This window comes from Chelonia mydas, chromosome 24, assembly GCF_015237465.2.
Source record: "Chelonia mydas isolate rCheMyd1 chromosome 24, rCheMyd1.pri.v2, whole genome shotgun sequence".
Taxonomy (NCBI): domain Eukaryota; kingdom Metazoa; phylum Chordata; order Testudines; family Cheloniidae; genus Chelonia; species Chelonia mydas.
Genome location: NC_051264.2, coordinates 14791553 through 14931458, shown reverse-complemented (window position 1 = coordinate 14931458; position 139906 = coordinate 14791553). Strand labels below are relative to the sequence as shown.

Genomic DNA, 139906 nt, shown 5'->3' with positions numbered 1-139906 from the left:
CTGACGCTCAGACTCGTAGACTTTAAGGTCAGAAGGGACCATTGTGTTCATCTAGTCTGACCTCCCGCACTTCACATCCCACAGAACCTCACCCGCCCGCTCCTGCAATAGACCCCTAACCTCTGGCTGAATCACTGACCTCCTCAACTCATGTTTAAAGGCTGCAAGTCCCAGGGAATCCGCCATTTACACTCGTGTAAACCTGCAGGTGACCCATGCCCCACGCTGCAGAGGAAGATGAACCACCCCCCACCCCCTGCCCCCAGGGTCTCTGCCAATCTGACCTGGGGGGAAATTCCTTCTGGCGATCAGTGAGACCCTGAGCATGTGGGCGAGACCCACCAGCCAGACCCCTGGGAAAGAATAACTCAAGCCTTCCCCATGCAGTGTCCCATCCCTGGCCATCCGACATATTTGCTGCAAAGTCACTGTAGGCGAGCTCATCATACCATCCCCGCATGGGCGGCGGGTATCAAAGGCCAGGGGAGGCGGAGCCTGCGTGGCCCCGCCCATGCACCACCCCCAGGTTCCCTCCTGCTTCCCATGCTACAGGCAGCTCTTCCCGCATGGCCAGGGCCCCGGTTGGGGCTAGTGGGGGCCGGCCTGCAGCCAGGGACTCCGCCCAGCGATCTGGGGCTGAGGGGGTGTTGAGGGGCGTGACGACCGCCCACCCACTTGGCGCTCGGGATCTGGGGGTGCTCGGGCAGGGGGTGGCACCTTGGAGACCCAGCAGGAGTGGTGGGGCCTCGGACAGAAGGGGCAGACCAGGGGCTAGCCTCCCGGATCCTGGCGTTCACCCACCACCTGTGCAACCCCTTCATAAACTTATCAAGCTGAGTCTTGAAACCAGACAACTGCAGGCGTGAGGCATAAATGTTTGACAGGTGGGAAATGAACCACTGGAACAATTGATCAAGGAGCGGGGTGGATTCTCCACCACTGGTAACTTTTAAGTCAAGCTGGGCTGGGTTTTTTTTCTAACAGATCTGCTCTGGGAATTGTTTTGGGGCAGTTCTCTGGACTGTGTGATCACAATCACAAGGGATCTTCTGACCTTGCAATCTATGAAGTGAAATGTTACTTTTGAGCCAAAGGGCATTTCTTTTTCAATTTTAGACATTTTTTTAAAAAAATTATTTTTGACCCCAAATTAATTTTCCCCTCCAGTTGGTTTTTTTTGTTTGTTTGTTTGGTTGGTTGGTTGGTTTTGCCTGGCCCGTGAACCAAGAAAATAGATTGTTTGCACCGTTCTAGCTGGGGCTCCACTCTGCAAACGTAGCAAAAGATGATTCATTCAGCCAGTTCCCGCAGCTCAGCTGCCGAGAACCCCGAACTCTCTGCTCTTCTCTCTCACCCCTGGAATAATTTAGGGACACACTTCAGGCTGGGAATTGAGCTGCACCTGTTTGCCATGAGCAGTCATCAGTCTCCTGCTGTCCCCCGACACTATTTCCAGGTACTGAATGGACGAGCAAAACTTTTCTGAGTGCTGGGCTACGTCGGGACCTTACATCTGCCCAGGGGTACATCACTTGGGGTGGGGTGAAAAATCCACACCCCTCAGCAACATAGTTAAACTGCCCTAAGCCCCGGTGTAGACAGCACTAGGTCGACAGAAGAATTCTTCCATCAACCTAGTAACCGCCTCTCGGGCCAGTGGATTACTACGCCAACAGGAGAACCCCTCCTGTCAGCATAGGTAGCATCTACGCTGAAACACTCCAGTTTTAAGGGTAACTTAGGTGTCAGCTTGGTGGGCGCTTCAGGGCTCAAGCACCCACATAAAAAAATAGGGGATGCTGAGCACCCACCAGCCACGGTGGTTCTGCCCCGGAGCTGGTCACGGATCAGCTGTTGGGCGGAGCCCCACGGGAAGTGCTCAGAGGAGGGGAAAGAGAGGAGGGAGTGGCAGGTGGGTGGGGAGAGCCTCAGGGGAGGGGGCAGGGCAGGAAAAGGCAGAGTGAGGGCAGAGTCTTGGGGAAGAGGTGGGGGTGGAGCACACACTGGGAAAATAAAGACAGTGCCTGTGGAGGGTAGACATACCCTACGCAACTGCCATTGGCTGCCTGTGTAAACCTGGCTGATGCACCGGGGACGGAAGCCGGGGCCTTCAAAGCTAAAAGCAGGAGCTGCCACAGTCTGGGCTACAAAATCAGCACTTTGTCAGTGGGGGCCGTAACAGCTGCATGTCTTTTGTGCATTGGCACAGACGGAAACCCATAAAACACACTGATCAGTAGGTTACAGATGTAAGCAGGGTCTGAATGAGCTCTCCACTGGCAGATAGTCTGGAAGAGGGAGAGACTTCAGGAGCAAACTGTATTTACATGAACACACCTATTCTTCCTAGGTATCCAGCAGACAGGAGTTGTGTAGCCCCAAGTGATCAGTGTTGGCTGGTGTTCAGTTACAAATCACTTCAGTACTGAATGCAGGGCACTGACATGCTGTTATCAATGTTGTTGTTTTTATCATATGAATAAAGGGGAGCAGAACTGTGCTTAACCTGTCCCAAATGAGGGGGTCACCCTCAGCTGAAAGGACCTCGTTAAGCCAGGGGCTCGAATGCCAGAAAGTAAGAGGGGGTTGGGGACAGGTGTCTTTGCCAGGATGTGGGACTCTTGGTTCTCTGGTTTCGTTTAACCTATTCCTCCCCACTGTTCAAAAACAGAGCTAAATAGGGTCCATAAGGAGCCTTTATCATTTTAAAGTGCTCAATCAGAGCTGAAATCACTTGACAGGGGCAGTGTTTCTGCCCAGCCTGAAAGAGCTGAAAATCACTAGGAAACTGACCTGCAGAGGTCACAACAGAGAGCCAGGTGGCACCAGAAGGTGACTGACAGTCAGCCGGCGAATGAGCAGCAGGTGAGGCTGCCAGTGGAGAGAAACGAGGGGCTGGCGGGGCGGAGAGGAACCGCAGCTGGCAGGGCGGCCAGCCAGAGCAAGTGCTCAGCTGCTGGAGCGAGAAAGGTGCCTTCTTCCCCTCTCACAGGTGCACCTCTGAACCGAGGGGCTTCACTGGCCAAGGACAACCACTGTGAGTGGGGTCTGGTGAGGGAGCAGAGGGGGGCACAGTAAAGGAACTTTTGGCTGTAGAACTCAAGAACATGAGGAGAAAGACACTGCCCCACGCACCCTGGGGTGGGCATCCTAGGTTCCCCAGGGGAAGGAGACCAAAGCCCTGAGGTAAGTGGGGAAGTGGGATACCAGGAGGAAGCACAAGCAGGAGAGCACAGGAGGGGAGGGCTCCTGCCTCATACTGAGAAAGAGGGACGATCAGCGAGTTATCTCAAGTGCCTGTACACAAATGCAAGAAGCCTGGGAAACAAGCAGAGAGAACTGGAAGTCCTGGCACAGTCAAGGAATTATGATGTGATTGGAATAACAGAGACTTGGTGGGATAACTCACATGACTGGAGTACTGTCATGGATGGATATAAACTGTTCAGGAAGGACAGGCAGGGCAGAAGGTGGTGGAGTAGCACTGTATGTAAAGGAGCAGTATGACTGCTCAGAGCTCCGGTATGAAACTGCAGAAAAACCTGAGAGTCTCTGGATTAAGATTAGAAGTGTGAGCAACAAGGGTGATGTCGTGGTGGGAGTCTGCTATAGACCACCGGACCAGGGGGATGAGGTGGACGAGGCTTTCTTCCAGCAACTAATGGAATTTACTAGATTGCAGGCCCTGGTTCTCATGGGAGACTTCAATCACCCTGATATCGGCTGGGAGAGCAATACAGCGGTGCACAGACAATCCAGGAAGTTTTTGGAAAGTGTAGGGGACAATTTCCTGGTGCAAGTGCTGGAGGAACCACCTAGGGGCAGAGCTCTTCTTGACCTGCTGCTCACAAACCGGGAAGAATTAGTAGGGGAAGCAAAAGTGGATGGGAATCTGGGAGGCAGTAACCATGAGATGGTCGAGTTCAAGATCCTGACACAAGGAGGAAAGGAGAGCAGCAGAATATGCACCCTGGACTTCAGAAAAGCAGACTTTGACTCCCTCAGGGAACTGATGGGCAGGATCTCCTGGGAAAATAACGTGAAGGGGAAAGGAGTCCAGGAGAGCTGGCTGTATTTTAAAGAATCCTTACTGAGGCTGAAGGAAGAAACCATCCTGATGTGTAGAAAGAATAGTAAATATGGCAGGCGACCAGCTTGGCTTAACAGTGAAATCCTTGCTGATCTTAAATACAAAAAAGAAGCTTACAAGAAGTGGAAGATTGGACAAATGACCAGGGAGGAGTATAAAAATATTGCTCGGGCATGCAGGAGTGAAATCAGGAAGGCCAAATCACACGTGGAGTTGCAGCTAGCAAGAGATGTTAAGAATAACAAGAAGGGTTTCTTCAGGTATGTTAGCAACAAGAAGAAAGTGAAGGAAAGTGTGGGCCCCTTACTGAATGAGGGAGGCAACCTAGTGACAGAGGATGTGGAAAAAGCTAATGTACTCAATGCTTTTTTTGCCTCTGTCTTCACGAACAAGGTCAGCTCCCAGATTATTGCATTGGGCAGCACAGCATGGGGAGGAGGTGACCAGCGCTCTGTGGAGAAAGAAGTGGTTCGGGACTATTTAGAAAAGCTGGACGAGCACAAGTCCATGAGGCCGGATGTGCTGCATCCGAGAATGCTAGAGGAGTTGGCGGATGTGATTGCAGAGCCATTGGCCATTATCTTTGAAAACTCATGGCGATCCGGGGAGGTCCCGGATGACTGAAAAAGGCTAATGTAGTGCCCATCTTTAAAAAAGGGAAGACGAAGGATCTTCAGGCCAGTCAGCCTCACCTCAGTCCCTGGGAAAATCATGGAGCAGGGCCTCAATGAATCAATTCTGAATCACTTAGAGGAGAGGAAAGTGATCAGGAACAGTCAGCATGGATTCACCAAGGGCAAGTCATGCCTGACTAACCTAATTGTCTTCTATGACAAGATGGCTCTGTGGATGAGGGGAAAGCAGTGGACGTGTTATTCCTTGACTTTAGCAAAGCTTTTGATACCGTCTCCCACAGTATTCTTGCCAGCAAGTTAAAGAAGTATAGGCTGGATGAATGGACTATAAGGTGGATAGAAAGCTGGCTAGATCATCGGGCTCAATGCGTAGTGATCAATGGCTCCATGTCTAGTTGGCATGTCTAGTCTGGTATCAAGTGGAGTGCCCCAAGGGTCGGTCCTGGCGTCAGTTTTGTTCAATATCTTCATTAATGATCTGGAGGATGGTGTGGATTGCACCCTCAGCAAGTTTGCAGATGACACTAAATGGGGAGGAGTGGTAGATACGCTGGAGGGTAGGGATAGGATACAGAGAGCCCTAGACAAATTGGAGGATTGAGCCAAAAGTAATCTGATGAGGTTCAACAAGGACAAGTGCAGAGTCCTGCACTTAGGACGGAACAATCCCAATGCACCGCTACAGACTAGGGACTGAATGGCTCGGCAGCAGTTCTGCAGAAAAGGACCGAGGGGTTACAGTGGACAAGAAGCTGGATATGAGTCAACAATGTGCCCTTGTTGCCAAGAAGGCCAATGGCATTTGGGGCTGTATAAGTAGGGGTATTCTCAGCAGATCGAGGGACGTGATCATTCCCCTCTATTCGGCATTGGCGACAGGGCCGCCTGAGGGGGTGGGGGGGGCAAGTGGGGCAATTTGCCCCATGCCCCAGGCTCCGGGCCCCGCAGACAGGGCAGGGGCAATTTTGTCGGCAATTCAGCAGCGGGTCTTTCAGTCCCCCTCTTCCTCAGCGGCGGCTCAATCGCTCCACTTCAGTCTTCTGCGGCAATTCGGCAGCGGGTCCTCCTGCCCTCTTCTGTCTTCAGCGACATGACTTGGGTTTTCCTTTTTCTTTTTTTCTTCGCCACTTGGGGCGGCAAAACTAACTTTTTTTCATGGAAGGGGCCCCCTGAAATTGCTTTGCCCCAGGCCCCCTGAATCCTCTGGGTGGCACTGATTGCTGAGGCCCCATCTGGAGTACGGTGTCCAGTTTGGGGCCCCACACTACAAGAAGGAAGTAGAAAAATTGGAGCAAGTCCAGCGGCGGATAACGGAAATGATTAGGGGGCTGGAGCATGTGACTTATGAGGAGAGGCTGAGGGAAGTGGGATGGTTTAGTCTGCAGAAGAGAAGAATGAGGGGGGATTTGATAGCTGCTTTCAACTACCTGAAAGGTGGATCCAAAGAGGATGGATTTAGACTGTTCTCAGTGGTAGCAGATGACAGAACAAGGAGTAATGGTCTCAAGTTGCAGTGGGGGAGATTTAGGTTGAATATTAGGAAAAACTTTTTCACTAGGAGGGTGGTGAAACACTGGAATGCGTTACCTAGGGAGGGGGTGGAATCTCCTTCCTTAGAAGTTTTTAAGGTCAGGATTGACAAGGCCTGGCTGGGATGATTTAGTTGGGGATTGCTCCTGCTTTGAGTAGGGGGCTGGACTAGATGACCTCCTGAGGTCCCTTCCAACCCTGAGATTCTATGATTCTATGATCCTGCTCACAGTTTTATGGTTCTGAATCCTGCTTGTGGCATTTTCCCTAATTAATCTCAGGTGACTCCCCTCCTTTCATTAAAAGTTTCTTTTCTACACGCAGGGCATGGCTACACTTGCAACTGTAGAGCGCTGTGAGTTAAACCCGCCTTCGGAGAGCGCAGTAGGGAACGCGCTGCCATCTGTCCACACTGACAGGAACAAGCTCACTGGCGTGGCCACATTTGCAGCACTTGCAGCGGCATTGGGAGAGGTGCATTATGGGGAGCTATCCCAGCATGCAATTTACTGCAACGTGCTTTTCAAATGGGGTGGGGTGGAGTGTGATAGGGAGTGTATTGTGTGTATGTGGGGGGACAGAGAGTGGGTTTGGGGGGGCTGGGAGCATGTCAGCATGCTGTCTTGTAAGTTCAGACAGCAGCGGACCTCCCCTTCCTGCCCCCGCCGCCTCTCTCTCTCCCACACAGCATTCCACAGTAGGGGCTTGCTTTGTCTCCGAGCCGGCTCTCAAACGGAGCTTTCAAAGGGCGCAGCAAACGTTATTCCATCGAACCCCTCCATATTGAACCCTGCCCTGGTTGCTGCTGGCTTCACCTGGCAGAAGGGTTGCCTGCATTTGATTGCACAAGTGTCTGTGAGCCGAAATCAGGGCCCCGTCATGCCGGGTGCTACCCAGACACACAGGCAGTCCTTGCCCCAGCTGAGATCAAGGCCCCATCGTGACAGACACTGCACAGACACACAGCAAGAGACAGGCCCTGGATGCATTTACAGGCCCAAGAGATAAGACAGACAAAGGAAGGATGATTGAAGTGGGAACTGAAGCACATATAGAAGTGGGGAGTCTGGGACAGAGGGAGGAATTGAACCCAGAACTTTTCAGTATCAATGCAGGTCCTTAAACACAAGGCCGTCCTGTCCCCCTGTGTTAGTCCCTATCAGGGAGGCATGAATGTGGCAGCTCAGAGAACAAGGGAAATGAAGCAGATTCTCTACCAACAGGAGACTTTGAATTGAGATTGGGAGATTCCCTCCAAAAGCTCCGCTTTAGCTCGACCCCCCAGATTTAGTTTGATTTAGTTGGGATTGGTCCTGCTCTGGGCAGGGGGTTGGACTAGATGGCCTCCAGAGGTCCCTTCCAACCCTGATATTCTATGATTTTATGATTCTATGATATGGGCTGTGGGCAGAGATCCATAATGGAGGTTCTCCAGCCTGTGCTACACAGGTGGGTCAGGCTGGATGGACAGCATGGACCTCGCTGGCCTTAGATCTATGGATCTATGAGTGCCCAAAGTTCAGTCCAGACAGGACACGACAGCTAGATGGAGAGGCCGCAGGAAGATCTGGTGGGGAGCGGGTGGTTGCTGTTGGACAGGGCTGGGCTGTCACTCTTGAGCTGCAAGGACATTTGCACAGCTCAGGGTGGGGAGGCACAGGCAGTCCCCACCCTAGGTCTCCCTCGGAGGTGGTGGATGGATTCAGGCCATTCCTTGAATGCTGTCCTCCGCGACAACGAGGAAAGTCCTTTGGGATGCATCAAGATGGGAGGGAATTATCCCAAGCTCCGCCCATCACCCGGCTCCACCCACTCATGACATCAGGAGACCCCACCCACCACAGATTGTGGATGGTACCCATTGGCTGGGATGTTCCCTAGAGCCACCCACAGGCCAACAAAAGGAGACCCAGCTCACAGTGGGTTGCGGAAGACATCGATGGTTGGGATGTTCAAAGACGCCTTGTGGGGATGACCATGGAGCAGGTGAAACTCATGCTGTGCCAGGGGTCACGGTACAAGTGAGGGGCTTGTCACTGGTGGGGGAGGGGGCAGACAGAACTGATAATCCGCCCACTGTATGGGCGGGTCTTATTTACTGGGAGGAGCTTGGAAGAGCCACATGAACGATTTCTTCTCCCATTTGTTCTCTTAAGTCCCTGAGCCAGGTCTTGGGCTGCCCGCTGGAAGCACCTGCCTCAGGCAGGCACCTCTGCCAATCTCCCAGGCCTCGTTGAGGCCAATCCGGGGAAACAGAGCAAATTGGAGCCAGGGAAACTATTGTTTTGTTGTGCTCCAGTGACATTCCATACTTTGGGGGAGTGTACTGTAACCCCCATATTCTTCATTTTCATATAATCATGATCTTACATATAAAGCAAGCCTTGTAAGGTATCAGGGGAAAGGCTATGGTCTGCTGAAAGTCATTTCTCTGTCCATATATGTCTATCATTAATGCATATGAAGTTATGAGAATTGTGTTGTATGGTGGTCCCTAAAGCATGCTGTAAATTGGGGAATCAGCCAGATATTAGCTCTCCAGAGACAACAGCCAGGAAAGTAACCAACGCCCGGGCGGGGTGTCAAACAACCCATCAACAGCCATTGTCCAACAAGGGAGCTACAATGCAATGACTCACCTGCACGAGACCCCACCAGGAGAATTGCTCAACCTTGCTTGGAGAGACTCAACAATGCCCCCCCAGACATGCCTGGACTTGTGCCCCCCAAGCACATGGACTGAGGGTATAAAACAGACAAAATGGACAGACGCTGGGCCCTTCTGCTGCCCCCACCTATGCTGCAAGCAACCAAGACACTGAGAAGAAGACAAGACTGCAACAGAGGAGATTGGCCCAGGTTTAAGGAACAAACCTGTATATTAAGGACTGCAGTACCCAGTGGGGTGAGAAAAACTGCTTAATCTAGTTGCTGCCCAGTCTAATGGGGTTGAGAGTTTAGACTGCGTGCTTATATTTTATTTTATTTTGGTAACCACTCTGACTTGTTACATTTTGACTTATAATCACTTAAAATCTATCTTTCACGGTTAATAAATCAGTTTATTCTATCTGAAGCAGTGCGTTTGGTTTGAAGCGTGTCAGAGACTCCCCTTGGGATAACAAGCCTAGTACATATCAATTTCTTTGTTAAACTGACCAACTCATATAAGCTTGCAATGTCCAGCGGGCATAACTGGACACTGGAAGATGGAGGTTCCTAGGGTTGCGTCTGGGACCGGAGATATTGGCTAGAGTCGTTTGGTTGCACAATCCAAGGAGCAGCGTACATGCCAGAGGCTGTGCGTGAACAGCCCAGGAGTGGGGTTCTCACAGCAGAGCAGGGTAAGGCTGGCTCCCAGAGTCAAGGATTGGAGTGACCTAGCAGATCACTGGTCCGGATAACACCAGAGAGGGGAACATCGCAGCTCCCCAGTTTGAGTCCACCCATTGTCGCCGTTCTTGCATTCAGCTTTCAAACTCTTTGGGGTAACATGGCCAGAGGTCGCTTGGGGCCAGCTGGGTCTGGTATCCACCCACCAGTGCCCCAAAGAGGGTCATGCGTGATCTCCGCTGAAAGCTGGTTTTCATGATCACTGCAACACTTGTGCAAGGTGCGTACGTGCAGCATTATCGCCAGCCCCTGAAAGTGATGGCTGGAAGGTTGGTAAGTTCAGACGGGTGATCCACACGTTCTGTTCACGTGGGGGAGGTGGGAGGAGGCTCTTGCACTGGCTATGCATAGTGTGTCTTCCAAAGTATGGCCATCAGCACATGAAACCGCCAGTAATCGAGTCTGCAAAGTGGACAAGAGATTGCAAAACCTACGGACCTACTACGTTTTGCACAGCAGGCTGGGGGATGGTTTATGCCTAAAATCAGTGAATTGGGCTGGTATATTGGGGATCGCAGGGGTACACCCCATTCATTATCCTTCACCCAGGAGACAAGTGGCCAGCTGGCTTGTCTTAGGAACAGAGCGGTGCGGCCAGTCCCAGTCTGACGCTGGGAGAGATACTTTGGGTGAGCTGACCTGGACAAGCTGGGGGACTGTCCTGTTGTTGGTTAAGCGCGTAATGGTTCTATTTTATCTGCCAGCCTTTGTCTCCACTCATTCCACTTGCTGTTTCTCGATGCCACTTGTCTTTGTGAAATCAACGTCTTCGTGCTCCAGCTCTAGCCAGACCGATGTGCTCTGGGCTGAGCTGAGCAATGTTGTGGGATGGAACTGGGAGGTCCACAGTTTGGGTGCCAGTGGCCCCCAACCCACACTTTTAGGGAGCTTCCAATGCCCCTGGAGGAGTAGGTTTGATGAGCCACCATCGCTGGAGAATGAAGCACGGCTGGGCAGGAGCAGGTGGGGCTGGCATAACTAGGCTGCGGTGTAGAAGCTGGGCAGGCAGTCTCTGGGCTCTGGGAAGGGAAAGGAGACAACCCAGGGGGCAAGGAGAAGCCTGGAGGGAAAGGTGCACCCAGAGAGGTGCTGGAGACGGAAAAGGATCCAGGAAAGAGAAGCAAAGTTTGGGACAGTGCAGACCCAGGCCGCTAATTCGAGGGTCCCTGAGCTGCAACCCAGAGTTACAGGTGGGCCCTGGTTCCTCTACCAGCCCCTGGGGGTCTGGCGCAGTCCAGGCAGTGAATTGCGAGTTTGTACAGAGACCGTTTGAGACCCCAGGAGGGGCAAAATGCCAGCGACCTGGCTGGAGGCCAAGCCATACAGCAGCACAAACAAAGAGAGCCCCTCCCTCGCCCGAGTCCTGGAATGTGAGGGGCCGCGGCACAGACACGAGGTGGAGCGGGAAGCCCAATCAGGCCGAGCTAGTTGGATATCCCCAGATCCAGCCACAAGGAGGAGCCCATCATGGAGAGGAAGCCATTTGCCCACGGTCAGATGGGAATTCTGTTGCAGAGGAGGGACAGTTGCAAGCTAACCCACTAATCCTTCCACCCCTTGAAGAGCCATGCGGACAATTCAAGGTTAGACAACCTGCCGTCCAGTGAGAGGCTTGGTCTGTTCTGCTCCAGACAGAGCAGGTTCAGGGGTGACGTGCTCCCCGTCTATCAATATCTACCGAGGAACCCAATATTTCACAACGGGCTCTTTGAGCTCGCAGCGGAAGGTCTAACCCAATCTAGCGGCTGGGAGTTGAAGCCAGACAAATTCAGACGGGACAGAAGGTTCAACTGTCTGTCAGTGAGAGTCCAGAACCCTGGGAGCGATTTCCCATGGGGCTCGATCTTGGACAATGTTTGAATCACGGCTGGATGTTTCTCTAAAAGATCGGCTCTGGGCAGTATCTGGGGGCATTTGTGACACCCGAGGTCAGACGGTCCCCGCTGGCCTCAGAGCCTCTGAAGTGCTAAACAACAACATTTTGCACAAAAACCCTTATTTTTGTTCCACTTTTCATTTCCCATCCCTCCCCCCCAACACATTCCAAAATGAAACATTTTGCAGAAGACAAAATCCATTCTTTTCATTTGCTACAAGCAGAGGAAATGAATTACCCAGGAAAGAATTTTCTGTAGTGTCTGGCTAGTGAATCTTGCCCACATGCTCAGGGTTTAGCTGATCGCCATATTTGGGGTCGGGAAGGAATTTTCCTCCAGGGCAGGTTGGCAGAGGCCCTGGAGGTTTTTCGCCTTCCTCTGCAGCGTGGGGCACGGGTCACTTGCTGGAGGATTCTCTGCTCCTTGAAGTCTTTAGACCACGAGTTGAGGACTTCAGTAGCTCAGACATAGGTGAGAGGTTTATTACAGGAGTGGGTGGGTGAGATTCTGTGGCCTGCGCTGTGCAGGAGGTCGGACTAGATGATCATAATGGTCCCTTCTGGCCTAAATATCTATGAATCTATGAAACGCCAATTTTCTCCCATTTCTTCCCTTACTGGAAAAAAAAAAAGAGGCAAAAATTTTTTAAAAGGTGAGAAAAAAGCCCCCTTGCCTTGCACTTCTTTATATTTTCCCACCGGGAGAGACGTAAAAAAGTGAGAAAAGTGGCTTAAACCGCCTTCAATTCCTATTTCTCTGCTGGGAAAAAGATATTGCATTCTCGACTTTTCAATTCTCCCCACACGCGCACACGCGCACACACGCGCGCACACACACACTCTTTCCCAGTGAAAAAAGAGTTTGTTGAGATCAAAGCCTTTCACTCTTTTCCATTTCCCCAGGGAAAAAAGGGTTTGTTACATTCAAAACCGTTCACTTTTTTATTCTGTTTTTCAGGAAAAAAATGGTTTTGTTGAGTTACACTTTCCCCACTTTTTTACCCCATTTTTCCAGTAAAAAAAGTTACGTTAATTTCCCCCACACACACCCTGCTTTTTCCAGGGGAAAATATCTTGCATTCCAAATCTTTCACTTTTCTTCCTGCTTTTCAACAACAACGTAACCCCAGCAAAATGGTTTTTAAAAAATGTTTTTTTGTGTGGCAATTCCTCCTTCCGTTTATTGCTCCTTTCTACCGTTTCCCCCCCGGTGGAAACCTTTTAAAAAGGGAGCAAAAGTGAAGGAGAAACACCCCACGCCCATTTGCTCTCACGTTTTAGACTTTTGGGGAGGGGGTTGACTTGAAAATTGAAAACCATGAAATGAAAATGCAAAAGGAATGCTGGGAAAGAGGTCGGTTTGGAGCATTTTCATCAAGGAATGGGGAACTGAAGTGAAAAAAAATGTCCCGCGGAATTTTTAAAATAAGTAATTCGCTTGCAAAGTTATTGACGGATGGAAAAAAACCACTCGGGAGCAGAAGCGTGGGATGTGCAGGCCAAGGGGGGGAAAAGAGATGCTGAGACCCAAGGAAGTAGCACCTGGTTTATTCTGGGGTCCCAGCCCCAAGCAGTTGGGGGCTCAGTTTGCCCACATGGTGGCCAGCAGCCAGTGGTGGTATTTACAGATGTTCACGTAGACGCTGGGTTTCGGGGTGGAGGCACAGGGCACATCGCCCCAAGACACGACACCCTGCAGCTTCCCGTTACACACCAGCGGGCCGCCGGAGTCGCCCTGAGGAACCCACAGGGAAAGTGTCAGAAAATGAGGACAGGACATGTGGGGTCCCAAGAGATGCCCCCTCACCCGACAGACAGCTCCCTGCGCCGCCCCATCGCACCCCCTCATTGACCCTCCCAGAGACACCCCCTCGCCCCACAGACCAGCCCCCTGCTTTGCCCCATCACATCCACCCTCACCTCGCAGGAGTTTGTGCCCCCACCCTTCAAGCCTGCACAGAGCATGTTCCTGTTGATGTGCCCGGGGAAGCTGGCCTTGCACTGCTCATTGGAGACGATGTGGACCATGGTGCAGTAGAGGATGATGGTGATGTTTTCTGGAAGAGACGCATTGGCCATGGTTAGCGCAGGCGCTCCGGGATGGATGGATCAGCCTTGGGGCCATCTAGCCCGGTATCCCATCTCCAAGATGGATGGCGTTAGAACCAGCCCACAAGAGACGGGGGACGATCTGCCCTGCCATGCCTCCAGTTACAGTTCCTCCTGGAATCCCACAATCTGGGGAGATGGGTGTGTGTGGGGATGGATGGATAGAGATAGAGGTATCTGGAGATAGATAGATAGATAGATAGATAGATAGATAGAGGGGCTGTATGGAGATAGATAGATAGATAGATAGATAGAGGGGCTGTATGGGGATAGATAGATAGAGAGATAGAGAGATAGATAGATAGATAGAAATGGGGTGAATGCGGATAGATAGATAGATAGATAGATAGATAGATAGATAGATAGATAGATAGAGGGGGTGTATACGGATAGATAGATAGATACATAGATAGATAGATAGATAGATAGAGGGTGGATGGGGATAGAGGGGGGGATAGATAGAAATGGGGTGAATGCGGATAGATAGATAGATAGATAGATAGATAGATAGATAGATAGATAGATAGATAGATAGATAGATAGATAGATAGAGGGGGTGTATACGGATAGATAGATAGATAGATAGATAGATAGATAGATAGATAGATAGATAGATAGAGAGGGGGTGGATGGGGATAGAGACATAGAGAGGGTGGATGGGGGTGGACAGGTAATCAGTCTCCCCTGTCACTAGTTGTCTCTGTTTCACACACTAGCCAAGGCTCCCTGGAGGTGGCCAGTGCGGGGGTGGGGGCCTGCGAACATCACTCGCATGTCTCCAGTCCCTCTGACCCCCCTACCTTGGGCACCCTCTCCCCCAGCAGCATGCCCACTGATTCCCCTTCCCCCACCCCATGCCTATGGCTCTGGGACAGCCACCCTCCCCACCCCAATCCTGGCCCCCCTACCAGGGGCGTTGAGGGTGGTGCCCCACCCCGACACCGAGCACTGCTCGCCCGGATCCGCACACTGGTAAGCCAGGCCCAGCGGCTGGATGTAGCGGTTGAGCGTGGCCGGGGTCTGCAGCTTGAGCAGCATGATGTCATTGTCGTGGTCCGTGCAGTTGTAGCCGGGGTGGATGATGCTTTTGGCCACAGCTTTGTACTGCTCGGACCCCTCGCGGGCATACAGGTTGTAATCCCCCAGGCGTACATGGATGGGGCTGCAGGGGAAGCAAAGAGCTGGATTCACCCGTCAGGACACTGACCCCAGGACTGAGAGGCCTGAATCTGGCAGGGTCTCAGCTTTCTGTCAAAACAAAAATTGCCTTTCTAGCCCTTGTGGTTTTGGAGAAAAGGTGGGAAAAGAACTGAGACAGTGACCCTGCCAGGGTCTGCAGAGAGCCTGAGCCCGTCACTGGAAGAAGGGGGAGCTAGCCCAGGTTTGACCAACCCAGCAACAAGGGCTGGGTCTGCAGAGAGCCTGAGCCCATCACTGGAAGAAGGGGGAACTTCCCTGAGTGTCACTTACAGAGTGATGCTGCCTGGGTCTGCTAAAGCCTGAGCCATCACTGGGAAAGGGGGGAGCTACGCTTGCCTGGGTCTGTAACACAGCAGGTTTAAAACAAACAAAAGGAAGTATTTCTTCAAACAACGTACAGTCAACCTGTGGAACTCCTTGCCAGAGGATGTTGTGAAAGCCAAGACTATAATGGTTCAAAAAAGAACTAGATAAATTCCTGGAGGATAGGTCCATCAATGGCTATTAGCAAGGATGGGCGGGGATGGTGTCCCTAGCCTCTGTTTGCCAGAAGCTGGGAATGGGCGACAGGGGATGGATCACTGGATGATTCCCTGTTCTGCTCATTCCCTCTGGGCCACCTGGCACTGGCCACTGTCGGGAGACAGGACACTGGGCTCAATGGACCTTTGGTCTGACCCAGTGTGGCCATTCTTATCCCAGGCCCCACCCACCCCACACTCAGCCCCACCTACCCAGTCAGGCAGTGGGCTGCAGTCAGGACCCATCTGCTGCTGAGGAGGGTGGCACCGCACTTGTACCTGGAGTGTTCGAAGATGGCTGCCTGCCAGGGCTGTGAGTGGGGGTGGCATGGGTTCCCCCTGAGCTTTAAACTGCCCCAGGCTGCACCTGGAAAGATAAGATGCAGACGTAGTGGCAGATCTCCATCTAGCCCCCAGGACCCCTGCTGGGGTACTGGAGAGCAGGGCTGAGCTGGGCAAGCAATGCAGGGGGTGATGGTTGAGCAGGGGTACAGGGCCCAGCTGAGATCAGAGCCCCATGGCACCGGGCGTGCCCAGATACACAGCCAGAGGCAGTCTCGGTCTACGCTGAGATCAGTGCAGGTCAGCGCCACAACCAGGAGTAGAAAAGCCAGGCACCCAGAGTCCCCATCTGGTCCTGACCCCCCACCCCCAGCCTGCCCCTCCTGCAGAGCCCAGGCCAGAGACGCTCCTCTAGGGAGCCCTGCATCCAGCCCAGCTCCAGGGGTCGAGACAGAGTATCCTTAACTCTTCCCCCCTGCCTGTGTACCCTTAACTCTGCCCCTTTGTAGATTTCAAGCCCATATCTGATGACTGAGCTAGAGGGGAGCTGTTAGATGGAGATGCCCGAGCTTGACGGCTGGGGATGAAATCATGAAAGAGCAAACTAAATACAGTTTGTCCTTTGGTAGACGCAAACTGAGCCATGGGCATTACAGCTAGACATGTGATGGGATGTGTACATAGCACTGGGTCACGGCCATGTGTGTGTTGGGCTGTGTGACATTCTGTACCTTGGGGGAAAGCCCTGTAACCCCCATATTCCTCATTTATATCTAATTGTGATCTTGCGTATAAGTCAGGCCGTGTGAGGTATCAGGGGAAAGATTATGATCTGCTGGAAGTCATTTCTCTATCCATATATGTGTAACATTAATGCCTATGAAGTTATGAGAATTGTGTTGTATGGTTGTCACTGAAACATGCTGTAATTTGGGGAATCAGCCAGACATTAGCTCCCCAGAGGCAACAGCAAGGAAAGTAACCAACGCCCGGGCAGGTGTCAAACAGCCCTATTTTCCAGCCAAGGACTTAAAATTCAATGACTCTCTTACATAAGGCCACACCAGGGGAATTGCTCAACCTTGCCTGGGAACTCAGCAATGCCCCCCAGACATGCCTGGACTTGTGTGCTCCAAGCACATGGGACTGAGGCTATAAAACAGAACCCAGGGGCCCCATATTGGGCCTTTCTCCTGCCCCTGCCCATGCTGCAAGCAAAAGGACACGGAGAAGACAGAAGAATCCAACAGAGGAGACTGGCCCAGGTTTCAAGGGTGAAAGCTGTGTACTATGAACTGCAATATCCAGTGGGGTGAGAAAAACTGCTTAATCTAGATGTTGCCCAGCCTAATAGGGTTGAGAGTTTAGACTGTGTGCTGATATTTTCTTTTCTTTTGGTAACTAACTCTGACTTTTTGCCTATCACTTAATATCACTTAAAATCTAGCTTTTGTAGTCAAAAAAACTGCTTTAACTGTTTATCTTTACCAGTGACTTTGCCTGAAGTGTTTGGTGAATCTGCTCAGGTGTGCAAAGGCTGGTGTATAGCCACTTTCCATTGATGAAGTGGTGAACCAATTAATAAATGTGCACTGCTCGTCTTGAGCAGTGCAAGACGGTTTATTCCTGAGGTACAAGGCTGGGAGCTGGGGGGATTTGGCGGGTGCCTTTCTCTGTGTGATTCATGAGTGGCTCTGGGAGCATTCAGGCAAGCTACCTGGGTGTGGGGCTCCACATGCAGTTATGCTGAGTGATCACAGCGCCTGGAGGGGTTTGCTGCTGGTCACTAGCAGGGCACTGTGAGAAACAGCCCAGGCTGGAGAGAGTTAAGGGGACACAGCGGTCCCCCAATCCGAGGCTGCACCCCGGGGATCCCATCACAGGTGTGTACATAGCGCTGGATCACGGCCATGTGTGCGATGGGATGTGTACATAGCGCTGGGTCACAGCCATGTGCGTGATGGGGTGTGTACACAGCGCTGGGTCACTGCCATGTATGCGATGAGGTGTGTACATTGTGCTGGGTCACTGCCATGTGTGTGATGGGGCGTGTACACAGCGCTGGATCACGGCCATGTGTGTGCTGGGTTGTGTACATAGCGCTGGGTCACACACACAAAACCGCATACCCCCTCTCCCACACACACACTTGAACATTCACATAATCACACATCTCAGAACCACACCACACACACACAATCTAACCACCACACACACTAAAACCCACACACAATCCCAGCCTCAGGGGGACACACTCACACACACACCCCACATGCACACACCCCCTACACAACCCCACCTCTGCCCATACACACACGCACACACACACACTAGTACATTCACATACTCATATACATGCACACCCACAAACACACATGTGAGCACACTAACACACACAATAACACATGGTCAGGTGCACACACTAAAACATGTGTGCACACACTAACATGAGTGTGGGTACGTACACTAACACATGCACACACACTAACACACGCGCTGACACACAAACACATGTGTGCACACACTAACACACGGGTGCAGACACACACACACTAACCTGCAGTCCCCAGGAGCAGCGCGATGCTCAGCAGCGTCATGCGGCTCAGCAGCGGTGATGGGCAGAGCTACGGGCTGCAGGCTCTGGAGGGCAGAGGGAAAAGGGGCATCACTCCTGGGGAACTGGCCCCGCCCACGGGCCCCGCCCACTGCCATCTGCTCTGGGTTTGATGCCTGACTCTATTGGACCTCCTGGCAACCAGCTCGGGGGCAGTCGGACTAATCCAGGGAGCGGAGTCCAGTCCCCACGGCTTAGCCCATCCTCAGCACATCTGGCACGGGCCACATGGGCACTGGGAACTGGGCAGAGACGTACCTGCCTATCCCTCCATCCCATATACACCCCTCCTTCCATTCTTCCCCCATCCATCCATCCATCTGTCCCATATACGCCTGTCCCCATTCCTCCATCCCTCCCCATCCATCATTCCATCCCAACAGATAGATAGGTAGATAGATAGATAGATAGATAGATAGATAGATAGATAGATAGATAGATAGATAGATAGATAGATAGATAGGGTGTATAGACAAATAGCTTTGTATCCCTGCACACATTTCTCCAAGGAGCTGAGAGCTGTCTAGAAATGATGGATGAGATTTCCCAACCCACCCCCCACCCCCACACGCACCTACCACCCGGGGCACCAGAAGTGTCAGATCTGGGACCGCCCCCGCCCCCAAAAGCCCAGTCACAACGATCCCCCGCTCCCTGCCGCCAGCTCAGACCCCAGGGATTCCATCGCCAGCCCGGCCAACCCACGCCCAGTTCCCCTGTGGGCCGAGTGAGGATGGAGCAAGTGAATTCCCGCTCCCCTGCATCCACCCCTGGAGACACCCCCATTCCCCCTCACTCCTCAGCAGCGGAGACTCGGATCCCTTACCTGGCCAGGGATCAGCACCAGACACTCGGCTCTGAAGGACACTAGCTAACACCAGCCCTCTCCCACCTCCAGCCGCCCTGCTTTTAACCACCCGCCCAGCCACCCCTGGAGCCAGGGCAGCATTTACAGGATGCCTGACGCCAGCTGGCCTCCCCACCCGCACCTAATGAGGGGCTGGCTCTCTCTAATTAGCACCGCTGCTAATCCTAATAACAAGGCTTCAAAGGACTTCGCCCCAGCCTCATCAAGGGCATCACTCACATGACCAGAGGAATGAGCCCATACCAGCTGGTGCCGTGTTTACCAGCCATGGTGATGCCCAGAAACATGCCATGCATAACTGGCAAAGTTAGGGAGTGCTGGGTTCTGGCTTTGAATTCACTGCAGGAGCTGCAGGGCTCTGGCTGGGATGCAGTGGTTTGGCAAAGCAGCTGTTCTCCTGCAGGGGATTTCTGTTTTCATTTTCAAAACAGCCCCTGGCTCTAGGGGTAGGGATGGGAAGACGACCTTGAAAAGGAAAAGCGAGAGTGACTGATGCAAAAACCCTGCCTGGGTCTGCCGAGAGCCTGAGCCCATCACTGGGAGATGGGGAAGCTGCCCAAGTGTGACCAACACAGTGACGCTGCCTGGATCTGCAGAAAGCCTAGCTTCCGCCGTAGTCACAGGTGTGGGTGCGTTCAACAGCCACCTGTCCCCGGCTTTGCCTGGGCATGAGAGATATAGAACCAAGGATACGCTTGCTCAAGGGCTTTCCATGAGCAGCAGGGCCACTCTCTTGATCTGGAGTCAACGGAGGGGAGGAATAATTGGAAGCGAATTCAAGAGTGGCTGGGGGAATGCAGCTGGGTGTAGTTCCTAGTCTGCTATGGGACCCTGATCCCAGCTGGGGCAGGGCCTGTCTCTCGCTGTGTGTCTGGGCAGCACCTGGCACGACGGGGCCCTGATCCCAGCTGGGGCAGGGCCTGTCTCTCGCCGGGTCTGGGCAGCACCTGGCACGACGGGGCCCGGATCTCAGCTGGGGCAGGGCCTGTCTCTCGCTGTGTGTCTGAGCAGCGCCTGGCACGATGGGGCCCTGATCCCAGCTGGGGCAGGGCCTGTCTCTCTCTCTGTGTCTGGGCAGCACCTGGCACAAACGGGGCCCTGATCCCAGCTGGGGCAGGGCCTGTCTCTCGCTGTGTGTCTGGGCAGCGCCTGGCATGACGGGGCCCTGATCCCAGCTGGGGCAGGGCCTGTCTCTCGCCGGGTCTGGGCAGCACCTGGCACGACGGGGCCCGGATCTCAGCTGGGGCAGGGCCTGTCTCTCGCTGTGTCAGGGCCATGTCCAGCACAGGGCTGGGTTTTCCAAAGCAGCCGAAGGATTTATGAGCCACATATCATGGGGCGACAGCCTGACCCTACTGAAGTCACTAGATTTGTCAAGGAGAACCAGGATTTCACGCCATGGTGTCTAATTCCCCTAGGCAACTCTTAGTACCCCAGGCCTAAATCTCCAGGCTCAGACCCACTCTGTAAAATGGGGGTGACGGCCCCGCCCCATCTCAAGGGGGTTACACTGGGGAACGGTTGCGGCGCGCTTGCATAAAGCCACTTTGTTTCACCCCCACGCCATCAGACAGTCAAGTGCTGCCACCTAGTGGACCATTGCGGAGCTGCGCTGTTTATCCCAAAATGGGATTAAAAAGTCAAAATCTCGAAAATTTTCACCAGCCGAGAAAACCCAACATTGTTTGCGGCTTGGGCCCACAGACACGGTCTGTTTGGATCATTTCAAAAGGGTTTGTTTCACTCTGGGGCTCTCTGTTCTTTAACTTTTTTACCAGGCTAATTTGCTTAAGAACTTAAGAACTAGATCAGTTCCTGGAGGACAGGTCCACCAATGGCTATTAGCCAGGATGGGCAGGGATGGTGTCCCTGGCCTGTTTGCCAGAAGCTGGGAATGGGCGATGGGATGGATCTCTTGATGGTGACCTGTTCTGTTCACTCCCTCTGGGGCGCCTGGCACCGGCCACGGTCGGACGACAGGACGCTGGGCTAGATGGACCTTTGGTCTGACCCAGTCTGGCCGTTCTTATGTTCCCATGTTCTTAAAGCGCCATCGAAAGAGTCAGCACAAGCCAGAAAAAACAGACTTTGTTTCATTTTTAAAATGTCAAAATGAAACATTTTGATAATAGCACAACTTCCCACCCCGCTAAAAATATTTTTTTTCAAATTGGAAGATTCATGGGGACCAGGGCCCCCCTTAGCCTTAGGCTCGGGAGTCCAGACAGAGGGGAAGCAGCTGGAGCCTGTAAGAGCAGGACTGCTGGGTCCTAGAGAGAGCCGAATGCCGCACAGTCTGAGGGTGGGGACTGGCTGCTGGGGTCTCTGGGAAGGGGAGGGGATAGGGCTGGGGGAAGGACCTCACCTGTGAGTGTGACTCTCTCCCCCGGCCTGAGGTGAGGCAGGCTCGGCGGCTCTGTCAGTATCCTTTGTTGCCCCCCCATAATGTCCATTCTTCTCCCCCGCCCCCACGGCACACCCCCGCTTTTCCCCTCCACCCTCCCCCATGGAGCACCCCTCTCTCCCGTCTTCCCTCCAGCAGGGCTGGGTTGGGTGAGGTGCAAGGGGAAGAGGGAAATTGGAATTATCACACACAGCTGGCTGGGCTGGGGAGAGTGTGACCAGACAGCATCTGTGAAAACCAGGACAGGGGGTTGGGGTGGGGTGACCAGATGTCCCACTTTTATAGGGACAGTTCCACTTTGGGGTCTTTTTCTTATATAGGCTCCTATTACCCTCCACCCCCATCCTGATTTTTCACACTTGCTGTCTGGTGGGGGTAATTGGTGCCTATATAAGACAAAGCCCCAAATATCGGGACTGGCCCTATAAAATCAGGACATCTGGTCACCCTAGCTGGGGAGCGCGTCTCTCCCCCGGGCTGGCAGCGATCCATCTCATCGGGGGGAGCTGCGCAGGGCAGGATGAGCTGCGGTGGCTCCGTGGGTGTGCTAACTTCACCATGGTCCATTGAGCTGGCGGTGGTGCCCATTGGCGTGTGATTGGACCTAAGGGTTGCTGCTGCTGCTGCCACTCTGCACCCCAAGAGGTGGATTTTGGGGTCCTGCAGTTTTCCACCTATGTCCTCCTCTACTGCAGCTGTTGAACCAGCAGGCTGTGGGGGTGAGTGAGCCAAGCATGAAAGCAGGACTGTGTTGCCATTTGGATTGTCATTTAACAACTTGGTTTGCCAGAAAGGCTTGCTAACAATCCTGAATCCAATTTCAATATTTTGTTTTAAATCAATATCGTAGCCAAAAACAGAAAAATAAGTTGTTGACAATTATTTGTGACAAGTTTGGTTTGGGGTATGGGGTGGGCCAGTTTTCATCAGAGAAACAAAAAATGTTGAAGGAAGAACAGGAGGACTTGTGGCACCTTAGAGACTAAGAAATTTATGAGAGCATAAGCTTTCGTGAGCTACAGCCCACTTCGTCGGATGCATAGAATGGAACATATATATATATATACACATGCAGATAAGTTGGAAGTTACCATACAAACTGTGAGAGGCTAATTAGTTAAGAGGAGTTATTCTCGGCAGGAGAGAAAAAAACTTTTGTAGTGATAATCAAGATGGCCAATCAAGATGGCCAATCAAGAATCAAGATGGCCCATTTAGACAGTTGATAAGAAGGTGTGAGGATACTTAACTTAAGGAAATAGATTCAATATGTGGAATGACCCAGCCACTCCCAGTCTCTATTCAAACCCAAGTTAATGGTATCCAGTTTGCATATTAATTCAAGCTCAGCAGTTTCTCGTTGGAGTCTGTTTTTGAAGCTTTTCTATTGCAAAATTGACACCTTTAAATCTATTACTGAGTGGCCAGAGAGGTTGAAGTGTTCTCCTACCGGTTTTTGAATGTTATGATTCCTGATGTCAGATTTGTGTCCATTTATTCTTCTGCGTAGACTGGCATGTTGACTGGCTCTCCTATAGCCCTGTTACTGCTAAATAGAGCCCTCCTCCAACAAGTGTAATATGCTCGTCTCCTTACTCGTGTATAGAGTGACCATATGTTGTACCAAGATTCTCTTGCTTTTTTTCCCAGTGAGTCAGGATAGCTTTTGCCAGCCCAGAGGTTGGGCAGCCAATGTCTTATGTTTTCACAATGTTTTGTCCAACTTTTTTGTCCAAAACAAAGTAAATACACGGTTAAGATGAGTTAAAAAGGCCAGGGACACGTCCTTGCGAAGAATCTGTGCAGCAGACCATGCTAGAGCTGTGAAAATGTCCGGTTTTGATGGAACTTTAGAGGCGGTGATGGATCATGTCTTTCTGGCCGGGCCCAAAATGTGGTGCCATTGCTAATGTCTTTCCAAACAAAGACAAGGCGCAATAGGACTCCTGAAACATTTCTGTGCTTCCTTCACCTAGATGAGATGGTTCTGTGCTGACTTCATTTTGGTCACTTTGTGCTTTACCTAGGAGTAAAACTAGGGTTCTATTTTCCCGCTGCTTGGAAACCCAGCGTATTAACCTGGGTAGTGCCATTGATCTAGTTACAGTGTAAGGTGGACAGAGGGTTGTAACTAACATTAAGACTGATGCCCTCTCTACATGTAAAACTAAAAAGTGGCTTTGTAAAAATGACATGGGTTTCCAGCTCTACTACCGCTCAGTCATGGCGGAGCGCCCTGCGAGGTCTCTGCACACTAGCTCAAGGTCACAGACTCATGACCATCCTATAGTCGTTATTTTAAATAATATTTCTGATAATCTGACAATAATTTAAACAATTATTTCTTTTAAAAACACCCTTATAAGTTATGCCGTATCGAAAACAACTTTCCGGGTCTCACAAAAGAAAACGGAAAGATGAAAGAGGATTAGCTGCACAAGCAGAGAAGGGTTCTATACTTAAGTTTGTACATCATGAAAACAACGACGTTGATCGAGATCATCAAGTAACTGCCGAAGAAAATTTTTATGCAGACGCAGCTCAAGAAACGCAACAACACACAGAACAATCATTTGAACAGATGCAGACACAAAACAAGAAATTACAACAGCTGAAACTGTACTAGCATGGGATATAGATGACATTGGCGCATGGCCGCAATCTTTAAACAACAAATTCCGTGCCATTATACTTGAGCAAGGCCCTAGGAGAATAAAAGTTCTTGAATATCATAAAGACATTAGAGGTAGGAAATTCACAGAAAACAATTACTACAAAAGACTTTCGAATGGTGAAATTGTTAACAGACGGTGGCTTGTGTACTCTAAACACAAGGATGCTCTATTTTGTTTCCCATGCAAGCTTTTCAATAGTTGCAATTTTAAGATCACAACCATAGGTATTAATGATTGGAAAAATCTTAGTCACATACTACCGCAACATGAAAAGGCACAACACCACATTGAAAGTATGCACAAATGGTGTGAGCTGAGTGTAAGGTTGAAAACTCAGACCACTCTTGATGCCCCAAATCAAAGATTGCTGTAGTCAGAGAAGAAGCATTGGTGTCGTATTCTTGAACATCTATTATCTATTGTTGAGTATCTATCAACAAACAATCTTGGTTTTAGAGGAAGCATTGAGAAACTATTCCAGCCCAAAAATGGCAATTTTTTGGGCCTTGTACAACTGCTGGGAAAATTTGACACGGTGATGAGTGAACATCTCCGAAGAGTAACTGAAAATGAAATACATGACCACTATTTGGGACCAAGAGTTCAAAATGAACTGATCGTGCTAATGAGTGATAAAGCGAGAGACAAAATTGTTTCACTGGTTACTTCGGCAAAATATTTTGCCATAATTCTAGATTACACTCCGGACATAGAATCATAGAATCATAGAATATCAGAGTTGGAAGGGACCTCTGGAGGTCATCTAGTCCAACCCCCTGCCCAGAGCAGGACCAATCCCAACTAAATCATCCCAGCCAGGGCTTTGTCAAGCTTGACCTTAAAAACTTCTAAGGAAGGGGATTCCACCACCTCCCTAGGTAATGCATTCCAGTATTTCACCACCCTCCTAGTGAAAAAGTTTTTCCTAATATCCAACCTAAATCTCTCCCACTGCAACTTGAGACCATTACTCCTTGTCCTGTCATCTGCTATCACTGAGAATAGTCTAGATCCATCCTCTTTGGATCCACCTTTCAGGAAGTTAAAAGCAGCTATCAAATCCCCCCTCATTCTTCTCTTCCGTAGACTAAACAATCCCAGTTCCCTCAGCCTCTCCTCATAAGTCATGTGTTCCAGACCCCTAATCATTTTTGTTGCCCTTCGCTGGACTCTCTGCAATTTCTCCACATCCTTCTTGTAGTGTGGGGCCCAAAACTGGACACAGTACTCCAGATGAGGCCTCACCAATGTCGAATAGAGGGGAACGATCACGTCCCTCAATCTGCTGGCAAGGCCCCAATGCCATTGGCCTTCTTGGCAACAAGGGCACACTGTTGGCTCAAATCCAGCTTCTCATCCACTGTCACCCCTAGGTCCTTCTCTGCAGAACTGCTGCCGAGCCATTCGGTCCCTAGTCTGTAGTGGTGCATTGGATTCTTCCGTCCTAAGTGCAGGACTCTGCCCTTGTCCTTGTTGAACCTCATCAGATTTCTTTTGGCCCAATCCTCCAACTTGTCCAGGTCCCTCTGTATCCTATCCCTACCCTCCAGCGCATCTACCACTCCTCCCAGTTTAGTGTCATCCGCAAACTTGCTGAGGGTGCAATCCATAAGTCATCAAGGACAGATGTTGTTAGTAGTGAGATTTGTCGACATTAGTGATTCAGCACAGATTACAGTTAAGGAATCATTTATCACATTTTTAGAAGTAGAGGACACTACAGGTTTTGGACTTCTTCAAGCTCTCCTTGATGAACTAAAACGAATGGGATTGTCCGTAATGAACATTAGAGGACAAGGCTATGATAATGGTGCCAATATGAGAGGATGTATTTCTGGCGTGCAAGCTAGATTGCTGGCAGAAAATCCACGAGCTTTTTTTGTTCCGTGTGCACGCCACAGCCTTAATTTGATTTTATGTGATATGGCCAAGTCTTTTGTAGAAGCTATTTCTTTTTTTTGGTTTGCTGCAACTCATTTACGTGCTCTTTTCAGCTTCCACTCAACGATGGCAAATATTCAAAGCACATGTCAATGGTATTACCTTTAAGCCTGTATCTGAGACACGCTGGGAAAGCAGAGCAGAAAGTGCAAAAACGTTGAGATATCAATCTGAGGAAGTGTACGAAGCACTGGTTGCTATTTCGGAAGAAGCCAGAGATCCGAAAGCTAAAAGTGAAGCACAGTCATTGACCTCTGAAATATCCAGCTTCAAGTTTCTAACATCTGTCGTAATCTGGTATGACATTCTTGTTAAAATCTCAAGTGTAAGCAAAATAACGCAGAGTCCAATGATGCAGCTTGATTCAACACTTACCTTACTAAACAACACACGAGACTTTTTAGTGAAATACAGAGAAAATGGATTCAAAGAAGCACAGGTTACAGCAAGGGAGCTTGCACAGGCACTCGGTATAGAACCAATATTTCTATGTCCGAACATGACCCGAGTGTCAAGGAAAAAACAGTAAGCGGAATATGAAGGTGCAGATGAGCCCATAGACGATCCAGAAAAGAAATTTGAGGTTGAATTTTTTAATGTTGTGATGGATAAAGCAATATCTGCCACTGATGGAAGGTTTAATACCTTACGAGCACACCATGAACAGTCTGGATTTTTGTAGGGCATAACTAAGTTCAATGAAATAGTCATTTGCTGCTCTTATTTTCCTAAGTGCAAGAACCTAGAGAGCTTCCTGAAGCATGGTGATAGTTTTGATTTAAATGGACTTGAACTGTACGAAGAATTGAGTACATTGTCATCAATGTTGCCACATGCAAAATCAGTGATGGACATTGTAGTTTATTCATACCAGCAAACTTGTTGACATATATCCTAATGTGTACATTGCCACTTGTATTCTACTGACAATTCCTGTAACAGTAGCATCAGGAGAACGGAGTTTCTCAAAACTAAAGCTCATTAAAAACTGTCTCCGTTCTACAATGAGTCAGGAACACTTGACTGGTCTTGCTATTCTTGCAATCGAACAAGACATCACTTTGTCTTTGTCATTCGATGACATTATTACTGATTTTGCAGCCAAAAAAGCCAGAAAGATCGCTTTTAATTAAAAACAAATCCTTGTTTCAATACCTCTTCATAGAAATTTCCAATAAAATGTTGACAAATTTAAAAAATTATATTATTTGCATCATTCTGTCAATAAATCAGAATTTTTTCTATAGTGCTACTTCTTTAGTGCTAGTCCATCAGCATTTCAGTGCGCTTAATTATGTTAAACTGTTTTTAATTAAGTGCATGTGGCAAGTTTTCCCATACTGTAAGCTTATGTTTGTGTTGCTAAGAGCAAGTCAGGCATAGGGGCACCAGTTTGATAATCCCATCTAGGGCACCATAAATCCTAAGGACTGCCCTGATGAGAACCGCCCTGTTTACAAAGTTGCATTTTAAACAATTCAGCACTTTCGATGAATAATCATTTTGTCGATAAATCCCCAGTTACCTGAACCTGTAACCGATTTCTGTAAAATATCTGATGTCACACACAGCTATGGGAATAACCGCTTTTTCCATTGGATAGCTGAACCAGAAGAAGAAAAATATATTCCGGTCGACACAAAATGAATTCTTTTCACATTTCTCAGTATTTTGTTTCATTTTCAGGTCTTCTAATTAAAATTGCAGTAAAATTCGAAACAAAAAGAAACCCTCAAAATGTTCCAAAATGTAGGAAATGACAAAATGAAACATTTTGATTTTTTTCTGTGTTTTTTTTTTCCGACCGACACAATTTGGTGAATTCAACTCAAATTCTGAAAATATTTTGATCGACCCAAATCTGCAAGATTTTGGTGAGAAAAAAAAATTTGATCTGATAATTTTCACCCAGTTGCAGTGGCAAATGCCAGTTTACAACTGAGCCTCTGGTGCAAAATGAATAGCAAGCTTATTACGTATTACAGCACGGTCTGCAAACTCCAGTCACAGACTAGGGGACCCTGTTAGGGGAAATCGATTTGAAAATGGCTAACTGATAGATCTCTTAGCATAGGAATGAGGTGGAAGCTCCATTACTCTGACTTTCCATTGAGATTGGGCATCTCTTTCTAAAAGCTCCGCTCTAGCTCACACACCAGATATTACTCCTGGGGGAATTCTGCACCACTGTGCATGCGCATAATTTATGTCCCCCACAGATTTCTTTGCTTCCCTGCAGAAAAATGACTTTCTGAAGGGGGAAGCAAAGGGAAGCCACAAGAGCGGTCATACGACACTCCCCAGAAGTTTGGGGTGCCCAGGGCAGCCAGCAGAGAGGTAAGTCACTGTGGGGCAGGGAGCAGGACTGGGGAAGACCCGGCTGGTGGCTCCTACCCTGCGCCAGACTCAGCTGCTAGTCCTGGCTGGGCTGGGGAGGGGACTTCCTCTTCCCCTGCACCAGCATCCAGGGCCATAACAGACTCACCCCCAGATTTCTCCCCCAGCTGTAGGAAGCTCTGTGAACTGCCCGCCCATTGCTCCTCAACTGCAGGGGGAGGGATCACTGTACAGAGAGCTGTTCCCCCATCTGCCCAATCCCCCATGCATCCAAACCCCATCACACCCAGACCTGCCCACTGAGCCTCACCCCCTGCAAACACACCCAGAATCCCCCCTGATGAGCCCCATTCCCCCTGCTCCTGGACCACCCAAATGAGCCACCCACACCCAGATCCACACCCCACTGAGCCCCAACCAGCTGCACCTGGATCCCTACCCCACTGAGCTCCACTCCCCCAGCATCTGGACCTTCCACTGAGCCCCCCACACCCAGATCCCTCCCTGCTGAGCCCCAGCCACCTGCGCCTGGACCCCCCTGCAGAGTCCCACGACAAGCCCTTTTGCATCCAGATCCTCTCCCCACACACCTGGATCCCCCACTAAGCCACCCGCACCCAGATTGCCCCACACAGAGGCCTCTCAACCCACACCTGGATCCCCCCACACTAAGCCTGTTCACACGTGGATCCTGCCTGGCTGAGCCTGCCTGCCCACCCCTGGTGCACCTGGCATGGAGGGGCAGGGCCCTGGGGTGTTTCTGGGGCAGGCCCAGTTCTTGTATTGTGTCAGGGTTGGGTGCGGCCTCACCGCTGAGTCCAAATCGCCTCTGGCCTTAAATTCTCATCCACCAGCCAGACCCATAGCAGACCTAGAGCAACGCAGCTGCTTACTTCAGTGAGTTCAAGGAAGAGCCCATCTTATCGGCACTGACCCCTAAACTGGCTCCCAGCCCTCTCCCACCCAGCCCCACCTTGGCTGCCTCTCCCCACCCCTGACAGGTGGTACAGACCTATCAGCACATATAGACCGACCAGCCCCATTCGCATACAGACCCCCACCCATCCCAGCTGGCTAGGTGTCTGGCTGTCTCTCTCCATACACATACTGCATCTAGCTAGCTAGGTATCCCCATTATACACCCCTCAACTATCTATCTCCATAATTCATCCCCTCTATCTATCCCCATATACCCCCTCTATCTATCCCCATACGCCCACTTTATCTATCTATCCTCATACACCCCCTCTATCTATCTATCCCCGTATGCCCCCTCTATCTATCTATCCCCGTATGCCCCCACTATCTATCTATCCCCATACACCCCCTCTATCTAGCTATCCCTGTACGCCCCCTCTATCTATCTATCCCCGTACGCCCCCTCTATCTATCTATCCGCATACACCCCCTCTATCTATCTATCCCCGTACGCCCCCTCTATCTATCTATCCCCGTATGCCCCCACTATCTATCCCCATACACCCCCTCTATCTAGCTATCCCCGTACGCCCCCTCTATCTATCTATCCCCGTATGCCCCCTCTATCTATCTCCATAATACACCCCTTATCGATCTATCTTGGTGCACACACTTCTATCTATTCCCATAATACACCCCATCCCCTCTATTTGTCCATCCCCAGACACACCCTGGATTTGTCCACCCTCCATCCATCCCCCGACACACCCCTCATCTCCCCGAGCGCTGGTGAACCGCCCAGAATTCCATCAGCTTTTCCCTTCCCTGACTCTGCCCTTCCACAGACTAGCCGGTTCCTCGGGCACCGAGACGGTGGCAGGCCCGGCAGTGGGAGGCGCTGGTGCTGTCTACACTGCAGAGGAGGCAATCTAGGCATTGCAGGGGGCGGAGGGGGGTGAAATCAGACTGGGGCCCGTCATCGTCATTTACTGTCCAATCACCAGCTACCTGGTGTTAGGATATAGATATTCAGGCCTGTCGGTAAAGGCCTGTACTCTAAGAATTGAGGTGTATTCTTATCACTTGGCTAGTTCTAGAGGTATAAAAGAAAGAATCAAAATCACTGTCTGCCTGTATAGGGCCTTTTCTCACTGTGACAGTCTGAGGCCCTGTTCTTAGGCTAAGGCCTTTGGCTAAGCAGCAAAGGCAGCCATAAGCTGGGAAGCGCCTGGTCACCTCCTCACATCCCAAACTAGTCCCATTGAAAGAAGGTGCTATGGGGCTGTCAGGAATACAATTCTGTCCTGATAGTGCCTATCACCTCCAGAGGAAGGGAAGTGCCTAGAAAATGTAAAAGGAAACTTAGTTTGATAGCATCCTGTCTGGCAAGAACTCATTTATCGACAGCTGGGATGTGAAATCCTCGCTTCTGTATTGTTTTGTCATTATAGTTCCCACTTTGCTATTCTTTGTCTGTATAAACTCCGTCTGGTTCTGTGATTGTTTCTGTCTGCTGTATAATTAATTTTGCGGGGTGTAAACTAATTAAGGTGGTGGGATATAATTGGTTACATAATCATGTTACAATATGTTAGGATTGGTTAGTTAAATTTCAGGAAAATGATTGGTTAAGGTATAGCTAAGCAGAACTCAAGTTTTACTATATAGTCTGCAGTCAGTCAGGAAGTGGGGGTGGGAAGAAATGGGAACAGGGAATGGGGGTAAGGAAATTGGAATCATGTTTGGCTAAGGGCAGGAATGGGAACAGGGACACAGGTGTAAGGCTCTGTGATGTCAGAGCTGGGAAGGGGGATACTAAGGAAGGAAACTGGAATCATGCTTGCTGGAAGTTCACCCCAATAAACGTTGAATTGTTTGCACCTTTGGACTTTGGGTATTGTTGCTCTCTGTTCATGCGAGAAGGACCGGGGAAGTAAGTGGGTGAAGGAATAAGCCCCCTAACACCTGGCAATTCCCCAGCCCTGGGCCCTGACAGGCCTTAGTTAGAAACCTGCACTGGGCTGAGCCATTGGAGGTTTGTGTGCAGTGCCTGGGAGGAACCTGATTCAGGAAAACAAAGCTCAGAGCAGATGGAAGTAGGATTCGAACACAGCTCTCTGGGGAGCCAGGGACCAGCAGGCCAGGGCCCTACCACACAGCCCCAATGAGAAAAGTGCCTTAAAAAGCTCCACACTCAACCATCATCAGAAATGGGACCAGGAGGCTGCGGGTCGGGATTGAGGTGCATCACGGGGGGAGACTGCGGCTTTGGGGGCTGAGGCTCGTGGTCTGAAATGGGGGGCTGCGGGTCGGGATTGAGGTGCATCACGGGGGGAGGCTGCGGCTTTGGGGGCTGAGGCTCGTGGTCTGAAATGGGGGGCTGCGGGTCGGGATTGAGGTGCATCACTGGGGGAGACTGCGGCTTTGGGGGCTGAGGCTCCTGGTCTGAAATGGGGGGCTGTGGGTTGGGATCGAGGTGCACCCTTGGTGGGGGCTGCAGCTTTGGGAGGTGTTTCTGCGACGTCTTCCCTGGGGTGACTTTCTGTCTTATTTCGGGGTGGGGGGGAAGAGGCAGGCGAATTTAAGGCAAACTTGGCCTCTACATCAGCTGGAACATTTCTGTCTTTTGGGAACAAGGGAATGGAGCACGTAGGGGGCCACATGGGGGCCCTAGACCCTGAGGAATGAAAACCAAATGGGTTTATTCCCGGAGCTATGGACAGGAGCCCTAGGGGATTGTGGGAAAGTCTGGGGTGGGAGGAGGGGAGGCTTTCTGCAGACTCAGGCAGGCCTCACTGCGCGGGTTACACTTGGGCTGCATTTGACAGATTTGCTCTGCACCCATCATTACTGCTGCTCTTACGTGGTTAGGGCAGTGCCGGGAGACCCCAGCTCAGATCAGGGCCCCATTCTGCCAGCTGCTGTCCAGAAACACCATGAGGGGACAGGCCCTGTCCCAGCTGAGATCAGGGCCCTGTTGCGCCAGGCGCTGCCCAGACACAGCCAGAGACAGGCCCGGCCCCAGCTGAGATCAGGGCCCTGTTGAACCAGGTGCTGCCCTGCCCCACAGCTTGTCTGAATAGACACGGTATGGTGGTGGGTAAACTGAGGCCCCAAATGGGATGGTGATTCGCCCAGGGTCACCCAGCAGGTCACAGTGGGGCCAGGCCAACAAGAGTCACAATGGGGCTAAAACAGCACCCGCCTGGCCCTGCCCTCAGCTGCAGAAACTCCCCTCTCCCCACACCCCACTGGATCCTGCCCTGCTGCGATTGTAGCTGACACTGACTGCCCCCTTGCAGTGGTGACAGAGCTGGGCTGGCCAGGGTCCCTTCCTGGGGGGCGGTTAGGGGTCGACAGGGGTTGGGGTCGTTCCAGTCAGGTTGGGGTGGGGCAGATATGAGATCAGAGGGGTTGAGCAGTGAGGGATGGCAGGGCCTGAGTCGGCATAAGGGGTCACTGGTGTCACGGTGGTGCTGAATGGGAGGGCTCACGGTAGCATGGGAGTGGGGCAGGTGTGGGGTGGCATCAGGTGTTGGGGGTTGGGGTGTATTTGGGATCACAGTTGAGGTTGGTGGGGGTTGGGGGTCAATGGGGGCCTTAGGTTTGGGAAGGGGGGTTGGTGGAGGATTCAGAGGGCTCAGGATTTGGGGTCACAGGTGAGGGACATGGGTGGAGGGCTGGGGTATTGGAGGGGGGAAGCTGGGGTGGGGTTGTGTGGGGTCAGTATAGGCTGTTACAGTTAGGGTTGTGGAGGGGGTCAGGATTTGGGACATGGCTGGGAGGTCTGGGGGGTAGGGGTTTTGGGTCACAGCTGGCACTGGGGGGGCAGTCTCGGTCAGTGAGAAGGGGCTGAGGGTGGGAGTGGCACTGGGGTCCCCGTTGATCTGGGGGGGCCCTGACTGTGACCTTGCTCCCCCCAGCCTCATGGATCCCACCGAGGACCCCTCTCTGCCCTGGGACACGGACAGCGCCAGCTCCAGCACGCTGGGGGGCAGAGCCTGGGGGGCCAGGGCTGGGCCAGTGGGGGCCAGCAGCCTGCACTGCAGCCTGGAGGAGCTGCTGGCCCGCCGGGAGTTGGGGGGGAGCCGGGAGGCCAAGCCACGGGGCAGCCGCCCCTGCCGGTGCCCCCCTCCTGCCCCCCTGGGCCCGGAGGGCAGCGAAGGTGACACCTCTGACAGCGGGGCCGAGTCACCCATCTGCATGGAGCCCCCACGGGCGCCCGTCCTCTGCCAGCATGTCGCCGGCGCTGCCACCGCACAGGTGGGGGGGCTGGGAGGGGCAGCAGGGGGGCTGGGATTGGGGGGTGCTGGGACCAAGGGGCTGCTGGAATTAGGGGTGCTGGGGGGTCAAAGGGGTTCCAGGGATTGGGAGCCCTGAGCTCAAAGGGGGCACTGGGCTTGGTGGGCTCTGGCTTTAAAGGGGTCTATGGTCTGTGCCCCATCCGGGGGGGTTAGGGTCAGGGGTCTCTGGTCCATGCCTGGTCAGGGAGCCTGGGTTTTTTGTTTTTGTTTTTAATTCAACAATTTTATTGTATACATTTACATAAGAAATATTGCAGAGGTGACTGGAAAACGTTTTTAAGCATCCACCAGCAGGTGCATCTCCACCCTTCGTGTTCCTGGTGTAAATCACTTGGGCTGGGTGCTTGGACACAAGTTTGATCAAACCTTTGCTGAACAGAGTTTGGGTTGGGAGTCTCTGGTCTGCACAGTAAGGGAGGCTGTGATCAGGGGTCACTGGTCTGTGCCCAGTGGGGGGGAACTTGGATCGGGGGTCTCTGGTCTGTGCCCAGTTGCTGGGGCTGAGGTTGGGGGGTCTCTGGTCTGCCCAGTCAGGGGAGGCTGCGGTCAAGGGTCTCTGGTCTGTGCCCAGTTGGGGGGGGGCTGAAGTTGGGGGTCTCTGGTCTGTTCCTGGTTGTGGGGGGCTGGGGCCAGGGGTCTCTGTCTGTGCCTGGTCGAGGGGGGGCTGGGATCAGGGGTCTCTGGTCTGTGCCCAGTCAGGGGGGCTGGATTAGGGGGTCTCTGTGCCTAGTTCTCATCTCCGCCCTCTGCCCCCAGCTGTGGTGGGTCACCAGACGCGGGAGTGACTGGGTGTCACTCTACGAGCTGCGTCTGCAGGAGCCCAGCGGGACCCGCAGCCAGTGGTTCTGTGCCCAGGCACCCGAGCGGCTGCAGAACCTGAGCCCTGGGACCCAGTATCGAATCCGCGTGCGGGCCCTCAACGCGGCGGGGCCTGGGCCCTGGAGCCCCCCCTACACAGTGAGTGGGGGTAGGGGGGCATCAGGACTGGAGGTTGGGTGCACGGGGGGGCTGGGTGTGCAGGGAGCGGGGAGGCTGGGAGCATTGGGACTGGGTGCACTGGAGGGATCGGAGTCTCGATGCATGGGGAGTTGGGTGCAATGGAGGTGTTAGGTGCAATGGAGGGATAGGGGCTGGGTGCATTGGAGGGACGTAGGGCTGGGTGCATGTGGAGAACCAGGTGCAGTGAAGAGATGGGGGGACTGGGTGCATGGGGAGTTCAGTACAATGGCAGGGTTAGGTGAATGGGTGCAATGAGTGCCGAGTGCAATGAGATGCGGGGGTTGGGTGTATGGGGGAGCCGGGTGCAAAGAGGAGATGGGGGGGGGCTGGGTGCCCTGAGGGGAGCTGGGTGCCCAGGCTCAGCCCCTCAGGGTGCCCTCCCCCCTGACCCATCTCCTCTCCGTTGCAGTTTGCCACGGTGCCTCGTGCAAAGGAAGCCATCCCCGTTATGGTCACCGTGCGGCGGCGGCGTCTGGATTCCCACAGGAAAACAGTCTATTTACCCGGCCCCTAGGGGGCGCCACGGGGGAGGAATGGCATGGAAATAAAGTGGAGGCATCCATCTGACTCCTGCATCCCCTCCTTGCAAACCAAGACACACGCGCACACACATACACCCTGCCAACTCATGCCCAAGCCCATGGGGCCCCGTCCCTAGACCAGGGGTTGCCTGCTGTCATACTTGGGCTTTCCCAGGAGACTCAGCCATGGGGTAGCCCCAATCCTTCCCCATCTCTGCTAGGTACCCACACCAGCCCTGGGTACCTAGAGCATCCTCTATGGCACCCACCCATGGGGGGCACCTCCCTCAGGGCTGCAGGGAGAGAAGCCCAGACAAACCCCAACCAGGGGCAGAGCCCAAGGGATGAGAATCTGCCTAGAGTCAGGCAGGGTTTAGCTCCACCTGTGGGACAGGGACGAGTTTCTTAATCCCTGTGAGAATCAGGACTGAAGTGCATGAGGGGAGCAGGAGAAACTAATTACAATGCATTAAGGGAGCTGAATACGCTAATCACAATGCATGATGGGAGCAGGACAAAGTCATTGCAATGCATGTTGTGACGCAGATAAGCTAATATCACTGTACAATGGGAGTGAAACAAACTTCACCCAGTGCAGGCTGGGAGCAGGGTGGAGGTGATTGGAATCTACATGGGGGCTTTACGGCAGGGTTCAATCAGCAATCCCCTACTGAATCCTGGAGATTTGCATCATGCGGGACTGATTCCTCCCAATGCAACTGGACATCTCTGTGAGCGGCGAACAGCAGAGAGGCTAACAGAGGGAGTTTGCCTGGGATCTGTCTGGGAGGAGGTACGCTAAGGGCTGCATTAGGGAGGCTGTGTTGGTGAGTATCGGAGTGTCTGTTGTGGGGACAGTTTGACCGTGTGCTTGATTGGTTGTTTGTTTGAAAAGTGTGACTTTGGAGTGCTTTGTTCCAGGTGAGCCTTGAGTGGGCCTGACTGTTATAAAAAGCCAGTCAGCTGCGAACCAGCTGAGCAGCGAACAGCAGAGAGGCTAACAGAGGGAGAGCCCACTGACGCTTACATCTTGCCGCCTTTTCTGAGTAGTTACTACAACTCCTGAGGAAGGTCGTAGAAGGAAGGTAATATGGATGGGGAGTGTTCAGCTGTTGTGACCTGCACTGGATGTGCCATGTTTGTCTTTCTTCCACAGGACAGCAGCGACTTTGTCTGTACAAAGTGCAAGCTGGTCTCCATATTGGAAGAGAAAGTTCAGGGTCTGGAGCAACAGGTATCGACCCTGCGTTGCATAAGAGAAACTGAAGATTTCCTGGACAGACATCAGGACATGCTTCTATGGGCACAATGTTCTGAAGATTCAGAGCAGGCTGCGCAGCGGGGACAGGAGGAAGGTGAAGAAATTTGGCAGCACGTGACCTCCAGAAGAAGAAAGGGGAGCGTCCATGTACCAGCAGCGCAGATACAGGTAAGTAACCGTTTCCATGTTCTCTCCACAGGTACTAAGGCGGAGAGTGGATTAGATGATACAGCTGAGGGAAGGGAGCAGAAGGAGACTCCGCTGGTTGGAAGGCATGAGATGCACTGTCCTAGGGATGGGGGTTCCATGACCACCACTCCCAAGAAGAGGAGGCGGGTGGTGGTGGTCGGGGACTCTCTCCTCAGGGGAACTGAGTCATCTATCTGCCGCCCCAACCGGGAAAACCGAGAAGTCTGCTGCTTGCCACGAGCTAAGATTCGCGATGTGACGGAGAGACTGCCGAGACTCATCAAGCCCTCGGATCGCTACCCCTTCCTGCTTCTCCACGTGGGCACCAATGATACTGCCAAGAATGACCTTGAGCGGATCACTGCAGACTACGTGGCTCTGGGAAGAAGGATAAAGGAGTTTGAGGGGCAAGTGGTCTTCTCGTCCATCCTCCCTGTGGAAGGAAAAGGCCTGGGTAGAGACTGTCGAATCGTGGAAGTCAACGAATGGCTACGCAGGTGGTGTCGGAGAGAAGGCTTTGGATTCTTTGACCATGGGATGGTGTTCCAAGAAGGAGGAGTGCTAGGCAGAGACAGGCTCTGTTATGATATAGATATTCAGGCCTGCCTGTAGAGGCCTATACTTTAAGAATGTAGGTATATGTTTATCATTTAGCTAGTAATAGAGGTATACAAGAAAGAATCTGTGTAAGGGCCTTCTCTCACTGTGAGTCTGAGGCCCAGTTCTTAGGCCAAAGCCTTTGGCTAAGCAGCAGAGGCAGCCATAAGCTGGGAAGCGACCGGTCACATCCTCATATCCCAAACTAGTCAATATAGGGCTGTTAGGAAGGTGATCCGATCTATCACCTCCAGAGAAAGGGAAGAGCCTAGAACATGTAAAAGGAAATTTAGGTTGATATTTTTCTGTCTGCTAAGAACTCACTAATCAATAGACACATCTGGGAAACCCTTATGTCTTTATAGATGTAGTTATGAAATCCTCACTTCTGTATTGTTTTGTCATTATAGTTCCCACTTTGTGATTGTTTATTTGCATGGTCTCTGTCTGGTTCTGTGATTGTTTCTGTCTGCTGTATAATTAATGTTGCTGGGTGTAAATTAATTAAGGTGGTGGGATATAATTGGTTAGCTAATCATGTTACAATACGTTAGGATTGGTTAGGTAAATTTCAGTAGAATGATTGGTTAAGGTATAGCTAAGAATATTACTACATAAATGAGGGGCAAACAGGAAGGAAGTTGGGATTTGAAAATAAGGAAAAAGGAACTTGGATTTAAGCTTGCTGGAAGTTCACCCCAATAAACATCGAATTGTTTGCACCTTTGGACTTCGGGTATTGTTGCTCTCTGTTCATGCGAGAAGGACCGGGGAAGTGGGAGAGTGAAGGAATAAGCTCTCTAACAGGCTCCACCTAACAAAGAGAGGGAACAGCATCTTCGGAAGCAGGCTGGCTAACCTAGTGAGGAGGGCTTTAAACTAGGTTCACCGGGGAACCTACCCCTGAGGTAAGTGGGGAAGTGGGATACCAGGAGGAAGCACGAGCAGGAGAGCGCGAGAGGGGAGGGCTCCTGCCTCACACTAAGAAAGCAGGACAAACAGCAAGTTATCTCAACTGCCTATACACAAATGCAAGAAGCCTGGGAAACAAGCAGGGAGAACTGGAAGTCCTGGCAAAGTCAAGGAATTATGATGTATTTGGAATAACAGAGACTTGGTGGGATAACTCACATGACTGGAGTACTGTCATGGATGGATATAAACTGTTCAGGAAGGACAGGCAGGGCAGAAAAGGTGGGGGAGTTGCATTGTATGTAAGGGAGCAGTATGACTGCTCAGAGCTCCGGTATGAAACTGCAGAAAAACCTGAGTGTCTCTGGGTTAAGTTTAGAAGCGTGAGCAACAAGGGTGATGTCGTGGTGGGAGTCTGCTATAGACCACCGGACCGGGGGGATGAGGTGGACGAGGCTTTCTTCCGGCAACTCACGGAAGTTACTAGATCGCAGGCCTTGGTTCTCATGGGAGACGTCAATCACCCTATCTGCTGGGAGAGCAATACAGCGGTGCACAGACAATCCAGGAACTTTTTGGAAAGTGTAGGGGACAATATCCTGGTGCAAGTGCTGGAGGAACCACCTAGGGGCAGAGCTCTTCTTGATCTGCTGCTCACAAACCGGGAAGAATTAGTGGGGGAAGCAAAAGTGGATGGGAACCTGGGAGGCAGAGACCATGAGATGGTCGAGTTCAGGATCTTGACACAAGGAGGAAAGGAGAGCAGTAGAATACGGACCCTGGACTTCAGAAAAGCAGACTTTGACTCCCTAAGGGAACTGATAGGCAGGATCCCCTGGGAGAATAACATGAGGGGAAAGTAGTCCAGGAGAGCTGGCTGTATTTTAAAGAATCCTTATTGAGGTTACAGGGACAAACCATCCCGATGTGTAGAAAAAATAGTAAATATGGCAAGCGACCAGCTTGGCTTAACAGTGAAATCCTTGCTGAGCTTGAACACAAAAAAGAAGCTTACAAGAAGTGGAAGATTGGACAAATGACCAGGGAGGAGTATAAAAATATTGCTCAGGCATGCAGGACTGAAATCAGGAAGGTCAAATCACACCTGGATTTGCAGCTAGCAAGAGATGTTAAGAGTAACAAGAAGGGTTTCTTCAGGTATGTTAGCAACAAGAAGAAAGTCAAGGAAAGTGTGGGCCCCTTACTGAATGAGGGAGGCAAACTAGTGACAGAGGATGTGGAAAAAGCTAATGTACTCAATGCTTTTTTTGCCTCTGTCCTCACGAACAAGGTCAGCTCCCAGACTACTGCACTGGGCAGCACGGCATGGGGAGGAGGTGACCAGCTCTCTGTGGAGAAAAAAGTGGTTTGGGACTATTCAGAAAAGCTGGACGAGCACAAGTCCATGGGGCCGGATGCGCTGCGTCCAAGAGTGCTAAAGGAGTTGGCAGATGTGATTGCAGAGCTATTGGCCATTATCTCTGAAAACTCATGGCGATCGGGGGAAGTCCCGGACTACTGGAAAAAGGCTAATGTAGTGCCCATCTTTAAAAAAGGGAAGAAGGAGGATCCAGGGAACTACAGGCCAGTCAGCCTCACCTCAATCCCTGGAAAAATCATGGAGCAGGTCCTCAAGGAATCAATTCTGAAGCACTTAGAGGAGAGGAAAGTGATCAGGAACAGTCAGCATGGATTCACCAAGGGCAAGTCATGCCTGACTAATCTAATTGCCTTCTAGGACGAGATAACTGGCTCTGTGGATGACGGGAAAGCAGTGGACGTGTTGTTCCTTGACTTTAGCAAAGCTTTTGACACAGTCTCCCACAGTATTCTTGCCAGCAAGTTAAAGAAGTATGAGCTGGATGAATGGACTATAAGGTGGATAGACAGCTGGCTAGATTGTCGAGCTCAACGGGTAGTGATCAATGGCTCCATGTCTAGTGGGCAGCCAGTATCAAGTGGAGTGCCTCAAGGGTCGGTCCTGGGGCCAGTTTTGTTCAATATCTTCATAAATGATCGGGAGGATGGTGTGGATTGCACCCTCAGCAAGTTTGCAGATGACTCTAAACTGGGAGGAGAGGTAGATATGCTGGAGGGTAGGGACAGGATACAGAGAGACCTAGACAAATTAGAGGATTGGGCCAAAAGAAATCTGATGAGATTCAACAAGGACAAGTGCAGAGTCCTGCACTTAGGACGGAAGAATCCCATGCACCGCTACAGACTAGGGACCAATTGGCTCGGCAGCAGTTGTGCAGAAAAGGACCTCGGGGTTACAGTGGATGAGAAGCTGGATATGAGTCAACAGTGTGCCCTTGTTGCCAAGAAGGTCAATGGCATTTTGGGATGTCTAAGTAAGGGGCATTGCCAGCAGATGGAGGGCCGTGATCGTTCCCCTCTATTTGACATTGGTGAGGCCTTATCTGGAGTACTGTGTCCAGTTTTGGGCCCCACACTACAAGGAGGATGTGGAAAAATTGGAAAACGTCCAGCAGAGGGCAACAAAAATGATTAGGGGACTGGAACACGAGTTATGAGGAGAGGCTGAGGGAACTGGGATTGTTTAGTCTACGGAAGAGAAGAGCGAGGGGGGATTTGATAGCTGCTTTCAACTACCTGAAAGGGGGCTCCAAAGAGGATGGATCTAGACTGTTCTCAGTGGGGGCAGATGACAGAACGAGGAGTAATGGTCTCAAGTTGCAGTGGGGGAGGTTTAGGTTGGATATTAGGAAAAACTTTTTCACTAGGAGGGTGGTGAAACACTGGAATGGGTTACCTAGGGAGGTGGTGGAATCTCCTTCCTTAGAAGTTTTTAAGGTCAGGCTTGACAAAGCCCTGGCTGGGATAATTTAGTTGGGAATTGGTCCTGCTTTGAGCAGGGGGTTGGACTAGATGACCTCCTGAGGTCCCTTCCAACCCTGATATTCTATGATTCGGGGCTTCCCCTGAAGGGAATATTGGACGGGGGGAACATCTGGGAAGGACCAGGATGGGGTGGGGGGATTAAACCACCCCCCCAACTGCCCTGCCTGTGCTGGAACCGTCACCTGGGGGAAACGAGCTCATCCATGGAGGAACCCAGGTCAACCACAGATGCCTTCCTCAAGCACCCCTGCCTTGCCGATGGAAACCCCACTTCCACCTTCTCCGTAGCCATTCCAGACTCAACACACATCCGCTCTGGCAGATTCCTCATCAGGAAGGTTTAGAGCCAAGACATGGCCAGGATGGGGGATGTTGAGTTGACAGATCTTGGCCAACGCTCAGCTCCAACCCCAGTTCCCTTGACGTTAGCCTTCGTTCAGCTCCATCCCCAGTTCACTTTAAATTCAATGCCCCACTGGCTCCCGTGTGCCAGTGGGATGGAAACACCACTGCTTCCATAGATCCAGGAGTTCCAAGGTCAGAAGGGGCCATTTGATCATCCAGTCTGCCCTCCTGTGTATCCCAGGCTGGAGAATCTCCTTGTTACCCCTGGATTGCCTCCCATAATGCAGGTTTGATTGAAGCATCTTCCAGCAGGGCCCTCGGTCTGGATTGGAAGACGCCAAGGGTTGGAGACTCCACCACTGACCTGGGGAGTTTGTTCCAATGGTTACTCACCTGCACGGGGGAAAATCTGTGTCTGCTTGCTAATGTTCTCCTTCGCATGTGAGCAAAGGAGGATTTATGGGTCCCTGATGTACCTCATGGGGGCAGGGGGTATATGAGGAATCTCTGGGGTGATGGGGGTTATATGGGGCCCTGGAGCATGTGCAAGGGGAGAGAGGCTACCCAAGGACTGAAGTGTCTGGGAGGGGGACAGGGGATATGCAGGGCCCTGGTTTACCTCTGGTGTACATACATTGGCAGGTGGGGGGAGCTGGGGGTTTGTAAGGGGCCTTGCCATGTCTCAGGGAGCCAGGTGAGGTTATACAGATCTCTGGCATGTCTCTGGGTCAGGAGTTATACAGGGCCTGGCGGGGCTCCAGCACCGGGGTGATCAAGGGGCAGATGACCATCAGCCATAGATCTGAACCCATGCCTGCTGCCTCCGGCTAAGCATCCCATGAGCCCAAGCAGTAGGCAACGGCTGGGCAGGGCCCTGATCCCTGCCTGGGAACCAAATACTGCCAACCTCAGGGACTGCGGCCTGCACTCACCCCAGCACAAAGTGACTACTGGCTCAGCCAGCTGCAGGGTACTAGGGCAGGTGCTGCCCCACGCTAGCTGGGCTGGAGCCCCACATGGGTGCTGGGAACAGGGGTGTTGCGGCCTGCCAGAATCCTAGCCTCTTTGTTCCAGCCTGGTGTGCAGCCCCTGGCCCCCAGAGAAACCTACCCCCCTCCTTCCCCCCCCCCCCCCCGGCAGGTTGAAGACACCGACTCCCTGCTGGCTAGGAAGGCTTCAGCTGCTGGCAAACTCCAACCAGCTGCCTATGGCATCTGCTCCCAATTCTCTCGGCTGGCTGTCAACCCGTGGAACTCTTTGCCAGAGGATATTGTGAAGGCCAACACAATAACAGGGTTAAAAAAAGAACTAGATAAGTTCCTGGAGGATAGGTCCATCAATGGCTATTAGCCAGGATGGGCAGGGATGGCGTCCCTAGCCTGTTTGGCAGAAGCTGGGAATGGGCGACAGGATGGATCACTTGATGATTCCCTGTTCTGTTCATTCCCTCTGGAGCACCTAGCACTGGCCATTGTCAGACGACAGGACACTGGGTTCACTGAACCTTTGGTCTGACCCAGTCTGGCTGTTCTTATGGCTGCAGCTCAGTCATAAGCTCAAGTCCCCCAGGGCTTCCCCCCCGACAAGTGGGGTCTGGAAACACCACCCCTGCCCTTTCTCCAGACAAAGAACAAACAGCAGGGACTCCAGCTTGCAGCAGTGCCTCCACTGCGTGCAGCTGGCACCAGAGCTGCCCCAACGGGCAGGGCGGGGTGCATGTTCCCTACAGAATTCCTTCCATTTTTGGCCAAACAAAAAACCCAAAAGATTCAGAAATGGCACATCATGGTGCCACATAAGACATCTGGTTCAGGTGCATCACACGCCCATTCTCCTCACTGGGCTGGGCACTTTAGCGGGACTACATCTCCCACAATGCACCAGTCTCCCCTCTGGCTCTGCCACTGGAGTTATCTCCCCTCTTGCGGAGAGGCTGGAGTGCATCATAGGCCATAGACTATTTACTGCAAATACTTCCCCTACGAGGAAAATGGGGGATTAGCCATTCAAACTACAACTCTCATGATGCACCTCTCTCCTCTCCGGCTCAATCCCAGTGCATCATGGGACTTGTAGTTCAGCTGCCTCAAACCCCACCATGAGCTGGGCTTTGTTGCACTATATTTCCCATGATGCACCCCTCTCACTCTGCCACCACAGTGCATCTTGGGCGTTGTAGTCTGATATACTACCAATGTGGAGTATATTCCATTAGAGAAAGTGGGCACAAGCCAGCCAAACTACATCTCCCACAATGCACTCACTAAGAGGCGTGACTGCAGTGCATCATGGAAGATGTAATCCAGCCCACAGAGAAAAGAATGAACTACAGCTCCCATGATGCACCACAGTAGCAGCACTTCACCAAACCAGCCCAGATCTCCACAGGTGAGGCAAGCCCACTTCTCCTGCCAAACTCACCTTGGCTGGCTGGCCAATTTCAGAGCAGCCCCGAGGGCTGGCCTCTGCCCCTTCTAGCTACATGGGACCCATGGCTCCAAATGTCAGACACCTTGTCCAGCACCCCGGGCTGGCTGGAGCGGGGACCTGAACTTGCCCAGCTCCAGGAGGGTCGGGCCAGAAGGACCTACCTGCTCTGGGGCTTGGTGGCTGCTCTCTATGGGCATCGCAGGAGGACACACACAGAGCAAGCCCCTGGCAATGTGCATGCATGTCCAGCTGCCACATGGGGGGGCAGTTTGGGATCCACCAGTCACCATGAATCACCTCCAGTCTCCAGCGCAGGCCTGAGTCCCCTGCCCCACAGTGTGGACTCCAGCCACCGGCAGGACACTGTGCCCCACAGGGACAAGACTCCCCTTGGGGCAAAATAGATCCTCCCTGAGAGCAGGCTCCAAGCTCCAGGGCTTCCCCAGCTCATTGGCAAGCGCAGACAGTTGGTGCCCTGTCTGACATCAGGGTCTCCAAGCCATCAGCTGCCCACAGTTTGGTGGGGGGCGGGGAGGAACTGCCAAAGGCGCCCCTGGCACAGGGAGACAGTTTTACATTTGGCTTCTACTGTCCCATAGCAATGTCTCCAAACTACTCCACGGTCCTGCCCTTTCTCCTCCCAGACTCGTTAGCATTAGGGATTGTTACAGGGAGACAAAAGGCACCAACTTCAGGGCCCTGTCGTGCCAGGCGCTGCCCAGACAAACAGCGAGAGACAGTCCATGCCTCAGCTAAGAGTGGGGCCCCATTGTGCTGGGCGCTGCCCAGATACAGAGAGAGACAGGCCCTGCCCCAGCTGAGATCAGGGCCCCACTGGGCCAGTCCCTGCCCCAAGGAGCTCACAGTCTAACCAGCCCAGGCAGATAAATGGAAGTCACCCTCTCCCCTTTCCACTGCTCCCACCCCCACCCCATCCCCGGTCTAGCAATCCCACGGTTCCCCCCCAGAGCCAGCAGCTATGTCGGCAGCAGCAGGCAGGTCTCCAGGCTGCCCGCGGGCGGAGGACGCCAGCAGAGGGACCGGGAGCCGGCGGAGCTGCTGTCACTATTTTATTCACCACCCCCTCCAAAGCAGAGGCCCCGGGTCCAGCGGCGAGCGCAGGGGCCGTGCCGGGAGGGCGCGACGGGGCAGCCCCTCCGGCCTCTCCAGGGGAAGCCGCGCACCGTCTTTGGTACAATAAATTAAAGACAAACAGTACAGCACGAGCCACGGAGAGGGGGCAGCCGGCAGACACGGCGCCACCACGGCCACGCTGGGGCCAAACGGCCAGCCCAGCTCACTGCCACGCCAGTGCCGGGTTGTCAGACCACGGGGCTCATCCCCAGGGGTGTTCCCACACACGCGGGGGTGGGGGGGGGAGGGCAGGGCAAGAGGAGGAGAAGGAGGCTCACACCATCCTGGAGGGGGAAGAGGGTGGGGCAGGGCAAGAGGGCCACGGGGCTCTCCCAGGACATGGGGGGAAGGGGGATCAGGGCGCTCCTTCTCCACAGTGGGAGGGGCCGGTGTCTATAAATATTGGCTAGGGCCCTGCTGCCCGGGGCAGGGGGCAGTTTTAGCAGCAATTCCAGTTGGACAGTGGGGCGGGCAGCCCGGCCATCAGTCCGTGAAGTGCAGAGGGTCCCTCTGTCCAGCCGGCGGCCCCCCCCCCGGCGCCCACCCGGCCCAGGGAGCCAGTGTTAACGAGGAACCATTTACAGTAGGAACCACACGGACACAGGGTAGGGGCAGTGCCAGCTCCGGACCGTGGGGAGTCTGGGGGGGCAAGGGCAGTGCCAGCTCCAGGCAACCACAGGGGGCGCTGGCTCTGCTGGCTAAGCAGTGGGGCAGCAGGGGGGGCACTGGCATGGGGGGGGGTAGTAGGCGTGGGGCTAGCTCTATGGGAGAGCAAAGGCCGCAGTGGCTCGGAGGTGGGCGGGGCTAGGAACGTGGGCAGTGCTGGCTCCGGGGCAGGACAGGGTGCCATGAGTGTTGCCACCCCCTGGGGGTTGTGGGGGGCAGAGCCAGCTCCCAGAGGAGGCGCGGCACTGGCTCCGAGGCAGGGGGGCCGCGGGCAGCGCCGGCTCCCGGGATGGAGGGGGGGTTGGCGGGCAGCGCCAGCTTTCGGGGCTGTGAAGATCCGTGGGCACTGTGCCCGCCCCCCGCCGGGCGGCGCATCCTAAGAGCGTTATGGCTTGAGGAGTCATCAAGAGCTGGCTGCCGTGCTCTGCGGGACGCACACGCCCAGCATGGGCGCCGAGTCCTCGGGCTCCGCCCGGCTGCGCAGGTGGGGGGGGTAGGCCAGCGGCAGCCCCCCCTCGCCCGCCCGCCCCCCCACCGCCGCTCTAGTCCGGAACGCCGACGAGCCAAAAGGGGCGCAGTCCAGGTGCCGGGGGCCCGGGCCCAGCTCCATGCACTCGGGGCCGTGGGGCGAGACGGGCGGGCGGTGGTAGTGGGTGCGCCCGGCCGGCTGGAAGAGCGGGTGCGGGCCCGCCCCATGGAAGTGCGGTGCCGCCGGCTGGCTGGGCGTGGGCTTGTGAGGTAAGATCGGCGGGTAGCCATCGCTGGGCGGCGCCGGGACATCCCCTCCAGCCCAGAGGCGCGGCTGCTGCTGCTGGGGAGGAGCCTGTGGAAAGAGAGACAGATGCTAGCAGTGAGGGGAGCAGGGCTGGGGACGGGCTAAAGGGGTTGGGAGGGGAAAAGCAGGGGGTGTCAGCAATGTTGGGGGCTCTGCAACTCATGGTCAGTGTGGGCAGTGGGGAGCAAGGGGACCATACCTGGGGGCTCTGCATCTCGCGGTCAGTGTGGGCAGTGGGGAGCAAGGGGACCATACCTGGGGGCTCTGCATCTCGCAGTCGGTGTGGGCGGCGGGGGGGCGTACCTGGGGGCTCTGCATCTCGCAGTCGGTGTGGGTGGCGGGGGGGGGCGTACCTGGGGGCTCTGCGTCTCGCAGTCGGTGTGGGCAGCGGGGTGGGGCGGGGGGCGTACCTGGGGGCTCTGCATCTCGCAGTCGGTGTGGGCGGCGACCGTGCTGGCGTAGTAGCGGTTGCTGTAGCGGTAGTTGCGGTTGTCATTGGAAGAGCCGCTGGAACCGCCTGTGGGGGAAGAAAGAGGCAGTCAGGATGGGGCGGAGAGGATGGGGCGGTGCTGGTGCCAGGGCTGAGCCCCACAGTGGGGCTGGAGGATGTGGAGGCCGTACCAGAGCACGAGATGAAGCTGGCAGTGTTGGTGGGTCAGGAGCCGTACCAGGGCTGGGGCAGGGAGTTGGGGCCATACCCAAGCTGGAGACGGAGCTGATGGTTCTGGCTGTGACACTCTGCACCCTGGGGTGCACCCTGCAGCCCCCATATTCAACATTTGTATATAATCGTGATATTGCATATAAAGCATGCTTTGTAAGGCATCATGGGACAGGTTCTGATTTGCTGAAACCCCACTCTTCTATCATGAATGCATATGAAGTTCTGAGAATTGTGTTGTAGGATTCTCACTCAAATATGCTGTGGGTTTGGGAAGCGCCCAAGCTCCCCAGAGACAATACCTGGGGGATAACCAACACGCAGGCAGGTGTCACACAACCATTAACAGCCACTGTCCAGCAAGGGAGCTAGGATGCAATGACTCACCTGCATGAGGCCACACCAGGGGAATTGCTCAACCTTGCCTGGTGACTCAGCAACGCCCCCCAGACATGCCTGGACTTGTGTGCTCCAAGCACATGGGACTGAGGCTATAAAACAGAACCCAGGGGCCCCACGCTGGGCCTTTCTTCTGCCCCCCCCTACACTGCAAGCAACAAGGATGCTCAGAAGAATGAAGACTCCAGCAGAGGAGACTGGCCCAGGTTTCAAGGGTGAAACCTGTGTATTATGAACTAACATCCAGTGGGTTGAGAAAACGGCTTGATCTAAATACTGCCTAGTGTCTTATAGGTTTAAGATTAGATTGTGTGCTTATTTTGTTCTCTTTGGTAACTAACTCTGACTTTTTGCCTCTCACTTATCACTTAAAATCTCTCTTCTGTAGTCAATAAACTTGTTTTACTGTTTATCTTTACCATTGAGTTTGCCTGAAGTGTTTGGTGAATCTGCTCAGGTGTGCAAAGGCTGGTGTATAGCCACTTTCCCCTGATGAAGTGGTGAACCAGTTAATAAAATTGCACTGCTCGTCTTGAGCAGTGCAGGACGGTATATTCCTGAGAAACAAGACTGGGAGCTGGGGAGATTTGGCGGGTGCCTTTCTCTGTGTGATTCATGAGTGGCTCTGGGAGCATTCAGGCAAGCTAGCTGGGTGTGGGGCTCCACATGCTGTTGTACTGAGTGATCACAGCGCCTGGAGGGGTTTGCTGCTTGTCACTAGCAAAGCACTGTGAGAGACAGCCCAGGCTGGAGGGAGTTAAGGGGGCACAGCGGTCCCACAGTCCAGTCTGCACCCCGGGAATCCTGTCACACTCGTGCTGGGAGAACACAGGACAGACGTGGGGGCTGCACACAAGCTGGAGACGGAGCTGGTGGTACCGGTGCTGGGGACTCGGGGGCCGGGACAGGGGATCGGGGCCGTACCCGAGCCGGAGACGGAGCTGGTGGTTCCGGTGCTGGGGACTCGGGGGCCGGGACAGGGGATCGGGGCCGTACCCGAGCCGGAGACGGAGCTGATGGTACCGGTGCTGGGGACTTGGGGGCCGGGACAGGGGATCGGGGCCGTACCCGAGCCGGAGACGGAGCTGATGGTACCGGTGCTGGGGACTCGGGGGCCGGGACAGGGGATCGGGGCCGTACCCGAGCCGGAGACGGAGCTGGTGGTACCGGTGCGGGGGACTCGGGGGCCGGGACAGGGGATCGGGGCCGTACCCGAGCCGGAGACGGAGCTGGTGGTACCGGTGCTGGGGACTCGGGGGCCGGGACAGGGGATCGGGGCCGTACCCGAGCCGGAGCTGGTGGTACCGGTGCGGGGGACTCGGGGGCCGGGACAGGGGATCGGGGCCGTACCCGAGCCGGAGCTGATGGTACCGGTGCTGGGGACTCGGGGGCTGGGACAGGGGATCGGGGCCGTACCCGAGCTGGTGGTACTGGTGCTGGGGACTCGGGGGCTGGCACAGGGGATCGGGGCCGTACCCGAGCCGGAGAAGGAGCTGATGGTACCGGTGCGGGGGACTCGGGGGCCGGGACAGGGGATCGGGGCCGTACCCGAGCCGGAGACGGAGCTGGTGGTACCGGTGCGGGGGACTCGGGGGCCAGGACAGGGGATCGGGGCCGTACCCGAGCCGGAGACGGAGCTGGTGGTACCGGTGCGGGGGACTCGGGGGCCGGGACAGGGGATCGGGGCCGTACCCGAGCTGGTGGTACCGGTGCTGGGGACTCGGGGGCCAGGACAGGGGATCGGGGCCGTACCCGAGCTGGAGACGGAGCTGGTGGTACCGGTGCGGGGGACTCGGGGGCCGGGACAGGGGATCGGGGCCGTACCCGAGCTGGAGACGGAGCTGGTGGTACCGGTGCGGGGGACTCGGGGGCCGGGACAGGGGATCGGGGCCGTACCCGAGCTGGAGACGGAGCTGGTGGTACCGGTGCGGGGGACTCAGGGGCCGGGACAGGGGATCGGGGCCGTACCCGAGCTGGTGGTACCGGTGCTGGGGACTCGGGGGCCAGGACAGGGGATCGTGGCCGTACCCGAGCCGGAGAAGGAGCTGATGGTACCGGTGCTGGGGACTCGGGGGCCGGGACAGGGGATCGGGGCCGTACCCGAGCTGGAGACGGAGCTGGTGGTACCGGTGCGGGGGACTCGGGGGCCGGGACAGGGGATCGGGGCCGTACCCGAGCTGGTGGTACCGGTGCGGGGGACGGGACAGGGGATCGGGGCCTTACCCGAGCTGGAGACGGAGCTGGTGGTACTGGTGCTGTGGCTGTGCTCCATGGCCGGGCTGGTGGAGTTGCTGTTGCTGGTGTTGGTGCCCTCATCGCTGGTCTTCTTGAAGAAGTTGTGCTGCAGGGCGTAGAAGGGCGTGATGCGGCTGCGCGGCTCGTAGTCCAGCATGCGCAGCACCAGGTCCTTGAACTTCAGGTAGTCCGAGGGCGAGTGGCCTTGCTCGCCCGCCCGGCGCCCCCCGGGTCCCCCGCTCTCCACCCCCAGCACCTCGTGCAGCCGCCGTGTGCCCGGCACCTTGTATTCCTGCAAGGGAAACACGTTCAGCAGGGCGTCCCGGCAGGGATCATGGTGGGGGAAGAGAGGCAGGGGTCCTGCAAGGCAGCGGGAGAGGAGAGACGCAGGGATCCAGCCAGGGTGGAGATGTAGGTATCCCGGCAGGTGGCGGGAGGCACCGGGATCCCGGCAGGGTGGGGAGGACTACAGGAGATACAGTGTGGGTGTGGCGAGGGGGGGGACAGACAGCGGGGTAGGGCAGGGATCGGAGGGGCATGCAGAAGATGTGGGGATCCCAGCAGGGCAGTGGGGAGCACAGAAGACACAAGTGGGGTGGGGGGGGGGGGGAATGACATGGGGATCCTGGCAGGGCAGGGAGGGGTCAAGGGGATCCCAGCAGACCAGGGATGGGGTGGGGGGCATAGCATGCAGGAGACGCAGGGATCCCGGCAGGGCAGGGATAGGGTGGGGAATGAGACAGGCAGTGAGGGGCAGCAGTGGGGACATGGGAATCTCAACAGTCGGGGGGCAATGTCGTGGCCCCGTCAGCGCAGGGAAAGTGGGGGAAATGCAGATGGAGGGCAATGCACAGGTAGCTGGTGCCACGGGAGAGCGGGGTTCCTGGCAGCAGGTGCTAGGGACCAGTGCAGGATATAGGGTGGCTCCCGGGGCTGGGGGCAGCATGGGAGGCACAGGGATCCGAGCAGCATGGGGGAGGGCTTGGCATCGGGGCCAGCATGGCGGGAAGAGGTGCATGGGGAGAACAGGGATCCTGTGGGGGAGACCGGGGGTGGGGAATCAGAAGCGTGGGGTGAGGACCCCAAGGGCCCCCATTACCTTTTTGACCTCCTTGTTCTTCTTGAGGGCCCAGCCCCCCTCGGGCAGCTTGTCGAAATATTTCCGGGCCTTCGGCGCCTGCTCCAGCATGTGTGGGGGCGGCAGCCCCAGCACCTCCACAATCCTGTTCATCTGGTCTGCCTGCAGGGAGGAAGGGACGCGTCATGGGGCGCCCTTGCCAGCCTTGCCCCCACCCAGCCCCACTCCCTCCCGTTATTGGGGCAGCCGCGCCCAGCCTCTCACCCCAGAAAGGGGTGACATCCTGATTGCCACCAGTCGGGAATTTTCCACGCAGAGGATTTCTCTGTGGAAACGTGGTTCCTTCAAAAACTGAAAATTTCCCCGGGAGCAAAAGTTTACATTTTGCCAAAACGTTTCCCTACTCTGAGCTCCCTGGCTAGACTACATGTCCCACGATGCTCCTGTCTGATGAAGGTTTGAGGAGCATCATCAGAGTCACATTACTGTGGTGCATCCTGGGAGATGTAGTCCAGTCAGGGAGCTTAGCCCAAGGCACCCAAACAAAAGCCCCCATGATGCACCATGGGCCTCCCCTCGCCTCCGACAGGGCCTTTTCCCCCCCTCCCACCCAGAGAAGGGCTGTGGCCCTTGGTCTCTGCCCAAGGGCACAGCCCCAGCAGCAACTCCCCCTCCCCATCCCTCACCTCATTGGAGCCGCTGAAGAGAGGCTCCCCCGTGTGCATCTCCACCAGGATGCAGCCCAGAGACCACATGTCGATGGCCAGGTCATAGGGCATGCCCAGCAGCACCTCTGGTGAGCGGTAGAAGCGGCTCTGGATGTACTGGTAGATCTGGGGAGATGAGGGTCAGCGTGATGAGCCCCTGACAGGAGCAGGGAGGAAGCCCGCATGGGGGCACAGATTGGCCAGGACCAGAAACACATCCCAGAGCAGGGATAGAACCCAGGAGTCCTGGCTCCCAGCCCCTCTCTGCTCTAACTAGACCCCCCTCCCTGAGCTGAGCTGAGGGAAAACCCACATCCTGGCTCCCAGCCTCCCCTGCTGTAACCACTAAAGCAGGGCAGCACAGATCTGGCAGTGGGGATGAGGTAGAGGTGGGACAGTCTGTCTCTCAGTCTGTCCCCCCAGAGTGGGGCTAGGGGACGGGTGAGGCAGGGCTAAGCACACTCCCTGTGAGCAAGTCGACAAACTTGAGGGTGCTGCACTTGCAGGGGACAAATGCAGGGGTGGGGCCATGGCACATGGCTATCACATTCACCCGCTGGCCCAGCTAGCAGGAGCTACCAAAGTCGACGATCTCGACGGCACTGTGCTTGGGGTTGCAGAGCAGGGAGAGGGGCTACAGGCAAGGCCGTTACATAGGGCGTGGGGCAGGAATGGGGCTCAGGGGTTGAGGCTGCAGCTCAGGGGGTGGGACCCGCGCACTCACCCACTGGCAGGAGTGACTGAAGCCGACGATCTTGGGGCTGCGCTTGGGACTGCAGAGCAGGGCATGCGGCGGGGGCGGGGCCGTTGCACAGGGGGCGGGGCTATGGAACAGGGGGGCGGGGCTTGGGGGCAGGGCCAGCGCACTCACCCGCTGGCCCAGCTGGCAGGAGCTGCCGAAGTCGACGATCTTGATGGCGCTGCGCTTGGGGTTGCAGAGTAGGATGTTCTCGGGCTTGAGGTCGCAGTGGATGATGCTGAGCTCGGGGGTGGCCAGGAAGAGCAGCGCCGTGCACAGCTGCTGGGCGAACTTGCGGGTGAGGTTGAGCGAGACGCCGCGGAAGTTGGTGTTACGCAGAAGGTCGTACAGGTTGTAGGAGAGCAGCTCGAACACCAGGCACAGGTGGCTCCGGAACATGAAATGGCGCTTCAGGTGCACTGGGTGGGGAAGGGAGTGTGAAGGACAGCCGGGGGGGGTGGGGGGGGTGCTTCCCCTCCACCGCAACCCCCTGACCCCACACTGAGCTCCCCCCGCACGGCACGGCGAGAAGAGGAGCAGTCCTCAGTATAACCTCCCCAGCCCCCCGCAACATTTACCCCGGCCCTGCAACATCCCCCCACTCCTCAATACACATCCCAGCCCCCCGATACCGGACCTCCCCCCCACGTACAACCCGGCCCCCACAACGTCCCCGCCCTCCCCATTGTTCCCCCAGCCCCCCAACTCCCTCCCCACTCACCAATGTAGTACTTCATCTCGGTGTCATGCTGGTTCATGAGCTCCAGCAGCCGCAGCTCGATCTGGGCCTGGTTCAGAAACGCCTTCTTGTTCTTGATGATCTTAATGGCCACCCACTCCTGGTCGTGGTGGTCGTACGCCTTCACCACCTGGGGGGGACAGAGCGCTGTCGGGGGCACGGCCTGACTCAGGGTGGGGGAGGGGGAGGGGCCATACCAAGGCTCGTGGTGGATGTGACAGGTGCAAGTAGCTCTCAGCTGTGTGAAGGAGGCCTTCATGAGCAATGCGTTTATTTCATATCAGGGAATTAAGAAGGGGGAGAAGAGGGAATGGCGGGGACTGGGGGTTTAGGGGTACAGTGGAGATTCAGGGGGGGCCAAGGGCTAAGCTGGCCGAAAGAGCCCTTGCCAATGAGTGAGTTGATCTTGTAGTGGGGGGCTAGGGATGTGGGGGTAGTCTGAGGGTCTGGCGGGGTTTTGGGGTACGGCAGGGTTTGGGAGCTTAGCGGGTCGAAGGAGCCCTTGCTGATAAGCGAGTTGATCTTGTAGCGGGGGGTTAGGGACATGGGGGCAGTGTGGGGGTACGGCAGGGTTTTGGGGGTACGGCAGGGTTTTGGGGGTACGGCAGGGTTTTGGGGGCTGACCTGGCCAAAAGAGCCCTTGCCGATGAGCGAGTCGATCTCGTAGCGCTCCAGCCAGCGCTCCCCGCTCTTGACGATGTAGTCGTAGTTGTCGTCGTCGTAGCCTTCGTTGTACACCTTGCGCTCCTTCTTGGTGCTCGAGTCCTCAGGGGGCACCTGCTGCGCCCGCCGCTTCTTCTTGGCATAGTACACCTGGGGGGGGTAAGAGTCAGCACCAGCCTTCTGGCACAGGGGGAGCCGGCTCCACAGGCCTGGGAGCCTGCCCACGCCAACCCCCAGGGAACCAGCATCCCAGGCCAGGGGGCCCCCCTCCAGGGAGCTGACTTCCCATGCTTTGCCCGTTCCCAGTGCTCTAGGCCAGCCCATAATCTGCGCGGCATCACGGTGCGCTCGGGGTGGGGGGGGGGGGGGGAAAGGCGGCAGTGCTGCCCCGAAGCGAGACCCCTCGTTGATGCCAACGCACGCCCCCCCTCCTCCAGAAGCTCACCTCGTTGATGTGCTTGTATGTTTTGATGAGGTCGACGGAGAGCTTGCGCAGCGGTGCAGTGGCCGATTCGCGGAAGGTCAGGGGGATTCGCCGCTGCAGGACGCTCAGCTCTGGCAGGGTCTGCAGAGACACGGATGAGCGGTCATGGCGAGGGATGGGTGCCCCCAGGCACACCCCCTGCCCTCCCTCACCTGTAGCTACCCCACTTGGAACGGTGCCCTCCCATGACACCGGCCAGGCTGTGCCAGGTCAGCAGGGACCCTGTGTCCAGCCCTAAGCCCCTCTGCCAGACGTATCCCCACTGAGGCCAGGAGGATCTCCAGCCCCTTCCAGGGCTCCTCGGCTGTTTGTCCGTCCCGTGGCAAGGGCCAGCCCATGCCCTATGCATCTAGAATCCCTGCTGCCAGAGCTGGCTCCTTGCACAGCCTCCTGATCCCGTCTAGGTGCCCAGGCGGGAGGAGGCGGGGAGAGCCGGTACCTGCGGGTGGTCAGCCATGGACTGGATGCTGGAGAAGGGGGCATGACCGTGCTGGCTCGACATGTTTGGCTCAGTGGCAAGCGAGACGCCCAGAGAGGCAGGCTGGCTGGCGGGCAGCAGCTGGCATCCTGCGCTGCTGCTGCTGCTGCCACCTGAGGGGCAGAGAGAGAGGGAGACTGGGTCAGTGCGAGTCCTCGGCCCGCCCGCCCCCCCAGATCCCCCTGCACCTGCCCCTCCCGCTGGATGGTGCGGTCCCCAACTCAGTATCACCCCCCGATACACAGCCCAGCAGCCCTCCCCCTCCACACCCAGCTGCCAGCTTTGATGCCGCTCCACGCCCCCCACCCGCCCAACTGATGGCCACGTGCAAATTAGCTGCAAATCAGCTCCTGCACATGTGGTGCCAAAGGCCACTGCAGGGCTATGCCCCACCAGGAGCCACCTAGCCTGAAGCAACAGCGCGCCCTAATTTGGGGGTGCCGGGACTGGGAGTTGCGGAGACCTAGTCCCAGCCAGGCCGGTTCGGGGGCTGCAAAAACTGAAAAAAATAAAATGAATTCGGTTCCGTTCCAAGCCAAACCAAAGCTTTGTTGAGTTTTCTCGCCAAATGAAACAAATTCGCTTGGAAGGAAATTTTTGGTCAACCCCAAACAAAGTTCATCTGGACTTTTGTTCATTTTGGGGTGTTTTCCCATCTTGGTTTTGTTTTTTAAAAATCAGCTAAATTGCTCAAAGGAACCAGAGTCAAAACCCTGAGGGCCAGCAGGGCCCCAGCGCTCTTCCACCCACCCAGCCACCCACAAGAATAATCAAGGCCTCTGGGCAGAAAGCAGGGCTGGGGCATGCAGCCTGCACACTATCCTCATGCCTGCTGAGGCAACCGTGGGCCAGGATCCTGCACGCCTGGACTGGGGCCTCACGACCCGCTGACCACTACCCGAGGAGCTGGCGAACCGGGATCGGGGCCCTGCGACCAGCCTGGGCGCTGACTGAGGAGCTCATGCCCCGCGATCGGGGCCCTGCGACCTGCCCAGGCACCAGCTGAGGAGCTCATGCTCCGGGATCGGGGCCCTGCAACCTGCCCGGGCACCAGCTGAGGAGCTCGTGCTCCGGGATCGGGGCCCTGCAACCTGCCCGGGCACCAGCTGAGGAGCTCGTGCCCCGGGATTGGGGCCCTGCAACCTGCCCGGGCACCAGCTGAGGAGCTCATGCCCCGGGATCGGGATCCTGCGACTCACCTGGACGCCAACCAAGGAACTCACGTGAGGGATTGGGGCCCTGTGACCTGCCTGGGCATCAACCGAGGAGCTCACACCCAGGAATCAGGGCCCTGCGACCCGCCCTGGCACCAGCTGAAGGGCTCACTTCCAGGGATCGGGGCCCTGTAATGCATCTGGGCACCAGCCAAGGAGCTCACGCCCGGGGATCGGGGCCCTGCATCCTGCACTGCCCCAGCGCCAGCTGAGGAGCTTGTGTGCCAGGACTGGGGAGGAGGCCTGCGACTCGTTCCAGCACTTGGCTGAGGGCCATCGGTGAGCCAGCTGGGAGGCTGGGTGGGGTCCCAAGCAGCACAGCTGCTGGGATTATTTTTAACCCCCAGGGAGCAAGGCAATCCTTGCAGCTGATTGGGGCGGTGGGGAGGAAGTAGAGCCAATTGCTATGGAAAGATGGAGCCCCCAGCTCTGGGATCCTCCCATACACAGTACAGGGGCAGGGTGCCAGGGCCCCCAGCTCTGGGATCTCCATACACAGCGCAGGGGCAGGGTGCCAGGGCATGTCTGGGCCACCGGCTCTGGGATCCCCCAACACACAGGACAGACAGGGCCAGTCCCAGCCCAACCCTGGTCCACTAGGGGGGTGACGGGCTACCTATGACACTCCTACAACATCCGCTTCAAGCCCCTTCCTCCCTGCCAGCCTCTACACCCCAAGATATGCCTTGAGGCCACCGTGTGGGTCGGTCAACAGAGACCTGGGCCCCCTACCCCAGACAAATCTGGACCCAACCCCAGCTCCATGGTCCAGCAACAGCAGCTCCTCTCCCCATCTGACCCGCAGCCCAAAAAAGCCATAGGAATATAGAAGCAGCCAGAGTTGATCAGCCCCAAGACCCATCTACTACTCCTGGGGAAATTCTGCGCCACTGTTCATGTGCAGAATTCATGACCCCCTGCAGATTTCTTTGCTTCCCCGCAGAAAAATGACTTTCTGACAGGGAAGTAAAGGGAAGCCCCAAGAGCAGCATGCGACCCTCCCCAGCTGTATGTTTTGGGTGCCCAAGGCAGCTGGCAGAGGTAAATCACTGTGGGGCAGGACTGGGGAAGACCCAGCTGGTAGCTCCTACCCTGTGCCAGGCTCAGCTCCTAGTTCCGGCTGGGCTTGGGAGGACGAGACTTCCTCTTCCCCTGCACAACATCCGGGGCCAGGTCAGACCCACCCCCAGATTTCTCTCCAGGCTGCAGGAAGCTCTGCAAACTCCTCACCCGTCGCTCCTTAGCTGCAGGGGGAGGGATCACTGTACGGGGAACTGCTCCCACATCTTCCCAATCCCCATGCACCCAGACCCCCTCATACTCAGTCCCTCCCGCCGAGCCTCACCACACACACCTCCACGGCCAGAATACCACCGCCGAGTGCCACTCCCCATTCACCTGGACCACCCCAAAGAGCCACCCACACCTGGATCCCCACTCTACCGAGCCCCAGCCAGCTGCACCTGGATCCTCACCTCACTGAGCCCTACTCCCCCAGCATCTGGACCCCCAACACCCAAGCCCCCCCGCCAAGCTTTGTCACACGCGGACCCTGCCCTGCTCGGCCCCAACCACCTTCACCTCCTGCAGAGTTCCATTACCATTGCACCCAGAACCCCCCAACAAGCCCCTGTGCATCCAGACCGCCTCCCACACCCAGACTGCCCCACACAGAACTCTCTCAACCCACACCTGAATCCCCCCCACACTTGGATCCTGCTGGGCTGAGCATGCCTGCCCACACCTGGTGCACCTGGCAAGGAGGAACATGGCTCTGGGGTGTTTCTGGGGCAGGCTCAGTCCTTGTGCTGTGTCAGGCTTGGGTGCAGCCTCACTGCTGAGCCATGTCCTGGGGAGTAGCTACAGAGTGATCTCCTACCTCTGTGCAGGCAGTGGTCTGTACTCCCAGTGCCATGCTGGAGCCTCCACAGTTATTTGACAAATAAAATTTGCAGAATTTTAAAATACTGTGCGCAGAATTTTTATGTTTTTGGTGCAGAATGCCCTTAGGAGTAACCTACCCTGGTATCCCATCTTTGATAGCACCAGATTGTTCAGAGGAAGGTGGAAGACGCCCTGCAGCAGCAGATGGGGATAACCTGTGCCCATAATAGCTCTCACCCTAGTCTCAGAGAGCTTGGCTGAAGCTACAAAGCAGCTGATTTCAGATCCCTGCCCCACTTTGGTACCACTGTGTTCTCCAGCCATTCCCATTAGCCCTAGAAATGCCCATTCCCTCTTTGTATCTTGCTGAGCTCTTGGACTTATCATAAGAACATAAGAGCAGCCATACTGAGTCATACCAAAGGTCCATTTAGCCCAGTACCCTGTCTTTCAACAGTGGCCAATGCCAGGTGCCCCAGAGGGAATGAACAGAACAGGTAATCATCAAGTGATCTATCCCCTGGCGTCCAATCCCAGGTTCTGGCAAACAGAGGCTTGGGTCACCATCCCTGCCCATTCTGGCTAATAGCCATTAATGGACCTATCCTCCAGGAACTTACCTAGTTCTTTTTTTAACTCAATTATAGTTTTGGCCTTCACAACATCCCCACTCCTGGCAACAAGTTCCACAGGTTGACTGTGTGTTGTGTGAACAAATACTTCCTTCTGTTTGTTTTAGTGTTGCAATTGTTAAAATGCTGCCTATTAATTTCGTCGGGTAACCCTGGGTTCTTGTGTTATGAGAACGAGTAAATAACACTTCCTTATTTACTTTCTCCACACCAGTCATGCTTTGTAGAGCTCAATCAGATCCCCCCTTAGTTGTCCCTTTATCACCATCCAGTGGCAGGCAATTCCACAGGCCAATCAAGCAGCTGATCACAAAGTCTTTCCTCAGATGGGTTTTCGGTTTCCCCATCTTTCAATTTCATCACACGCCCCCTAGTCCTTGAGCTGCGAGGCTGGGAGAACAGACACTCCCGATACCCCTTCTCAATTCCACCGATCACTTTACAGATCTCTACAGTAACAATCCCCATCTCTCTCCAGTTTTTCCAGGCTCTAGATCGTTCTCATCCCCTTTCTCTAACACCTCCCCGTCCCCAGTTCTGCAGTATCCTTTCAGAGCTGGGGTGCCCAGTAATGCACACACTATTTCCAGCGGAGGCTGCACCACTGCTCTACAAAGAGGGGGCAGAGATGTAAATCTCCCTCATTAAACTTTCCCCAGCTCAGCCCTTACGTGCCCAGACGTGACGGGGGCTTTTCTAGCTGTGGTTGTGCACTGGGCAGAACTCTCCTCCAAGCTGCTCACAATGAGTGCTCGCGGGTCATTTCCACACCTGTCCGGTGTCCAAGCAGTTTCTGTTTTTCCCTTTTGGACACATCACTTTGCATTCAGCAAACTTGAATTCTGTCTGCCACCGAGCTACCCCTTCACCCAGCTCAGTCAGCTCCCTCTGGAGCTCCTCGCACCCCTTCCTGGCCCTGTCTCAGCCCCATAACTGAGTCATCCGGCCATTTCGTCACTTGGGTGCTCACCCCCACATCCAGATCGTTCAGAGAGAAGTTCACGACACGGGACTAGTGTGCAACCTCAAGGCACCCGCTGGCCACCTTTTCACAGAGCACTCACTCTCCCATCCCTTCCACACAAATCCTGGCCCCCATGTACATCACGCAAGGATGAGGCAGGCACCAGCGATCCCCCACCGCCCAGTGCCGGAGCCCACCTGTGGATGGCTGCCTGTGGCAGCGGGAAGATGGCAGGTAACACGCGGGCTCCCTCCTGCCCCAGTCTGTCTGCAGTGCCAGTAGCATGGCGGGAGGCGGCGGCACCTCAATGCTGGAGGGTATCACCATGGGGAAAAGTGTCCAGTTGCCCCTGGCGTGGGCAGCTGCTCCCGGCACAGAGTCTGCGAAGGTGGGGGAGCGAATGGAGGGTGCTAGCCCCGGCTCCCTGTCCCTCCCGGGGAAGCTGTCCTTGCAGTGCGCAGGCAAGACAGGAGGTCGGGGAAGGACGGCGGGGAAGGGGGGCTGGGATCAAGGCAGCTGTTTGAACAAAATGGCAAAGAGGAAACTGACAAGATGAACAGCTGAGCGACAGTCCCAAAGTAAGCTGGACAGGAGTGTGACCAATTGAGCAACCCGGCCTGCCCTGCACGGGTAGGGCTGTGCTGCCACTCAACAGGAGCCCGCCTGCTAGTCCCCCACCGCCAACGCACTGCCTACAGTTCCAGCTATCTCTCGGAAGGAAATCCAGCTGTATGAGGCATTCTGCTTCCCACCAAACGTGAGCCCCTTGCAAAGACACACCGACCCCAAGCAGAGTCTGCTCACACCAACTGAGACCCCAACAGGTCCCTTCAGAGGAGTTGCAGCCAAAAGGGACCACAATGATCCATCCTGCTCAATCTTCTCTATAACACAGGCCAAGGAACCTTCCGCAGGGATCCCTGCATTTGGCTTACAGCTTCTGGCCAAGCTAGAGTGGAAAAGCCCCTTTCTTGTGGTGTTCACTCTGGACCCTAACAATGACAGAGAATCCAGCAACATTGCTAACTATTTCTGAGAGACTCAGTGGAAGCAGCCACTTAACAAGCACTCGCTGGGTTGCAGAGAGGCTGCCTATGGAGCTAAGACACACTGCAGGAATAAAGTAGGGGTGGGGAAGAGTCCTGAAAGATCCGAACAAAGGAATCAAGTGTAGAAGACTTTGCCTAACCAGCAGGTCCTGACCAGGCTTGGTCCTAGCTCCACCAGAATCCATTTGCTGAGCAGCCAGCCCCATCTGCACCTGCTACCAGCCAAGATTGGTCTCCTCACACCACAATGCCACCAGCACACTCCAGAGAGCTGTGCAGCATGGGCCGGGGTGGGGCCGTGTGCAGAGAAAGAAAGGGTAGGTGGAAAGGCTCAGGGAGGCACGGTCCTGTCCTGAGCAGGTTCGTTACCCTGAGACGGAGGCGGCCCCCAGGTCACCTTCGATTAGACCTGGGGGAGGAATGGCACATGGGCACACTGCAAAGGTGCAAGGAACATGGGAAACCCAAGCATCCCCCATGCGGCAGCCACAGCATCCCCCTTGACAGGGCTTCTCTACATGCCTCCCAACCAAGCTCTAGTCCCAGGGCCCTGAATAGCTGCCTGATTGGGATAGAATCGTCACCATGCTTCCCTGGGCAGCACGGGGTGAACAAACCTCACGCTGGCCAGGGAAGGGCTAGCAAGCGGTTTTACCGCTATACTGGTAGCAGGAGTCAGGCGTGGAGAGAGGGGGTGAAAGGAGAGAGCCCAGCTCAGGTGGGAGCTGGCTGGGAAAGGAGTACAGCTCTCTGTGGGAGGCTTAGCTGGGGCTGGGAACGGCTGGGTGACGCTGCTGCAGACAGTGCCTCGCCTGAAGGGGGTGACAGCCACAACAAACCCTTTTGTCTGGGTCCCAGCAGTGGCCACCTTGCACTAAGTCATCAGAGCTCAGCTGCTCATCTCTCGCTGACTTTATGACAGGTGCTGTTGGCTAGATCAGTTTCCTGGGAACATCCTAATGACCCAGCCACAGGCCCATTTGCCCCAGGGAATGACACCCAATCACTCCCGCTGGGAGACAGCAGAGGGTCCTGATCAGACTAACCCACAGCCACAGCATCCCAAGGAACTGGAGTCTACAGCAGGGACACATCTACAATGAGCACACAAGGCGCCTGGCTCTGGGGCACAGCCCCTCGGTGCACGGACACCAGGCCAGCCCTCTGAGTCCTGGCCTCCTCCACGCATGGGCCCCACTGGCAGGGCTGCTTTGGGTGCAACCTGAAATCTCCAGGAGGCATTGCTGGGAAGTGCCAGCCCCAGGAGGAGCATCACCCTGGCAGGTGCAAAGTAGCTTAGGAGAGGAACTCAGAGCATGGGGAAGCACACACAGTGCTGGCTGCCTGCAACCCAGATGGGAAGTATCTTGTTCTGTACAGCACCTAGCGCAAAGGGGTCCTAGGCACTACGGTAACGCAGACAACAACCAACAACATACAGCACCTAGTGCAAAGAGGTCCTACGTGCTATGGTGACGCAGACAATAAATAACATACAGCACTGAGCACCGTGGGGTCCCAGGATGGGAGTTCCCTTACCAGGTCGGGGGGGGGGGGGGGGTTAGTGCTAACGAGCCAATTAAATTAAGGTGGAAGTGGGCTATTCTCAACAGTTGACAAGAAGGGGCAGAAATCACTTTTGTATCACATATCTATTCAAGTGACACCATCATAGGACCTAACCACATCAGCCACACCAACAGGGGCTCATTGACCTGCACATCTACCGATGTGATATATGCCATCATGTGCCAGCAATGCCCCTCTGCCATGTACATTGGCCAAACCGGATAGTCTCTATGCAAAAGAATAAATGGACACAAATCTGACATCAGGAATTAAAACATTCAAAAAACAGTAGGAGAACACTTCAGTCTCCCTGGACACTCAATAACAGACTTAAAAGTGGCAATTCTTCACCAAAAAAACTTCAAAAACAGACTCCAACAAGAAACCGCAGAACTGGAATTAATTTGCAAACTGGACACCACCAAATTAGGCCTGAATAAAGACTGGGAGTGGATGGATCACGACAAAAACTAATTTCCCCCTGCTGATACTCACACCTTCTTGTCAACTGTTTGAAATGGGCCACCTTGTTTACATTGGCCTCATTAGCACTACAAGAGATTCCCACCCCTTCTTGTCAACTGTTGAGACTAGCCCACTTCCACCTTAATTGAACTGGCTCATTAGCACTGACCCCTCCCACTTGGTAAGGCAACTCCCATCCTTTCATATGCTGTGTATTTATACCTCCCTACTGTATGTTCCACTCCATGCATCTGATGAAGTGGGTTTTAGCCCACGAAAGCTTATGGCCAAAGAAATTTGTTAGTCTCTCAGGTGCCACGAGGACTCCTCGTTGTTTTTGCTCTTAAGGACTGTTACAAAGAGGACAGAGATGGATTGGTCTCCATGTCCACTAAAGGTAGGACAAGCCAGAATGGACTTAATCTGCAGCAAGGGAGATTGAGGTTAGATATTAGGAAAAACTTTCTAACTCTCAGGGGAGTTCAGCTCTGGAACAGGCTTCCAAGGGAGGCTGCAGGATCCCCATCACTGGAGGTTTTAAAAGACAGGTTGGATAAACCCCATCAGGGATGAGTTTACTTGGTCCTGACACAGCACAGGGGACTGGATTTGATGACCTCTCCAGGTCCCTTCCAGCCCCACATTTCTATGATTCTGTGGCAGGGAATCAGACAAGTGAGGTAAGGTAACTGTTCTGTAAAAGCGAGGGATTATCATCTGCTGTAGAACTTTACTCTCCAGAGAGACTAAGACTGGGAAGCATAAGCCCAAAAGGGAAAAGATTCATGAGACCAGGGACTGGCTCTAGTCCACAGAGGTCTCTCAGCCATGTGTACCTCCAGGGAACACAGGCTAGACACACCATCAGCCTTCTCCTTCGCCAATGGAGCACCCTGCGCTAAAGCTGGTCACCCCGTAAATGTGCTCGGTAGTGGCTTCACGAGAGGTTCTAGGGTCTATAAACTATCCCCACAGATGGGGAAACCGAGGCACAGAGACCCAACTTGCCCAAGGCCATCCAGCAGCAGAGTGGGGACTAGAACCCAAGTCTCCCAGTCCAGGACTCTATCCACCAGGCTGTGTAGCCTCGCCCACTCCCTGTGGCACTGTCCCCCTCTAGTGATGACTGGGCCGCATCTAGAGGTGGATGAGCTTGCTAGCGGCCATGAGCTAACAGAGTTGGGTCTGTTAGCTCAGTCAGTAGAGAGTGCTTTGAGATCCAGTGGTCCAAGGTGCAGGTCCGTTGCCAACGCCCTGCCCGTGGGCATGGCGGTACAAGCTTGAGAGTCAGGTTTGGGATGAGGGGAAGATGAAATAGCATTTTAACTCAGCCAGAGCTTCCCAGGAGTGTACACAGAGCGTGCAGCTGTTCTAAGGCTCACGTGAGCTGTGCTGATTTAGTGACTCGTGAATCTGATTTGCCTTCTGAAACCTATTCTCAAAAGGCCTCCACCCAATTCAGACAGCCCTGGCTTTAACCAATCTCCAAGTCCGACTTCGCAAGTTAACCAAAGTGAAAAGTGCCTTTTTCCCAAGCCAACAAAGCAAGGCAGAAGCACTTCGAGTCTGCTAAATAATTCACAGCATCACCCAACAGTATATGATAGCAAGGCGAGCTAAAACAGCATAGCTGAGAGCTGCAGTCTGTAAGTATATTGGAAAAATCCATGCTGACCTCGTTATTAAAGCACATCTGCAGGACCTTGCTTAAGGAAAATGAGATTGGTACTTTGTCAGATACAGACGTATACAACCCTATCTAAACTTGTGGCATAAAAGGAATGCTAGAACACAAGGATTAGGTAATTCAAGCTGACAGGAACGTAGTGGAGCTGAGTTAAAAGCAAAAGGAGCAAACTTTAATCTGCCTGACTCGATAAATTTATTGTACAAGCGTAAGATTCGTTTCACCCAGCTCTCTCGGGGGAAAGTTCCCAAGTTTTATAAAACTGAACTCACAATCAATGCAACACAGAAGGCAAGCAGGACCAGACGACTCTCTCTATCGTGCTATCCTGCTACCGCAGTACCTGAGCACCTCACCATTTCCACTGGATTCATCCTCACAGCCTGGGAAGAAGGGCAGTGTTACCCCATTTTACAGACAGGTTACGTGACTTGCCCCCAGGAATTCAGTGGCAGAAGCAGGGAATGTAGCCCCACTCTCCCAAGTTCTAGGCAAGAGCCTTAGCCACTGGCCCATCCTTCCTCGCAGGCTGGCGCGCTCTGTTGTCTGTGGCAAGCACGAAATAGCTTCCCTGCAGCTGGCTGTATTTAGTGAAGTTTTGAACGGCAATGTGAATCGCACCTCACACCTTGTCTACACACAAGAAGTTGCACCGTTTTAACTATCCTGATCTAGCTAAAGCAGTACAATCTCCCTGTATTTAAATTGCCAGCTCCCTGATGCAAGGACTATCTTTTTGTCCGGTGTTTGTCCAGAGCCTAGCACAATGGGGTCCTGGCTCCTAGGCACTCTGGCAATACAAGTAATAAATAATAATAGTAGTGTGGATGCAATTATACTGGTGTACAAAGGTGCCATGTATCACTACAACTATTCACGGAATCATAGAAATGTGGGGCTGGAAGGAACCCTGAGAGGTCAAAGTCCAGCCCCCTGTACTGTGGTAGGACCAAATAAATCTAGACCATCCCCGACAGGCGTTAGTCCAACCTGTTCTTAAAAACCTCCAATGATGGGGCTTCCACAACCTCCCTTGGAAGCCGATTCCAGAGCTTAACTCCCCTGAGAGTTAGGAATTTTTTCCAAATACCTAACCTAAATCTCCCTTAATGCAGATTGAGCCCATTACTGCTTGTCCTGCCTTCAGTGGACACTCAGAACAACTGACCCCTATCCTCTTTATAAACAGCCCTTCACATGTTTGAAGACTGTTATCAGGTCCCCACTCAGTCTTCTCTTCTCAAGACAAAACATGCCCAGTTATTTTAATCTTTCCTCAGAGGTCAGGTTTCCTAAACTGCTCATTTTTGTTGCTCTCCTGTGGACTGTTTCCAATTTTTCCACATCTGTCCTACAGCCAAAATTGGCACAGTACTCCAGCTGAGGCCTCATCAGTGCCAAGTAGAGTAGGACAATTACCTTCCACATCTCACGTACGACACTTCTGTCAAAATACCCCAGAACCAACGATAGTAGCCTTTTTTCACAATGGCATCGCGTTGCTGACCTATATTCAATCTGTGATCCACTATAACCTCCAGATCCTTTCCTGCAGTATTACCACCTCCCAAGGTATTCCCCATTTTGTAGTTGTGCATTTGATTTTTAATTCCTAAGTGGCGTATGCTGCACTTGTCTTTATTGAATATCATCTTGTTGATTTCAGATCAATTCTCCAATTTGTCCAGGTCCATTCATGCAGGGAAAGGGGAAATACCTACCCCACTATAAGGCATATTTATACCAACATATCCGCATCCATGCTAGGGGCCGTACTCATCTAATGATACCAGTTGCAAATAACTCTCCCCACACACAGACACACACAAAATAGTTCAATTAGTACAAAAACTGTGCCTATACCAGGCACATCGCTCCTTTGAAAATCCCAGCCTTGGGGGAGATGGGTGTAGCCAAAAGTAACACCGTGAGCTCAAAGACTCCTGTAAAACTTGGCTTGCTTTGCAGACCTCAGCAAGATCTAAACATCAAGCCATGGGCAAAAATTACAGCCTCAGTATGGGGGAAGTTACATGCAGCCATGGTTGTATTCGCTGAACTGCATAACACTGAGCACTCAAGGAAACTGGAGACAGACCCGCCCAAACCTGGCTTGATTTGTGGGTCCAACAGCTTTAAAGTTTAAAGTCAGCACAGGCTGACAGACAATTATTTTCTACTGCCCATTCACAGGAGTCAATCTTCTGTACCAATCTTCTGATGGGTGGAGAAGCATGTGCTGCTCTTAAGGCAGCAGTCACAGAGCAAGGTCTGCACCTCTAATGGAGTCATTTTTCAATGCTTATTTATCTGAATGCAAAGAGGGTGTTTTACAAACAACATCAAAACTCTGCAAGGGAGTTTGATTAAAGAGCAAACCACAGAAGCCACCAGCCTGGATCAGACCCAGGGGACCTGTCAAGTTCGGTATCTTGTCAGACCTTAGGGGGTCCATCTAACCTGGTATCCTGTCTCCAGAAAGTGATCCGCACCAGATGCTTCAGAGGAAATGGCATGAAACACCCCACTGCTGGCAGGAATGGGATAACCTGACTCCGGAAGCTCCCTCCTCAGTTAGAGGTCTGAGTTGGAGGATTATATCCCTCTCCCAGAACTCTTGGATCGTTTTAGGGGGTCACAGTATTGATTATAACAGCTCTGGCTATTCTTGTTAGTCACAATAATGACTAATTCCTTTCTATCTAGATAGCTAGCTCATAGCTAGCTCTTTCCGTCCATAGACCTCAACGCACTTCACAAACCAGTATTGTTATCCCCTTTTCACAGAGAAGTTGGCACTGCCCAACTTCCCTCAAGTGCCCCCATCACTCACATGTCACACCGGAGGGGGTGGGGTGCAATCCAGCTCCCACCACCACATGATCCATTCTGGGGATTCCCAGCCATTCCCAAATGTTCACAACCAGGGCAGCGCCTTGCTATTGCACCCGAGGCACCTGCCACCTCCAAGTCTGAGCGCCCGGCGCTGCAGGGCACTCAGGAGCGCAGAACTCAGCCACTCAGTCACTTAGAGGCACAAGGAGGGAAGTATCTTATATGCTTATATTCCCTCTCATCACCACTGTATCTGTGCACTTCACAATCTTTAACGTATTTATCTCACAACATACACGTGCTAGGACAGCACTATCACCCCCTTTGTCCATGGGGGGAAACTGAAGGACAGAGAGGCTAAGGCTATGTCTACACAGCAAAGACAAACCCACAGCCAGCCCTGCGCCAGCTCACTCAGGCTCACGGGGCTTGGGCTGCGCAGCTGTTTCACTGGTTTGTAGATTTCTGAGCTCGGGCTGGAGCAGGAGGGTCCCAGAGCCACGGAGAAAAATGATACACAGGGAGAAGAGAGAAGGCCAGGCAACACTCCCAGGCTGCTGATGCTTGTAACAGAGTATATCAGAGACTTTAAGGGACTATCACGAATATCTAGTCTGACCTCCTGCTCATTGCAGGTCGCAGAACCTCGCCCACCCACTCCTGTAACAGACTCATAACCTCGCATGAGTTACTGAAGTCCTCAAATCGCGATTTAAAGACTCAATTATCTGTCCTGCCTTAGTCACAGACCAGGCTCCCACCACGCCAGGTGCTGCATACACCATACAGGGTTACAGTCTGAGTATTTATGCCAGCCTCTAGATAGTAGTTATCCAATACATTAGCTCCCATCACTACCAAAACCATAGTCTCTGGCTGCAGGATGGGAGCAGCCTGCCTCTGCTGCTGCTCAGACTTTTGCCAACATAAGCAGAATGAAACGGACCCAAATCTTGTCAGTTTCACAGCTGACCAACCATCTCTGTGATTCTGGCTCCTTTGGTTCTGTGGCAGCCTGGCAGAGCTATAAGCAGCAGCAGAGGCACCCGGGCATGGCTGCCTGCCTGCAGATGCAGGAAGACAGCATTGCATTGTCAGCTTCACCACTGGAAGGTTTAACTTCCCAATCACAAGGGCTAGAAACTATTTTCCTGAAAGCTTAGAATCTGCACGAATCAGTGGCTTTTCCCTGGATTAGAAAGTACCTGAAACTGGGGGATAATTGTAATAGGACAAATCGCATCCCCACAGGATATAAAAAGTCCCTCTCACACGGCGGGGATTTCATGAGTTTGAATACCCCCTGTGCAGCAACGAGGGGGAAATGACGCATGGTCAGGGGTCCACTGGAAAGGTGGAAATGTAATGTCACCATTTGCAATCCTCTGACGAGCTGTGACCCAGGACAGGAGGGGAAAAGGACAGTTTTACTGTGTGTCTCTTGCAAGGCACTTCAACCCACCCTGGCAAGGCACAGCACCTGGATCTCCTGGCAAAGGGCCACGTCTGCACTTTGCTTCTAGGCCAGAGGCTGCGAAGTAAAACGTGGCCATTGGCAGGGCAGGATGGGCACTTAGGAGCATGATGAAGCCCCGCTGCCCAAAGAGCAGATCCCCGCTCTGGGCCCCTGAAGCCCAAGCTTGAGGGACACCTGCCACTCGCTGGAACCAGGCGGCTGCAACCCGGATGCCCTGACAGCAGATCTAGGGAACGCCTGCCTCTGAGTTGCCTCCGTGCAACAGTCCTCTGCCATGGCAACAGGCTCCCCATTGGCCAGCCGGAATCCCCGGGAGCCAATGGGGAAGCAGCCCGTGTTGCTAGGCTCTCTGGGATGCAGCGGGGACGATTATGCCCAAACAAAGCGTGAAACAGGAGCAGGACAGAGAGGCTCCAAAAATACCCGCCTGGGAAGAGCCAGATCTCCTTCCAGGAACACAGGGCTATAAATAACCCGCTCCCCACTCAGCCGGCTGCCCCAGAGACAGCGGGGCCCGGGCCGTTGGCACTGCGCCATGGAGGGATCAAGGCAGTGCCCGCTCCTCCGGGAGTGCAGCGCCACCCAGGCACAAGCAGGGAAGAGCAGTGGGGGCGAGGCACAGGATGACAGCACCACCTCTCCCTCCCACATGCCACCATGAAGCAGTTCACACAGGGCAGCCCTGGAGCCTGGAGTTGGCACTGCCCAACTTCCCTCAAGTGCCCCCATCACTCATATGTCACACCGGAGGGGGTGGGGTGCAATCCAGCTCCCACCACCACATGATCCATTCTGGGGATCCCCAGCCATTCCCAGATGTTCACAACCAGGGCAGCGCCTTGCTATGGCACCCCAGGCGCCTGCCACCTCCAGGTCTGAGCGCCCGGCGCTGCAGGGCACTCAGGAGCGCAGAACTCAGCCACTCGCTCACTTTACAGGATATGGTCATTGTGCTGTCCCGGCTCCGTGGGCAGTTCTAGGCCCTAGTCTCTTCCCAGGAAAAAGGATCATGAAGCAAGAGTCTCTGGCACGGTCAGCCTCCTCTCCCGCCACCATGGCCACAAAGTCTCAGTGCCAGGGCATATCTAACTCACGCAGCAGGAAGCCTACAAGTTCCCAGTCAAGGCTGCACTTTAGAGAAAGCCCCAAGCTGCTGGAAGATTCAAAAATGTCCACTGGTGAGTGGGTATTATAGCTCCGTCTCTGCACTCAATCCACAGAGAAGCCAAGTCTGCGACAACCTAAGGAGCCCTGGCTCTAGCTCTGCTCTAGCTGCTCATGCTTCTAGTTCTGGAGGCCCCCAGTTCAAACCCCCAGGGTGGAGGCCTCCACACACACTGTAGGGGCAGGCAGGGCACCTTAACTCTGCCCCCATCTGAAACTGAGCACCACCAGAAACTTTTACCCTCCTCATAAATCAAAAGTAACTGAGTGAGGGAACAGCTCCAGGGGTCACCGTGGCTGACTCCTCCAAAGCACCTGCTCAGAGGGCTGGGGCCATCAGAAGAGAACATACTATTGCTATTAATTTTGCAGAAGGTGCTCAGATACCATGATGATGGGTTGCAGTATAAAACTAGAATGACAGGTGTGTCCAGGAGCAAAGATTTATGAGAGAAGGTTAGAGATACGCACCAGAGCGGTATAAAGAGTGGGTACGCCCCCCTTCACCTTTCACACAACCAATCTGGTTAAAAGGCAACTGCTTTAAAATCATGTAGTGACTCTTTAAGTAGTTTGTGAGCCTTCTAGCGGTGCTCACCGTGTTGCATGCCAGAAGCCAGCCAGAGCAGCAGTACATATGTTAGGTAGGCTTTGCAAGCGTGTGTGCGTTTAATAACCAGGGTTATTTGAGACCCAGCCGGGCCTGTGTGGATTCTTCATATTATTGCTGGAGTGGCAAAAGATACAGCAACCCAATTAAAGGAAAAGTTGTTTTTGTACACACAACGCTGTTCACCTGCAGAACTCACCGCCATAAGAGCGGGGCCAGGACTGAGAAAGGGATTAGGAATGGGGATGAATAATTAAAACATCAGCATTATATTACATGGGATTTTTTAAAAATGAGGGATATAAAATCTGCTGTTTTGGGACATAAACCTCCCTCCCTGGGGGTTAGGAGGCAGGATCCTTTCCTGGTTCAGCACTGCACTTATTATTGTGGTAGCCCTAGAAGGCCAAGTCACAGTCCAGGCCCCACTGTGTAGGCACTGTGTATTATTATTTATTAGGTGTATTATGGTAGTGCCTATGCCTACAAACCCCCAGCATGGACAAGGCTCCCACTGTGCTAGGTGCTGTACATTATTATTAGGTATATTACGGTAGTGCCTAGGAACCCCCAGCACAGACAAGGCTCCCACTGCGCTAGGTGCTGTATATTAGTATTTATTAGGTGTATTACGGCAGTGCTTGGGAGCCCCCAGTCATGGGTCAGGACCTCACTGCGCTGCGTGCGGCACATTATTTATTAGATGGTACTGTAATACACCTAAGAGCCCTACTAACAGACTAGGACACCACTGGGCCAGGAGCTGTATGTTATTGTTTTGTTAGGTGTATTACGGTAGGGTTTAAGTGTATTATGGTAGGGTCTAACTGCCCCAGTCATGAACCAGATCTTCCTTGTGCTAGGTGCTGTAGAGACAGATTCCGCGGAGAGTCCCTGCCCCAAACTGCTTCCAATCAGTTCCTGGGTACCCATCCATCACACAGGCTCATTTCATTTGGAAGCATTACCCCCTCCGTGATGGACAGACATGGTTCTCCCAGGGCAGCCCATGTGGGCAGAGTTAAAATGCTTTGGGTGGCCCCAGCATGCATCTGCCATCTGGGATGGGTTCAGACACCCACCATCACCTCCTCCTGGCCCAGCTAACGGCACTGGCACTCTCAGGGACGGGCTCCACTCCAACCAGAGCAGGATGGGGCCATGGCTCAGGGCACTACCAAACACCACAGTATGGGTTGTCCATGTGGCTAATCTACAGCACTTTGAAGGGGTCTCTCTCTATCTTATGTACTTACATGGCTCGCACCACAACAGAATCTGAGTGCCTCACACTCTTTAATGCCGCAGGAGGCCATTATCCACCTGATACAGATGGGGAAACTGAGGCACAACGCAGCTAAATGACTTGCCCAAAGCCACGCAGGGAGACTGGGGTGGAGCAGGGAACTGAACCTGGGTCTCCCAAGTCCTCAGCTAGTGCTCTAAGAACTGGGATGGCTGTCCTCTCAGAGCTGGCGACTCTAGGAACTCCCCAGTCATTAAGCCAGGAGAGCCCCTGACTGCCACTTCCCCCACTGAGGCAGAAAGATCCCCTTCCAACTAAGCCTTAACACGAACAAACAGACAGCCACTGTTGTTCCAGGAGTCCCTTCCTTCTACTACAAGGGAAACACGGAAAGGGAGACAGTGGCAAGCCCACTCTGGGAACCGGTAGGAGAGATGGGGACAGACCCTCTGGGTGGGAGGGGGAGGAGAGGAAATGGCAGAGGACAGGCACACGGAGTGGGGCAGGGGGGAGAGAGAAACTCATGGCTGGCCCATGAGGAGGGGAGGGAAATTAACACTCAAGCTTACATCAAGGCCACAAGTTCTGGAGTAGCTAAGACCTGATCAGTTCACCAGAATAATGGCAAACCCAGCAGACCCTGGGGAAGGGAGACACCCTGAGGCCAGAGACCAGCCGCGAGACGAAGGCCCTCCAGCGGTGCCAGAACTCCAGACCCACACGGCTGCCCTCCCACAGGCAGCACCCCAGAGTCAAGGAGCCCAGACAGATCAGAATGAACCAAACACAGTCTTTTGCTCTCCCCACTCCCCTGGGAGCAACACTCTCCAAACTCTGCTAGGAAACAAACCGGAATGACTGCACTCATATGTGCATGTAAAGATGCCCTGCAAAAAGCACGAATGGCCGCGGCCTCTTCCAGCATCTGTGCAGCCGGAACGGGGCCCACCACCCCCACAACCATATTTCTGTTTGACTCTGGGAAATGGGTCTTCACCACTCATTTCTACTGGGAGACTCTATGGACAACCGGAGAACTGGCTGGTGTGTGACTGCACAGACAATCAAGCCTGGTCTACATTAGAGTTAGGTTGACAGAAGGCAGCTTATGTCGAACTAACTCTGTTAAGCATCTACACTAAAATGTAGCTCCCACCAACGTAACTCGCCCACTACACCGATTCATCTCCACCTCCGCGAGAGGAGTAGCGCTTAGGTCAATTTAGTTAGATAGAGGTGGCATTGCTTACATCTAATGTTGCTGCCTTTCAGAAACCATCCAGCAATGCCCCACACTAGCAGTTAAATCGATGCAAGTGCATCTAGTGAGGACACACACCGCCAACACAAGACGCATAGTGTCGACACGTAAAACCAATTCAATTACTGCAGTGGCTGTACATGGACATAACTTAGGTCGACTTAATTTTGTAGCGTAGACTTGCCCTCAGTAAGGGAAACCGAGGGCAGGACTACACTTAAAATGCTGCATCTACGCCCCTCCGTACAGATCCCTCCATCACACCGGCCCTATCCAAACCGGATCCCCTCCATCCCACACCTGCACCGGCCCTTCCCAGACCCCCTCATCCTAGATCCATACCACACAGTCCTTGTTCAAACTCGGATTCACCCCATCCCAGATCTGCAGCACTCCAATGCAAATATCCCCACAAAGCATCAGGCGCAACCGCCCCTGCACAGATGCAGATACCCCTGTAGAGTGCAGACCTCACCCCAGACACACACACCCCAGTTGCAAAAACTCCACCCAGACCAAGATCACCCCATCACCTCTCAAAGCTTGGGGAGAGAGTGAAAGTGGGGCAGGTAGGGCTAGGGGGTGATACCTGGTATGGTGTAGGGCCACGGCAGTAAAGTGTTGTTAGGATTAGATAGGGAAGTGAGGTGAAAGGGATTCCAGGTTCCCAGAAGTGGGAAGGGGGCCAGGTTCCTTGGAGTGGAACAGGAATGGGCTGCACAGTTTTGGGGTGGGGGGGGGGGGGCATGGATTGGGACAAGGCCCTAAGCAGCATGTAGGAGCAGATTTCTCAGGGGTGCCACAGAAGATCAAGAGAGCCACCCAAGCAGAAGGGGAGGGAAACATAATGATGGTACCTAAGGGGGGAAAAATTGAGGGTCCACAGATAGCATCAGGATAGAGTTTTCAAGTGGTACCAGTGTAGAGGAAGGAGGGGGCAGTTTCCAGGCAGTACCAGAAGAGAAAGGAGTTTCCATGTGCTTTTGTGGGGTGACAAATGTAAGAGGGTTCCCAGGGTCCAGACATCAGGGATACCCATGTGGGATCAAGGTTCTCATGGGGCATGTGCAGGGAAATATGGGGGTGGGGGGGGCAGGGCACTGCAATGGGTAGAGATCCCAGGTGGCTCCCGGGTGTGGGCAAGACAGTTCCAGGCAGGTGCCTGGGGGTGCAATTCCCGTAGGGGATTTTTCAGTTGACATTCAGTGAGAACAATGCTTTGTGGGAGGAGGAGGGGCTGGAGTTCCCGGGTGAAGTACAGGGTGTTCCCAGAGGTCATGGGGGGTTGCCAAGTGGCCGATTCAGGAGCAGCTACAGCAGGCAGAGGGTTATGGAGAAGGAGAAGTTACTTTCTGGGCAGTGAGTTCGAGGGCAGGTCCTGCTTTGAGCAGGGGATTGGACTAGATGACCTCCTGAGGTCCCTTCCAACCCTGATATTCTATGATTCTAGTGGGGCAACAGAGTGTCGCTTCCTGGGTGATGGGATCCAGGGCCGGTTACAAATACAGGGGACCAGGGGCTCTGAGGCAAGACGCAAGGGCTCACTTTCTTTATGGTGGGTTCCAGGGCAGGTAGAGCAGGTCAGGGATGGATCAGTTTCAGAGGAAGGTTAGATCTTGGGGGGTCAGCTCCCAGGAGGAAGATCCAGACCAGGTACAGAAGGGTAGTTTCAGGGCAGGCAAGGCTTTCAAGTGCAACATCCAGGGTACATACAGCAGGGCAGGAGGAAGGAGTCATTTCCCAGGAGGAGGGGATCTATGCTAGGTACAGCACACTGGTTCCAGACAGATGAGGCTCTAGGCAGGGAGCAGGGACCCTGGCTGGTCTCACCTGTGGCAGCATCCCTGCCAGGGGAGGGGAGCAGGACAGGTGGGGAATTGGGGGTGGAGGTGGACCCACCCATGGCACTGGCCCTAGCAGATAGCTGGGGTTTCTGGCAGGGCCAGGGGAAAGAATCGATTCTGGGCCAGGCAGGGATACAGGGGGGAAGAGGGTCAGGTCCCAGGCAAAAGAGGGAGGGGATTTTGGTATGGCGGTCTGGGAAGTGGGTCTCCAGCCAAGGGCTGGTGCCAGGCCTATCTCCCCTGTGGCAGCCGCCCTGGCAGGAAAGGGAGATTCGGGGTGGGGACATGCAGAGAAGAAGTCGCCCGGGGGGCCGGGGGGGGCAGTTTCCCGTTGGGGTTCCTGGGGGCAGCTGCCCTAGTGAGAAGAGGGATGGGCGGGATGGGGAGGATCCCAGGCGAAGAAAGGAGGACGTTGGAGATGCCAGGCACGGGGGCACAGGTCGGTCACGGGGATGGGAGGGAGGGAGGAAGCTGGTCCCGGTCGGATCTCGGGGGCTCCGGGTCAGATCCCAGGAGGACGCGGGAGGGGCCGAGACGGGTCCCGGAGGCAGGGGGAGGGCCCGTCCCGGGCGAGGTCGGGTCCCGGAGCCGGTTCCGATCCCGGGGGCGGGGAGAGGGGATGGGGCGGGTCCCGGGCGGGGAGGGGCCGGTCTGAGCTGGGCGGGGCAGACGATCCGGGACTGGGCCGGTCCCAGGGTCGGGGCCGGTCCCGGGCGGGGGGTCGCGGCCGGTCTCACCTGCGGCAGCGGCCCTGGCGGAGGGTCTCGGGCGGGCCGGCCCTGCGCGGGCGGAGGCGGGTCCCGGTCCCGTCCCGCTGCGGGCGGCGCCCCCCGGCGGCGGGTCCCGGTCCGGTCGGGCGGCTCCTGCGCGCGCCCCGGGATTTCCCAGTAATGCAACAAAAAATGGCGACCACAACAAACCGCCGCCGCCGCCGGGGCACCGCGCATGCGCCGCGCCGGCCGCCCACGTGATCCGGGCCAGCCAGCGGAGCGTGCGCAGGCGCGCGGCAGGCAGCCCACGTGATGAGACTGACCAGAACGAATCTACGCACGCGTGTTACGGAAGGGGCGCGTGACCAAAATCAACGGGGCGAAATGCGCAAGCGGAATGGCCCTGACAAGTAACTGAGGAGCCGCTTGATGGTGTCATAAATTATCGCCGACGGTACCGCCTCATTGGCGCTGAAGTACCACGTGGCTGCTCCTGGCGGTGCGCAGGCGCTTCCCCCCTTTTCCCCCCGCACAGGGCACGCGCCAGCACGTGACCTTTCTCTCTCCCGAACGCAAGCCACAGGCGCCGGCGGGAAGGCCACGAACTGCGCGTGCGCACCCCCATCCAATCAGGGGATTCCTTGGGCAGCTCCGCCCCTTCTCTGAAGGGCTTCTACCCTCGCCGGTGGGAGGGGGTGGGCCAGGGCGTTTCCTCCTCCGCACGAGGCTCCCGCCCATTCGGACCAGACTAGGCCCCGCCCCTCGGTGACCTCCCCCCGCTGGCCCCGGCCCAATTCCTCCCCTTAATCCGGCCCGCCACCTGCCCCCCCCCACCCTTGGGGATCGCCCAGGGCCGGAGCCCCCCCCACGGGTTGCCAACTGTCCCAACCCCTTGCCCCGCCCCTCCGCCACGCCCACAGACCTGCCACGCCCCTTCTCTGAGGCCACGCCCCCACTCCCTCCAGCCCCCTTCCCTCAGTCACTCTCTCGCCCCCACCCTCGCGGACTTTCAGCGGGCTGGGGCGGGGGGCAGGCTCTGGCCGGGGCCACGGGGTTCCAAGTGTGGGAGGGGGCTCCAGGCGGAGCCTGGGGCAGGGGCTTGGGGTGCAGGCTCTGGGAGGGAGTTTGGCTGCAGGAGGGGACTGGGGCAGGGGCTTGGGGTGCAGGAGGGGGTGCGGGCTCTGGGAGGGAGTTTGGCTGCAGGAGGGGACTGGGGCTTGGGGTGCAGGAGGGGGTTCAGGGGGCAGACTCCGGCCGGGAGGTGCTTATTGCAGGTGGCTGCCGCAAGCATCAACATATCCAGCATCAGGTCCTAGGTGCAGGCAGCTCTGGCCCTGCCGGCAGACACCGCCCCCGCAGGTCCCGTTGGCCCCAGTTCCCCATTCCCGACCCCTGGGAGCTGATGAGTTGGCACTCGGGGCAGGGTGCAGAGATCCCCTCGCCCCCCGTGCACCTAGAGCAATGGTTTTCAAACTTTTTCTCTGGCAACCGCATTGAAGAAATTTGTTGATGCCTGCAACCCAACGGAGTTGGGGATGAGGGGTTTGGGAGGGAGCTCTGGGCCAGGGCAGGGGGTCACCGCTCTGAGCTGGGGGCGCAGGCTTTGGGGGGGGGGGGCCTGAGGGGTTTGGAGTGCAGGAAGGGGCTCCGGGCTAGGGGCACAGGCTTACCTCAGGTGGCTCCCAGTCAGCAGCGCAGCGGGATGCTAAAGCAGGCTTCCTGCTTGTCCTAGCACCGCCCATCGCCCTGCGCCCCAGAAGCAGACAAACCTGCTGCTACCTAAGCAGAGGCACACAAGCGGCTCCACGTAGCTCTCACCCGCAGGCATTGCCTCCCCCTAGCTCCCACCAGCTGGTCCTTGGGGCGGGGGTAGCAGACAGAGTCCCGTGGCCCCCCTGCCTAGAAGCCGGACCCGCTGCTGGCCGCTTCCAGGGCGCAGCGCGATGTCAGAACAGCTAAGGACTAGCCTGCCTTAGCCAGGCAGCAGCATCACCGACAGGACTTTTAATGGCCCGGTCGGTGGTGCTGACCAGAGCCGCTGTGACCCAGTGCCTTACATTCCACGACCCAGACCCACACTTTGAAAACCACTGACCTAGGGCTTGTAGGGACATGCCACCACTTCCGGGAGCGGCATGGAGCCAGAGAGCCTGCCTCAGCCCAGCTGGGCAGCCAGACTCTTAGCAGCCTAAAATCTCCCAAATTGGCTTCAGTAGCCTCCCGGAGATCAAGCCTGATTCTTGGAGACTCCCGGTGAAACCAGGAGGGTTGGCAACCCTACGCTCTCCAGGTACCTTGACAAACTCCTTCCCCTGCTTTGGAAAAATCAAGGAACAGGCCCCTATCTTCCTCCAGAGACACTCCCACCAGGCCAAACCCCAACCCGTCCCCAGCAGGCACTGAGCTTCCCCAGGCCAACAGTCACCCTCAGGGTTGCGGGGGGAGTAGGGCAAATGGCCCAAGTGGAAGCCACTGAAGATAGGGTCACTACTCATGCGTGTGAACTGCCTGCCTAGCACACACAAACCTGCCACTACCATTTTCCCATATTTTAATAAAAATACATCTTGGAAAAAAAAAGCCACAAAGCAGAATAGAAATGAGTCCCGGGGAGAGGGAGGGTGGGCAGCGAGACAACCCCACACCCAGGCCCCATGCCAGGAGACGAAGGGATCCGGCCTGGGGGCCCAGTGACAAGGAGCTTCAAGGAGACACTACTTCTTCTGTTTGGGGGCAGGTCTGGAAGAGAAAGACAAGGGTTAGATCCACCCTCCAAGCAGAGCTGCCTCCCAGCCCCACAGGGCAAGCCTTTACCCACCACACCTGCATGCACGTTCCCATTAGGGGGTACATGGATACCCCCAATCCCTCTGCTGGGCAAACCCAGCCATTCTCTCCTCCCCAACCCCACCTCTCACATCGGCGCAGCTGTACCTGTAAATCCCCACCACCACAGCATGGTCTCGCTCGTAGGGCTCCAGCGTCAGCTGCTCTTGGGGTTTCATGTTCTCCTGCTGCATCTTCTTCACCTCTGAGGCGAAGACGGCCTCGGGCGCAGCTGTGGAGTCGATGCAGTTGGCCTAGAAGGAAGCAGTGAGCAGCTAAGCAGCTTTCCCCTCCTCTGTGAGCGATCCTGTCACTGGGTATCCCCTCCCAATGCCGAAAGTTGCCTTCCTGCCATCCCTGAACCTGCCCCACAACTGAGCCCCCTCCTCCAGGGATACAGAGGAGCCTACAGTCAAGGGCTTGGAAGGACCAGCTCTGGCCCAGGAGATCCAGCAGACCTGCACAAGAGACAGTGCCTGCACACGGGGCCTGCAGCCCAGGGGATCCAGCATGGGCCAGAGGAGACGGCCCACAGGACCCAGCAAAAGGTCCCAATGCAGCACAGGGGAGTTACCCTGTGCTTGTGCAGCACCTTGCGCACCAAACCCCCCTGATCCTTGGGGACTACTGGAATAACTAGCAACAAGTGACCAGGAAGCTCCCCACTGAGCCCAAATATTAGACAGCCCACGGGTCCCACTGGGAGAGGCAGCAGCCAGGCCCCACTGCCGTTACCTTGATGGAGATGACGAAGTGCCCTCCGTTCTTCAGGAAGTTGTGAGCGTTTAGGGCCACAATGCGCGACTGGTCAGGCTGGGCCACGTCAGCAAAGATCACGTCCACCATCCCTGCAGGGACAAGAGGGTGGTTTAGATGTCTGCCTTTGCTATCCCCCCAGCCAGGGGGTGGAGCCAGGCCCATCCCCTCAATGTACCGCAATCCAGCCCAAGCATGAGCCTGCTGCTCAGAAGACACCCAAGACAGCGGCTGGGGAGAGGGAACCCCATTGTCCCCCGGTGCAAGTGGGAAGCATCAGCCCAGCCTCTGTGCATGGCAGAGAACCTCTCTTGGTAGCTCCCCCCACAGCTGGGGAAACCGTTCTGTGGGGGTTACAGGACCCTGGGCATGATGGGACGGATCTCACTCTGTAGCCCCCGCTTGCTGAGAAAGCCATTTCTATCAGCAGGGGTGGGGAGTTACTGGATCCTGTGTGTGATGGGGGATCCTAATTCTGTAGCCTGCCCCCCTGCCAGGGAAGCCCGGGGCCCCGCAGCCCTCACCGATCAGCATGCGGTACTTGTGCGGATGCCGTGCGTCCTCGATGACAGGGATGATGTTGGTGCGTTTCTTCGCCACGTTGATGAGGTCACGGCCCGAGCGATGGGAGAACTCCACAGCGTACACCAGACCTTCCTGGGTGCAGCAAAGAGCCGAGGTCAGCCATCTCCCGCAAGAGCAGAGCAGCCTCTCTTCCCATTCTCCCTGCCACCCCACGCCGCCACTGCAAGGCAACCAGGCACTGTCCTCTTTCAGCACAGCTGAGTCAGACCCTCTAGATGTGCTCCTCCCCGCCCCGTTACAGACCCGGGCCCAGCAGTGGCTCTGGAGGGAAAGGCTCCTTACCGGCCCCACAATGTCAGAGACGTGCGAGACCGTGGTCCCAGAGGCAGCTCCCAGGTACAGGACCTTGGCTCCCGGCTTGATGTGGATTTGATCGATGCCGCCCAGGATGGCTGCCGCCAGCTTGGAGCGGAAGGGGTTCCAGGCGCGGTACTCCACCTTAAGCTCACCGTCCTGCAGAGAGAGCAGTGGGGTCAGAGTGGAGCTGGGGGGCTTCCAGCTGGCTGTAAGCATGCTCAATAGCGGCATCCTCCCCCACCCTCCAACGCCCTCCCTCCTGCGACAGCACCAGCTCCGGTCACACTGGAGCTGCCCAGGCAGGCTGGCACCATCCCACCCCCAAGTCCTGGCGCAGCCAGCGCTTCCCTGAGCCTCTCCCAACCACCGCCCAGCAAGGCCACCTACCTCCACTGAGATCCTCTTCTCCCCGTACACAGACTCGCCTGGCACCAGATTCTTCGTCACAAGCGCATCTTCCTTCCCCCTGCAGATGAAGACACCTGGGGTGGGGGGAAAAAGATGGGAAGCCATCAGAGCAGGGGGAGCCCCCTCCCTGAGCTAGAGGAACATGTCCAGCTACGGGCAGTAGTCGAACACTCCTGAGAATCATGAGGGGATCTCAGCTGGGCAGCCAAGCCATGGATCAGCCGTACAACCTCCCAGTAGCAATATTGGAAATGCTGGACAGTGCTCAGCCCCAGCTGTGCCCCAATCAAGCACGACCCAGCATCTGGTCAAGAACCCCAGTGCCACCTGGCTCCCGTTTGGACAGACCACCTTGGCCACACGGCCCCCACTGCTCCAGGGAGGCAAAACTGCTGCGTCCCATGCCACTCCAGCACCCACTGCCTGGCTGGTTACCTTCATGCCTATGGGGTTCCACCGTCACCTTCTTGCCTCCTTTAAACCCTCCTCGGCCGCCCCGACCTCCACCTCCACGGCCGCCCCGGCCTGGCCCGCCTCTTCCTCGGAAACCACCGCCTCCTCCTCTTCCTCCTCGGAAGCCTCCATCGCTTCCGCCAGGAGATTTAAACCCACCACCTACAAGGGAGAGAGGAGATGGAGTAACAGGAATGTCCCCCTGCACCAGCGCCCCCGCCCTGCGCGGAAAGGGGAAGGGCACAGCATCTGCACTCTTTGGGACGGGATGTGAAGGGGACCAGAGTCCCCCTGAGATCGCAAGGGGGGAAATGACTCAGGCAGGGGTTTGGCCAGGGCACCCCGATGGAGCTGGGGTAGGATGCACTCTGTCCGTGCAGTCAGTGTCCACCCTGAGCCAATGTTCCCCAGTCAGGCACTCCTCCCTGACCACAAAGGTCCCCCCTACTTAAGTGATGCCACTAGGGCACACGGGGCACTTACCTCGGCCTCCCCGGAAGCCCCCTCGGCCTCCTCCGCGCCCCCCGCGGGGGCTGAAACCTGTAACCAGGAGAGAGAGTTACAGACAGCACCCCCCACGCGCCCTCCCCGCCAGCACCCCCCACACGCCCCCCCCACACCTCCAAAACCGCGGGGGGGTGGGGGGACAGAGATCGGCCTGCGGCCAAACACCACTCCCCACCATTGCTCCCCCCCATCACCGCCCTTCCCAGGGGTACGCCTCCCCCATCCCAGGGACATGGGGCTCCCACCCCAACACCCCACTGACCCCATTCCACAGCCGCCCTGCCCCCCGGCATCTCTCCAGCGCCCCCCGGCCGCTCCCCTCCCCCTCGGAGACACGATCCCCGCGGTACCCCCCAAACATCCCCCAACCCCCATCTCCCAGGGACAGTGACCCCTCAAACCCCCCCACGCCACGTGATTCTCCCCACTGACCGCCACCCTTCACGGGCCCCGCGACCGGCCCCCTCTGCGGGGACACCGAGACCCCACGGCCGCCCACGTGGGCCACTCGCGCTCACCCGGCCTCATGCTGCTCCACCGGCGCCGCCAGCCGCCGCGCTGCCAGTAGAGCTACCCGCGCACGCGCAGCCCCGCTCCGGAAGAGCCATCTCTGCGCATGCGCACAACAGCTTCGCTCACCCCCCCCCCCCGCCTGCAGGAGGCACCACGGGAAATGTAGTCTCCGCCCCCGGCGCATGCGCGCAGTCACCCCGAGCGGCCGCAGGGAGTGTGTGCAAACATCCGTGCGCACCGTGTCCTGCCCCAGGGCAGGGGCTCGGTGTGGGGCACCACCCCTCCTCCCCCTCAGGGCTGATGAGGTCAGGTGGTTGCAAGGGTAGTGAGGGCTGGGTGCAGCCCCTGAGCTGCTGAGGTGGGGGGAGTCCAAACATCGAGCAAGTTGGGGCACCCTGCGGGATAAAAGTGGAGTTAATGAGTATGTTAACGGGTGGAACTCCTTGCCACTGTGGTTGCAGCACGTGTAGCTGAGCTCAAAAAAGACCTGGGTAAGTTCTTTGGCTATTAGCCAAGATGGCCAGGGATGCAACCCTGTGCTCTGGGCAACCCTAAACCTCTGACTGCCAGAAACGGGGAGGGAAGGAGGGATGGCTCACTCCAAAATTGCCCTGTGCTGTGTTCTGCCCCTGAAGCTGTGGTGTGGGCCTCTGACGGAGACAGGATATTGAGCTAGATGGACCCTTGGTTGAACCTATGTGGCAGCTCTTATGTTCTAATTAATCTATAAACCCCGGGATTTTGCCCCGCAGGAAAGTCAAATTGTCATGAAAAAAATTAAAAAATTGAAATTTCCTGTGAAACAAAAATTTTTAAATTTCATGCTGGAAACAGTCCCCCCCCAAAAATTCAATATTTCCCATTAAAAACATCTAACATGTCCCATGGAATTTGTTTTAATTTCTGCAAAACAAATATTCCAAAAATTTTACTGCAATACATTTCCCACAAAAGTAAAAAAACAAAATTTCCTATGAAACATTCCAAAATTTCTCATGGAAAATTACTTTTAAAAAAATCAAAACGACCCTGACAAATTGGAGAATTCATCTGAAATCCACAAGATGAAATTCCAGAAAGACAAGTGCAAAGTACAGAACTTCGGAAGGGGAAATCAGACGCACAACAACAAAACTGGGACTGACCGGCCCGGCGGTCACACTGCCGAAAAGAGTCTGGGGGTGACAGTGAATCACAAATTGAAGGCAACGCAGTTGCAGAAAGGGCTAGTATCCTTCTTGGGTGTATTAACAGGAGGGTTGTTATGTAAGACACAGGAGGTAACGGTCCCGCTCTGCTTGGCACTGTTGAGATCCCAGCTGGGGTATTGGGTCCAGTTCTGGGTGCTGCACTGTCTGACTGGTATGGACAAATTCGCCAGAGTCCAAAGGAGAACAACAAAAATGATCAAAGGTTTAGAAAACCTGACCTGTGGGGAAAGGTGAAAACCCTGGGCATGTTTAGCAATCCTGTCCTCCAAACGCTTGCAACCCCTCCCAGCTTGGTGTCTGCAGATTTTATAAGCATCCTCTCCACTCCATTGACCGAGAGTACCCAGACGCACGTCCAGTGCAATCCATTTGGCATGTGAGTGTTAGCACGGCCCTGTCTAGAGAGTCAAATGCTTTTTCTAATACCATTTTACCTGTTTTTCCCCTAAAGGGGCAGCAGGTGCTATGCACTAATGGGGATAATGTCAGACCATGTGGCCACACTGGTTTGATCCTAGGTCTATGCAAAAAAAAAATGGTAGAATCAGCCAACCATAAGAAGAAAAGGAGTACTTGTGGCACCTTAGAGACTAACCAGTTTATTTGAGCATGAGCTTTCGTGAGCTGCAGCTCACTTCATCGGATGCAGTTTCCACGATATGCTATGCATCCGATGAAGTGAGCTGTAGCTCACGAAAGCTCATGCTCAAATAAACTGGTTAGTCTCTAAGGTGCCACAAGTACTCCTTTTCTTTTTACGAATACAGACTAACACGGCTGTTACTCTGAAACCAACCATAAGAAAATCTGTTTTATTTGGGGGGGTTGGATTTCAGGGACTCCTTGTTCAAATGACCCCAGATTTGGGTTACTAACCCTACCCGGTGTCCTCTTGAGGCATACAAAATTTCAAAGCAATCTGGGCAACCAAGTGGATTTCAGAACACTTAGAAGAGTTGACTGCTAAGCACAAAGCTGTTCTCAACCAAGTGAAACTAGCAAACCACAAGGGCCTCAGGCTCCAGGCTGTGGGAATAGCCAAACAAGCGCAACTATCAGCGGACCAGCTCTACAGGGAAGACGTTAAGAGCATTTCTACAGAACCCAGTGCTCTCCAAGCCAGGTCAGCTCATCTGCTCTTCCCATGCTCCTTGCAGATGGAGATGAGTTACTGATTGGGAGTCCAGGCACAGAGGTGTAATTAATCAGGCAGAGTATATGACCTTTGGATACCAAAGATTTACCAGAAATTGCATGATAGCCAGGAGGGAATTCCAGCTTGGCTTCCATTAATCCAAACAGGGTAGGACTGGAATAGCCAAAGACCACAGTCAAGCAGGTCTTGGCATCTGTGTGACATTCTGTTCATCAAGGGAACACCCTGTACCCCCATGTTCATCCTTATAATATGATTGTGTGGTATCCAATGCAAAGTTTGTCATGTCGGGTGTCTTCAGAAGGCTCATGATGCACTGAGCATTGTTGTTATAGTAATGTTATAGGTTGTAATTTCATGTATATTGTTATGAGGCTGAAAATGTGTCCTCATGGCTTAAAACAAGCCCAGGCAAAAACTCTCCAAAAGCAGAGGGGCAGTTCACACCTCATCAGGGCATGGATGGGACAAACCCAGCCCCGCCTCACAGGAACAAAGGACACTGGCCTAGGCAGCAACAAAGGATCTGTTGGGCTCTCCAGTGAGTCACCTCCCTTCCTTTGGTCAGCTGGGGACTGCGGTGAGGTGATGCTCACCTGACTCTGAAACGGGGGAGCAAAGGCAAGAGGGAAGAAAGAACATGATAAAAGGCAGAGAGTTTGCCATGCTCTTCCTCTCTCTTCCACCTCCATCTACAGACATCACCACCAAACAACTGAAGCGCTGATCAAAGGGGAGAGCCTGGCTGAAGGGCAACCAGCCAGCCTGTGGTGAGAAGCATCTAAGTTTGTAAGGGCCCTGAAAGTGTTAAGATCAGCTTAGAATGCGTTTTGCTTTTATTTCATTTGACCAAATCCGACTTGTTGTACTTTGACTTATAATCACTTAGAATCTCTTTTGTAGCTAATAAATTTGTTTGTTTATTCTACCTGAAGCCGTGCATTTGGTTTGAAGCGAGTCAGAGACTCCCCTTGGGATAACAAGCCTGGTACATATCAATTTCTTTGTTAAATTGACGAACTCGTATAAGCTTGCAGCATCCAGCGGGCATAACTGGACACTGCAAGACGGAGGTTCCTAGGGTTGTATCTAGGACCGGAGATATTGGCTAGTGTCATTCATGTGCACAATCCAAGCAGCGGCTGGCCAAAGGTGCCCAGTCACGTAGCTGGGAGCAGCTTACATGCCAGAGGCTGTGTGTGAACAGCCCAGGAGTGGGGGTTCTCACAGCAGAGCAGGGTAAGGCTGGCTCGCAGTGTCGAGGATTGGAGTGACCTAGCAGATCCCCGGTCCAGATAACACCAGAGGAACATCACAATCTGCATAAAGGAAGAGCCAGGATCCCTCATGGCCAAATCCCAGGGGTAATCAAGGCCTGGCGGTATCATATGTCAGCCCAGTGCATGTAGTCTTTGTTCCAGAGAAGCTGGGAGTACAACCCGATGGGAGGAGACGATGCTCTCAGACTGACAGGAAAGGTCAGTTCAAATGCTGACCCCTATGTAAAGAATTATAACCCAGATGAATGAAGAAGAGGAAAAAAGAATTAAAGAACAAGTGAGTGACTGACCCCCTATGGGGAGAGACAAGGGGAAGGAGATGGAATACATAGTAGCGGGTAAAGGTTAAAGGCAATGTGGTCTTGGGGCTAAAACACTGGGCTGGGAGTCAGGAGACGAAGGTTTTAGACTCATCTCTCTTGCGTGACCTTGGACTTTTCCTTCTTAGTTTCTCTTCCTGTCCTTTGTCTATTTTGATTGTAAGTTCTTCTGGATATTGTGTCTGTGCAGCACCAGGCACGACAGGTCCCCGATCTCACCTTCTGGCAAACACAGGCTAGGGACACCATCCCTGCCCATCCTGGCTAATAGCCATTGATGGACCTATCCTCCAGTAACTTATTTAGTTCTTTTCTGAACCCTGTTATGGTCTTAGCCTTCACAACATCCTCTGGCAAGGAGTTCCACAAGTTGACGGTGCATTGTGTGAAGAAATACTTCCTTTTGTTTGTTTTAAACCTGCTCCCTATTAATTTCATTTGTGTTATGAGCATGAGCAGCACGTGACTCCTCCATTTGGGGAGGCTGGGTGCGCCCGGGCCATGGCTCCGCTCCGAGACCTACCCCTGCTCAGTCGCCATCTCTGAAAGGCCTTCCAATGTTCCGCCCCTGCCTACCCTCCCCACCCTCCCCCCCACTGCTCGTGCCTCTTCACCCAGACACACACCTCCCGCCCGCCCACTGGCCAGCCGGCTCACCGCTCGCATGCACGCACCTCTTCACCCCCCCCGGCCTCCCTCCCTGCCCACCCACCGGCTGACCAGCGCACCCCTCTTCACCCCTCACTGCCCGCGCACCCCTCTTCACCCCTCCCTCAAGACCCCCATGCTGGTGGAGTGGGGCAGGAAGAGGCAGAGGGAAGGTGGGGCCTCGGACAAGCGGGAGCGGGGCCTCGGGGTGGGGCACCCACTCTTTCAGCAGCCGTGGTCTCCAAAGGTGGTGGGCCCACTGTCTGGGGAGGCTTAGCCTCCCCTGGCCGCTTCTACCGCCGCCTCTGGTTATGAGGGGTCAATGACACTTCTCTATTTACTTTCTCCACACCAGTCATGATTTTATTTTTATAGACCTGTATCAAATCCCCCCTTAATCATCTCTTCTCCAAGTTGAACAGTCCCAGGCTTCTTAATCTTCCCTCATACGGCAGCCGTTCCGTACCCCTCGTCATTTTTATTGCCCTTTTCTAAAACGTTTCCAATTCCAATAAATCTTTTTTGAGATGGGGCAACCGCATCTGCAGGCAGTGTTCAATATGTGGGCATACCATGGATTTATACAGGGGCATTAAGATATTTTCTGTCATCTTATCTCTCCCGTTCCTAATGGTTCCTAGCATTCTGTTCGCTTTTTTGACTGATGCTGCACGTTGAACTAGGGTTGCCAACTTTCTGATCTCACAAAACCAAACACCATTGCCCCACCGCTTCCCCACCCCTTTTCTGACTTTTAACGGCCCGGTCAGCGGTACTGAACGGAGCCACCAGGGTCCCTTTTTGACCAGGTGTTCCAGTTGAAAACCGCACACGTGGCAACCGTACATTGAGTGGATGTTTTCAGAGAACCGTCCACAATGACTCCAAGATCTCTTTCTTGAGTGGTGACAGCTAATATAGACCCCATCGTTTTATATGTACAGTTGGGATTGTAACAAGGAGTCCAGTGGCACCTTAGAGACTAACAGATTTATTTGGGCATAAGATTTTGTGGGTAAAAACCCACTTCTTCAGATGCATGGAGTGAAAATTACAGATGCAGGCATTTTTATACTGACACATGAAGAGAAGGGAGTTACCTTACAAGTGTAGAACCAGTGTTGACAGGGCCAATTCAATCAGGGTGGATGTAGTCCACTCCCAATAATCGATGAGGAGGTGTCAATTCCAGGAGAGGCAAAGCTGCTTTTGTAGTGAGCCAGCCACTCCTAGTCCCTGTTCAAGCCCAAATTAATGGTGTTAAATTTGCAAATGAATTTTAGTTCTGCCAGTATTAATTTTTAGAATCCTTGCTGTCCCCCACCTTCTGCACTTGACAACATCCCAGTACAGAGAGAGACTGGGATGACTTAACTCCATCGTCCCGTGGCTACCCACCGGCTGAGGGCTATTCCCCACACCCCTTGCCCCGCATTTGTCTGGTTCTGGAACCATTCTAGCCCATTGTCCAAGGGTCTCCTGCCCAGGCCCCATCACCAAGCACACCATGAGATTGGCATTGTGCCCCTGATCTTGCCCAAGGGCACCTGCTTAAAGATTTCCAGCTCCCAGCTGCCACCTTGCTTGGGTAGAGACTGGTGTCTCCCTCCCGACCAGAGGCCTTAGCTTTGCCATCCCGCTGCACCTCAGTGTGTCTTCCCTGTTCCCCAACCCACCTTCTGCACCCGTGGTCACCCCTTCTCCAGAAGCTCCAGCACCAAACGTCTCTGCCCAGCCTTCGCACAGCAAGAGCCACTTCTCCTTTGGGTAAAAGCTTACGGACAAACCATCAAAACCTGACAGACATTCCCGTCCATGTGCAACAAGCTGACCAGCACCTGCTTGGTGGTCTTAGGCAGCTTCAAGAGGCCAAAGTCTTTCCAACTCCATTTTGGGGTGGACCCCGCCCCATGAATCTTTTGTCACCTTAAATACAGGCCAGGCCATGCAGGCTCCTTCCCCACCACCGAGCTTTTAGTGCCTTCTTCCAGCTGAGCTACCACCTGTGGCGCCAGTTGCTTGAATTTACAGCCCCCCAGGAAGGGGGCTACTGACCCACTCCCGGAATATGGGCTACTCTGGTGCTTCCAGGAACAGCGTGAGCTTGCCCACTGCCGGCGTGGCCACCCCCCCACTGGCATGACCCCCTCCACTGCTGGTGTGACCCTGCTCCCTCACCTGACTGACCCTGCCCACACCAGTATGTCCCCTATCCCCACCTGAATGACCCCTGACCCTGCCAGTGTGACCCTGCCCCTCATAGGCATGATCCAACCCTCACCTTAATGACACCTCTCCTGCTTCTATTGGCATGACCCCCTGTCATAAATATAAAGGGAAGGGTAACCACCTTTCTTTATACAGTTCTATAAAATCCCTCCTGGCCAGAGGCAAAACCATTTCACCTGTAAAAGGTTAAGAAGCTAAGGTAACCTCGCTGGCACCTGACCAAAATGACCAATGAGGGGACAAGATACTTTAAAATCTGGATGGGGGGGAAACAAAGGGTTCGGTCTGTCTGTGGGATGCTTTTGCCAGGAACAGATCAGGAATGCAGCCGTACAACTCCTGTAAAGTTAGTAAGTAATCTAGCTAGAACATGCGTTAGATTTCCTTTTGTTTAATGGCTGGTAAAATAAGCTGTGCTGGAGGGAATGTATATTCCTGTTTTTGTGTCTTTTTGTAACTTAAGGTTCTGCCTAGAGGGATTCTCTATGTTTTGAATCTGATTACCCTGTAAGGTATTTACCATCCTAATTTTACTTTTCTTTAATTACAATTCTTCTTTTAAGAACCTAATTAAGTTTTCATTGTTCTTAAGATCCAAGGGTTTGAGTCTGTGTTCACCTGTACCAATTGGTGAGGATTATTATCAAGCCTTCCCCAGGAAAGGGGGTGTAGGGCTTGGGGGGGGGAGGGGATATTTTGTGGGAAGACATCTCCAAGTGGTCTCTTTCCCTGTTCTTTGTTTAAAACGCTTGGTGGTGGCAGCATACGGTTCAAGGCCAAGGCAAAGTTTGTACCTTGGGGAAGTTTTTAACCTAAGCTGGTAAGAATAAGCTTAGGGGGTCTTTCATGCAGGTCCCCACATCTGTACCCTAAAGTTCAGAGTGGGGAAGGAACCTTGACGCCCCCCATGCCAACATGACCCTGCCCATGCCAACATGACCCCACCCCCCACTGGCATGACCCTACCCCTCACCTGAATAGCTATTGATGGACCTATCCTCCAGGAACTTATCTAGTTCTTTTTTGAACCCAATTATAGTTTTGGCCTTCACAACATCCCCACCCCTGGCGACAAGTTCCACAGGTTGACTGTGTGTTGTGTGAACAAATAGTTCCTTCTGTTTGTTTTAAACCTGCTGCTTATTAATTTCATTGGGTGACCCCTAGTTCTTGTGCTATGGGAAGGCGTAAATAACACATCCCTATTCACTTTCTCCGCACCCGTCATGCTTTGTAGACCTCGATCAGATCCCCCCCTTAGGCGTCTCTTTTCCAAGCTGAACAGTCCCAGTCTCTTGAACCTCTCCTCCTATGGGAGCTGTGCCTTACTTTGAATTTGTGAGTTTCTCTTTATTAAATAGACTTTTGTTTATTTTTAACCCCGGGTGGATCTGGGGTGCAAACGGTATGGGCCAGAGTGAAGTGATAGCAGGGGGCTGATTCCACCCCTCCGGGGGTGACGAACCAAGGGGAAAAGTCCGACTGGCTGGGAACTCGCAGTGGAAGGATTCGGGGACACACCGGACTGGAAGGCCAGTTGAGGTCATCCTGCAAGGCGCAGCCAGGCTGTCCGGAGCCAGGGTGAAACCTTTATGCTTGTGGGCGGGGTACTGGTGTCAGGGCTCTGAGCCATGGGAGCAGAGCATTAAGCCACCTAAAGTTCCAAAGCAGGTGGCGAGAAACCCCGTTCCTGGTGTGGGGGAATCCCCTAAACAGTGGCCCTGAAGAAGAGCTCTGGGAAGCTCCAAAGCGTGTCCCTGTCACCAGGAAAAGTCGGTTCCATAAAAGCTATTCCCTCAGCCTGCTTGTCTCTCTACGGTCCTGGGACCAACACGGCGACGGCAGCAAGAGAAATTAGCAGCATCCCAGGTCAAAATATGCATCTGTAGATATCCTGAAATCAAATTCTGCTGCATTCTCCGGCAGCATTTTTCTTCCTCAGCCTGTCTATCACTTTCTGTTCTTCCGAAGGCCCGACTTCATTTGCGACACCGCAGATGCCACAGTATCAATGCCTGGAACACGCGAACAGCTAAAGTGACTGGACTCAGTTCCTGCATCCGTGGTGTTAAGACGGTTAGTCCTCTGAATTTGCTATTGTTCCAGGCACTTTTGTTTTCGTGGGTGTAATTGTGAAGGAGCAGAGAGACTGCCGTCTGGCACATCAGGGGTTAAAGAAAACCTGTGGGTTCAGCTAGCCCCCCCCACATCATACCTGCAGCCAATGCCAGGCCTGGAGGAGGGAGAAAAGAAGGGAGCCCCCCTCAGTCAGGGGCTGACTGGCGAAGAGGCAGGAACCGTCTGTTTGCCTGCCGGAAGGCAGGGGCTGGCACCCTGCCAGTCACAGGAAATGAGTACGTTTCCCCCCTGCTAAGGGGAACCTACAGCTAAACTAACTGGACTAATGGGGCCATGCCCCGAACTTATGGACTTGCATAGGGAGCAGCCCAGGAAAGTGTCCTGAATGCCCCCCTCATGGCTGGGAGAAAGATCCAGTCCCGCTACTTAGAGGTGTGAGCAGCTCAGGACCCTGGGCCAGGAACTGAGGGAAAAGGAGGGGTCAGGCCCCCCTCCTTCTGCCAGGTGAGGGTCAGGTGCTGGAGGTTCATCCTGAGGTGGAATGGGAAGAGGCAACTCAGGGTCACGTTTCCCCCTCCCCCCCCTCCCCCCCACCAAGTGGTGACGGTGACTTGGCTGTGATGAGCCCTGAAAGGGAAACAAAGTCAGGGGCAGAGATCCCACTGCCCAGCGACCCCAGAGATCCTGGCCGCAGCCCCGGCTCCAGAACCCCAGGGGAAAGCTCACTGCTGACGGGGCCATTGACTGTCCGGTTGGTGGTGCGGCCGCGCTGGGCAGAGGGGCTGGGTCAGGCATGTCCGGCTCCTAGCCTTAGGGGTGGCCAGGGGCGTCCGCACGCTGCCCTGTTCCCTGCCCGCAGGCGCGGCTCCCATTGGCTGGGTCAGGGCAGGGGCAGAGCTAGCATGACTCCTGAGCGCTCGGCAGACGGCTGATGAGGAGTCGTGGCCCGCCCCCTCTCCTCATGCTCCTCGCGTGGCTGGGCTTGAGTTCGGGCACCTGCTCCTGCGGCGAACCCCGGGCAATCTGTCGCCCCCTCGCCGGCACCCAGAAGTTCGAGGTATGTGTATCCCCCTCTCTGAGTGCTGGAATGGGGCTTCACCCCCATCACTGCACCCCCCCCACCGTCCCCTTGCACCCTCATCCCTCCCTGTCCACCCACCGCATTCCCATCCCTCCCCGTCCCATCCTGTCCTGCCCCCCCCCACCTACCCATCCCAGCCCTGTACCCCTTACAGTGGTCTCCCACCCATCCTCTCCACCTCCCAGAGCCACCACCCCCATGTCCCTCACCCCCCACAGCTCTGCACCCCATTCACCTCCATACACTGCTGCACTCCCATTATGTCCATATACACCCCTGTGCCCCCCACATCCTCATGCACCTGTAGCCTTCTGCCTCACCCTGCATCCCCATCCATCCCACATACCCTCCTCTTTCCTTCATTGCCCCCTCTCACCCCCACCCTGCTTTCATCCTTGGCCTCTTTCCCTCCCCATCCTCTCTCCTCTCCTCTCCCCCCGTCCCCGCCATTTTTTCCCCTCCAACCCGCCCTCCTCCCTTCCCGGCTGGGTGATTTCAGCAGCCCATGGAAAAGTGTATGTGAAAAGTGTCTCTGTGCTGACAAGTGTGTGCATGCATGCATTGTATGTGTGTAAGAGACTGTGTGTCTTTGTGTAGGGAGGTGTGCGTATTGCTGCATGTGTGTATACCTGTGTGAATAAAACTTGCAGCCTAACTCTTTGACTGTTATTCCTTTTGCTGGCTTGTGCACAAAAAAATTGACATAAAATGTGTGTATTAATTTCATAACAAGTTTTTAAAAGAGAAAGTTACTCTAAAAGAAATGTATTATTTCCTTAAAAGTGAATGTTGTTGACTAGTAATTGCAGAAGAGCCAATGTATCATACCTTTCTCCCCACCTTTGTCGAGCTACATTATAAACTCTTTGTTGCAGACTCTCTCTATTTATGTGTGTGTCCAGCACCTACCACCCTAGAGCCCTGATCTTAGCTGGGGTCTCTAGGCACGAAACAACAATTGTAATATTAAATACTGTAATGTGGAAGTATATGTGTTAGCGCATGCTAGATGTGTACCCATGAATACACGTGTGTATCTGCATGTAGGTGTGGGAGTCAGTTTCTACAGATTTATTTATATAGGTATCTGGACAGGTGTGCATTTCTGTGACTGTGCTCTATGGATTTGTATTTGGGCTTCAGGAGTGGGCCTTTAATCGACCCATTGCAGCTGTGATACTGTGTGGTCCTCATTCCGCACACAAAATTATGATAACTTGAGTGAACAAAACACATGGAGCCGGTTATGAAAAATGGGAAGAGAGGCGGGAAAGAATCATGAAAAACTTTGTGAAATTTCCTTTTTTTTTTTTTTTTTAAATTGCCCTTTTTGAGTATTTTGCGGCCAGGTCTGCCATCCTGTAACAAATAAAACCTGAACTTGGCATAATACATCTGTCAAAACAACAAATGACTGTTTGGGTCTTGCAGTGAAAATGAGTGTGTGAGAGAGGGTGGGGGCGAGCAAGGGATGCAGGGGGCGGGGGGCCCTCGGGGATGGGGCGGGGCAGTGAGTGGGGCAAGGGTGTTCTGTTTTCTGGAATTAGATCCGGAGACCCTCGATCAGTGGCTCTCAAACTTTTTTACAAGTGACCCCTTTCACATAGCAAACTTCTGAGTGTGACCCCCCCCCCCTTATAAATTAAAAACCCTTTTTTATATATTTAACACCATTATAAATGCTGGAGGCAAAACGGGGTTTGGGGTGGAGGTTGACAGCTCGTGACCCCCACCCATGTAATAACCTTGGGACCCCCTGAGGGGTCCTGACCCCCAGTTTGAGAACCCCTGCCCTAGATCCAGAGAGAGAGCCTGATGCTGGGTCCCGGGCTTGTATGGAGGTTCCTGCCTGCAGCCTCCTTCCTTCGGGGGCTGCTGCGAACCGCAGCTGCGGGCAACCCTCCAACTCCCTCCCCCGCCCTCTTCCCCCACCTCCCTGCCAGGCCCAGCGGCCCCTAGTGGCGGCCAGCAGCTCTGCAGCCCATTTCTGTGGAGGAAAAGGAAATTCTGTGCAAAAAACATTAATTTCTGCGTGCGCAGTGATACAAAATTCCCCCAGGTTAGCCGGTGCCTTGTACCGTCCTCACTGCCAGAGACAGGATACCAGGCTAGATGGACCTTTTGGTCTGAGCCAGCGTGGCTGGGGGTATTCCCCATGCTCCAGCCTCCCCCATCTCACCCTCTGCACCCGATGTGACGCTGGCAGATGAGGTGAGCCCCGGGGCTCGCTGAATGCTTACAGATGCATGGCTAGCTAGGCCGATTCACTTGGGTATTAGTATGGATCTAAGTGATTGTGAGATGTATAAGAGTAGTTCGTGTTTTAAACATCATGAAAACGAATGGGGTGTGACATGCCTTGCTTTTACTTATCTGTACCCCGTTATAATGTAACCGCAAACATTTACATGGGGTACATCCCTGTAACTAAATAACCCACCCAACCAGAAAGATGCCTTGTGGAATGGGTTGGCAACTTTCTAATTGCTGACAACTGGATTCCTGAGGCCCCGACCCCTACTCTGCCTCTTCTCTGAGGCACCGCCCCTCACTCCACCTCTTCCCCGGGCCCTGCCCCCTACTCCACCTCTTCCCCCAAGACCCTACCCCACTTGCTCCTCTCCCCACCCCTTTCCTCATCTCTGGGTGGTCTCCACCTCCCTCCCCACCAGCTGGCCTGCCTAGCTGCTGCAGCCTGGAAAGGAACCTGTCTGCAGGTAGACGACAGCCCCTGTTGAGCAGGGGCTGGCACAGGTTAATGACCTGGCACCTCCCCCTGCCCTGCAGTCACCGGACGTTCAGTGTTTGGTCAGGTTTCAGAGTAGCAGTCGTGTTAGTCTGTATTCGCAAAAAGAAAAGGAGTACTTGTGGCACCTTAGAGACTAACCAATTTATTTGAGCGTAAGCTTTCGTCAGTACATCTGACCGGATGCTGCCAGGTCCCCTTTTCGACCGGACTTTCCAGTCGAAAACCAGACACCTGGCAACCTTATGCAAATTAAGCACTTTAACAGAGAAGGGCTAATTTCAAAGCAAGTGGGTGCTGTGTGTGATGATCGGAGGTCAAAGCCTCTAGATGCGTTCCTGTCGCTCCATCCTCAAGGGAAGAGCCCACATGGGTGGTGACACTGTCAGCTTGTTTTCCTTGTATGGATTCAGGGAAAGATTCTGCATCTCTGGACCGTTTGGATTCTAACGACGCAATAACTGAACGAGAAGACGGAAATCCCCATGGTTATTCTGGGCAGTCCTGAGAGACTTCTGTGTGACTAGCAGTTTACTACCTCTCTGCTACCAGTGGGAATTACAGACTGTCTCACTTCTCCCTATATTGAACCTGCTTTAACCTCTCAGCAACTCCCCTTTCTTTTTCTTAGCTAATAAGCCTTTCGTTAGTTTACGCTAGAATTGGCTACAGGTGTTGTCTTTGGGAGAAGATCTAAGCCAGGGGATTTCAACCTTTTTACATTTGTTGACCCCTAAAAAATTCTGAATGGTGGTGTGGCCCCCTTTGGAAATCTTAGACCCTGTCTGCGGCTCCCCCAGGATCCACAGACTGCTCTAGGCTACCATTGGATTTAGGGTGAGTGACTGGTCTCTTGGGACTAGGAGCAACCTGGATGTGGTGGTATTTTTGGTGTCGGTCACCACTGATCACTAAATCCAACTTGCCTGGGGGAGAGACGGACTGGAGAGCCCTGGGGAATTGTCTGGGACTCTGCGGTGAGACTGGTGCCGTAATCCAGGTGTTTGCGTTTGTTCCAGGCTGGGTGAAATCTAATTATAGACCACCCCACCCGTTTGGGGTGTTTGCCCTGTGTTCTGACAGTCTGGAATCTGCCCTGAGGCGGACGGCAGTGACACCCTCATCCTGCCACCTGCTTCACCCGCGCCCCCTCTGTCATCCCCTAGGAGCCCCTTTTGTCTGGCCCTCCCTGGCCCAGCCGCATGGCTCCTGGCAGTGGCAGGGTGTGAGTGCTGAATCCAGCTGGGAGGAGAGATGGGGGAGGGGAGAGGGAAGTACTGGGGGGAAGGGGGATGGGGACAGGAGCTGAGGAGGGGTGTGGAAGGGACAGGATGAGAGAGGAGGGGGAGTGAGGGGTAGGAGGGGGAGAAGGGGGCTGGGAGGGGAGCACAATGAGTCACGGAGCAGGGAGGGGATGAACTATTTCATTGGGGGCGTCTCACTTGCAGGACAGTTTAAGTGACACTGAAGCCTAGTGATATTTGCTGAGCTCCTGGAGTCAGGGGAGCGGCTCGGCGCCCACCCGGCTGCAGAGGAAAGCGAGAATCATAGAATCATAGAATAGAATATCAGGGTTGGAAGGGACCTCAGGAGGTCATCTAGTCCAACCCCCTGCTCAAAGCAGGACCAATCCCCAATCAAATCATCCCAGCCAAGGCTTTGTCAAGCCTGACCTTAAAAACTTCCAAGGAAGGAGATTCTACCACCTCCCTAGGTAACGCATTCCAGTGTTTCACCACCCTCTTAGTGAAAAAGTTTTTCCTAATATCCAACCTAAACCTCCCCCACTGCAACTTGAGACCATTACTCCTTGTCCTGTCCTCTTCTACCACTGAGAATAGTCTAGAACCATCCTCTCTGGAACCACCTCTCAGGTAGTTGAAAGCAGCTATCAAATCCCCCCTCATTCTTCTCTTCTGCAGACTAAACAATCCCAGTTCCCTCAGCCTCTCCTCATAAGTCATGTGTTCCAGACCCCTAATCATTTTTGTTGCCCTTCGCTGGACTCTCTCCAATTTATCCACGTCCTTCTTGTAGTGTGGGGCCCAAAACTGGACACAGTACTCCAGATGAGGCCTCACCAATGTCGAATAGAGGGGAACGATCACGTCCCTCGATCTGCTGGCAATGCCCCTTCTTATACATCCCAAAATGCCATTGGCCTTCTTGGCAACAAGGGCACACTGCTGACTCATATCCAGCTTCTCATCCACTGTAACCCCTAGGTCCTTTTCCGCAGAACTGCTGCCTAGCCATTCGGTCCCTAGTCTGTAGCTGTGCATTGGGTTCTTCCATCCTAAGTGCAGGACCCTGCACTTATCCTTATTGAACCGCATCAGGTTTCTTTTGGCCCAATCCTCCAATTTTTCTAGGTCCCTCTGTATCCTATCCCTGCCCTCCAGCGTATCTACCACTCCTCCCAGTTTAGTATCATCTGCAAATTTGCTGAGAGTGCAATCCACACCATCCTCCAGATCATTTATGAAGATATTGAACAAAACCGGCCCCAGGACCGACCCCTGGGGCACTCCACTTAACACCGGCTGCCAACTAGACATGGAGCCATTGATCACTACCCGTTGAGCCCGACAATCTAGCCAACTTTCTACCCACCTTATAGTGCATTCATCCAGCCCATACTTCTTTAACTTGCTGACAAGAATACTGTGGGAGACCATGTCAAAAGCTTTGCTAAAGTCAAGAAACAATACATCCACTGCTTTCCCTTCATCCACAGAATCAGTAATCTCATCATAGAAGGCTATTAGATTAGTCAGGCATGACCTACCCTTGGTGAATCCATGCTGACTGTTCCTGATCACTTTCCTCTCGTGTAAGTGCTTCAGGATTGATTCCTTGAGGACCTGCTCCATGATTTTTCCGGGGACTGAGGTGAGGCTGACTGGCCTGTAGTTCCCAGGATCCTCCTTCTTCCCTTTTTTAAAGATTGGCACTACATTAGCCTTTTTCCAGTCATCTGGGACTTCCCCCGTTCGCCACGAGTTTTCAAAGATAATGGCCAATGGCTCTGCAATCACATCACAATTCGTTTAGCACTCTCGGATGCAACTCGTCCGGCCCCATAGACTTGTGCACGTCCAGCTTTTCTAAATAGTCCCGAACCACCTCTTTCTCCACAGAGGGCTGGCCATCTACTCCCCATGTTGTGATGCCCAGTGCAGCAGTCTGGGAGCTGTCCTTGTTAGTGAAGACAGAGGCAAAAGAAGCATTGAGTACATTAGCTTTTTCCACATCCTCTGTCACTAGGTTGCCTCCCTCATTCAGTAAGGGGCCCACACTTTCTTTGGCTTTCTTCTTGTTGCCAACATACCTGAAGAAACCCTTCTTGTTACTTTTGACATCTCTTGCTAGCTGCAGTTCCAGGTGCGATTTGGCCCTCCTGATTTCATTCCTACATGCCCGAGCAATATTTTTATACTCTTCCCTGGTCATATGTCCAACCTTCCACTTCTTGTAAGCTTCTTTTTTATGTTTAAGATCCGCTAGGATTTCACTGTTAAGCCCAGCTGCTCGCCTGCCATATTTACTATTCTTTCGACACATCGGGATGGTTTGTCCCTGTAACCTCAACAGGGATTCCTTGAAATACAGCCAGCTCTCCTGGACTCCTTTCCCCTTCATGTTAGTCCCCCAGGGGATCCTACCCATCCGCTCCCTGAGGGAGTCGAAGTCTGCTTTCCTGAGAAGACAAGGCTCAGAAACGAGCAGGCCAACAAAGTTCCCCTGAGCTCGCTGGCCCACACCAAACTCTTCCCCCCCCTCAACCTCCTGGGGACTGTTCCCCACCACCGGCCTCTGCGTGTTGCACCAGTGGGGACGGGGCCAGGTCTGGGCAGCAACCTGGGGTATTTTGGTGCATTCCAGTTTCATGACAGCATGAAACCCACCAGAAACCCAGCATGAAACCAGAAACCAGGAACCTGAAACCCACCAGAGACGGGGGCGGGGGAGGGTTGTTCAAGCCGGCGCGGTTGCGACGCTTCTCTCCAGGGTCGCGTTCTCGGAGCTGGCACTTAAAAATGCCTCCACCCTCCCCCAAAACCCCAGCACTCGAGGTAATTCTCCCACATTTCGGCTAGGACGTTCGCCCTCTGGCTCTGCCTGCCAGCTCGTGGCTCCCCGCCCCGGACGGGCCCTCCTCCAGTCCATCCCCAGGACCTTTGCCTACGAGCCACAGATCCCCCCCTTCCCATTGAGCCTAATGTAGATCAGAGCCACCCCCGCCCACAAGTGGGCTGACCTCCTTTCCCCACAGCCCCACGCCTTACTTTGCTCCACGGTGCCCGGGCAACCGTGAAGATGGTTTCCCGTGGTTCCAGTCTAGCCTTTTCCAGCGCACCTGGCCAGGGATGGGTGGGAGGGACAGAGGGGTGCCTGGCCCATATGGGGAGAGCAGTGTCACCCAGCCCTCTCCTCCACCACTGACTCCCCCATCCCATCCTGGGCTCCCTCTCCTTCCCCTTTTCCCCAGCAAACTAACCCCACTGGCAGCAACAGCGGCTCCTGCCATGGCACCTACCAGGCTGGTCCAAATGGGGGCTGGAGCCGCTGACCGCGGAAGGCGGGTGGACCCTGTGGGGCTCAGGACGCTGCTGTCCTGGATTTGCTCCATGCTTGTCAAATGGTTTGCAGGGCTCTAAGCAGGGTCTGAATGAGCTCCCCGACATCTAGCGATGAGCTGGGGCCAAAACCTTGAGGACCAGGCCTTGTTTGCTCAGGCACGCCCACTCTGCCACAAATCACACTAGTATTGAGGGCACCGGTAATGAAATGTTGTTATCCCGGTTGTGTGCCCAAAGGGGTGGCAGAACTGTGCTTCGCACGCCCTGATCGAGGGCTTTCGCCCTCGACGAACGTGCACTGGCTAAGGCTGTGGGCTTAGTGGCATAGACATTTTTTGATCCTCCCTTTCTGCACTGTTTAAAGACAGAGCTGATTAGACTTGGCTGAGAGTCTTGGGGTTTGTGGCGGGTGATGGCTAGAGCTGAAATCACTGATAACCAGGGCGAAGCATTAAGCCTTATACCCAGGGCTGGTTTTAGGGGTGGGTAGGTTGGGTGACTGCCCAGGGGTGCCCCTCCTTGTTCTGCTGCCATCTGCAGCCCCCACCCCACCCCCTCGGCCAAGCTGCTCCCAGGAGCTTCCTGTCTGCTGTGCAGAGGGTTGCGGGGGCTGATTTCAGGCTGTTCTCTCCACCCCTGCCTATGTACCCTGTCTCTGCTGAGCTGGGGTGCGGAACAGGAGTCTGTGCTTGGTACTTATTACTTGGTACTTCCTGTTGAAATGCGGAATGTACATGTATTCTCTGGAATTTTATTCTTTCAAACTTCGTTAAGGATTGCAGTGCTGTTATTTTCGGGTTTTGACTGGTCTGTGCATTTCATAATTATATTTCCCCCTAATGCTGAAATTTAATTCTTTGAGTAGCGAGTTCTAAAATGCCTAACCTGTCCTGGCTGGCGTAATTATCATTATTACTGTTATTACCATCTTGTGCTTTGTCATTCCTTATTTAAAACAGTACAATCAAATAATAGTATCCTTCTAGAATGTAACTTTGCTAAGGTGAGTACAAGCTAGTGCCAGTTTAAAAAACATTTGCTAAAAACATAACTTTAGATACTGGGCAGATGAAGGTCACTTATTTTCAAATTGTATTTTTAGTTATATCTGTAAAATAACACGTGTATGGAAAATCAGTGAAATTCCCGGTATGGTACTAAAAGCAATGATGGAGTCCAATGTTAGGGAGTCACGTACATGATTGTGCTCGGGAAACATAAATGCCAGAATAATTAGAAAAATAAATTCCCGTTTTTAATAAACCCTTAATCATGTATGTTAAAATTAAGTATGTTTTAGTGGGGTGAAAAACAATTGACTAAGATAATGGTAGTAACACAGAGTGTGTCTGTTAGAGAAAGTAAACAGATTTTAATCAGATTTATTTATTTGTATTTATCTCTGCTAAAGATAGTGTATAAAGCAGCGATTTTCAAATGTGACCACCATGGCCGCATGTGGCCACCAGGGGCTTTTCTTGTGGTCACAGTGTCCGGGGGGGCAAAGCAGCCACCCCTCCCCTTCCCTGTTGCTCCTGGATGCGCCATCTTGATGTTGGCCGCTGGGGCTGCCAGCCGGGGTTGGGCCCTGCCGCTGCCCCCCTCTGGAAACACCTGGGGCACAACACTGGAGGAGAAGGCAGACTGTGAATTTCCTGCTTTCCCGGGGGTGGTGGGGCTTGGGCTTCAGCCCTGGGATTGTGGGGTGGCAGGCTCTGGCCACAGGGCTTTGGACTATGGCCCCGGGGCTTCAAGCCCCTTCTGGGGGCCCCATCCCCCGGGCTTCAGGCTCTGGCTCCCTGCTGCCTCCCCCACCTCTCATCGCCCCTGGTCCCTGCTGCCTAACCATCGACCTCCCCATCCAGGGCTTAATTTGTCCCCAGGCTTCCCAAGGCTGAGTTAGTCTGCTGTGAAAAGTGATACCTGTATGTTTGTTAATATCACTTTTCACAGCAGCAGACTTCCTAGCTAGCAATAATTAAATTACAATGATTTTGATGTGCGTATGTATTAATTAGGGGAAATTATCAGAGCGACCAGCAGCCGCACTCTGAGGCCACCAAAAAATTTGTCATGAGACCCTCTGGTACAAAGTATCAAACGTGTGTTTCTGATATCAGTGTTAAAGCACCAGACCTGATACCTCAAGGTTTGGGATTGGGAACATTTTGCTGTATTATCTCCTGATTGTTCTAAATTTAAATAGAAACTTTAAACGAGGCTTTAATTGGTGTTTGTATATATTTTTTTCTTTCTCTATATAACAATTAGATACAGAGCTCCTGTCAGCTAATTCCTAAGTTGTTATCTGCAAAAGCCCCTAGAGTCTTCAAGCGCCTAAGCAGTCCCTGGAATCATGGTTAAAGTTTCCTTCCACTCCTGAAAATCTGAAATGGCGCCCTGGTGAGCCAGGCCAGAGGGCTGCAGGAGGGCCGTGGGCTCTGGCAAAATGCAGCCCCCACGTGACAGCGTGAAGCCTTGAGCCACATGCCGAGCACCAGGCATCACAAGCCACAGCAGCAGTGCAGACGTGAGGGTGGCAATACACCATATGCCAGGCCCCCCTTACATCTGCGCTGCTGCTGGCAGCGATGTCTTCAGAGCTGGGCGCCCGGCCAGCACCCACGGGTATCAGGCCGCGCTGCCAGTGCTTAATTTGTGCCAGGGCTGAGCTCTGGCATCTCTTTCAATACAAATTAAGCACTGGGGGTAGGCAGTGGGGCCCAGAGGTGATGGGGGAATGGGGAGCCCATGGGAGCCAGGGAGGGGTAATGGGGGCGGGCGTCAAAATACAAGTTCACCCAGGGCACCATTTTCCCGAAGGCCGACCTTGCTTACCCCTGCTGTGGTACAATAGTCCTGTGGAAGAATCTGCCCTAGCCATGAGGTTCCCTCACTAGCCACTGAAATCCCAGAGAGCCGGGGGGAGCCTCAAGGCACCGAGAGGCAGGTGGCAGCAGAAACTGATGGAGCAGGGCCATCGCCGGCACGGCAGACGGCGGCGCAGTGGTGACAGCAAAGGAGGCGCTGCTCCACGTTCCCCTCCGGTGGGAGATGAACTCACGTGAACGCACCTCTGACCTGGTCTGACCTGGTCTTCGCGGACCCAGGGCAGCAGCGGTGAGTGGGGTGCGGCAGGGGGGAAGTGGGAGCAGGGTGTTAAAGGGGCATTTGTCCATCAGACTTTCACGCTGCGCGGTGAGAAATTGAGGCCAAGGACGCTGTACTCGGAGGCAGGGGTTTTTGCTGAGCACTGATTCAGGGTGTCGAGAATCTGGGGCTGGTGTGTATTTCCCCAGATTACTGGCTGGGGGCTCGAGCCGGCTCTGCGCTGGGTTGTTAAGAGGGACCCCTGGGTATGGAACCCCGCCCTTGTTGCTGCCGACTCCACATGGCAGCAGGGTTCAGTTACCACAGGATACGCTGTGGTCACAGGCCGTTTAGCCCCCCATCCATTGACGGGTCTGACAGCTCCACGGTGAGAAGCAGCAAGTCCCTCAGAGGCTGCCTGTGCGGGTGGGTCGAGGACGAAAGCAAACTGCAGGTGATTCTGTATTTGTTTCGCTTCCACCCTGGTTACAGGAAATTGGTTACACAGTCTTAGAAGCAGCAGAGGTTTCAGTAAATTTGTCCCGAGGCCAGATCCTCGTGACAGAGCTGGGCTGATGGAAACTCCTCGGTCACATGCAGGCATGATGCAGTGTTTGGAGACATCTGCAAACCCCCGTGCTTCCCCCATCGCAATGGGCTCATTGGGAATTCCCTTAGCTCAGGGATTTAAAAACCCAACAAGGAGCGACTGATATTCAGAGCAGGCTTCAGGAGGCCACACTGCCTGTGCCCGTCCCCCATTTCCTGACTGCGACTCTCTCTGGGCTCTCTGTCTGCCAGGATCCAGCTGGGCTGCGCCGGTGAGTACGTCAGTGACTTGGGTTGCTTGTCTCAGACAGCATCCGACTGTCTCCACGGTTGGGACGGGATCTGCCCCGTGGCTGAGCGGCGACGTCTGATCCAGGCATGGACTGTCTTGACCTCTGATCATGGCCCGGGAGCGGTTGTGGTGCAGCAAGAGGCAGAGGGAGGGGAATGGGGTGTGGAGATGGGACAGCGGGCTCAGGAGGGTGCTGATATGCTCAGAATGGGGCTGGCTGAGCCAGTACATCCATTAGGAGGTGTCAAAGGGGACCAGCCTTTGCTCATTGCTGACCTGGGGCCAGGATGAAGTCACTGGTTTGAGTTGGATCCTTCTTGGGAGCTGGGAGATTGGAGGATGGGGGGCGAAACTGTGAAATCAATTTCGTAGGGCGTTGGGGGGGTCACTTTGCCAATCAGTGTCTGCCCTTCTCTTGCAGGGCAAATCTGAGTCTCTACAGCGTGTAATGTGCCCTGGCCTTTGTTCCCCAATTTTCCTGTTCCTTGTGTGGGGGGCTCATTGGGGTGAGTATCTCACTTGCTAGCCCCTGCTGTCCTGTCCTGCCCTGTTTACAAACCACGGAGAGTTTCCCAAGCTCTCTTGTAGCTCCCGAGCTCGGCTTCGGGGCAGACACTCTAGTGCCCAACAGTGGGGGAAGTGGTGTTATTGAACACTAACAGGAAACTGAGTTGATATTCGTTCAGCTCTCTAAAACCATTTTGATTAAGAAACCTCCTCTTAATCACACCCTGCCCATTTGGTGCTAGAGGGTCATGACTTGATGGTGATATTGAGTGTTTCACGAAAAGCCCAGCTCTTGCTGACTCTGAATTACAGAAGAATTATTTGGTTAAAAACTAAGATTTCCGCCCCCACGTTTGTGGAGAAAAGCTTGGAAACCCAAGCAGGCCGGGATGTGGATTTTTGTTGCCAAGAAAAACGTCAGTAGAAAAGTTTGGGGTTTTGCTGAAATTTTTCCTCAGAATTTTTGGGGCATTTTCATTGAAAACCCTGAAAACTAGAAAACTGAAAATATTTTTGCTTGTGACTGAAATTTGGGGGATTTTGGCTGCCCAAAACCATTCAGCTGTTGGGGACGGGGTGGGGACGTGTTCATTTAAACCTCAGAAGCCATTTTTTGTTTGAAAACAACATTTCAGACCAAACTTACGACCCACTCTAGTGCAAACCCGACCTGGGTGCAACCCGCGGCTCAGAAGGCCAATGAGCAGAACAGCAAGTGTATTATCAGTTACAATCGCCTGATTTTTAAGCTGAGCTCATGACTTTTGGGGGCCTGAATCATGAGGGTTTGGGGCAGGTGATACGGAACTCACTGGGCCCCCCAGTGTTCAAACTTCTCCCCAGCCTTTCTGTTTCGGTGTCAGTCATGTCCATGCTAGGGGAGAGAGCATCATGGAGATCCTTTTCTCGTCCCTCCACCAATTTGCCCCACTGCCATATAGGGAGATGGCAGGAGATCAAGCTCTGGAGCCTGTCGAGCCTTCAGCCTCTGCTGCTAAGTAAAGGGCCAGTTGGGAGGGTGGTTTCCTTGGCGTGGACATGTGAGCCACTAACTGACCTAATGGCTGACATGTGAAAGGCTCCATGTCCTGGTCCCTTGAGCATGTCAGCCCATGTCCCCTTTCATCTCTTCCTGCCCCAAAGCTCCCACCCCATTTTGGCGCTAACCCCCTGGGGTTACAGAGGTCCCAGGGCAGGGGGAGGCTGGGCAGTGGCCAGGATCTCTGTCCCTGACTCTGTTTCCCTTTCAGGGCTCATCACAGCCGAGTCGCCCATCACTGCTCAGTTCGGGAGGGACGTCACCCTGAGCTGCCTCTTCCAGTCCCAGCCTGGGATGAACCTCCAGCACCTGACCCTCACCTGGCAGAAGGAGTGGGTGGGAACAGAGGACCTGGTGGTTCATAGTCACTATTATGGGAAGGACCAGCTGGTGAAACAGGACGAGGCTTATAGGAACCGGACCTGGCTAGATCCAGAGGGGCTGGCCCGGGGGAACGCGTCCCTGATGCTGAGGGGCGTCCGCACGCAGGATGAGGGTGTCTATCACTGCCACGTCACCTCGGAGCAGGGGACAACTTCGGAGACGAGGCAGGTTACAGTGATGGGTATGTCTCGTTCAACCTGAGGGTTTCAGAGTAACAGCCGTGTTAGTCTGTATTCGCAAAAAGAAAAGGAGTACGTGTGGCACCTTAGAGACTAACCAACTTATCTGAGCATAAGCTTTCGTGAGCTACAGCTCACTTCATCGGATGCATACTGTGGAAACTGCAGAAGTGTGCATCCGATGAAGTGAGCTGTAGCTCACGAAAGCTTGTGCTCAAATAAATTGGTTAGTCTCTAAGGCGCCACAAGTACTCCTTTTCTTTTTTCGTTCAACCTGAGGTTTCTCCTAAGGCTCCGTTGCCCTTCGATATCTGACGGGCTGAGGGAGGCTGCACTGGAAGCTGGTTTATTCAGAGATAATCTCCCACCTAACACCTGCGGCATCTTAGCATCGAAATGTAGGGCTGGAAGGGACCTCGAGAGGTCTGCTGTCAGGAACAGAGATTCGAAGATCTCCGACCTACAGCTAATTCCCCAAAGCAGGAGGGTTTGCAGCCCTCGACCATGACTCTGGATGCTTTGCTCCATAGCAATGTCCAATCATTTCTTCAGTCTTTCGGTGCTCCTGGCCTGAGTGATATCCATGGCAAGGAGTTCCATGGGTTAGGCATGTACTGTGGTCGGAGAAATATTGTCTACAATCAGCCTTTACTGTTCTGTCAACTCCATTTAGGGGTCTGGGGCTCAAAGCAATGTGCCATAGGGCTGAAGGATGGCAGAGATTGGTACTTATCCACAGATTCGGAATTGTGTCCTTCTAGGCTGGCCACCGGCATTCCAGACTCTACAGTTCAGACTGGGATAGGGTGGGTAGGACTAGAGGCACAAATTGGGGTTCTGTCTCTTAAGCAAGGTAAGCCGTCATGGGATAAGAGGGAAGGTTCTCTGATGGATTGGTAACTGGTTAAAAGACAAGTATCAGGGGGTAGCCGTGTTAGTCAGTATCTACAAAAACAACAAGGAGTCTGGTGGCACCTTAAAGACTAACAGATTTATTTGGGCATAAGCTTTCGTGGGTAAAAAACCCACTTCTTCAGATGCATGGAATCTGAAGAAGTGGGTTTTTTACCCATGAAAGCTTATGCCCAAATAAATCTGTTAGTATTTAAGGTGCCACCAGACTCCTTGTTGGTTTTTTTTGGTTAAAAGACAGGAAACAAAGGTAGGAATAAAGGGTCAGTTCTCAGAATGGAGAGAAGTAAATAGTGGTGTCCCCCAGGGGGCTGTACTGGGCCCAGTCCTATTTAATGTTTTCATAAACTATCTGGGAAAAGGGGTAAACAGTGAAAAGACAAAATTTGCAGATGATCGAAAACTACTCAAGTTAAGTCCAAAGCAGACTGCGAAGAGTTACAAAGGGATCTCACAAAACTGGGTGACTGGGCAACAAAATGGCAGATGAAATTCAGTGTTGATAAATTCAAAGTAATGCACACTGGAAAACATAATCCCAACCATACATGTAAAATGATGGGGTCTAAATTAGCTGTTACCACTCAAGAGAGAGATCTTGGAGTCATGGTGGATAGTTCTCTGAAAACATCCACTCACTGTGCAGCAGCAGTTAAAAAAGCGAAGAGAATGTTTGGAATCATTAGGAAAGGGATAGATAATAGGACAGAAAATATCAAGTTGCCTCTACATAAATCCATGCTACGCCCACAGCTTGAATACTGTGTGCAGTTCTGGTGGCCCCATCTCAAAAAAGATATATTGGAATTGGAAAAGGTTCAGAAAAGGGCAACAAAAATGATTAGCGGTATGGAACGGCTGCCATGTATGCAGTATGAAGAGAGATTAATAAGAATGGGATTGTTCAGTTTGGAAAAGAGATGACTAAGGGGGGATCTGATTGAGGTCTATAAACTCATGACGGATGTGGAGAAAGTCAATAAGGAGCTGTTATTTACTCCTTCCCATAACACAAGATCTAGGGGTCACCCAATTAAATTAATGGGCAGCAGGTTTATAATGTAGGGAAGTATTTCCTCACACAAAGCACAGTCAACCGGTAGAACCCATTGCCAGGGGATATGGTGAAGGCCAAGACTATAACAGGGTTCAGAAAAGAACAAGATAAGTTCCTGGAGGATGGGTCCATCAATGGCTATTAGCCAGGATGGGCAGGGATGGTGTCCCTGGCCTCTGTCACCCATTCCCAGCTTCTGGCAAACAGGGGATGGATCACTTGATGATTCCCTGTTCTGTTCATTCCCACTGGGGCACCTGGCATTGGCCACTGTCGGAAGACAGGATACTGGGCTAGATGGACCTTTGGTCTGACCCAACCTGGCCATTCTTATGTTCTTAAATATCAGTGGGAGGAAAATGAAGCTAATGTTGGAAACATGACTGAAAGCCCAAGGACAAGATTCTCAGCTGAGATATCCAGCAAGATTCCAATGGCGCCATTGCCGATTGACGCCAGCTGGGGATCTGGCCCAAAACACCTTCTGCAGAAGGAAACCAGTATTCCTGTAAATGGTAACTGGCTCTGGCTGGTAAGACCAAGGTGGGGAGAGCGTTCATGTGTGGGGTGGACACTGTGGCCATCCCAAGTGGATCTGATCTCAAACAAACTGTAGACGATGTCCCTCCTCAAAGCTGGCTCAAACACCAAACTTCATGGTTTAACCTCAAACTGCACAGTTTAACCCCTCGTGCTGTGTTGCTGGGCAGCTGTTACCTGGCTGTTCCGCCCCAGAGGCGGCTGCATCTCTGCACTGGGGAAGCAATTCCTGTGTTTGGAGCCTGTCAAGCAACTGGAGGTGAAAAACTCCAGAGACATGGGAAGTGTTTTTTCCTTTCAGCACCCTACAGTGAGCCTCATCTGACCCTTGACCCCTCGTTTCGGCTCGACCACACTCTTTTGACCTTCAGCTCAGGGGGCGGGTACCCCCGAGCAAGTGTGGTGTGGAGGAACAGGATGGGAACCAACCTGACAGAGCTCAGCAGTACTACAGAGTCCGTGGACGCCCAGGGCCTTTACACCCTGCGCAGCGAGCTGGTCGTGCCCGTGGGGCAGAGCTCCAACCTCACCGTGTTCCTGGTGACAGCACACGGACGGGAGACCCCCGTGCAGCACGTCACAGTGGCAGAAGGACCCGGTGAGTGGGGGAAGGGGGGTGGGAATTGTCCAGCCGGTGCAGGGCTCTGCCCCACAGCGTGACACAGGGAGGGGATTAGTGGCTGAGCACAGTTATTTAACCCATTGTTGCTCCCCAGTGGCAGAGCGGGGTATTGCCGCTCAGCAGCCCCGAGTTTGGGCTTCACTGTGTTGGTCCAGGCCGGAGGGCAACACACTGAGCCTGGGGAGCTCCGGCTCTCAGGCCCTGTTCACAGGAAGCTCTGGGCTCTCTCTTGCAGGGCAGAGATGCAGCCATGTCTGGCTGCTGGTGGCCTGTCTGGGTGCCGTGACCCTGTCCGTGATAGTGGCTGCAGGGATCCTTCGCCCTCCCAGCCGTGGGACTTGTGGACGCTGCTCAGAGAGTCGCTTCGCCGGGACGAGGGATGTGGAGGATCCTTCACCCCAGGGCCAGCTGGGCCCTGGCACCTGCCCAGCCATGGGTACACCCAGCACCGCTCTCAGGGCTGATCTTCTGGCGGCTCCCTCTGGCCTCCCTTCATGCCAAGACTCTGTAGGTGGAAGCCAGGGGTCTCTAGACCCAACAGCCGCACTTTATAGCAAGGACAGCGCAGTTCAATGGTCAGCACGGAGCCACTGCACCAGGGCTTGCTTTTGTCCCTGACCCCTGTGACGGGAGAGCTCCCTGCCCGGCGGGGACTGACCCATGTCACTACAACAGGGCTCATACACTGCGGCCCCCACAGGGGAACCTAACCCCGCCCATGCAGGGCAGCTCTTTGTCCCCCTCTAATCACTGCCCCACATCAGAACGTTTAGTGAGACCCCTGCGGGGCTAGGGCCAAAGGCTCAAAGGTATTTATACAGCCAGTCCACCCCCCCATGCAGAGGTGGGACCACGTAACCCTAGAGCTGCCCTGACAGGGGTTTGTCCAGCCTGGGCTTAGAAACCTCCAGTGGCAGGGATCCCACGACCTCCCTTGGACACAGAGTCCAGAGCTGAACTCCCTTGGGAGCTAGCAAGTGGTTCCTGATCTCTACCCTTACTCTCCCTGGCTGCAGGTTAAGCCCAGTGCTGCATCTCCTGCCTCCAGTGGAAATGGAGAACAATTTATCACGGGGGGCAGGAGGGAGACCAAGGGATTGGGGCGGGTAGGAGGTGGACTGGGGAGTATAAAGTAGTAAGGATGGGATGGAGAGCAATAGGATGGCAGCTCCCCCACCCCAGGCTTAGCGGAAGGACATGACTCCCAAACTGCCCCCGAGCTGTCCCCAGAAACTCTGTGTGTGTTCGGTTCCTGGCTGGAGCACCCCCAACCCTCCTACACGGGGCGCCGGCAGCCTCCCCTGGTGGCCCCGAGGGCAGATTTGACTATTTATTTATAATGATTTAAAATCTCATAGAATCATAGAATATCAGGGTTGGAAGGGACCTCAGGAGGTCATCTAGTCCAACCCCCTGCTCAAACCAGGACCGATCCCCAATTAAATCATCCCAGCCAGGGCTTTGTCAAGCCTGACCTTAAAAACTTCAAAGGAAGGAGATTCTACCACCTCCCTAAATAACGCATTCCAGTGTTTCACCACCCTCCTAGTGAAAAAGTTTTTCCTAATATCCAACCTAAATCTCCCCCACTGCAACTCGAGACCATTACTCCTTGTTCTGTCATCAGCTACCACTGAGAACAGTCTAGATCCATCCTCTTTGGAACCCCCTTTCAGGTAGTTGAAAGCAGCTATCAAATCCCCCCTCATTCTTCTCTTCTGTAGACTAAACATCCCCAATTCTTGCAGCCTCTCCTCATAAGTCATGTGTTCCAGTCCCCTAATCATTTTTGTTGCCCTCCGCTGGACTCTTCCAATTTTTCCACCTCCTTCTTGTACTGTGGGGCCCAAAACTGGACACAGTACTCCAGATGAGGCCTCACCAGTGTCGAATAGAGGGGAACAATCACGTCCCTCGATCTGCTGGCAATGCCCCTACTTATACATCCCAAAATGCCACTGGCCTTCTTGGCAACAAGGGCACACTGTTGACTCATATCCAGCTTCTCGTCCACTGTAACCCCTAGGTCCTTTTCTGCAGAACTGCTGCCGAGCCATTCGGTCCCTAGTCTGTAGCGGTGCATGGGATTCTTCCGTCCTAAGTGCAGGACTCTGCACTTGTCCTTGTTGAACGTCATCAGATTTCTTTTGGCCCAATCCTCCAATTTGTCTAGGGCCCTCTGTATCCTATCCCTACCCTCCAGCGCATCTACCTCTCCTCCCAGTTTAGTGTCATCTGCAAACTTGCTGAGGGTGCAGTCCACACCACCCTCCAGATCATTTATGAAGATATTGAACAAAACCGGCCCCAGGACCGACCCTTGAGGCACTCCACTTGATACCGGCTGCCAACTAGACATGGAGCCGTTGATCACTACCCGTTGAGCCCGACAATCTAGCCAGCTTTCTATCCACCTTATAGTCCATTCATCCAGCCCATACTTCTTTAACTTGCTGGCAAGAATACTGTGGGAGACAGTGTCAAAAGCTTTGCTAAAGTCAAGGAACAACACGTCCACCACTTTCCCTTCATCCACAGAGCCAGTTATCTCATCATAGAAGGCAATTAGATTAGTCAGGCATGACTTGCCCTTGCTGAATCCATGCTGACTGTTCCTGATCACTTTCCTCTGCTCTAAGTGCTTCAGAATTGATTCCTTGAGGACCATGATTTTGAAGCCCAGCTCTTGATTTCCAGGACCTGCCTCGTGGGTTTCAGAGGCAGAGGATTGGCTGGGGTGGGTGGCAGGAACTCACAGGATTTGGGGACAGTCAGGAAGTTATTGCACATAATGTGCAGCTATTGGTACTTATTTATTTCTGCTGGCAGACAGAGCGATTTTCTTCAAAAGAAACAAGGCTTTCAAAAATGTATATTTTTAAACTAAATCTATTGGGTATTCTTTAAAAGAAACAAAGAGAAATGTATTTGTAACCTGCGACCTTATTGACATAAACTGTAACCGTATAGATCATTGTTGCAACCACTGTTATATATTTGCAGCCAATATTGTACAAAGGTTGTTGTGTGAGGTGTCTATGAAGAGGTTACAGTTTGCTGGTTATAATTATGCTAGCTGTATGTGTGTGTCATTTGGGTAGCTGAAGTTATGAATATGGCTATGTATTTGTATATCAATGTGTTTTGATTCTAAGTAGCTTCAGTGAAGCATTTGGTCAGCTTCTTGAGAAGGGACTATTCTCAGTAAGTGCCCAATCAAGAAACACTTAATTGACAATGGATTTTGGGGGATGCCAATCCACATCTGAGCTTTCTTGGGAATGTTCAAACTAACATGTAAACGATGGTGTCGGCCTGCAAACCGATTCATGCATGGACATGTGACTTGCCCATGTGACTCCAAGCTCCATCTTGCTGCTGTAATTTTCCACAGCCAAGAACAAAGAGGTGTCCTTCCACCTGGAAGAGACTATAAAAGGCAGCTGCCTCATCTCCATTTTGTCTTCTGGAGGAACCTTGCTGCAAACTGAAGCTCTGAACAAAAGACTGAATGACCCATCCCAGCTGTGCTTGTTCTCCAGAGACTTGATTTGAACCTGAAGTTTATTCCATCACTGCTACAAGCCTGAACCAAGAACTTTGCCATGACTGTATGTCATTGATTCCATTTAACCAGTTTTAACTCTCATCTATATTTCTTTCTTTTTATGAATAAACCTTTAGATTTTAGATTCTAAAGGTTTGGCAACAGCGTGATTTGTGGGTAAGATCTGACTGGTATATTAACCTGGGTCTGGGGCTTGGCCCTTTGGGATCGGGAGAACCTTTCTTCCTTCTCTGGGGTATTGGTTTTCATAACCATTCATCCCCATAACGAGTGGTGCTGGTGGTGATACTGGGAAACTGGAGTGTCTGAGGGAATTTCTTGTGTGACTTATGATTAGCCAGTGGGGTAAAACTGAAGTCCTCTCTGTTTGGCTGGTTTGGTGTGCCTTAAAAGTAAAGGAACCTCAGCCTTGGGCTGTAACTGCCCTGCTCTAAGCAATTTGTCCTGAATTGGTACTGTCAGAAGTGTCCCCCTAAGGGCAGCATCGTTACAGTGTTGCAGCAACAAGGGTCGGGTTCAGTACAGTGACTCCTCACTTAAAGTCATCCCCGTTAAGGTTTCATTGTTACGTTGCTGATCAGTTAGGGAACGTGCTCGTTTAAAGTTGCGCAGTGCTCCCATATAACGTTATTTGGCAGCCGCCTGCTTTGTCCACTGCTTGCAGGAAGAGCAGCCCGTGTGGGGGCTTGGAACCAGGAGTGGACCAGCAGCCCCCCTATCAGCTCCCCACTCCCTTAAGTTCCCAGTGCAGCAGCTCAGCCGTCCCTCCCCCCACTGCCCTGCGCTGCTCCTGCCCTCTGCCTTGGAGCTGCTCCTGGGGGCCTCCTGCTCGCTGTGCAGGAGAGGGGGGAAGAGGGGGGCTAATGTCAGGATGTCCCCCTCCCCCCACTCCTGCCACCCGCTTACCCCTTCTCCATATAGAGCAGGGTGGGGACAGGCCAGGGCTCAGGACAGAGAGACTGCACCTGCTGTCTCAACTTCCTGATCTTTTTAAAGGCAATGTACTGAGAGTCGAGTCAGCGTACTTAAAGGGGCAATGTGCACCCCTCTCTCTCCCCCACACACAGGGTGTGCGTCTGTGTCTCTCTCTGCCATGCTGTCTCCCCTCCATTCGTGCTGCCTCGTAGAGTGAGAGGCTGCATTAACAGCGAGGTGTTGACCCCTGGGGGCTCAGCCGAGTGCGAGTTCATCATTCGGCAGTAAGGCATTCCCTGGGAACCCTCCCACCCTCTGACTCCACTGCCTCAACCAAGCTTCACAATCATCATTGCTGTGTACAGTATTAATTTTTTTTAAAATTTATACTGTGTGTGTGTGTGTACATATATAATATAGTTTTTTGTCTGATGAAAAAAATTTCCCTGGAACCTAACCCCCCCATTTACATTAATTCTTATGGGGAAATTGGATTCGCTTAACATAGTTTCACTTAAAGTTGCATTTTTCAGGAACAGAACGACCACGTTAAGCGAGGAGTTACTGTACCTGGATCTGCTGGGGTTTCTCTGGAAAAGGGTTGTTTCTGTGTCTCCCGCCCCCGGGAACATTTCAATCCATGCAGGCACCCCATTTGTTGAAATTCATTCAACAAATGAATTTCATCTGTCACTTTGTTGCCCAGTCACCCAGTTTTGTGAGGTCCCTTTGTAACTTTTCGCAGTCTGCTTAGGACTTAACTATCTTGAGTAATTTTGTATCATCTGCAAATTTTGCCACCTCACTGTTTACCCCTTTTTCTAGATCACTTCTGAATATATTGAACAGCACAGGTCCCAGTACAGTTCCCTGGGGGACCCTGCTCTTTACCTCTCTCCATTCTGAAAACTCACCATTTATTCCTTCCCTTTGTTTCCAGTCTTTTAACCAGTTACTGGTCTCTGAGAGGACCTTGTCTCTTATCCCATGACAGCTTACTTTGCCTAAGAGCCTTTGTTCATGGACCTTGTCAAAGGCTTTCTGAAAGTCCAAGTACACTATATCCACTGCATCCCCCTTGTCCACATGTCTGTTGACCCCTCCCCCATCAAGGTTCCTTCCCCACTCTGAACTCTAGGGTACAGATGTGGGGACCTGCATGAAAGACCCCCTAAGCTTATTCTTACCAGCTTAGGCTAAAAACTTCCCCAAGGTACAAACTTTGCCTTGTCCTTGAACCCTATGCTACCACCACCAAGCGTGTTAAACAAAGAACAGGGAAAAAGCCCACTTGGAGACGTCTTCCCCCAAAATATCCCCCCAAGCCCCACACCCCCTTTCCTGGGGAAGGCTTGATAAAAATCCTCATCAATTTGTACAGGTGAACACAGACACAGACCCAAACCCTTGGATCTTAAGAACAATGAAAAAGCAATCAGGATCTTAAAAGAAGAATTTTAATTAAAGAAAAAGTAAAAGAATCACCTCTGTAAAATCAGGATGGTAAATACCTTACAGGGTAATCAGATTCAAAACATAGAGAATCCCTCTAGGCAAAACCTTAAGTTACAAAAAGACACAAAAACAGGAATATACATTCCATTCAGCACAGCTTATTTACCAGCCATTTAAACAAAAGGAAATCTAACGCATTTCTAGCTAGATTACTTACTAACTTAACAGAAGTTCTGAAGAACATTCCTGACCTGGTCCCAGCAAAAGCATCACACAGACAGACAGACCCTCTGTTTCTCTCACCCCTCCCCCCCCCCCCCCCCCCCCCGCCACCTCCAGCTTTGAAAATATCTTGTCTCCTCATTGGTCATTTTGGTCAGGTGCCAGCGAGGTTACCTTAGCTTCTTAACCCTTTACAGGTGAAAGGGTTTTGCCTCTGGCCAGGAGGGATTTTATAGTTCTGTATACAGAAAGGTGGTTACCCTTCCCTTTATATTTATGACACCCCCTCAAAGAATTGCAATAGATTGGTGAGGCATGATTTCCTGTTAGAAAAGACAAGTTGACTCTTCCCCAACAAATCGTTTTCATCTATGTGTCTGATAATTCTGTTCTTTACTATAGTTTCAACCAATTTGCCTGGTATTGAAGTGAGGCTCACCGGCCTGTAATTGCCAGGATCTCCTCCAAAATCCCTTTTAAAAATAGGCATCACATTAGCTATTCTCCAGCCATCTGGTACAGAAGCTGATTTAAACGATAGGTTACATACTAGTTAGTAGTTCTGCAATTTCATATTTGAGTTCCTTCCGAACTCTTGGGTGAGTCGCATCTGGTCCTGGTGACTGATTACTGTTTAATTTATCAATTTGTTCCAAAACCTCCTCTAATGACACCTCAATCTGGGACAGTTCCTCAAATTTGTCACCTAAAAAGAATGACTCAAGTTTGGGAATCTCCCTCACATCCTCAGCCATGAAGACCGACGCAAAGAATTCATTTAGTTTCTTCTCGATGGCCTTATCGTCCTTGAAGGCTCCTTTAGCACCTCGGGGCCCCACTGGTGGTTTGGCAGCTTCCTGCTTCTGATGGACTTTCAAAAACAAATTGCTGTTAGTTTCTGAATCTTTGGCTAGCTGCTCTTCACATTCCTTTTTGGGCTGCCTAACTAGACTTTTATACTTGACTTGCCAGAGTTTATGCTCCTTTCTATTTTCCTCAGGAGGATTTAACTTCTAATTTTTACAGGATGCCTTTTTGCCTCTAACTGCCTCTTTTACTTTGTCTAGCCATGGTGGAACTTTTTTAATCCTCTTACTGTGTGTTTTTAATTTAGGGAACACATTTAATTTAAGCCTCTATTATGATGTTTTTTAAAAGTGTCTATGCAGCTTGCAGGGATTTCACTTTTGGCGCTGTACCTTTTAATTTCTGTTTAAACATGCTTGCTTTCAAACCATGTATAGTATTTTAAAAGGTACACTCACCAGAGGTCCCTTCTCCGCCTGGCGGGTCCAGGAGACAGCCCTGGGGGGGTTCGGGGGTACTGGCTCCAGGTCCAGGGTGAGAAACAGTTCCTGGCTGTCGGAAAAACCGGTTTCTCTGCTTGCTTGCTGTGAGCTATCTACAACTTCATCATCATCATCTTCCTCGTCCCCAAAACCTGCTTCCGTGTTGCCTCCATCTCCATTGAAGGAGTCAAACAACACGGCTGGGGTAGTGGTGGCTGAACCCCCTAAAATGGCATGCAGCTCATCATAGAAGCGGCATGTTTTGGGCTCTGACCCGGAGCGGCTGTTTGCCTCTCTGGTTTTCTCGTTGGCTTGCCTCAGCTCCTTAAGTTTCACGCAGCACTGCTTCGGGTCCCTGTTATGGCCTCTGTCCTTCATGCCCTGGGAGATTTTGACAAATGTTTTGGCATTTCGAAAACTGGAACGTAGTTCTGATACCACGGTCTCCTCTCCCCATACAGCGATCAGATCCCGTACCTCCCGTTTGGTCCATGCTGGAGCTCTTTTGTGATTCTGGGACTCCATCATGGTCACCTCTGCTGATGGGCTCTGCATAGTCACCTGCAGCTTGCCACGCTGGCCAAACAGGAAATTGAAATTCAAAAGTTCGTGGGCCTTTTCCTGTCTACCTGGCCAATGCATCTGAGTTGAGAGTGCTATCCAGAGCGGTCACAATGGAGCACTCTGGGATAGCTCACGGAGGCCAATACCGTCTAATTGTGTCCACAGTACCCCAAATTCGACCCGGCAAGACCGATTTCAGCACTAATCCCCTTGTCGGGGATGGAGTAAGGAAATCGATTTTAAGAGCCCTTTAAGTCAAAAAAAAAAAAAAGGGGGGGGCTTCGTCATGTGGACGGGTGCAGGGTTAAATCGATTTAACACTGCTAAATTCGACCTCAACTCCTAGTGTAGACCAGAGCTAACTTCCTCATTTTTGTGTAGGTCCCCTTTCTGAAGTTAAATGCTACCACAGTGGGCTGCTGTGGTGTTTTCCCCGCCACAGGGAAGTTAAATTTAATTATAATATGGTTGCTATTACCAAGCAGTTCAGCTCTAGTCACCTCTTGGACCAGATCCTGTGCTCCACTTAGGACTAAATCAAGAATTGCCTCCCCCTTTGTGGGTTCCAGGACCAGCTGCTCCAAGAAGCAGTCATTTAAGGTGTTAAGAAATTTCAGCTCTGAATCCTGTCCAGAGGTGACATGTACCCGGTCAGTATGGGGATAATTGAAATCCCCCATTATTATTAAGTTTTGTATTTGTATAGCCTCTCTAATCTCCTTGAGCATTTCACAGTCACTATCACCATCTTTCCCACAGAGCACCACTCCTCCACCAGCACGACCTGCTCTGTCATTTCTATATATCTCGTACCCTGGTATTACCGTGTCCTATTGATTATCATCATTCCACCAAGTTTCTGTGATGCCTGTTATATCTATATCCTCATTTAATAGGAGGCGCTCTAGTTCACCCATCTTAGTATTTAGACTTCTGGCATTTGTATTTAAGCACTTATAAAATTTGTCCCTTTTTAGCTGTCTGCTATTATGTGATGTAATTGAATGAGACTCTTTCATTTGACTGTTTCTCATCAGATCCTCCCTGTACATTATCATCTTCCATCCCGTCCTCCTTACTTGGATATAGAGAATCCCTGTTAGTAGTTCCTCTCCTAACGGATGTCTCTGTCCAAACCCTGTGCTCCTCAGCACCTGTTGGCTTTCCCCCAGCTCTGAGGCTACGTCTACACTGCGCACCTTACAACAGCGCGGCTGTGCCACTTTAACCCTGCCGTTGTAAGGTGCGCTGTGTGGCCGCTCTTTACCGCTGGGACACAGCTCTCCCAGCAACAAAATAAAACCACCTCCAACGAGGGGCAGTAGCTTCGTCACGCCAACACGGCTCCAGCCAACGAAGCGCTGTCCACACCGCTGCTTTTCATGGATAAAACTTTTGTCATTCGGGGGGGGCGGCTTTGCAACCTATTTTACATGCCAGCAATCTGGTTCTGGTTTGGTTTGAGTGGGGTCCTTCCTTCCTGTATAGAACCCAAACCAATCAAGAGTAGCTCTTTTTCAAACAGATCTGCTCTGGGAAATAGTTCAGGGCAGGTGTCTGGCCTGTGTGATGCAGGAGGTCAGACTGGAGGAGCACAGTGGTCCCTGCTGGCCGTGGAATCTATTAAAATAACATCCGGAGCAGAGCAGAGAGACATTCAGGTGTGAAATGCAGGGGTGGGGTGAGGTGGGGGGAGAGCTGCGTCCTAGCAGATCTCAGTTTGGCCAAAGCAGCTCCGCCCCACCCTCGCTGCACCTCTTCCCACCCTCTCCCCAGGCTCCCCTGCCCGCCCTTCATTAGCTCCTCTCAGGCCCCTCCCCCAAGTTCCCCCCCCTCCCCGCTGCTCGCTCCTCTCCGTCCCACCCAGCACCTCCTGCCAGCCACCAAACAGCTGATGGGGGCAGGCCTGGGCCCTGCCAAACAGCTGTGGCTGGTGGGTGCTGAGCACCCCCTATTTTTTCCATGGGTGCTTGAACCCTGGAGCACCCACGGAGTTGGTGCCTCTGATCTGGCCGCATTGACCCCAGCGGAGCTATGGCCGATTGTTCCCGGCCAATGGAAGCTGGGGAGGAGGGATGGTGGCTATGGGCAAGAGCAGTGCACAGAGCCGCTTGGCCGCGCCTCCCCCTAAGACCCGGACTTGCTGGCCGGCTCTGGGGAGCGTGCAGCGCGGTACCAGGGCAGGCAGGCAGCCTGCCGTAGCCCCCCCACTGCGCCACTGACCGGGAGCCACCGGAGGCAAGTCTGCACCCCAATCCCAAGCCTCAATCTGCAGTCCCCTCCTGTACTCCAAATCCCTCCCCCCAGCCCGGAGCCCCCTCCTGCACCCCAAACCTCTCATCCCCAGCCCCACCCCAGAGCCAGCACCCCCAGCCCAGAGCTCTCACCCCCTCCCACACCCCAACCCCCTGCCTCAACCCACAGCCCCCTCCCACATTCCGAATCCCTCAGCTCCACCCCCCAGCCCAGAGCCCCCTCCTGCACCCCAAACCTCTCATCCCCAGCCCCACCCCAGAGCTCGCACCCCCAGCCCAGAGCCTTTATCCCTGCTCCAGCCCGGAGCCCAGTCCCACACCTGAACCCCTAATTTCTGGCCCTACCCTGGAACCTGCACCCTCAGTTAGAACCCTCACCCCCTCCAGTACCCCAACCCCCTGCCCCAGCCCAGGGAAAGTGAGTGAGGGCGGGGGAGAGCGAGCCACTGAGGGAGGGGGAATGAAGTGGGCGGGGGAAGGGGCGGGGCCTCAGGGAAGGGGCGGAGCTAGGATGTCAGCTCTAGCTTTGAGCAGGGGGTTGGACTAGATGACCTGAGGTCTCTTCCAACCTTCATCTTCTATGATTCTATGACTCCGCTCCCCTCCCAGAGCCGGAGCTGGGAGCCAGGACTCCTGGGTTCTAACCTCTACTGCTCTCACCCAGGGGTTCCCACCCTTTTCTCTGGTATGGCACACCGAGAGCTCCAGGGGCTCCCCCCACTGCCCCAGGGGCTGCAGGAGCGAAGGGGAGGGGCAGAGGCGCTGACTCCCTGCTCATACAGGAGGGGAGGTGGGGGAGAGGGAAATTGAGCTCCGATTGGTTGTTCCATCCCTGGAGTGGGCGGGGCAGTGAGGCAGACAGCCAATCAGAAGGTGGCTTCCCCCCTTGTTCTCACTACGTTCAGCTGCATGCATGGGGAGGGAACCGCTGCTCCCACCCTGGCACTGCGGGTCTCCCTGGCTAGCACTGGCCCAGGCAGCAGCTCCAGCCTGTGCCCCGGAGGGGGGGGCCAGGATCATGGCCGAGGGGGCCGCGGTGGGATTTAACCCCCGCGCTGGGGAGAGACCAGCGACACCAGCTGCATGGCCCGGCCCGAGCTCGGTGTGGCTCCAGAGCGGGTCTCTCCCGGCAGGTCTCTGCCCTGCCCCGCCAAGTCAGTGGGGATGGAAAACACACAGGGGATGGGTGAGGGGCAGGGACTCCAGACCCCCAGCAGAGGGTGGTACTCACCCCACAGGACCCACACACACAGACAGCAGGGGTAGGGGGTGGCCAGGGCCCAGGACCACCGTACTGCAGGGGGACAAATCTGGAAGAGACAAGGGGGGGAGACCCTGTTAGCAGAGACCGGGTCAAGCGTCTGCCAGCAGCTGGGACGGGGGGACTGAGCTGAGCTGGGCTCTGCAACTGCCCCCATTGCCAGTCACCTGCCCCAGCCGCATAGGCACCTGCCACCCTCTTTGAGAGTGTGTCAGTCCTGGGACACAGCTCAGCCCCGCCAGTGGGGCCTTAAATAGCGTGCCTGGCCAATCAGGGATGGCAGTAGGCTCCACCAATCGATCAAGACCTCAGTGGGAGGGATAGTGAATGGTGCTTGAACCCACAGGGCTCATAAGCTGCTGTTCCCTGCTGCACCAGAGGTGGCAGCGTGGATACAGCAGCTGCTCAGGAATCGGCAGACCCGGGGCTCCATGCACCGAGTTCCCGGGTGGGACGGGTGCATGGGGAGGGGGGCAAATGCAGGCCTCACCTGGCATGTTCCCAGTGGCGTTACCAGTCCAGCTGGCAGGATAGAGTGCTCTAGAGTCAGTCTGAGTCAGCTTAAAGCAAGGTGGGGGGAGTTGTACCTCGTTCCCTTCGAGAGCAGCTTGCTTTGTCTCTCACTGGGCTGGGTTCTTGTGTGTCAGGTGAGGTTCCCGGGGTCTAGGCAAAAAAGTTGTGGGACATTGCAGCCTCCCAGCAGGAGGATTTTCTGCTTTGATCTAACGTCTCTGTGTGCGCACGCCGGGAACGTAACAGGCCACGGCAGGGGCCCGATTCTCACGGTGGGAGGAAGGTCTCCCAGCTCTTGGCCAAGGTCAAGGGCACCAGGCAGAGGGCACGGCCGGATGGTAGAGCCAGGACAGCAGGGGTTGTCCTAGCTCCTCCCAGGGCTCAGTCACTGGGTGATGACGGAGCCCGTGAGGTGCAAGATCTTGCTCACGGTGACTCCAGCTCTGCCCCAGCCGATCCCCTAGGACTCAGCCCCAACCTCTCCTGGTCAGTGGACCCGGCTTATTCTGTACTGGGCAGACCAGCTGGTTTAGGTGGTGTCGGGGTGGCCAGGGAGGGTCGCAGGCCCAATGACGAACTTCAGAGGGCCGGGAGTGAGGAGCACCCTCCTGCAGGGCCTGTTACCAGCTTTGCCCGTTATTTTGGGGTATATTCATTTATTAGGGTTAATAATAGGGTTAGGGGGGCGGTGTTCTGTAATTCTATCCATGTACCACTTGTGTCACGTGTGTTCTCACATGGAGCGCTACTTCTCCGTGCTGCAAGTCCCCTCCCAATGGAGCTACCCTGCAGCACCTAGGATCCCCAGGGCTGGGTTTCTCCAGCCCCAGAACCGGATGGACACACACACACACACACACACACATATTAACAGCAAGTCTGAGTGGACCGGGTCAATCAGCACTTTCAGGCTGACCCCTTATATGTCCCTGGACTCAGTCGTCTGGGTCGAGCAGCACTTCCAAGCTGCCACCCTCGTAAGTCACAGGTTCAGCATGTGCCTATCCCCCCTTTCACATCACAGTTATTCTGGCAGGAACCCCCTTGATGGGCAAACCCCACAGTATTTTTGGGCACTACAGGGATCTTTAGCTTAGGTAAGAGAAGCGTTGCTGCAGAGTAAATGGGGAAACTAAAAACACAAAAGAGTACAGTTCAGAGGGAGAGGGAGGGAAGCCGCCAGCATAACCATAAAAGTTATTTCTTGAAAAATAGTGATAACCACACAAGAAGAGGCTAAACAAACACAATAGTTACATTATTAAAGATCACCAAAGTCATATATAGACAACTACACCTGATCAAACAAGTCAGGGTTAGAAACTTATACCTAAGGTAGAAAAGAAAACAGAGAGCGGGAGAGAGAGAGAGCTGGGATCTGACCATTCTACGAAGTTTGAACTGGTCGGGGTTCCCAGGTGATGGTGGTAGCTCAGGGTCCTGAGTGCTGGAGACAGGCAGAGCCCCCAGCACGATCCGTCAGGAGAAGATGAAATCCCAGTGGAACGGATATGGAGTTTGGATCCAGGCATCAGAACACACTTGAGCGTGGGTCGGGGTTTCTTGTAGGGAAACAACAATGGTTCAAGGGAGAACACTAGATTTGTTTATGGGTAAACTGATGACTCAAGGGTTTTCTGTAGGCTAGACAATAGGGGCTGATCACTCTTGGCTATGCCTTGTGCTCCTTCCAGGGAGCTCACAATGCAATTAGGCTGCTTCCATATTTTGGATATCAATCAAAGATTCATTACTAGAATTGGTCTGATAACGGCTGAGCTGGGTGTGTGCAGGCGTAGGTTCATTAACATCTGGAGCAGAGATCCCCCAGGATGAAGTGCTTCCCTGATTTTCTGGTCCCAGAGTTCCATGCGGTTCTTGCCTTGGAATCTCTGGTTTCCATTCTGTATGCTAATGGAGATGTCTCCCTGTCCCATCTTTGATGTAGATGAGGCTAGGGGAGTTGCCTAAATCCTATCACTCTTGTCAGGAGGGGTCTAGCTGTCTCCCACCACCCTTCACTGCTCTCTGCAGGTCTTTTCTCTGATCAGTTTTGGTTCAAGCAGGGGTGGGGGGTGTCCTTCATGGGTCAGACAGGCTGGATACAGTGCCCTGGTTCCCAAGAACACAGAGCTGACTGGTATCAGGCCTGCTTCAGAGAGCAAGAGAAACAATATGTGTGGGTAGGCAAGGCATAGGAAAGAAACCAGCCGGAACCTCTGTACTGTGCTTATAGCCCTGTTATTTGATTAAGCTCCAAAGGACCATTCAACCTGCCCTGCTGCCTAGCCCAGGCTGGAGAACCTTCCCTGGGGATCCTGGCCTCCAGCCCTGATCTGATGGTCGAGCTAGAGCAGAGCTTTTACAGAGAGATGCCCGACCGCCATGAAAGACTCCAAGGGGTGGAAAAATCCATTCCAGCCCTGGGGCAGTCATTCCAAGGGTCAATTCCCCTCCCTGAGGAAAATCTGCCCTTTATTTCCAGTCTGGATTTCTCTGGCTTCACCTTCCAGCCGTGGGCTCTCACTCCGCCTGTCTGCTGGATTAATGAGCTCTCTGTTCCCCAAAATCTCCTCCCTGGGAGCGGGGGGGGTGGGTGATGGGGGGGGGGGGCTGATAGACCAGGATCAAGTCGCTCCCTAGGAGAAAGGAAATAGAACAAGCTCCTTCGGTCTCCTGCTCTCAGCTGGCTTTGGCCCCATGGGGCTCTTCCATCTCTGGTGGGGAGTAGCACCACCCCCGCTGTGGCCACTGACCCTCACGTGGGGGGCAGAGCTGGGCTCCCGTGCAAAGTTGTCCATTTCCAGGGATGCACAGATTTACAAGAAAACAAGGGAACCGCCCACTGGTAGAGTTGCCAACCCTCCAGGAATTAAAGAGTAATCTTTAATTAAAGATTACGTCATGTGATGAAACCTGGCTCCAGAAAAACGTCCAGCCAAAACTGGCAACCCCAGCCGGCCAGGGAGGGCAACTGGGGCTGTAGCTGACTGCCAGGGCTGTGTGGGCCACTGGGCGCTGAACCAGGCTGGCGGGGAGGGGGGGAGCCCAAACTGGAAACAAAGTATCAACGTTCCAAACTGTTGCAGCCCTGCACCAATCAAAGACTGGGGCGGGGAGGGGCGGAAGGCAGCAGGCGGGGCTGCTGGGAGGAGATTGTCCAATAGGATCTTTACATGGCAGATTCAAACCCCCCCCCCCCCCCGCCCCGCCCCCCAACAGGCTGCTGGGGTGTCCCTGCGCCTAGGTGATCAGCTGGCTGCTGCTGGAAACATACCTTGCTTTGCAAACCCCCCCACCCCACAGAGTCCCTGATCCCAGGAGTGAGCGACAGCAGCTCCACCCCTCCGCGAGCAAAGTCAGTCACTTGGTAGCCACAATTTCACAGGCTCTTGCCAGCTTGGCTCAGGGGGCTGGGGGAGCCCAGCTGCTAGCAGAGAAAGAACCAATGGTCAGGAGCTACGGGAGTGGGATTTTTGATCTTTCTACTGCCTCTGGACCCCTCTAATTTTCCTAGTCACGAGCTCCAAGTCTGTCTGAATCTATAGCAAGAGAAACTTTTAATTAAGGGTAGAGGGAACTCAGCACTGATGTGGGAATGCACCGCAGCAATGCAAACCATTCGTAAAACACCCGCCCCATGGTATCCTTGGTAATAGTGCTTTGCCTCAGTTTCCCATCTTGTGCTGTACAAATGTCCGTTGAACGAATGCCCCTCTAACGCACCACTCCCCTTTCCCTCCGCTGCACCCCATGCAGTTGGGGGTTTGAGGTCAGCGAGTCCCCGGCTGCATTCATTGGTTTGCCTCCCCACACCCTCTTCAGCCTTTGCTGTGATCCAAAGCCATTCTTCAGCGATTTCTGTGCTAGCAATTTCACTAGGCAACCTCGCTGCTCCTGCCGCCTCCGCACTGTCTTCCACCACAACACTGTCCCCATCCCAGCTCATCAGCCCCTTGGACCAGCTGGATCAGTGATTTCAGAGCTAACGGTCACTGAGAAGACACCAGACTGGTTAGCTCTGTCTTCAAACACTTGACAGGGAGGGTCAAACAGCATCTAGCACCCTTTAAACAGAGACCAAACCACCAGTCAGGAACGTGCCAGGGCTGAAGCCGCTGAAATGCGGAAGAAGCTTGACATGTATTAAAAACTGAACAGCAGTTAAGTTTGCAAGGATTCAATCTGTGTCAGTAAACATTGCCGAGCGTCGATTTCATTGTGCACGCACGCACCGACAGAAAACTATTTCCACTGAGAATAAGCGGACTATACAGAGAGGCAAAGGAAGAAAAACACAGCTTGAGAACGTATCAGATTTAAGGCTATTTACTTGGTATATTTTGACATGGGATATTGACACCTTGTGTTTCAATGGTTATAAAGCTTTAACTTGTTGGTCTCAATGTCTACAGTCATTGAATAATTATTGCCTGATCTCCGCCCACCATAATGTCCCACAACCGTGAAAATTTAAATGGTGACACAGCTTTTACAAATGCTTATAAATAAACATCAATGTTTTCTGTTGAAATTATAAAAAGAAATAAAAATTGAATTCTGCCAAGCCCACAGAAGACAGCAAAACGTGTGTGTCTTGAAAGCAGCACAACCTAGGCCATGTCTACACTAAAGTCAGTGTAGTGGGTGAGTTACATCAGGGGGAGCTATATTGTAGTGTAGACGCTTACAGAGTTAGATCGACGTAATCTGCTTTATGTCGGCCTAACTCTCTCGTGTAGACCAGGCCTCTGTTGACAGAGTGTCCGTCTCTCCGGGAGGTGGATTAACTCCAGCGATGGGAAAACCCCTCCCATCACTGTAGTGAGTGTCTACCCTGAAGCGCTACAATGGCACCAAGTTTTAAGTGTAGACGTACCCTGTAAGAACACCACCTCCCCAAGCGACAGCAGCTGGGTCAACAGAAGCATTCATCCACTGGCCTAGCTGTGTCTATAGCAGGGGTTAGGTCATGATAACTACGACATTCAGGGGGGTGGATATATCACAGCCCCGTGGGCCGTAGCATCTGCCTAAATTTTAAGTGTAGACCAGGCCTCAGAGTTAAAATTGAACAGCCCCTCCCTAGAGGTCAGGGTGACCACCTTTGTTGGATAGAAATAAGGGGAAAGGACATGAAAATAAGGGAGGATCCTTTATTTTAAGGGACATTGAAGGAAACACCATTTCCATTTGCAGATGGGATATTTTTTCTCCAGTTTGCATTTCCACTGCTCTCACGCATACAATGCAATGCCAGAAGCTGGGAATGGATCACTTGATGGTTACCCTGTTCTGTTCATTCCCTCTGAAGCACCTGGCTTTGGCCACTGTCGGAAGACAGGAAGGATACTGGGCTACACGAACCTTTGGTCTGACCCAGGATGGCCGTTCTTATGTTCCTGTGAGCTTCAATGTAATGTTAAAATGAACAAGGGATGTCCCTTAAAATAAGGGATGGGTGTCACCCTAAGAGAGGCACCATCCCACTGACAACCCCCCTTTGCACAGCCCCCTTAGTGCCCCCTTGAACCAGCTGCCCTGGGCCATCACCTAGCCGGCCCACAGCTCACGCCTAAAGCGGGCCTGGTGCAGCTGCAAGGAGCTCGGGGCTGGTTGGGTCTGACCGGCAGAGGCTCTGGGTGTTTGATGAGTGTAAAGGGGCCTGGCAACTGGCATGGTTCTTCTACCGAGCCACTTGGGGCAACGTTTCCGGTTGGGCTGATCACTGCAGCACCCCCCGGGAGCCTCTCACTGCACGCGGGGTGGGATCAGCTGGTGGCTGAGCAGCGGGAGCGGAATCTACAGTGTCTTCTCTGCGTGTCCGACTATTATGAGTATTATGCAAAAAGAAAAGGCGGACTTGTGGCACCTTAGAGACTAACCAATTTATTTGAGCATACGCTTTCGTGAGCTACAGCTCACTTCATCGGATGCATACTGTGGAAAGTATAGAAGATCTTTTTATACACACAAAGCATGAAAAAATGGGTGTTTACCACTACAAAAAAAATGGGTGTTTACCACTAGGTTTTCTCTCCCCCCACCCCACTCTCCTGCTGGTAATAGCTTATCTAAAGTGATCACTCTCCTTACAATGTGTATGATAATCAAGGTGGGCCATTCCCAGCACAAATCCTAAGGTGCCACAAGTCCTCCTTTTCTTTTTGCGAATACAGACTAACCTGGCTGTTACTCTGAAATGAGTATTATGGTAACAGTGTCTCTTTTTTTTCGTGCCCGTTTATTATGTGTATTGTGGTAAGTCTCTGCACTGTGTGCCCGTGTATTATGGTAACAGCGGGAGGTCGCAGCGATCCTCCCCGCCGTCTTCACGCGTGATAAACCGGCACTTCCGGCGCCTCTCTAGCCCCATCCGCCTCTGTGGTTCCGGTCTCAGGCCGTCGGTCTCAGGGTGAAAGTCACTTTCAGGAAGAGCCGCCGCCCGGGTGAGGCCGGGACCGGGACCGGGACCCGGGCGGGGGATCGCCCCCTGCCCCCTCCCTCCGCGCCGGCACCGCCAGTGCCTGGGGGGACCCCCGCCCCGAGGACTCGAACCCGGGCCCCTCGCGCGGCCGCAGCCCCCGCCCTGAAGCGAACCTGGGGCCAAACTGCCCCCCCCCTCTCCGGGACTCGGCTCAGCCCTGGCCGGGATCCGCGGCCTTTCTCCGGCCTCCTAGCTGGGGCCGGCGCCGCTGGGGGGCACCCGCCGGAGGGCTCGGGGGGGGGGTTCGCGCCGGGGTTTAACCCTCCCCGCAGAAGCCGGCGTGGGCGGAGCGGCCCGCGAGGGGGGTCTGGGTGCTCGGCGGCGGGTCCCTCCGCCACGATCCGAAGGGTTTCAGCCCCAGGGGGCGGATGGGGTGAGATCAGGGGCTGGCTCTTGCGGAAGATGGCGGGGGCGATGGGCAGCCCCCGAGCTCACCCCGGTTTCCCCTCAGGACTCTCCTTGCGGAGCCCTCAGTGGAGGAAGACCGCAAAGGTTTCCCTGCCTTGGAGCTGGCTCTCTGAGTCTGTTCTGGCTGCGCTCCCTGGATCGATTGATGTAGGGGTGTTGCAAACCGGCCCCAGTGGTACGTCGAAGGGGGCTTCACTTGCTGCCTCCCATGGACAGGAATGTAGCTGCGAGTCTAAATACCATGGTGGGGGACCCAGATCCCGGAGCAAAGGGGTGTGAAGCCCGTGCTCAGAGTGCGGTCATGCTTCCTGGGGCTCCCCCGCTGTGCAAAGCTCAGAGGCTTTGGGGGGATTAAATTGTTAGCTCCTTGAGGTAGAGGTTGGCTCTGTCTGGGCAGTGCCTGGCACAACGGGACCCCAATCTCAGCTGGGGCAGGGACTGCCTCTCACTCTGTGTCTGTCACAATGGAGCCCTGTTTGGGATCTTTAGGCACTGCCACAATACAAATGACATGATTTTTTCCCCCCTCTCCCTAGAACAAGAAAAATGGCTGACAGCATCCAGGCCAAGCTGGACAACTACAAAACTGCCCCCTTCGACAGCAGGTTCCCGAATCAGAACCAGACCCGCAACTGCTGGCAGAACTACCTCGGTGAGATGGGCTGTTAGCAACCAAATGATCTGAACTCTGATGCAGCTTGTTCACTTTGGCTGGTGACACAGACCTAGTCAGTTTCGCTTCTTGTCTATTGTTTAAATAGTTAAAAATATCCAGGTAATGATGAAACACATTTGCATTCTGCTCCTGTAACTGACTCTAAATTTATGCACTGCTAAGGTAGCATCTAATGGCCTCCATCCATGGGGGCCCCATTGTGCTGCATGCTCGGCACACGCGCCATAAAAAGACAGTCCTTGTCTTGAAGAGTTTATAACCTGAAGCCCTGATCCTGCAAAGACTTAAGGACCTGCATAACTTTGCACATGGTTAGAGCCCTGCGCGGATACAAAATATGTATCCGCATCCAATCTGCAAACGTGGTCTGCAGATATAAAGTGGATATCCACAGATTTGCAGGGCTCTACACATGGTGTGTAGACCCTTTGAAGTCCCCTGAATGAGATGAATAGATTTAAAGGCCAGAAGGCTCATTAAATCATCTAGTCTGACCTCCGTATAACCCAGGCCAGAGAATTTGATCTGGCCACCCCTGTTTTGAGCCCAATACCAATTTGCTTCACATGCACTTAATGGAATGTGAACAGCCTCCAGATTTAGTTAATGCAGAGTTTAAGGCAGCTGGTGCTGCCTCATGCCCTCCACAATGTGGGGAGGGGCTAAACTTAACCCTCCGAAAACCAGGAAATAGAAAGCTCTGGTACATGCCATCCCAAACTTGAGGTACCAGTGAGATGATTGGTTTGTTAGATGTTGTACAGTGCACGGTACAGAGGTTCTATCCCGAAGATCAATTTAAAGGCGACGGGGGAAGTTTGTTTATTAATCTAATTTAACAGGCCCTCATTAGATGCTATGATGGACTTGTCTGAACTTCCAGTCCTAGTCAGTCCCCATCCTGAATTGCTGCTTCATAATGGCCAATTCAGTTGGCCCAAACAGGCTTCCATGAATCCAGAATTACTTTGAACACCTCATTTTTCCCAGGCTCTTGAGTTACTCCGTGTCTCAGCCTGTTACTCCTGCGAGTAGCTCAACTGGACGCGTGTGAGTAAAGCTGCAGCAGCTTTCATTCAAACATCATCTGTGAAAGATGGAAAATTGGAATTGTGCTGCTGTATGAAGGACAGAGAGAACCTTCAATGATTCCCCCCTCCCCCCGCCCCCCCAAAATCTGCTGATGATGTCTGTGTTTGTTTATCCATATCACCGATGTGTCTGGCTTCCAGCACTGCAAGGAGAGATCTAGCTCTGGGCTTTTTAGCTTTCATTTAATAAGGCCTAAACAATATTCGGCTTAAAAAATTTCTCCTCTTAAAGGCTTTGGTAGCATATTGTCTCTTGGTAACGAGAGAGAGGATGGCCAAGTGGTTAGGACACTACACTGCTAGCCTGGAACTGCAGAAACCTGGGATTAAATTCCCTGCTCTGCTCCACTTGTGATATTTAGCCTTGCTGTACCTCACTTTCCTCATCTGTCCAATGGGGTAATAGCACTGCCCTGCTTCATGGGAGTGTGGTGAGGATAAACCCATTAAAGCAGAGCCAGTTGGAAGCTGGTTTTCCATTCAGTGGGAAATTCTGAACATTTTGGTACCAAATCAGAACAAAAAGCTGAACTTTCAAAATTCTCCATGGAATGAAAATTCTCTCAGAACTTGGTTCAGAACCATCACGATGTTTTGTTTTGATTCTTCATATAATATAGATATCATATAAAAAGTTAACATAATGTACAAATTTAAATGATAAAGTCTCAAAAAAACATTTTGACCTTGATGAAAAGACTCGTTTTGACTCTTTGCCCTTGAAAATTCTTGAAATCAACATGTTCCTGCAAAGTCTGCGATTCTGGTGAAACTGCATTTTCCAGTGGAAAACTAGTCTATGGAAAAAAATTTTGAGGTGCTCAGATACAATGGTAATGGGGGCCAGATTAGCACCAAGCCCTCAATCTAAGGTGCGTTAGAGAGCAGTGGAGAAGCAAGCTGTGTCCTTGGGCATGTACAGAATAAGGACTAGCAGCTGGCTGTCAATTTCCACTGACTTCCAGTGCTCAGCACCTGTCGCTATTAGGCCTTGAGGAGGCTACACCGATGCTATCAGCCATGGGTGTCTTTAATCCCTCAGCCTTTCATTTGGGGAACTCTCTCCTGGGAAGCAGTGACTCTGAAACAGATCTGGGGTCATGGTGTGTAATTGGCCCAATGTGAGCTAATGCGATCCTGGGGTGCGTAAACAGGGGAGTCTTGAACAGGAGCAGGGAAGTTGATTTCCCTTTGAATCGGGACTGGTGCGACCGCGGCTGGAGTCCTGTGTCCACAGTTCAGGAAGGATGCTGATAAATTAGCAGGATTCAGAGAAGAGCCAGGAGAAAGATTAAAGGGTTAGAAAAGCTGCCTTACAGTGAGAAACTCCAGGAGCTCAATCTCTTTAGCTTCAGGGGAAGGTTAAGGGGTGGCTTGATCCCAGTCTGTAAGTGCTTGTGTGGGAGTTGGAGGAGGTATACAGGGTATTCCCATGACACTGGATTTAATAGAGGAATTTATGGTTAAATTAAAGGCCAAATGGTATTAATTCAATTACTCTAAACACACCTAAATAATAAGCAGTTTACTACAGTAACAAAACCTTGATAAGCATTTGACCAAGATACTTACAAACGTGCTAAATCCTGCAGGTCTACACTTAAAACGCTGCATCGGCGCAGCGTTTAAGTGAAGATGCTCTGCTACCCATGACAGAGAGCTCTCCCGTGGTGTAGTTAATCCACCTCCTCGAGAGGCAGTAGCTGTGTCGATGGTCAATGGGAGAAGCTTTCCCTTTGACATAGCACTGTCTACGTGTGGGGGCGTTAAGGTTGGTATAACTCAGTCGCTCAAGGGTGTGGATTTTTCACACCCCTGAGCTACAGGCTTATGCCAAGATAAGCCTGCAGTGTAGACTTGGCCCCATATTGCTTGCCTCCAACTTGGTCAGGCAGGTATTTGCAGAGAATCCTTTAATACCCTGTAATAAACCTATGATGTCGTTGCCAATTATCAGACCTTAGCTATGGCTGGATGAAGCAGTTCATTAAATAGCCAATTATTTACTGCCCCCGGTATCCAATTAACCTTGTTTTATTTGTTACTTCAGCTCAAACCTTAAGTAAGATAACGCCGATACCATGATGGGTCACTACATGTGTGTCACAGCTACTCCTCTCATTCCTGATCTCTCATGCTTTGGGCTGGTTGCTCGTGCTAATATCCAAACTCAGTTTAAAACCACAGTTCACCCGCATGTAACATGGGCCTATATTCCTGCAGTGGGGAACAAATATTTAATAATGGGCTCTTCACTCTAGTAGACGAAGATCTAACGCCATCCAAACTTTCATTCCAAAAACTGCTCCCACTCAGTCCACGTACTCCTGAAGACCTGAGGAGAATATGAATGCTCCAGCTGTAAGTGCAGCTCAATCTTCAGGAGAACAGGTTAGGGGACTGCCTGATCAGTCTGCAGAGATTCACTTATCCCTTGCTCGCTCCTCCCGCACTGAAAACCCACCGGAGGAAAAGAGGCCTACTGCTTCATAGAATAACAGAGTTGGAAGGGACCTCTGGAGGCCATCTAGTGCAACCCCCTGCCCAGAGCAGGACCAATCCCAACTAAATCATACCAGCCAGGGCTTTGTCAAGCCTGACCTTAAAAACTTCTAAGGAAGGAGATTCCACCACCTCCCTAGGTAACGCATTCCAGTGTGTCACCACCCTCCTAGTGAAAAAGTTTTTCCTAATATCCAACCTAAACCTCTCCCACTGCAACTTGAGACCATTAATCCTTGTCCTGTCATCTGCTATCACTGAGAATAGTCTAGATCCATCCTCTTTGGATCCACCTTTCAGGTAGTTAAAAGCAGCTATCAAATCCCCCCTCATTCTTCTCTTCCGTAGACTAAACAATCCCAGTTCCCTCAGCCTCTCCTAATAACTCATGTGTTCCAGTCCCCTGATCACTTTTGTTGCCCTTCGCTGGACTCTCTCCAATTTCTCCACATCCTTCTTGTAGTATGGGGCCCAAAACTGGACACAGTACTCCAGATGAGGCCTCACCAATGTTGAATAGAGGGGAACGATCACGTCCCTCAATCTGCTAGCATCATAAGCAATTTGCATCATAAGCAATTTGCAGCAATCCCCAGAGACCCATCAGCTGCCAGAGAAACATGGAGAATATGTAGGCCATAAAACCAAACTAAAAAGCAGGCACCTAATTAGTATGCAAAAATAGAAAATAAAAATGGAACAAGAGAGAAACCCACGGAGTGGAAAGCAAGACTATGCAGGGAAGGGGTGATCCCAGACTTCGCCCATCCCGAGAGTGAGCCAGACACTGGGGGAGGGGGGGAGAAGGGGGGGGGGGCTTCAGCAAGGACTCAATCCACAGGGATGGTGCTGGAGTTACACCACTTTGCAGTGCAGGATTCCTGCTCCTGCTGTGCCAAGGGCTAGAAATCCTCCCACTCCCTGTCACTAGCCTCTCAAGGGGGACACGCAGGGCTAGTGTGTTGGACCCCACCCACCACACTAAACCCGGTACTCTAACTGGCAGGCAGCTTTCCCCAAGTTCATTCCTGTGGTAAGTCCTGTTAAGTCAGTAGAGTGATTGGGGGAGAGATAGCTCAGTGGTTTGAGCATTGGCCTGCTAAACCCAGGGTTGTGAGTTCAATCCTTGAGGGGGCCATTTAGGGATCTGGGGCAAAAATTGGGGATTGGCCCTGCTTTGAGCAGGGGGTTGGACTAGATGACCTCCTGAGGTCCCTTCTAACCCTGATATTCTATGATCTATGATTCATCCAGGGGTTGCAAGTTGAAGCTAGAGAAATTCAGACTGGAAATGAGGTGTTAATTTTTGACTGAGTAATAACCATTGGAACAGTTTCCCAAGGGTTGTGGTGGATTCTCCATCACCGGCAATTTTTAAATCAAGATTGGATGTTTTCCTAAAATATCTGCTCTGGGAAGGAATTCAGGGAAGTTTTATGGCCTGTTTTGTACAGGAGGTCAGATAGATGATCACAGGGGTCCCGTCTGGCCTTGGAATCTATGAAACTGCTGCCCCAGAAGCATCAGGATTGTCCTGTGTGGAGTTTTTCTAGCCTTGAAACTTCTCTCTCTCTCTCTTGTAGACTTCCATCGCTGCGAGAAAGCCATGGCAGCCAAGGGAGCCGACACCACATGCTGCCAGTGGTACCGCCGTGTATACACGTCCCTCTGTCCCATCTCTTGGGTAGGTCACTGGGGCTGAAAGGTTCTTGGCTAGAAAGCAGGGTTATCAGGCATGTGGGGGAGGGCAGAGGGCGCTCAGCGCCTTTCGGAATTGGGTCTGCATCTGCGTTAATTCTGTTTAGGGATGGCTGCAGGAGCTGATTGGTATAGCTAGGAAGCTGCAACATGAGGGTCTCTGTGATCTAGAGCCCCAGGAACTGTGTGGGCCCCTGTCCTCTTCAGTCACACCAGCCCCTCCACCTGAAAAATTGCCCAGGGACCCAGTTCCCATAATCCTTTGCAGGCCCAAAGGATTGTGGGATACAGGGAGTTCCCTTTGGAGAATCCCCAGCCTGTAGCCCCTTGGCTGGAGCACTAAGAAAAAGTGTTGCCTTGTTATACAGGCGATTAATCTACATGTCCTAGCTCTGGCACATCCCTGTCGGGTGATTCTGATGGAAAATCAGATCCACAACGGAACAATTTTTCATGACCAGTGTCTGCTTCTTGCAGGAAAAATCGCAAATTGTCATCAAAGCCGAATGCTTGAAAACCAAAATATTTCCATTTGGTTCCTCTGCTGCAATGTCTCATGGGCATTGTAGTTTTTCTTCCAGGCCCCCTGCCCTCTATGAACTAGGTTTCCTGGCTGCATTACATTTCCCATGATGCACTCTGGTCAGGGGTTGGCATGAACGAACTGCCTCCCCAAGAGGAGATCCTTGTGCATCATGGGAGTTGTAGTCCAACCAGGATGCTCCACCAATAGAGAATGGGGGGATGTGGCCCCTGAAGTACAATTTCCATGAGGCACTAATCAAAATTCTGGCTTTTCCGCAAACAAATGGTGCAGAAAAGTCCAGAAGCCATTGTCCAGCTAGCCTTAGTCCTGGCCATCCCCTCCCGCCCCAAGCCGGAGCTCCTTTCTTCTGATCATGCCGGAATGGGTGATCAATGGAACCTGTTGGTCTCTTTCAGGTCAACGCCTGGGATGAGCGCCGGGCAGAAGGGACCTTTCCCGGCAAGATCTGATTGGCTGGTGTTGGTGCGTCGGCCACTTGTGCCCCCTTGCCCTGGGGCACAGTGGCTCTGCTCGGGCCCTCGGTTTGATGTCTCCGGCCGATTCTTTGATTGTCTTTGTCTTCGGTCCCATCTGCTCGAGAGTTCGGTGTCCTACGATGGGGCAGAGTCTGGGCCTTGCAAACTCTGATGATAAAAGTAAAGGGATGAAACCTACATTATCTGTCTCTCTCTTTCGTTGGGACCATGATGGGATATGCTAAGGAGCTATTCTCTCCCAGCCCCCTGGCTCTAACCACTAGACCCCACTCCCCTCCCCCAGCTGAGGGGAGAACCCAGGAGTCTTGCATGTGCAATTAGAAGGTGACACTGGCCCAGCCTCTGTCACCCTTATAAACCTGCGTTCTGCGCCGAGGAAGCAGCTCCGTTCTCTCTCCCGTCCCCCCGGGGGTTGCAGGCGGGGATGAAAGGAAGAGACGTCATGTGGCAGGAGGCTGTCTGGCACTTGGGCTGCTTGTGCCTCAGCTTGGCAAGCTTGTTGCAGCGCTTCCTCGTGGCAGCTCTCTGCGGTAGAGAGGCAATGAATAGCCACAGGGGGCACAGCACCGCTAGCCCCCACCCTGAACCAGAGGCAGATGAGCTACTTCTCCACCCTCAACTCGTTCAGACATCCTGACGATCCCGGCTTGGGTCGCTCCACCGGTGAATGCTGATGGCTGGGTGCTAGCCTGTCTGTTCTTCCCTAACCCTTCAAGCCTGAATTCCTGTCTCCTGCAGCGTTTAACCTCTGCTCTCCCGGCTGCTCTCTGCCTGTTTGGCCATTGGCACTTTCCCCATTACTGCAGCGTTTTGGGTTTGCTCTGTGTCCTCAAGGCATTTGACTGACACATCTCATAAATGTTTCTTCACCCTGATGACATGCAACACTGTAATGAAGGGGTGAGAATTAGCTCTGATCTGTGGCTGGCTTTTGTGCCCGTCTACCCAGTTTGCTGAGCCGTGTCCTGGGACTGCTGTCATCACACCAGTCTGTTCCCTGCTGGTAGACGAGGATAAAGGGGCCTTCCTGTACCGGGAACAAGCTAGACCAGTACAAGCAGTTTTGTAATGGTATCATCCCCATCCCCATCCCCCCCCCCCCCCCCAGGAGGCCGGTGTAGCTTTCACTAGACTGGTGCTGTCAAAGTGGCACAACAGCTGTGCCCTATTGGATTAGCAAGAGACTGCTGGCCTAAGGCCCCCCCACCCCCAGGTAAAGGACCCCTCAATCCAAGGGGAGGAGCCATTGGACTGAAGTTCTGGGGTCAACCAATGAAAAACCAGAGATGGGAGGGAAGGTTAAAAGTCAAGGATTGGGGTGGGGGGGGGAAAATGAGCAGAGAGCCCCCGATAGCACCCCCCACTCATCTAAGGAATCAGTGGACACCAGTGGAAGGTGTGATTCGGGGGGGAGTGTCCAGTTTCCATCACTCCAGAGGGATGGCAGTTGCGGCAAGCGCTGGGAGCAGGCTGCCGAGGAAGTCCCGTGACTTTGTGTGGCCAGGGTGCGCATGGATTGGGAGGTGGGGGGACAAGTGCAGCCAGAATCTAGACAGAAGGTTTGGAGGGGCTGCAGGCTGACACACCCTTTGCAGATGTGTGCCAGGGTCTCCCTTGCTGCAGAAGGGGCTGCTGTCAGAGGAGTTTGTGCACCATACCAACTACATGCCTGGGCTCATGGCTCCGTGGATGAGCAGGCAGCTGATACGCCTGATGGGCTATGGATCCAGAGTGGGGTGCAGGCTGCCCTCCTGGGGTTCTCTGCCCTCTGCAGGTCACAGTAGGTCCCACCGTTTGGTGTGGGGCAGGATGTGAGAGCAAGGGAAACATGGTGTGAAGCAGGAGGGTGTACAGCTGTTTCCTAGGCTTGATTTGGAGGCAGAGGGGCTGGGTGTTGCTCAGCCTGCTTGGGGGAGGGAGTGGCTGGGGAGGCTTGTGGGGCAGGGGCCCGACGCTGAGCTCCGGAGGGCTGGGGGTGATGAGTAGGTGAGGAGCATATACACACACACACCCCCCTCTGCCTTCAGCCCACATCTGATGGGAGAGCTAGCCCAGCACGTTTACAGGCAGACACCCAATCTCCACGGAGCCACTCCAAGGGCTGGAGGGGCCATCCTGTCCCTGGGGCAGTTGTTCCAAGGGTCAATTCCCTTCCTTGAGGAAAATCTGCCCCTTGTTTGCAGTCGGGATTGGTCTGGCTCTGGCCGTCGGGTCTCCCTCAGCCCTTGTCCCGGGGGGCGCTGACAGACCGGGGTCAGGTCCCTCCCCGGGAGAAAGGAACCAGATCGAGCTTCTTCGGTCTCTGGCTCTTCCAGCCCTGCTGCAGGGGATCGCGCCCCGCCCCGGCTGGACTCCGAGCCCCACGTGGGTGGGGGCAGAGCTGGGCTCCCGCCCGGGGCAGAGTTCCCAGCGTCCAGGGAGGCAGATTTACAAGGGAGCGGCGGGCGGGCTGTGTGGGCGGGGGCCCAACCCAATCAACGGGGGCAAGGGAGGCAGGGGGCGGCGCTGCTGGGAGCAGGTTGTCCAATAGGATCGCACGCGGCAGATTCAAACCCCCCCACTCCCTGACACCGGCCCCGACACTCTCTCGGAGACGGGCAGGTGCGTGTGGGGCTGGGGCCGGTGACCGGCAGTGCGGGGGGGATGCGATGGGGCAGAGGCAGAGCCCAGTCCCCCCCGCTGGTGGCAGATGCTGGGCCCGGCCCCTGCTAACACCCTCTCTCCCCCCGTCTCTTCCAGCTGCTCTCGCTCCTCTGCAGCGCGATGGTCCCGGGCTCCGGCCGCCCCCTGCTCCTGCCGGCCGCGTGGGGGGGGGACTGACTGTCTGGGTGACTTTTGAGTCCGTCAGTTCATTGCCTTTGTGCCTCCATTCTTCCGTCTGTGAACTAAATTGTGATGCTTGTGTGTAACTGCAGCTGCCATTTGTGGGGTCACTCGGGGGAGGGGCTGCATCTGGGGTCGCTGGGCAGTGGGGGTTGGGGAGGTCCGGGCAGCAGCTGGCATCGCTACCCCTGACTCTCTTTCCCTTTCAGGGCTCATCACAGCCGAGTCGCCCGTCAACGCTCGGTTTGGGGGGGACGTCACCCTGAGCTGCCCCTTCCTGTCCCAGCCCGGGATGAACCTCCAGCGTCTGACCCTCACCTGGCAGAAGGAACAGGAGGGGGCAGAGGCCCTGGTGGTTCATAGTCACTATTATGGGAAGGACCAGCTGGCGAGACAGGACGAGGTTTATAGGAACCGGACCTGGCTGGATCCTGAGGGGCTGGCCCGGGGAACGCGTCCCTGACACTGAGGGGCGTCCGCACGCAGGACGAGGGCGTCTATCACTGCCATGTTCATTCTGAGCTAGGTGGGACTTTGCAGACTAGACAACTCACAGTGACTCAAACCAGCCACATCCTGAACAAGCCGACTAGGATGGCAGGAAATGCTGCAGGTGAGTATTCTGGTGCCCCAGTGAGTCTGGGGGTGGGGCGGGGAGCCCAGGGTTGGGATAGAAGGGGCTACAGATCAGGATTGTGGGGTGGTGGAAGAGCTGTGGGGGGCAGCCGCAGGCTGGGACAGTCAATCACTTCTTCACTGAGCCCCACCGCCAGCTGCCCTGGATCTAGTTGCGGTGGTGCTGGGATTCTCTTGAGATCTAGCCTAGGCTGACCCTAGATGTTCCATGTGGATCAGGCCCAGTTTGGATGCACATTTGCTGCCATCTGGTGGCAAAGCTGTGAACTGCTCGATCATACCGTGATGCGGGCCAGCCTGAGGGCACTGTGTCTGTCATTCAGCGGTGGTCGATATGCGGACTACGGGCCAAATCCAGACGCTTTTAAATGGACAGCAAAAAAATATTTTATGTACTGATCATTATTGTTATTGGGGTGTGAAAAAATTTCTCTGGACCTTGACCAAGAAATTTGGACCTTGACAAAAAATAATTGACTACCCCTGCTGTAACTCATTGCCAGCTCCCCCCGGCTTTCCTCTCTTGCTGCAGGGCTGGGCGGCAGCTGCGTCCCTTTGCTGAGTCTCTGCCTGGTGCTGATCGTACCCGTTCTCAGATGACATCACTAAAATGCCCCCTGCAGACAAGTCCTGGCTGCCAGCGACGCCTGGGCACTGGCCTCGCCAAAGAAACTGCTGTGTGGGAAACCAGATCCAGGTACCGAGGGCTGCACTGAGAGACCCCTGTGCTCACAGACTGTAAGTGCTACAGGTGCGTGCTGGACACAATGGGCTCAGCCTCCTGGCGACAGGCCCAGGGCTGCTTGTCAGGATTCCCGGGCAATGAAGCTTTTCTTTGTACAGAGCAGCAACAAACTCCACTTAGCACTACGTTTATTGTCCTTGGGCAAAATTAGCCTCCATATTAACTGCTGTGATATTGTTATGATTCAGGGACGTGACTTTTTGTTTATTGCCCATGACCGGTCCATGACTTTCACTAAAAATACCTGTGACTCAATCTTACCTGCTGGAGCAGGGGAGAGTGATTGGTCCCAAGCTGGGAAAAGAATCCAGCCTGTGTATTGAGAAGCGTGAGCTGCCTATAACATCTATGAGAGGGACAGACTGCTTGATTCAAATTCTGCTTTGTAGAATTTAGCCTGTGAATTTTTTATTTCTGTGTTACTACCTCTGATCTCTGTGCCTGCTACTTATAATCTCTTAACATTTATCTTGCCGTAATTAATAAATCTGGCTTGATTGAAGTGGTTGGGGTGTGATGTTGCACTCCATATGTTTTATGGAAATATGCTAATCAGTGAATATAATGTAATGGGAATATGCTTTTATCACGGAGTGTGGGGGAGTCCAGGCCCTGCACCCCTCTTCCTGGGATTCACTGAGACTCTCAGCCAGCCTTTAAAACAGAATGTTTATTGGACAACTGGGACACAGTCTCAAACAGAGCTTGTGGGTACAACGAGGACCCCTCAGTCAAGTCCTTCTGGGGGAGCAGGGAGCTTAGACCCCAGCCCTGGGGTTCCCTGCGTTCCACCACCCAGCACCAAACTGAAACTAACCCCCCCCCCCCCCCTCCTTAGCAGGCTCTCTCCTGCAGCCTCTGTTCACATTCCTGGGCAGAGGTGTTACCTCCCCCTCCCCCTCCTGGCTCAGGTGACAGGCTCTCAGGTCTCCCATTGAAACTCCCCTGCCACATTCCCAGGTCAACACTCCCCCCTCCCTGCTACATCACAGCTTTATGCAAAAGGTCTCTTGTAAAATATCACTACAAAGTTTTATAATCTGAGTGTGGTCATCCTATTTGTATGCATGTATCATTCCTGTATCTGAAGCGAGAAATATCAAGTATAACTCTGAGGTCCTATTATAATTATGCAAAGTGTGGGCCATTAATGGTGGCTTGGAATCTTGATGGCTCCCCTTGACTAGGACTATTGACTGTAGATGGCTCTGTTTACCTGCAAGCCTCCACTGCATACCTGCATGTGGGCCAGTCCTGAAAGAATGGAGGGGGGCTCACAGGATATGTGAATATGTCACATGATACTGGAACCCATCTTTAACCTGGCGCTTTTCCATTTAGAGGGAGGGGTGGGATGATGGAGAGAGACAAAGTATTCCCGCCTTGTGCCAAAGCTATAAAAGGGAGTGGAACAGAACAAAGGTGGCTGCCAGTCATGAGAAATCCCCTAGTTACTACCGGAGCTGGAACGAACAGGGGAACAGCTGGAACTGTTCCAGGGGAAAGGATTGGGCCCAGACTAGCAAGGAGTCCAGTCTGTGAAAGAAGCTTATCAGAACATTTCTGAGGATGAGATTTTTATCTGTAATCAGTTTTTTGATGTATTGGCTTTCGATTGCGTGTTTTGTTTTATTTTGCTTGGTAACTTACTTTGTTCTGTGTGTTATTACTTGGAACCACTTAAATCCTACTTTTTATACTCTGGGTTAATAAAAATCACTTTTGCTTAATAATTGATTGC

The 139906-nt window shown here is 53.5% G+C and overlaps 5 protein-coding genes and 1 long non-coding RNA gene across 13 annotated transcripts; 2 read left to right on the top strand and 4 right to left on the bottom strand.

Annotated features, from left to right (window-relative positions):
- Nucleotides 1-13106: 13106 nt before the first annotated feature.
- On the bottom strand, nucleotides 13107-18233 carry LOC102946432 (kallikrein-15). The gene is made up of 5 exons (XM_027830585.3): nucleotides 18194-18233; nucleotides 15568-15721; nucleotides 14542-14795; nucleotides 13445-13581; nucleotides 13107-13259 (listed from the first exon to the last, which is right to left on the bottom strand). Exons 1-5 carry the CDS (start codon nucleotides 18231-18233, stop codon nucleotides 13107-13109), a joined length of 738 nt encoding a protein of 245 aa, XP_027686386.1.
- Nucleotides 18234-44871: 26638 nt separating this feature from the next.
- On the bottom strand, nucleotides 44872-75469 carry LOC102946201 (dual specificity tyrosine-phosphorylation-regulated kinase 1B). Its single transcript, XM_037883196.2, is given in 12 exon segments — nucleotides 44872-46439; nucleotides 46802-46908; nucleotides 49675-49978; nucleotides 50786-50926; nucleotides 51451-51597; nucleotides 52343-52629; nucleotides 52932-53079; nucleotides 53574-53762; nucleotides 54058-54177; nucleotides 54536-54687; nucleotides 75213-75248; nucleotides 75251-75469. Coding segments are annotated over 12 exon segments (2223 nt in total). The 5' UTR covers nucleotides 75423-75469; the 3' UTR covers nucleotides 44872-46019.
- Nucleotides 75470-77719: 2250 nt separating this feature from the next.
- Nucleotides 77720-81662, bottom strand: FBL (fibrillarin). The gene is made up of 9 exons (XM_037883208.2): nucleotides 81536-81662; nucleotides 80994-81050; nucleotides 80493-80672; nucleotides 80037-80131; nucleotides 79635-79805; nucleotides 79292-79424; nucleotides 78747-78859; nucleotides 78120-78265; nucleotides 77720-77924 (listed from the first exon to the last, which is right to left on the bottom strand). The coding sequence occupies exons 1-9, from the start codon at nucleotides 81543-81545 to the stop codon at nucleotides 77900-77902; spliced, it is 930 nt and encodes a 309-aa protein (XP_037739136.1). The 5' UTR covers nucleotides 81546-81662; the 3' UTR covers nucleotides 77720-77899.
- A 16199-nt stretch (nucleotides 81663-97861) lies between these two features.
- On the top strand, nucleotides 97862-111731 carry LOC114021416 (CD276 antigen). Of its 6 annotated transcripts, XM_027830592.3 has the most exons (6): nucleotides 97862-101983; nucleotides 102554-102774; nucleotides 103216-103300; nucleotides 104552-104905; nucleotides 107714-108010; nucleotides 108270-111731. In XM_027830592.3, exons 3-6 carry the CDS (start codon nucleotides 103243-103245, stop codon nucleotides 108650-108652), a joined length of 1092 nt encoding a protein of 363 aa, XP_027686393.2. In that variant the 5' UTR covers nucleotides 97862-101983; nucleotides 102554-102774; nucleotides 103216-103242; the 3' UTR covers nucleotides 108653-111731. The 6 variants fall into 6 exon arrangements, with proteins under 6 accessions (XP_027686393.2, XP_043391273.1, XP_043391271.1 ...); XM_043535338.1 differs by lacking the exon at nucleotides 102554-102774 and having other exon boundaries at nucleotides 108270-109502; XM_043535336.1 differs by having other exon boundaries at nucleotides 103216-104905; nucleotides 108270-109502.
- Nucleotides 111732-116017: 4286 nt separating this feature from the next.
- Nucleotides 116018-119774, bottom strand: LOC122463753. The gene is made up of 3 exons (XR_006287365.1): nucleotides 119731-119774; nucleotides 119534-119612; nucleotides 116018-116059 (listed from the first exon to the last, which is right to left on the bottom strand). It is a non-coding gene; the product is annotated as an uncharacterized LOC122463753 (long non-coding RNA).
- Nucleotides 119775-126376: 6602 nt separating this feature from the next.
- On the top strand, nucleotides 126377-134138 carry LOC102945254 (cytochrome c oxidase subunit 6B1). 3 transcript variants are annotated; one of them, XM_037883213.2, is made up of 4 exons: nucleotides 126377-126525; nucleotides 127508-127623; nucleotides 132824-132924; nucleotides 133881-134138. In XM_037883213.2, the coding sequence occupies exons 2-4, from the start codon at nucleotides 127518-127520 to the stop codon at nucleotides 133932-133934; spliced, it is 261 nt and encodes an 86-aa protein (XP_037739141.1). In that variant the 5' UTR covers nucleotides 126377-126525; nucleotides 127508-127517; the 3' UTR covers nucleotides 133935-134138. The 3 variants fall into 3 exon arrangements, with proteins under 3 accessions (XP_037739141.1, XP_043391169.1, XP_037739142.1); XM_043535234.1 differs by having other exon boundaries at nucleotides 126410-126554; XM_037883214.2 differs by lacking the exon at nucleotides 126377-126525 and adding an exon at nucleotides 127020-127146.
- Nucleotides 134139-139906: the final 5768 nt, after the last annotated feature.

What these genes read in the sequence shown, in the direction of transcription:
- LOC102946432 (XM_027830585.3), bottom strand. Translation starts at nt 18,233, where the DNA reads ATGACGCTGCTGAGCATCGCGCTGCTCCTGGGGACTGCAG. An exon ending in GCTGCTCCTGGGGACTGCAG is followed by an intron (nt 15,722 to 18,193) that starts GTTAGTGTGTGT and finishes TTATCTTTCCAG; the next exon opens with GTGCAGCCTGGGGCAGTTTA. An exon ending in CACCACCCTCAACGCCCCTG is followed by an intron (nt 13,582 to 14,541) that starts GTAGGGGGGCCA and finishes CGTCTCTTCCAG; the next exon opens with AAAACATCACCATCATCCTC.
- FBL (XM_037883208.2), bottom strand. An exon ending in GGGCTTCCGGGGAGGCCGAG is followed by an intron (nt 80,673 to 80,993) that starts GTAAGTGCCCCG and finishes TCTCCCTTGTAG; the next exon opens with GTGGTGGGTTTAAATCTCCT. An exon ending in GTGGTGGTGGGGATTTACAG is followed by an intron (nt 77,925 to 78,119) that starts GTACAGCTGCGC and finishes TTTCTCTTCCAG; the next exon opens with ACCTGCCCCCAAACAGAAGA.
- LOC114021416 (XM_043535333.1), top strand. Translation starts at nt 104,404, where the DNA reads ATGTCAGCCCATGTCCCCTTTCATCTCTTCCTGCCCCAAAGCTCCCAC. An exon ending in GAGGCAGGTTACAGTGATGG is followed by an intron (nt 104,906 to 107,713) that starts GTATGTCTCGTT and finishes TTTTCCTTTCAG; the next exon opens with CACCCTACAGTGAGCCTCAT. An exon ending in CACAGTGGCAGAAGGACCCG is followed by an intron (nt 108,011 to 108,269) that starts GTGAGTGGGGGA and finishes TCTCTCTTGCAG; the next exon opens with GGCAGAGATGCAGCCATGTC.
- LOC102945254 (XM_037883213.2), top strand. Translation starts at nt 127,518, where the DNA reads ATGGCTGACAGCATCCAGGCCAAGCTGGACAACTACAAAACTGCCCCC. An exon ending in CTGCTGGCAGAACTACCTCG is followed by an intron (nt 127,624 to 132,823) that starts GTGAGATGGGCT and finishes TCTCTCTTGTAG; the next exon opens with ACTTCCATCGCTGCGAGAAA. An exon ending in CCCTCTGTCCCATCTCTTGG is followed by an intron (nt 132,925 to 133,880) that starts GTAGGTCACTGG and finishes GGTCTCTTTCAG; the next exon opens with GTCAACGCCTGGGATGAGCG.